Source organism: Mastigoproctus giganteus, chromosome 2 (genome assembly GCF_048544385.1).
Source record: "Mastigoproctus giganteus isolate SK-2022 chromosome 2, ASM4854438v1, whole genome shotgun sequence".
Lineage (NCBI taxonomy): Eukaryota > Metazoa > Arthropoda > Arachnida > Uropygi > Thelyphonidae > Mastigoproctus > Mastigoproctus giganteus.
Window position 1 is genome coordinate 233,481,594 of NC_143576.1, and position 144,179 is coordinate 233,625,772.

General features: G+C 38.1%; 1 protein-coding gene across 1 annotated transcript; it reads left to right on the plus strand.

The window, feature by feature from the left end:
- Positions 1-40,623: 40,623 nt before the first annotated feature.
- Positions 40,624-117,274, plus strand: LOC150090250 (Na(+)/citrate cotransporter-like). Its single transcript, XM_090390230.1, has 12 exons — positions 40,624-40,760; positions 94,619-94,928; positions 98,779-98,894; positions 100,072-100,235; positions 101,110-101,215; positions 103,669-103,809; positions 106,340-106,417; positions 107,405-107,521; positions 110,251-110,431; positions 112,356-112,517; positions 114,230-114,367; positions 117,143-117,274. The coding sequence occupies exons 1-12, from the start codon at positions 40,624-40,626 to the stop codon at positions 117,272-117,274; spliced, it is 1,782 nt and encodes a 593-aa protein (XP_090246356.1).
- Positions 117,275-144,179: the final 26,905 nt, after the last annotated feature.

Sequence of the window (144,179 nt, forward strand, 5' to 3'; positions counted from 1 at the left end):
ATGCACAAAAACAGTAAATCAGTAAAGAAAAAAAAATTCATGATTAAACAGTTTCAAAATGTCATGCAATAACTGTCAGGAACTATATGAGAAGAAAGTATTTTAGAATGTTTTTTTTTTTTAAATAGAAAACACAATAAGTCATTTACTGTTTATGATAAAACACCAGTAATGTTTATATTTAGTCAGATAACAATTTGCTACCTGGTCAGTTGTGTTTTTAAAGTGAAATATTTGCTATGTTTTTTTTTTTAATGTATTACAATGTCAAGTGCTAGTAACAGTAACTCTAAGTGATTAGTGAATGGAAAAAAAAGAAAAAGGGGGTGAGAATGACAGATGAAACAAGATCTCTAATTTAAAAGTTAAGGATATCTAACATACAAACTGGAAGGGAAAAATCACTGCAGCTTATAAATTAGTCCAGACTGTATGTGCTATATCAGCTGATTCAATAAGTGAGATTTTGCTGAAAATCAACAAAATTTAGTGATTTAATTAGTTTCACTCTAAGAATGAGCAAGATATTTTCTTACAGCAACTTATTGGAAAAAAAAAAACAATGATAAAACTCATAGATCTCGAAAAGATGAGGCAAAAAGTAGACAAAATAATTTCACTTTTTTCTGTTTTGAAGGGAAGTGATGAAATGTTGTTACATGGCAGTAGTAACATTTAAAGTTTACAAAACAGGATTCTTATCTTTACATCAAGTTTGTGAGAACCATATATGCTGTTTCTATAATCTTTTTAATTTTAGGCAAAAGTCCACATAAGAAAGGAGAGAATTTAAAAGACAATGTTATCTCTGGTGAAATATGTCAAAAAATTCTATGCATATAGAATCATTGCCGTAAAAATCTCCATATTAAGAAGGAAAAGCCTATCTGACTGCACAATTACCCCGAGGTCTTTTTCATTCTCCACTACCCTGAGTGTAGTACTGCACAGTTGGTACGTTACTCCGGCGTTAATGCTATCCATATACAATACTTTGCATTTGTCAATGATAAATTTCAGTTGCCACTTCTCAGCCCGTCTGCCCAACTTTTCTGTATCCTGTTGCAGTAGCGTAATGTCATTAACAACCCGGCCAACCTTCGTATCGTCTGCAAACTTGGATATAAGGCTGATATACCTTCATCAAAATCATTGATAAATATAGAAAACAACAATGGGCCAAACATCGAACACTGGGGACTCCACTAATAACATTGGCACCTCCGTAGCCAGGTGGGAAGCAGCAGCAGTGCGCAGCACACGCTTCTTGATTAGACCGGGGTTCGAGCCCGTCACAGGCGCCTCCATAGCCAGGTGGGAAGGAGCAGCAGTGCGTAGCACACGCTTCTTGATTAGACCGGGGTTCGAGCCTGTCACCACCAAATACGGAGGATGCAGAACGGTCAGGGAATGACCACCGCATATCCCGGAGCAATATGGCCTTAGTTGCTAATGCTCCTAAAAACCCAACAACATTTTCGAGCCCGTCACCACCAAATACGGAGGATGCGGAAAGGTCAAGGAATGACCACCGCATATCCCGGAGCAATATGGCCTTAGTTGCTAACTTAGTTGCTAATGCTCCTAAAAACCAACCAAACAAACAAACAAACCACTAATAACATTAGCTCATGAAGAGCAGTGTCCATTGATTACTGCTCTCTGTCTTTTCTCACTTAACCATCCCTTTATCCATAGCAGCAACTTGACCTTAATGCCAAAACTGCACTCCAATTTGTACATAGTCTCCCAAGTGCCGAAATATCAAAAGCTTTCCTGAAATCCAAGTATATGATATCAAAATTATTTTTTGCATTTGTGACCGCATCATAGTATCCAATCAAATTGGTCAGACAAGACTTCCCCTTGACAAACCTATGCTGTGTCTGAATCATAACTGCAGTCTTGTCTACAGGATCCTGCAATGCTTCTTTAACCAGTGACTCCATTATTTTTCCCAGAACAGAAGTTAAACTAATAGGTCTGTAATTGCTTGTGTCATCCTTTGATCCCACATGAATAATCACTGATGATAATCATATCAAGAATATTACTTCCTCTGGTTGCCTCTTGAACATGCTGCTGTAGGAAACCATCATCCAGTAAATCAACAAAATTCTTGCTAGTGTGCGAGTAAACAAGCCACATGTTCCAGTCAATATCTGGGAAGTTAAAATCCCCCACAGGACATTCTGATTTACTGGCCCACTCTATTTCTCTGTACAGTTGTTTGTTGTATTCATCAGAGTCATTAGGTGTATAACACACTTCTACTCTCATTTTTGCTTTCCTAGTGCTTATGCCACACCAAACTGACTCAGCATTGCACTGTCCTCCCAAAGTCAAGGGGATGCACTTTCTGAGATTTTGTGTTTCTTAACTAACAGCATAACTCTTCCTCCCTATTCTGTCTACCCTTTCACCCTGCTGCTCATTTCTAATAAAAGCAGTGCAAGAATAGTTATATTGTTTTGGTAAAATAGAAATGATAAAGCTGTACTTCTACCATGAGGGAGGGGCTAAAAAAAGGGGCCAATGAAGTGTGCTCTATGGTGCGTATGGGCTTGGCACATCCAGGGTGTCCCGAGCTGGATGTAATCATTCTTCTCTTTCTTGGTGATTCCCTTCTACTTCCACACACACACACACACACACACACACACACTCTCTCTCTCTCTCTCTTTTTTGGCTGGTGCAACAAAAGCCTCAGGCTTCCTTGCACCATATGGCTAATAATAATAATATTAATTCGTGTATTCCAAGTAATGTTAAAAATATACCTTTTTAAATGATAGGAACTTTGAGACCATTAAATGGAAACTCACAAAATATGATCAAATATATATACATCCAAGTAGTACAAACAATTTAACAAGAGTTTGGACCGAAAATTTGATGCTGAAACAATAAAAACTAGTGAAAGACTGGATTAAAAAGGTTGGTGGCTATTTCACTACAAAAAACTCCTGTCTTACCATTGAGTTCTTTGGTGTGCCTAAACATCTTAAAAAAAGCTTGGCACCATCACAATTCATGTGTTTTTCATTATGAATCATCGTTGAATGGTATTATTTCTGCCCATGAATATACAGATGGGTTGATTTCTTACAGTTTCAAAGTTCTCAGTCCAGGTAATGACAACTTCATCAGTTTAACAAGAAACCAAGCATATCCTGCTGGAAAAGTCCCTATACAAAGGAAAAAACTTGAAAATGTCTATCAGCTTCAAGCTTATGATGATGAATGCAGACTTTTATGAAGAAATATTAAACCACTGGCCCATTGATGGATGTGAAGAAGAAGAAAGTGTTGAAAACAAAATTTATTAAGATCATTAAGTTTTGTGAAAAAAAATACTACTGTAATTCCACACTGTATATCAAAAAATAAAATTTATGTCTGTTTCATATTTTTCACTTGAATTTTTTAAATTCCTGAGTTGAAAATATTACAATTGACTTCACTTAGTGCAGAAACAACATGAGTTGTCCTTTTATATTTATTTTCAAAATAAATATAAAAGGACAACTGAGTTGAAAATATTACAATTGACTTCACTTAGTGCAGAAACAACATGAGTTGTCCTTTTATATTTATTTTCAAAATATAACTTAACTTCTGACACTTGAAAATTCAGCATGTTTTAGAAGGTACTATGAATAAATGGAAACAAAAAAATAAATTTTTAATGACTACATCAAAGAAAAACAGTTTTATGACTCTTTTTAAAATTTCAAATGTGACATATGTTGTTTCCAATCTCATTGATTCAAATATAATTATTAGAATATTAACATAAAATTCAGACAAAAATAAAGAACTTTGGATTTTATAAAATTCCTCTCTTTGGCCCAATGACATTAATTCACAGAGGATCAAGAAATAGCCATCTTGTAATTTAGTAACTTGATTGTGGTAGGTGGGAGTTATCAGTGATGGTTTATATGAAGATTTATAAAATCCAAACCATTTATACTTATTTCTTAATTAGAAATTAATGTTTTAACGAATAAATACTACACTCCTTTGGTAATAATAAAAATTTGCAGATTTAAATATATTTATGTACTATAGTGACTTTAAAAATTGCATTCTTCAGTATTTCACTACATTGCTCTAGCCAGCTTATCAATACTGCATTGGCACGGGCCACTAGCGTAGCTACCCTTTTTCGGGCCCGGAGGCAAAGAACATGTTCAGGCCCCTACTTAATTAACAAAAATTGCAAAAACTGTAGACAGCCAAAGATGCCGGGTCTGGAGGCAATTACCATGTAGGCAGGCCTTGCCTGCCTGCCTGCCTACATGGTAGCTAAGCCACTGGCACGGATCATCTCACAGGCTCAAATAACCAACTCCAATTTATGCAATTCGATTATCAGCAACATTGTAGCAGTGTGCCTGTTACAATGTTGCTGATAATCAAATTACATAAATGCCTGTTTCAGCTAGCAGCTGCAAACCCTGAAAACATTGCTACTTCGCCTGTAGTAAATTGTTCCTAACATTTTGAATTGCTCAGTTTATAGAAAAAATCAAGTTTGCTATTACATTATCAAGGTGGGTGTAAAACAAAGCCATCTTTCATAATATCTGTTAAAATAATTTGAGGCTGCATTATTTTTATGTTATCCTCATATTTATTATGCATATTTACAGAAAAATTTTCCTTTTTATCTAATAACTCATTTTTGTCATATCTGTGCTTAACATGCGATTGCTTTTTTTTCTGACTACATTTATTTTCACTATTCTTGTAACTGTATGCTGGATCTGATAAATATCGATTGTATGCAATTCCTTTTTTTCTTTTCCTCTTTACTCCTTTTTGTTGTGGATGTATGGGGGTTATGTGCTCCACTGACTGGCTAGTTTCCTCTTCTTCAATAACACTTGGATCTGCAAGATACCGAACTTTGAATGGTTTTTCTGGATGCACTTGATCGTGATGTCGCTTTACAGAAAATGCATATCCAAATATCATAGGGCAGTTACCACACACAAATCTTCGACTATGGCTATTATATATATGTCTCATTAAAAGATCAAGTCTGTATGTAGAATAGCTACATTTTGAGCAATGATAACCATCAAGTGCTAGTAGGGCTATGTCATAAAAATCGCCCTTGTTTACCATATTATTCTCATTCTGATCAATTACATCTGTTCTTTCCTCAGAATATTCCACAGTCAGCTTGTCCAGCAAATCATCATTAAACCAACTGTGTGTATACATAAATTCCAAATGAATATGATAAGTTTTGCAATGTTTATACATTTTATCTAAATCATAAGTTTCATTATCACAATATATACATTTATAACAATTCATAAAACAATGTTTCACCTTATCTCTTTGCAGTTTATTACTAGGTGATGGTAAAACACGATATTTAAAGCACAAACAATTTCTCATATGATAATGAATCCAGTGCATAAATATACCAAAAATCATCTTTTTTCTAAACCTACTACAGTGTGAACAGTAATAAAAATAGCTAACTGGGAATGTTTGTTTTATCTTCTTTGGTTCTGTATCTAAATTGTTATTTTGATTAAGTCTTTTCCTCCCTTTTCTTCTTTTATAAGAAATTTCAGAGTCAGTTGGTGTAATTACAGGAGTCGTGGTGTTATTTATTGGTCTTGGCATCAATGGCCAATTCACGACTCTAACATTTCCTTTATGTACAAATTTGTTTTTTAAATTAAAGAAGTTACCAAAAGTCACATCAATAAGTTCTTCTTGATTTTTCAAACTAATTTTTTTGTTTCTTAGTCGTTTCGGCTTTAATACCAATCCCTTATTAAAAACCTCAGATTCATCTTCTTCACTTGTTGTTCCATCATCTTCTGTGCACTTATTCAATTCTGTAGTGTTCAGAAAATCTCGCATATTTCCTTTCTCAAGAAGTGTAAACATACTTTCTTTTAAATTCTTTTCAGTTGGACAATTTTCCCAGGGAAATAGAGTACTCTTTGATATGACTGACATATTATTTTCTAGTTCATTACTTTGACTATCTTGCATGATCTGCATGTTTTGGTTTTGTTGATTTTGTGATATACCTAGCATTGTTTTCTTTTCACTTGGATCAAGCAATAATAAAGGTTTACCAGCATGATATTTTTTACAGTGATTAATCATTGTATTTTTGTTATTTCCAGTTATGGAACAGTACCAACATGTATATTTCAATTTGACAAAATGAGAAAACACATGGGAACTAAACTGTAAAATATTATCACAAGAAAAATTACAATTGATAATCATGCAATGTAAGCACATTTTATCTGTTTGTTTATCTTTCTGGTACCAGTTATCATATAAATGTTTTACAGCTTCTTCTTCGAGACGTGGTATTTCAGTTCTCAAGACATTATACTCACAACCTCCATGAATGGAACGTATGTGATCAAACAACTGCCTGAAGTCACAAAAGCACTTTTCACAATAGCCACAACTATAAGGAATGTAAAATAAGTGCATATACTTGTGAGGGAGAATAGAAAAGACGTCTTCTGTTTTAAACGAACATGAGTGGCAATAAAACATATTCTCAGATAATGAACCTTGTTCATCTATATCACAGCTATTTAAGATATTTTTACATATTAAACTATCCAAATATGATTTTATCCAATTTATTATAACTATGTCACTGTGAAATTTGAAAATAATTTTTTTAGATAAATGTTCTTTCTTAAAGTGCTCCAACATCTCATTTACAGCATAAAATTTATCTCGGCAGTAACAACATTTATATTGCTGATAATGGAGTTCTTTATAAAGGTGGTTAATAATATCCAATGCTTGTGCAATATTTACAGAATAATTACAAAATAAGCATTTCAGGGACAACAGTGATATGTTTTTCAGAGAAAGACAAGTAACAGAACTCTCCAGACATTCATCAATATCTCTTCTTGGTATACATAGATCTAGAATTATAAAAGGCTTTCCAGGGTGGTTCAGTTCCAAATGAAGCATTAAATCTGCTTTTGATGAATCCACATTTTGACAATAGGAGCATTTATAAAGCCCAAGAACACAGTGTACTGATTTCAAATGGAAAATTGTTTCCTTCTGATTTAAAAATCCTGTTGAGCAAAGTCTACACTCCCAGATAGTGTTTGATTTAGAACAATTGGACTGGGCAGAATCCATTTCTGAATTAACAACCTTATTTTCTGGATAGTTTTCACTATCTGTTTTAGAATCAAAATATATTACTGTGGAGTCAGAATCATATTCATTAGGTATCTGTGCACAAAATGTATTATATCTATCAACATCAAATGTATTACTAATAGTTCGATGAACATTATTAATGGCAATTTTTAAGGTGGGGTTTTGTAAATCATTCTTATTTGTTTCCAAAAGACAACTTTGTTCTCCACATTTTATATCATTCAATGAAAGAGGAGCTTGCGCTTCATTTTCTGTAACTTCTAAAGAAATCCCCTTAGATATGATGTTCTTTCCCATACTAACAAGCTGATTTGCAACATTTTTTGCATATTTCATGGTAGCAGTATGTTCAATATTTTCTATACTTTTCACTGAAAATTCCACATTACAATCTGTTGTTTCTGAAGAAACAGTCTGTTTTTCATCCATTACAGAAGACTCCAAAACATTAGATTGATTGTATTTTTCATGATCTGAGGATATATTATGCTTTACCAAAGAAGAGGGATGTTGCAAGTCAGTTTTTATTTCACTTAAACATTCCTTATTCTGCGTGATACTTTCCAAAGGAACAACTTCATTCACAGCTGACTGTGCACTGATAATGGCAGTTTTCAGGGTTTCCTGTTGTACATCATTCTCAGCAGGTTCAAAAAGGTAACTGTGTTCTCCATTTTTCTTATGTTTTAAAAAAAGAGGAATTTGTACACTTTTTGTAACTTTAAAAGAATTTTTTTCATTATCTTTGCTATTCATTCCTGAAGTAATAAGCTGATTTCCAACATATTTTTCGTACTCTATGGCAGCTGTATCACCTCCAAGATTTCCTATACTCTTCCTTAAAAGAGAATTTTCCATATCACAATTCATTACTTCTAAAGAAACAGCTTGTTTTGCTTTAGATAGGGAAATATCCAAAACATTACACTGATTTACACAACTTAAAGCCAGATTATTCTTCACCACAGGAGCTGACGTTTGAACATCACTATTTCTTATTTCCATGAAAACAGCATTTTTCATATTCTGTGTGGTGCTTCCAACAGAAATAATATCAACAGTTGGGTTTACACTAATGGCAGTTTTCAAGGGTTTCTCTTGTACATTATTCTTAACAATTTCAAAAAGACAGCTCTGCTCTTCAGTTTTTATATGATCTACAGAAAAAGGCACTGACACTTCATTTTCTATACCCTCACCAAAAGAAATTTCATTAGTTTTATCATTCTTTTCTGAAGTAACATGCTGATGTCCAATGTTTTTTGCAAAATCGATGGGGACAATATGCTCTTCAATATTTTCTAAACTTTTCCTTAAGAGAGAATTTTTCGGATCACAGTTCATTGCTTCTAATGAAACAGCCTGGCTTACATCAATTACAGAAGTCTCCAAAATATTAGACTGATTGTCTTTTACTTGACTCAAGGATACGTTATTCTTTACCAGGAAAGAGGGGTGTTGCATATAATTCTGTGTTATTTCTGTGAAAACAGTTTCTTTTATATTTTGTGTAACACTTCCTACAGCAATATCAACAGTAGTGTCTCTCTCAAGATTTCCAATATTATTTTCAGAAAGAAAATTTTCTATATCACAATTCATTGCTTCTAAAGAAATTGTTTGTTTTGAACTTTCTAAAAAACTGGACCACTCATCTTTTGCATTACTCAAGGTTAGATTACTCTTAACTAGTGAGGAAGTATGCTGCACATCATTCATTCTTAAATCCGTGAAATCTGTCTCTCTTATATTCTGTTTGGCAGTTTCTAGAGAAGTAATTTGTGCTGCATCACAACTGATATTCTTTGCAATGTTATCTTTATTGATCTCTAAAATGAGAGATTGTTCTCTCTTACCTTCAGAATTGTTAACTGGAAAAATCTGTTTACCTTGCTCCTTCATAACAAGCACATCTTGAGACTGCTTCTCAACATCATTGCCAAGAGAAAAAGAAAGAGCTTTAATTACATCACTCACTTTTTTATTTAAAGCTAGAGATGCTGAATAATCTTTACTATTTTTCAAAAGAAACCTTTGATTCTCATTATTTTTTATATGATCTGAAGGTTCAACATGCAGTATACCATTTCTGAAAGTTTCTAGAGGAACGAGGCATTTAGAATGACTGTCGGAATTAAACTGATTATCTTTTATTTGATCATTCAGTTCAATTTTTACAGTCGAGTTAGGGGCAGGTGAAGAATTTTCACTATCTCTCGGCTTCTTAAAGTTTCTTAATTGTTCATATATATGACAATTAAAATTCTTGTTGTTATCATCTTCATCACAAGATGAAGAAGAGCTACTTGTAGTATCTTCATCAGTTTCTTGTTTGATTTCCTTTTTAGGTAATAAAAAGGATTTATTAATTTCACTAAATTGGTTGTCACTGTCACAAGGGGAACTATCATCACTTGTTACTTCTTTTTTAATATTGGTAAATACTAGCTCATCAGATGTTTTATCATCATGACTATCAACATTTTCATTACTTTTTAAAGGAACAGGAAGGTGGCTATTCTCAATTTTATTATATGAAATATTTTGACTAAGGCAATTCCAATTTAATATTTCAGGTGCAGTATCAGTAATCATATTTACATTATTTACTTTGTTGTAATCCCTTTCTTTTGGATACCTTTGGATTGTTGGGGGCAAATTATTAGTAATATTATTGACCTTTTCATAAACTATTTCAATATCTTGATCATCATTTGTGGATAGCGAGGGATATGTTTGAGAGCTGTTATTTTCTAATAGATTCCTGATTGTCTGTAGGGCCTGTGGACATGATGACGAATCTGGTATAAAATGCATATTTGTTTTATCTGTGGTTTGGCATTTATCATTTAACATTTTAAAAAATCTCAGCACTCTGTTGCTATGTTCATAAATGTTATGGCGAATCATAACATCCTGCATATTTGTATTATAATGGCAGTACATACATTTGTAATTACCTTTCTGATTACTACCATCCCCAGTTTGAATATATTCATTCCATTCAACTAGAGTTACATCACTGTGGTATTTTTGTACATGTTCCAAAAGTTTGGCTGCACTTTGTCTATAGAAACAGCCCTCCACAGGACATGGATAATAACCATTATTGTCTGAAAAAACTGGATCACATGCATTAACAGGAACTTTATCCTTATCATGGTGGAAATAATAATGGTGTAACTGAACAAGTGTTTCACTACATGCACGATAAAAACAATAAGGACACTGGTATTTATTGACACCGTGCTGCTGGACCACATGATCAGGAAAATAGGAATTACAAGAAAACTCAGAATGGCAATACACACAATATGTGATATTTATGTTATGAGTTGCCAAATGATCAGTAAATTCTTTTTTATAATCAGTTGTAAATGTACAGTTTTCTGCCATGCACTTGAAAAAATGTGCAAGTTTATCTGCCTTAAACAACTCTTGCATTATTTCAGGAGGTTTTAATATTGAAAGAATTTTCAATCCTCCTCGGTTTAGCTTTGTAACAGGTTCATTTATATTATAAGCTTGTATCTCTGGCTTATCTTCTAAAGTAAAAGATTGTGCAGTGTTGTTTGATGTGCTACTTTGTAAATGTGAAGCAATAGTACTTTTATTTACAACATTCTTAACTTGATTATTTTTGTGATATGAATCTAAAATATTTTTGCTAGCATTCTCTCTAGTGGAATCAGAAGACAATTTATATTCATTATCTGAATATTCAGAGCTATCCCATACATCTTCACGGCTACTATCACCATCAGCTGAAACTTTGCAACCCTTATAAAATACTGTAGGTTTACATGTCCTTCTTAAGTGATTACGACTTTTTTCCACAGGAGAACTGACAGACTTACTGCTGCTATCGCTATCACTACTGACACAAACGGATGCAGCTTTCTTTTTACTTCTCCTGTTAAGGCATGCTACATGACGGAAATCCAAATTTTCAATTATCTTATCTGTAACTATCTCTGGTATTTCCTTTTGTTTTGACTTATTAAAGATTTGTGTCTTAGAGTTATGCATATCTTGTTCATTCTCATCCTTGCATTCAACAATATTTCTTGTATGTGATGCAACTACAAGGACGTGATTTTCATTATCTATAATGAGGTGATATAATTTATTCTTGTATGATCTACTTCTTTGAATTGTAATAACATTGTATCCTAAATTAACATAAGAGTAATCATTAAGAACACTGCCACAGTTTTGAGGGAACTTAATGTTATTATTTGCTTGGGCATTAATTGGAATAAATTTTTGCTGCATAACATTTTCATTTGATTTTAATGAATTTGTTAACTGCATTTCAGTTCCTAATTTTCTTTTCTTTTGAAGTACATCTCTCTGATTGTCTGTTAGCATTGAAGGGTTTTTCTGACTTTTACTTATGAAAAAATCTGCAACGCCATGATGATTACTTATAGTAATATTTGGACATTTTCCTTCCTTTGCACAATTGTCAGTATAAACTGATAAATATTTGTGGTTTGTTGATACAATGTTGCAGTTAGTGCCTTGTAAAACAGTTTTATTAATGTTATCATGGAATGGTTGATTAGAAGCCACTGGATGACTGGTTTTGTTATGCAAACTAATATCTACAGTATTTATTTCATCGTTCAAAAGCTGAATATTAGTAGCATTACTGTTACAAATGTTACTACTGTTCACTGAAGTCTGGTTCTGATGGGTTGCAATATTATTAACATGAACTGAATTAAAAGTACAATCATTTTTGGTAATATTTGGAATACCTACTTTAATCCATAATGTATGGCCCAATGGAATAAAACCATTTGTTGCCATTATGGGAATTCCATTGTAGTCAGTTCCTTGTAATGGTTGAATATGAGACACCACTGGATTCTTAATGTTACTGCTTATTACTGAAAAATCAGTTGGCTTATTAGGAACATACTGTGTTGGTACTGAATTAGTTATTCTTGCACCTACATCACTAACTGCCTGATTGTTCTTATTTACATTATTACTTTTATCAGGTGCAACTGGCATAGATGTTTTGACACCATTTTTATTAGAATGAATTTTGTTTAGACTAACTATATCAGATTCTTTATCATTCATGCTAGTAATACTGGGCTGTGATATGTCAATGTACACTTCATTACTGTCAACAGCAGTAACCATTTTTATCAATGACTTCTCATAAAATGAACTATATTCCTGAGTCTTCTGATTATTAATACTATTTTGAACAGCCTTATTAACTGTCCCATTAGTTTTTGCTTCCTCAGAAATATTACTCACCGTGCAAAATAGCCCTCTATGGATTATATAATTTTTAATCTTCGTTTCATTTTTTTCTGGCTGAAATAGAGTTCGTAACTGCTGTTCAGTGTTAAATAAAACAATTGCTGACATGATTGACTTGCTGTTACTTTCATTCATTTGGGACAGACAGTTATTAATAAATGAATCAAAACTGTGTACTGTTAAACCATTAATTTTTATCTCTGAATAACTGGTAATGCTATCGGTAGATAAAGTGAAAATGGAGGCATTTTCATTTTTTCCATCCTTCTGATTAATAATTTTTTCTTTGTGTGGTGGTTCATTAAACTGTGTTGAGTTTTGAGCAGTTGGATCTGCAAGAGTTTCAGTTGATCTATTTTCCACATAAACCTTTTTGTTTTCTTCATCAGTCCTGCTGAATGATTGAAAACTAATCACGGCCTCCTGTTTTCCTTTTGCAATCACACAAAAATCATGATGTTTAAATAATAAAATATGTTTTTTTAATCTTTCTGAAAATACAGAACTAAACAAACATCCTTTGTACATACAGTGATAAGCATTCATGGTAAATTTTTCATGTAAAGATAATTCCACACATTTTGAAGCCCAAGGTTCGCGTTTAATATGTTTAATTAAAGCATGTACTGTGCAGAACTGCTTGCCACATTTTACACAAATCAGAAAGTTTTTTTTGTGATTGTGTTTAATGTTAATATGTTTAGAAAACAAGCAAAAACTATCAGTTACAAAATGGCAAATGCATTCAAATATCGCATTTATAACATTCTGACTTTTCATATTCTCTGAAATTTTTTCCCTTTTCATTTTTTGTTTGTGTGTTTTTTTGCTACTGTGACGAATGTACTTTGCATTGACAATTACGTCCACTCTTTCTGCAGTTTCTTTCATAGGCACTGAATATTTTTTTTCATACTGGTCCCCTTCAAGGTTTCTTGTTGTTCTGTATCTATTGAGTGTGCTCATTTCATTAATAGGAAGAATGGTGTTATCACTGCTACTACTATTACTTCTCATTGCTATGTTCGAACTTGATGTATCTGCTTCTAAAGATATGCACGGTTTCCTTTCTGGTGAATCCATAATGGTATCTTTTTCTTCCATCTTAATATGTCAGTGTGTAAGTGATGATTTTTACATCACTACTGATAATCCTTAGTGCAGCTCCCCTTTTATTTGAATGATTCCAGCATTTTAGATCTAAAAGTATAAAATTCCAAGTCTGGAGTTCCCGTTTTGTTTCCATTCTACCTCACATTAGTGCTCAGCGTGATTGTATAAACAGGTTAAAACTCCCTCATAAACTGTATCTTCACTAGTCATTATTCTTTCTCTGTGTAATGCTTACTTTGTTACTCTATTTTTTCTTAATGTACATGTTGTAGTTCAATAATTTAATTACATTATGGATTAATGAATTGGATTTTTTTTTTTGAAATTTGTACAAGTAAATTCTCAGCTTTCAACAATTTTATTTTAATATTTAATAAGTAATTCTTTTGAAGAAAGTATCAGTATGTTCATATTTTCTGGAAATTTTTATATAATTTCTGTTCCTCTTCATGATGATATCAAAGTAATTTTTTTTACTGACTTACCGCCTTTCTGTATGTTATAATTAAATTTTCATTGTATTCATGTGATGTACAAATATGTATTCAATTATGAGATATATTACACAACTCTTGTATCATATGATAATCAGCAGTTAGAAGTTGAAAGTTGTGTTATAATATAAATTTGCATGGAAAATTCAACTATTCTTTTTCATTGTGTATCCACATGGCTGCACTTTAAACACAGGCAAAATCTGAAAAAAAAAAAAAAAGAAAAGAAAAAAGCACAAGCATTATATATAAGGAGGCAAATGACCAGTGAATATTTAGCAACACAAGAAAATCTCATTAATTGAAAGTTAAAGGACTAAAAAATTTAGCAAGAAATTAAATAGATTTAAATAAATTTATCTCAGTTCGGCACCAAATTTTCAAATTTCACACAATATATTGTTAGTTACTGTATTTGTCAAATTTTTAATCAGAGGAGGAAACAAAAATAAATATGATTCCTCTTGAATGATAGGTATTCATTCATGAATTTTAGTTGGGTGGATAATATAACATGAGTGGCAAACAGTTTTCTGTTTCTGGGTATCAGTTTGCTCATATTTCAAAAAACAGTAGACATTCATTGTATATTCCCATACTCTTTAGAATAGGAACACTAATTATCCTTTAATACTATCAAGCAATGCATCCAGGATATTTCTCTGGGGGGGGTTCGAATTTGAGCCACTGCTCTAGTCCATTTTGATAGTCTCTTGGAGGAAGGGGGGCCTATAGTTAGCAATATTTTCAAATAACAATAATAAATAATAAATAACATTTATTAATAAATAGCAATAATAACAATAAAAGGATGGTAGAGTGGGAGAAGACAGAGTGGTAATCAGTGGACACTGCTCTTTGTTCCACAACTAATGCTAATGCTACTAATACTGTAGTTTCTTGTATGTTTGGTCAAAAAGAGGCAAACCTTATCAGAACCATTCCTTTGTTAAACGACACAGTTTCCAGGAGAATTAAAGATATGGCCTGTAATATTAAGAACCAGGTCATTCAAGCTATTCAATGTAGCCCATGGTTTGCCATACAAGTGGACAAGTTGGCAGACGTAGCTGGGCTAACTCAATTACTTGTTTTTGTGCGTGGAAAATTCCTGGATGCAATATTTGAAGATACTGTATTTTATTTTGTTAGCCTCTCAAAACTTCTATTATGGGTGAGGATATTTTTAATTATGATTGATTCATTTTTTGCCGAAAACAATCTTGAATGGAAAAATTGTATTTCTGTATGTATTCAAGGAGCAAAAGCAATGAGTGGTTATATCACAGGACTAGCAGGTCGTATAAAATAATTTGCACCAGAATGTAAGTTCACTCATTGTTGTCTTCACCATGAAGCGCTGATAGCTAAACGATGATTTGAAAAGAGTTCTGGATGAAACTGTACAAATGGTTAATTTCATCAAAACCTGACCATTGAAGTCTCGACTTTTTTCAATTGTGTGTGAAGAAATGGGCAGCCTGCATAGGAGATTGCTGCTTCACACAGAAGTACGTTGGTTGTCATGAGGAAATGTTCTTTGCTGTTTATTTAAACTCCACAATGAAGTACACCTTTTTTTCATGGATCATGAGTTTCGACTTTCTTTGAGACTACAGGACTTAGAATGGCTTCTACGGTTAGCATATTTAGCTGATATTTTTGAAAAAGTGAATATTTGGAACTTATCATTGCAAGGAGACAAAAATGATGTGTTCTATGTTGAGAAGAAAACAGAGGCCATGATAAAAAAAATTCTCTCTGGAAAAATGGAATTAAAAAGAACAGCTGTGACCAATTTCAGCGACTAGATTCATTTCTTAAAGAAAATGAGCAAATGATTGCAGACTTCGAAGACATCAGACAACAAATAATCATTCACTTAAGCACTCTTAAAACTCTTATAAGGCAGTATTTTCCACCCCCTGATGAAATGCAAAAATGGATTCGAGACCCCTTCATATTTGATTTGGAAAAATGTAAGCTTCCATTGTCCAATAAAGAAGAGTTGATTGAGATATCTTGTGACAATATCTCTATCTTGTGACAATATCTCAAAAGGTTGATAGCCTAAATAAGTTTAAGGCTCAGCTGGACAGGTATTTTGAACGAACAGAGGGGTGAAGTGGAAGTGGTTTTTTTTTTTTTTTTTTTGGCTGATGCTGCATAAGCTTGCTTTCTTGCATCAAATGCCTCTACTAATGCTAATAGTTTAAAAATCATTCATTCCAAAAAACCATTGATTAGATTTTGGATTGGAGTGGAGAAGGAATATCCGACTTTGTCAAGAATTGCAGTCAAATATTTGTTACCTTTCACAACAACTTATTTATGTGAAACCAGTTTTTCATCTTTAACTGCTTTAAAAAATAATTATAGGAACAGGCTGGATGTTGAAGATTGACTTGCGACTCTACCTTAGCAAGATAACCCCAACCATTGATGAACTGTGCAAGCATAATAAGTGCAACCATCTCACTGATTACCCAGTAAAATGTTTACAATTTTATAAGATTTGTTAAATTGTTTGTCTCTTTGTATTTATCGATATATGTAATTTATGAGTACAAAATTTAATGTGTGCATATATATATATATATATATATATATATATATATATATATGTTTTATTTTATTCCCATTGTTATACTATAACTATAGTTTTATCTATCTATACAAGGAGTACACCAGTTACATACACATTTCGGGGTGGGGGGGGTACGTGAAGCATAAAAGGTTGAGAACCACTGATCTAGATAATCCTGCAATGCTTCTTTAACCAGTGACTCTTATTTTCTACAGAACAGAAGTTAAACTAACAGGTCTGTAATTACTTGTGTCACCCTTTCATCCTTCTTTGTGAATTGGACATACATTTGCACATCTCCAGTCCATGGGAACATCCCCTGAGTCCAATGATGTTCTCGTAATTTGCTAAGGATTTGCTTACTTCCTTTGCCACCTCCTTTAAGTAAATCCCTACATCAGTACACTGTGATCACTGCCACCTGGTGGTTCCTTTATCTGTAAATTCTTAATTAACTATATAATATCGGTGTAGATACACCATAGTTTACCCATAAATTTAAACTACGTATGTAGTCTATAAAGTATTTAAGGGCAAAGGCCTCATGCTACGAGGTAGAATGACTAACATGTAGGTTAGTGCAAATGCATCATTTTAACATAGCTGTCTACTAAAGTAGTTAAATTAATTAATTAAATTGGCATCATTTTGGTTATATCTCATATTGTGAATGCCTTCACAATGAGTTGCCACGGTATTGTACTACTTCAAATAAATAACACTTCACCAGTGGAGAAGACTATTGTTATTTATTCTCAGCTGATACCACCACCCAGACGGCACCATTTCAAAGCTGTTGGCCTATCATCGGTGGGTGGGCAGGTACCTATCGCTTTAATTGTATCTTATATTGTGGTTGCCTTCACGAGATACCAGGTATTACACTACTTTTAATAAGTAATGCTTCTCTAGTAGAGAAGACTATTGTTATTTACTCTCAGTGGATACCACCGCCCAGACAGCACCATTTCAAAGCTGCTGGGCTATCATCGGTGAGTGGGCAGGTACCCTTGTAATGCAACACATCATCACAGTTTCAAAGTGATTCCACAATATGAGAGATGCCAAATGGTGTACAGATAATGTATTTAAAGATGAAATGCACAAGGCATAGTTATATGGATTTTTAAGTAATTAACTATATAATATCAGTGTAGATACACCATAGTTTACCCATAAATTTAAACTATGGTGTATCTACACTGATATTATATAGTTAATTACTTAAAAACCCATATATAATTATGCCTTGTGCATTTCATCTTTAAGTAAATTCTTAATGCATGAATAATCACTGCTGATAATCAGATCAAGAATATTACTCCCTCTGGTTGCCTCTCGAACATGTTGCTGTAGAAAACAATCATCCAGTAAATTCCCAAAACTCTTGCTAGTTGCAAGTGACCAACTCACAAGTTCCAATCAATATCTGGAAAGCTAACATTCCCCATTACAAGATATTCTGATTTACTGGCCCACTCTTATTTCTCTGTATATTCGTTGTACTCATCAGAATCATTATGCCTATAACAAACTCCTACTTTTATTTTTTCTCTCCCAGTGCTAATTTCACAACAAACCGACTCAACATTGCACTGTCTACCAATGTCAACTAGATGCACCACCTTGATTTTATGTTTCTTAACTAACAGTATAACCACTTCTCTGTCCCTGTCCTGTCTATCTTTTCTCTACACACTGCACTCCTCAAATTCCAATTCTGCATTCCTTATATCTTTGTGACACCATGTCTGATATTCCAACAATACCTGCCTTTGATGTCTTGACCAACACTTCAAATTTATCAAATTTATTTACTATACTCCTAGCATTGGTGTACATGCAAGTATACATGCACCCGTCCTTACTCTTAGTTACCCTCACACAGCCCATATATTTAATTGTTTCATGATGACTCCCAGCATTTCCTGAAATCCCCAGCAATCTGCTTTCCAGGTTGCTGCTCATTCCAATAGAAGCAGTGCAAGAATCACTTCCTCTTCTGCTTGTGGCTAGTATTAATCTATTAGTCTGTGAATTCCCCAAGCTAGCAGTTTTCCGACCCACCTAACATTGCCACAATAGCATCAGCAAATATTCTTGCATTCTTTCTATTGAAGTGTATCCTATCACTGTAGAAGCAGTCTGCCTGTTAACAAGCACAGACCATGCTGGGAAAAATTCTACCCAACAAACTTTGCACAATCTCTCCAGGGCAGAATTGATTGCCAAGGCCCTCATCATATACTCCCTCCTATTGTGTCTAGGCAGAATTGCAGACACTTTCAAATTTAACCCTAATTTGTGACTTTTTTTCAACATGGACCTGTAATTGTTAAGCAAATCTGCAGATCTCCTACACTTAATGTCATTAGTGCCAATGTGTACAATATCACCTTTTGTGCCCTTAAAAGATATCTGTTCTACAACATCATCAACTTTTGCCCCTGACAAACATAACCTGGTCCTATCCCACCTATCCATTTTGTACAATATATTTCCCGATTTGCTGACAATTGAGTCAATGAAAATAACTAACTCTTGTAGGACCAGCGCATTCTTCCCTGAAGATTGCCACTGTGTTGCCTGTGCACAAGGGTGAGCTCTGAAGTTGAGTTAGGCAGCTGAGAGCTTGATGGACCCCCCCCCCCCATTTTAATTCCTTCGAGGGCTTTAAGCAGTGCATTCTTGCCGGTCTCTTACTAAGTCCCTCTATAAGCAACCTTTATTAAGCACCAGACTGTCTAACATAACCAGTAAACAGCACAGTCATTTCCCTATAGTTAATCTGGCCTGTAAGTAAGCATTTTTATTGTCAGAAAATTTAATTATATGTCATAACAAATAATGATACCATAACCCAAAAATTTGTAGAAGGATAAGAAATATTTACCTCAATATACCAGAGAAATTTACCAAATTAAGCACCATACATAGCTCTGTTACATACTATCATAACCCAAAAATATAAATGGCAGTAATGTATGTACTCTACTCAGAATACATAAAAGTAAAAGTAAAGTGCAGCCATTATCAACCCACTGGAGGATGGAAGCCTCCTCAACAATTCATGCTAAAGGAAATGGACCATAATCTGCCACGCTGGTTCAGTGCGGGTTGGCAGATCGACCATATTCAGCAGTCAGGGGCTTGAACCCCGGTCTACTCAAAGAGCGTGTGCTACTGCACTCCCGCTCCTGCCCACTCGGCTACGGAGGCCTCTCAGAATACATACTAATGTATATATTCAAGGTTTCAAAAATAAATTTTTGAAACCTTGAATTTTAAAAGAAATTTAGAATTACAACAGTTTATATTTAAATGGACCAAATTTTTCAACAAATTTGGCCAGCGTATTACTCAGAATACTTAAAAACTTGTACAATTTTCTTTTTTGTAATAACTCCTCACAATGCCAAATATAGAAAGGATCTTTTTGTTAATCATCTGTGGACAAAAGACAGAAACAAATTATGTATTGATATTATAAAAAATATTATTTTTACAGTACAGTAAAACTTTAAAGGAATGTCCTGCTCTAATTTCTTTACCTACTTATTTCTAACCTATCACTGTTAAAACAAATTATGGCATTGGTTGGGGTGTTTGGAACTTTTAAATGGATTGAGCAAGCCCGGTGCTGATGGGAATCTTCCTCTTGCTCAGACTATGAACATGAAGGGACATAAAGTCAAATTGAGGAAGGATGGGTGCAGAATAGATGTGTGGAAGTTTGCCTTTAGCCAATGGGTGGTTGATTGCTGTAACAAACTTCAAAATGTTGTGGAAATGGACAGCTTGAATAAATTCTTGGAAGAACTAAGCAAACTATTGGAGGGGATGGATAGGTGACATGGAAAGTTTTTTTTTTTTTTTTTTTTCGCTGATGCTGTATAAGCTTTCTTTCTTGCATCATTTGCCACCACTAAATAATTCCGACTTCAAGCTTACCTAGTACATTCAAAGCTTTAGGCACCTCGGTGGAGTCTTCTCGCAGGTGCTTGGTCTCCAGATGCTGCAGTTTGCAGTCCTTGGGAGGGAGTACTCCTTTTTATCTCTTCACTGGTCTTGTTGCTCTGGTTCCTTTTTTCCTCTTCATTTGTCTTGTTGCTCTTCTCTGATCTGCACCCTTTCTAAAGTTAGTGTTCCCAACCTCTGTGCAGTGTTTGGGATGTGACCTCGCCATTGCCTTGTGCAATGGGATGGTTTCCTCCTTGCTCCTGCTGGTGCAATTTCTGTGTGCCCTTGGCAGGATTCCATGAGTTGTTTTGCCAACCTGTATGCATTTACATACAGTAGATATTTCTAAAGCAATTGACTCTGTACCTCATAATGTACTGTTCTACAAATTAAAACAATTGGGAGTAACTGGCCCTGCTTGTATTTGGTTGAAAGATTTCTTTACCAGAAAGATACGTACAGTGAAATTAGGCATTAGCATTAGTAGAGGCATTTGATGCAAGAAAGCAAGCTTATGCAGCATCAGCCAAAAAAAAAAAAAAAAATAAATAAATAAAAAAATAATAAATAAATAAGTAAAAAATAACCACTTCCACTTCACCCCTCTGTTCGTTCGAAATACCTGTCCAGCTGAGCCTTAAACTTATTTAGGCTATCAACTTCCACAACAAGGTATGGAAGTCTATTCCACCAACCAACCACCCGCTGGCTAAAGGCAAATTTCCTCACGTCTATCCTACATCTGTCTTTTCTCAATTTGAATTTATGCCCTCTCAGGTGATTATTCTGAGCAAGAGGAAGAATCCTATCAGCATTGAGCATGCTCAAACCATTCAAGGCTTTATACACCTCTATCAGATCACCTCGCCGGTGCCTAGTCTCCAGACACTGTAATTTGCAAAACTTAAGCCTTTCTTCGTAAGAGCACCCCTTTGTTCCATTCACTAATCTTGTTGCCCTTCTCTGTACTCGTTCCAGCAGCTCTACATCCTTCTTGAAATGAGGCCTCCAGACCTGTATACAGTACTCTAGATACAAGTTGATCTGTAACCAAGTTACAAAGGAGGTTAGGCAGGCGAAGGCAGATTACGAGAAATCTTGGCTGTAATTATTCAACTAAAATTTCCATTGCAATTGGACTTTCCCAGGGTTCTTCTGTTGGGCCATCCATCTTTGAAATATTTATCAATGATATAGATACTTTTTCAATCTCAGGTGGAACAAAACTACTTGCTCATGCCAAGGATATGAAAATATATGTCAATTTCTGAGCCAAATTATTGTAACAAGTTAGAAATTGACAGTAGTAATATCCTGAATCGGTAAATTGATGTGGATTAAGTTTGAATATAGATAAATGTTATGTGATATCAATCACTGACAATGTTAGGCATTTTAAGGTTCATTATCAGTATGAATTGAATGTCCCCCTTACAAGGGTTTGTGCTATCTCTGATCTTGGGTTAAGATATCCTCCTCTGGAACCTAAAACTGCATATAAACTAAAACCAAAGTTACTGCATTGTAACTAAAGCCTCAAAAATTATAGGACTGATAAGACATCCTGAAGTGATTTCCCTAATATAAACTGTATACTGAAACTCCAGGAACAATATGGCCTTAGCAGCCCTTGTGCCATTAAACAACATAACAACAACTGAAACTCCGAATGATTCTGTTCCTATATTACAATATACCTTGCAGGTCTGGTCCCATGTAGGGTGTGAAATTAGGCAAATTGAGGGAGTACTGAAATCAGTGATAAGATTTATCTATTTTAAGAAGGAATTGCATTATAATAACAAGACAATATGGTGAATGGTGTTTACATTACAAATTATTTACAATAGAGACTTGCTGAAATATGTTAGGTTTTGAATTTTATTAAAATATTAGTAGTCAGCCAAATAGATTTGCCATACTTATTGCTGCTATTAATTTTAATTGCCCTAGTCATCTGTTTGCAAGGATACACTCTGATCAGTACATAGTTAGCAATTACCAACTATCCTCATCATAATTATTGAACTGTACTTCTCATCTTCTGTACATTGATACTGACCTGTTTTTTAAAAATGGGATTTTTATGTGTAATATAAATTAAATGTTTTTGAAGCAGATTCTGGGATCAATTCTTTGCAATCTTCAGTTGTAAGATGAAGAAAAACTGCAGTAGTTAATGATAAAGGCATTGGTTTTAATTTCAGAACAGGGTACTTTGACAGTTTAAGGTGTTATATGGCATCTGTGAATTGGGTGGATTACCAAGGAATGGCAAGCACATTTGAAATATGGAATACTTTAAAGCAAAAATCACAGAAGCCATGAACGCATACATACCTTTAAAAAAATACTACAGGGGAAAGGATGCTGAAATGGATGACGATGGAGCTGGCTGGTGAAATAGAGCAGAAAAAGATAGCATGGGATAGTTACAGAGCAATGAAAGGTACTGAAGCCTACAACAGGTACAAGTTGATCTGTAATAGTACCACAAATAAGGTCAGAGAGGCCAAGGCTGTGTATGAGCGAGCAAAGAATGAGGAAAAGAAATTTTTCATGTAGGTGAATAGAATGAAGAAGAAAGCTAATCGGATCAGATCCTTGTGCACTGTTTGGAAAGGCCTTAGATAACCCAGCTGATGTTGCAAATGGATTGAATAGGTACTTTGCATTGGTTTTTACTGATGAAAGACCCTTCATGCTGAGAAGAGGCTTTACGATTGAGGCTTAGCCATATGAAATTAGTGAGTGATGTTGTAATTACAGATTATTTATTAGAAAAACTTTTCAGCATAAAGGCAAGTAAGGCTCCTGACATTGATGGCATATACCTTGTAGTTTTGAAGGAGAGTGTGAGGGAATGTATTAAACCATTGAGGTTAATTATGAGGACATCTTTAAACCCAGGAGAGATTTCTTTGGATTGGAGAGATACCAAAGTATTTCCAATACATAAAAGTGGCTCTAAGAGGGAAGTTGGTAACTACAGATCGGTTATTCTGACTTCAGAGGTAGGAAAAATCTTAAGAGGAAATGACTGAGTGCAATACAGAGATATTTAGATAGACAGGGCACTCTGAAGGACACAACCACATGGCTTTGTTAAGAGAAAATCACGTTTAACCAACTTAGTAGGTGAGTGTGTGTGTGTTATGGAGGTTTAATGGTGCATAAGCTGCTGGGGCTATAGTGCGCCTCCAACTTAGTAGGCTATTTTGGCACAGTTACTCATGAGCTGGATTTGGGGAACAATTTTGACATACTGTAGTTTATTTGGATTTTAGCAAAGCATCTGACCAATTTGGTCAAATGCTTTGCTAAAATTATTCAATAATTTCCAAAATTAATATACTATGCTCACTGCTTCTTGCTAGTGGTTTTTTTTAATATAAAAATTATCAATCTGATTAATCTTTAATGATAGCCATACTGAGATTATTTCTTTCCTTGTTAACATGCGATTCTTGCACTGCTTCTATTGGAATGAGCAGCAGCCTGGAAAATAAGATGCAGGATATTTCAGAGACTGCTGGGAATCATTGGGGTACAAGTAAACACATGGGTTGTGTTAGGGTGGCTAAGAGGAAGAGCAGGTGCATGTATACTTGCGTGTACACCAATGCTAGGAGTCTAGTAAATAAATTTGATGAATTTGAGGTATTGCTAGGTATTACTGAGGTATCGCTATTCGATAGGTGGAATAGGACCAGGGTATGTCTGCCAGGGGCAAAAGTTGATGACGTTGTAGAGCGGATATCATCTTTTAAGGGCACAAAAGGTGATATAGTTGTACACGTTGGCACTAATGACATTAAGAGTAGGAGACCGGCGGAATTACTTGACAAGTACAGGTCACTGATGAAAAAAAGCCGTGAATTAGGGTTGAAATTGAAAGTGTCTGCAATTCTGCCCAGACACGATAGGAGGGAGTATATGATGAGAGCCCTGTCAATCAATTCGGCCCTGGAAAGATTGTGCAGGGCTCAAGGGGTAGAATTTTTTTCAGCCTGGTCTGTACTTGTTAACAGGAGAGACTGCTTCTACAGGGATGGGATACACTTAAATAGAAAGGGTGCAAGAATGTTTGCTGATGCTATCGAGGCAATGTTAGGTGGGTCGGAAAACTGCTAGATTGGGGGGATACAAGGACTAATAGATTAACAGTAGCCACTGGCAGAGGTGAAAGTGATTCTTGCACTGCTTCTATTGGAATGAGCCGCAGCCTGGAAAATAAGATGCAGGATATTTCAGAGACTGCTGGGAATCATTGGGGTACAAGTAAACACATGGGTTGTGTTAGGGTAGCTAAGAAAAAGAACAGGTGCATGTATACTTGTGTGTACACCAATGCTAGGAGTTTAGTAAATAAATTTGATGAATTTGAGGTATTGCTCAAAACATCAAAGGCAGATATTGTGGGGATTTCAGAGACGTGGTGTCACACAGATATAAGAAATGCAGAACTGGAATTTGGGGAGTACAATGTCTACAGAAAGGATAGACAGGATAGGAAGGGAGGAGGGGTTATGCTATTAGTTAAAAAACACATAAAATCCAAGGAAGTGAAGCCAGTCGACATCGCTGGACAGTGCAGTGTCGAGTCAGTTTGGTGTGACATAAGCATTGGGAGATCAAAATTGAGAGTAGGAGTGTGCTATAGGCCTAATGACTCTGATGAGTATAATAAGAAACTGTTCGGAGAAATAGAGTGGGCCAGTAAATCAGAGAGTCTTATAATGGGGGATTTTAATTTCCCAGATATTGACTGGAATTTGGGGGCTAGTCACTCACACAGTAGCAAGGCTTTTGTGGATTTATTGGATGATTGTTTTCTACATCAGCATGTTCGGGAGGCAACTAGAGGGAGTAATACTCTTGATTTGATTATCAGTAGTGATTCTTCATGCATTAAGAATCTGCAGATAAATGAACCACTTGGTGGCAGTGATCACAGTGTGCTGAAGTGGGAGTTACTCAAAGAGGTAACTACCATTAGGGGTAAAGGGAAGGGGTATTGCTTTCGTAAAGGCGACTACAATGGACTGAGACAGTATTTAAATTCTATACAGTGGGATCGACTGATGATATTGCCAACAGCAAATTCAAAATGGGAAGCATTCAACGAACTTATCGTGGAAGCTACTAGGCTTTACATACCAACTAAGAAATATTGTTCAAGGTTTAGGCCTAAATGGTTGTCAGATGAACTAAAGAGGCATATGGCAGAGAAGAAAAATGCATGGGATACATACAAATTAACACGTGACACGGACGCCTATGATAGATACAAGTTGATCTGTAACCAAGTTACAAAGGAGGTTAGGCAGGCGAAGGCAGATTACGAGAGATCCTTGGCAAGGGATGCAAAGAAAAACAGCAAAGAGTTCTTTACTTATGTAAACTCTAGAAGGAAGGGGATGAATCAGATTGGTCCACTTGAGATCGATGGGTCAACTGTTGATGACCCTGCTCGGGTAGCTAAAAAACTAAATGAATATTTTGCATCGACATTCACACATGAGGAGTTATTCAGCGAGGGGAATGCCAGAGGTGTATTCAACTCTAGCAGTAAGCTAGAGAATCTTGTAATAACTGAGAGCAAAGTGGAGGAGAAATTGTTGAAGATAAACACAAGAAAGGCACCTGGGGTGGATGGGATCTATCCAGTTATATTAAAGGAGGCAGCAAAGGAGGTAAGCAAACCCTTAGCCATAATTATGAGAGCTTCCTTGGACTCAGGGGAGGTACCCATTGACTGGAGATGTGCAAATGTGACCCCAATTCACAAAGGGGGATCAAAGGCTGACACAAGTAATTATAGACCTGTGAGTTTAACTTCTGTTCCCGTAAAATTAATGGAGGCACTGGTGAAAGAAGCACTGCAGGATCATCTAGACAAGACTTCAGTTATAGCTCGGACACAGCATGGTTTTGTTAAGGGGAAGTCTTGCCTGACCAACTTGATTGGATACTATGATGCAGTCACAAAAGAACTGGATGCAGGGAATAACTTTGATATTATATACTTGGATCTTAGAAAGGCTTTTGATTCTGTTGCACATGGAAGACTGCTGCACAAATTGGAGAAGTGTGGCATTGGAGGCAAGTTGCTGCTATGGATAAAGGGGTGGTTGAGGGGGAGAAGACAGAGAGTGGTAATCAATGGACACTGCTCATCGTGGACTAATGTTATTAGTGGAGTCCCTCAGGGTTCAGTATTGGGGCCTTTATTGTTTTCTGTATTTATAAATGATATTGATGATGGTATATCAGGCTTAATGTCCAAGTTTGCAGACGATACGAAGGTTGGCAGGATTGTCAAGGACACTACTGACACTATGCTGCTGCAACAGGATTTGGAAAGGTTGAGCAGATGGGCTTCGAGGTGGCAAATGAAGTTTAACATTGACAAATGTAAAGTACTACATATGGGAAACAGCAACCCCAGAGCAACGTATCAACTCTGTGGTACTACACTGACAGTGGTAGAGAATGAAAGGGACCTGGGGGTGGTGGTGCAGGCAGATATGAAGTTCTCTGAGCAGTGCAGATGAGCTGCAAGAGTAGCTCATGGTGTATTGTCAATGATATATAGGAATTTTTCTAGCAGGGATAAGGAGGTGATTATTCCCTTGTATAAGGCAATGGTCAGGCCACACCTAGAGTACTGTATACAGGCCTGGAGGCCTCATTTCAGGAAGGATGTAGAGCTGCTGGAACGAGTACAGAGAAGGGCAACTAGATTGGTGAATGGGACAAAGGGGTTCTCTTACGAAGAAAGGCTTAAGTTTTGCAAATTACAGTGTCTGGAAACTAGGCACCAGCGGGGTGATCTGATAGAGGTGTACAAAGCCTTGAATGGTTTGAGCATGCTCAATGCTGATGGGATTCTTCCTCTAGCTCAGAAAAATCACCTGAGAGGGCATAAATTCAAATTGAGGAAAGACAGATGTAGGATAGATGTGCGGAAATTTGCCTTTAGCCAGCGGGTGGTTGGTGGGTGGAACAGACTTCCATCCCTTGTCGTGGAAGTTGATAGCCTAAATAAGTTTAAGGCTCAGCTGGACAGGTATTTCGAACGAACAGAGGGGTGAAGTGGAAGTGGTTATTTTTATTTATTTATGTTACTTTTTTTTTTTTTTTTTTTTTTTTTGGCTGATGCTGCATAAGCTTGCTTTCTTGCATCAAATGCCTCTACTAATGCTAATGCTAATGCTCAAAACATCAAAGGCAGATATTGTTGGGATTTCAGAGACGTGGTGTCACACAGATATAAGGAATGCAGAACTGGAATTTGGGGAGTACAATGTCTACAGAAAGGATAGACAGGATAGGAAGGGAGGAGGAGTTATGCTATTAGTTAAGAAACACATAAAATCCAAGGCAGTGAAGCCAGTCGACATCGCTGGACAGTGCAGTGTCGAGTCAGTTTGGTGTGACCTAAACATTGGGAGATCAAAATTGAGAGTAGGAGTGTGCTATAGGCCTAATGACTCTGATGAGTATAATAAGGAACTGTACAGGGAAATAGAGTGGGCCAGTAAATCAGAGTCTTATAATGAGGGATTTTAATTTCCCAGATATTGACTGGAATTTGGGGGCTGGTCACTCACACACTAGCAAAGCTTTTGTGGATTTATTGGATGATTGTTTTCTAAATCAGCATGTTCGGGAGGCAACTAGAGGGAGGAATACTCTTGATTTGATTATCAGTAGTGATTCTTCATGCATTAAGAATCTGCAGATAAATGAACCACTTGGTGGCAGTGATCACAGTGTGCTGAAGTGGGATTTACTCAAAGAGGTAACTACCATTAGGGGTAAAGGGAAGGGGTATTGCTTTCGTAAAGGCGACTACGGTGGACTGAGACAGTATTTAAATTCTATACAGTGGGATCAACTGATGTTACCAACAGCAAATTCAAAATGGGAAGCATTCAAAGAACTTATCTTGGAAGCTACAAGGCTTTTCATACCAACTAAGAAATATTGTTCAAGGTTTAGGCCTAAATGGATGTCAGATGAACTAATGAGGCATATGGTAGAGAAGAAAAATGCATGGGATACATACAAATTAACACGTGACACAGAAGCCTATGATAGATACAAGTTGATCTGTAACCAAGTTACAAAGGAGGTTAGGCAGGCGAAGGCAGATTACGAGAAATCCTTGACAAAGGATGCGAAGAAAAACAGCAAAGAGTTCTTTACTTATGTAAACTCTAGAAGGAAGGGGATGAATCAGATTGGTCAACTGTTGATGATCCTACTCAGGTAGCTAACAAACTAAATGAATATTTTGCATCGACATTCACACATGAGGAGTTATTCAGCGAGAGGAATGCCAGAGGTGTATTCAACTCTGGCAGTAAGCTAGAGAATCTTGTAATAACTGAGAGTAAAGTGGAGGAGAAATTGTTGAAGATAAACACAAGAAAGGCACCTGGGGTGGATGGAATCTATCCAGTTATATTAAAGGAGGCAGCAATGGAAGTAAGCAAACCCTTAGCCATAATTATGAGAGCTTCCTTGGACTCATGGGAGGTACCCATGGACTGGAGATGTGCAAATGTGACCCCAATTCACAAAGGAGGATCAAAGGCTGACACAAGTAATTATAGACCTGTGAGTTTAAATTCTGTTCCCGGAAAATTAATGGAGGCACTGGTTAAAGCACTGTAGGATCATCTAGACAAGACTTCAGTTATAGCTCAGACACAGCATGGTTTTGTTAAGGGGAAGTCTTGCCTGACCAATTTGATTGGATACTATGATGCAGTCAGAAAAGAACTGGATGCAGGGAATAACTTTGATATTATATACTTGGATCTTAGAAAGGCTTTTGATACTGTTGCACATGGAAGACTGCTGCACAAATTGGAGCAGTGTGGCATTGGAGGCAAATTGCTGCTATGGATAAAGGGGTGGTTGAGGGGGAGAAGACAGAGTGGTAATCAATGGACACTGCTCATCGTGGACTAATGTTATTAGTGGAGTCCCTCAGGGTTCAGTATTGGGTCCTTTATTGTTTTCTGTATTTATAAATGATATTGATGATGGTATATCAAGCTTAATGTCCAAGTTTGCAGACAATACGAAGGTTGGCAGGGTTGTCAAGGACACTACTGACACTATGCTGCTGCAACAGGATCTGGAAAGGTTGAGCAGATGGGCTGAGAGGTGGCAAATGAAGTTTAACATTGACAAATGTAAAGTACTACATATGGGAAACAGCAACCCCAGAGCAACGTATCAACTCTGTGGTACTACACTCACAGTGGTAGAGAATGAAAGGGACCTGGGGGTGGTTGTGCAGGCAGATATGAAGTTCTCTGAGCAGTGCAGACGGGCTGCAAGAGTAGCTCATGGTGTATTGTCAATGATATATAGGAATTTTTCTAGCAGGGATAAGGAGGTGATTATTCCCTTGTATAAGGCAATGGTCAGGCCACACCTAGAGTACTGTATACAGGCCTGGAGACCTCATTTCAAGAAGGATGTAGAGCTGCTGGAACGAGTACAGAGAAGGGCAAAAAGATTAGTGAATGGAACAAAGGGGTGCTCTTACGAAGAAAGGCTTAAGTTTTGCGAATTACAGTGTCTGGAGACTAGGCAGCAGCGAGGTGATCTGATAGAGGTGTACAAAGCCTTGAATGGTTTGAGCATACTCAATGCTGATGGGATTCTTCCTCTTGCTCAGAATAATCACCTGAGAGGTGATTATTCTGATTCAAAATTCTGATTATTCCTAAATTCAAATTCAGGAAAGACAGATGTAGGATAGACTTGAGGAAATTTGCCTTTAGCCAGCGGGTGGTTGGTTGGTGGAACAGACTTCCATCCCTTGTTGTGGAAATTGATAGCCTAAATAAATTTAAGGCCCAGCTGGACAGGTATTTCGAACGAACGGAGGGGTGAAGTGGAAGTGGTTATTTTTTATTTATTTATTTTACTTTAATTTTTTTGGCTGATGCTGCATAAGCTTGCTTTCTTGCATCAAATGCCTCTACTAATGCTAATGCTAATAGCCATACTGAGATTATTTCTTTCCTTGTTAACATGCTCATAATTCTTAACATGCGAGATAGAAAGCAGTCATCCAGATATGCCCTGCTCTTTGCATGTCACCAACTCAATAAATTCAAATCAGGCTCTAGAAAATTAAATTCTCAATCTGTAGGCCCATTCTTCGTCTGTAAAGATGTTCATTACGCTCATCTGATCTATTATAATCTACACCTACTCAATGTTGTTTAGCCAAATGTTGACATCACACCAGACTGATTCAATATGGTTATCCACTGGATATACTCAGAATGAATCTATGCTTGGCAATTAAAAGCATAACCTTTTATTGCCTTCTGTCATTTGCATCTTTCCTACCAAGTTCTGTTTACCAAATCTGAATGATTCCACGTTTCTAATTCCTATCATATCCTAATTTGCCTTAATGAGAACCTCAAATTTGTAATGTTTATTAACTATAATCTTGCATTAATATGCAAGCATACCTTTATTGTTAGCTGCCACTCTTGAACATCCCATGTAGTTTCTAATCACAGTGTTTCCTCAAAATTTTTGAGTTGGATATTAGGTTAGCTTTAGTGCTCTCTATGCAGAAGCAAGAAACAGATATATGGATGCGATAAACAAGAGCAAACAAAGAGCCTGGGAAAACTTGGCAGGCATAACAGGAAATAATGAGCCATGGGGGGTAGTCTATAGGATAATCACAAACAAACTCCCCAGGGGGGAAGTTATTTCTACCACATTGACACCACAGGGGAGCCAAACCACCACATGGCAACAGTCAATCACAAATATTCTGGGCACTATTTTCCCGGAGACTGCCATGCCTACTTCACCTGAACAGCATAGAATATGCCAAGAAAATGACATATACACCACTGACTCCCGTGAACCACCGTTTACGCTAGATGACATCAAATCCGCGGCAAATCACGTAAGAAATAATAAGTGCCCTGGCCTCGATTATCTCGAACCGGAAATTGTCAAAAAAGTAACGGATCTGACCCCCGAACTCCTTCTAAATCTGTTTAACAACTGTTTGCATCAAGGCATCTTCCCAAGAAACTGGAAGACTGCGGGACTGAAGCTGATCCCAAAAACACCCACGAAGCCTCCACAACAGCCAACCACTTATAGACCGATAGCTTTGCTACCAGTGATCAGCAAACTATTTGAGAGAATGCTATATGCCCGAATTGACACACATTACAAGAGTGCTGAACTGCACATGTCTACCCAGTTCGGCTTTAAGCCTGAGTCTTCGACAGTAGATACACTTAGACATCTGCTGCACGGTGTGGCCAGTTGCAACAGTAAATACTACCTAATCATCTCCATAGATTTTGCCGGGGCTTTCGACACCATTTGGTGGCCAAGTGTCCTGGCAAGGCTAAGGCGGGCCAACCTTCCCTGCAATTTGTATCTCACTATCAAGTCTTACCTTACCGACAGGAGTATTAGTGTCGTGGCACCCTATGGTAGGGTAAACCGCCGTGTCTGCAGGGGTTGCCCCCAGGGTTCTGTCCTGGGGTCGCTGTTGTGGAACATTGTCTTGGATGAGTTCCTGGCCATGGACCTTGGTGACGTCCAAACCCAAGCTTTTGCCGACGACTTAATCTTGAAAATTGCTGCCGACAATAGAACCCAGTTGGAGGTAAAAGCAAACCATGCCATCAGGATACTACAGGACTGGACCATCTTACACTGCCTAAAAATCTCACCAACTAAGACATCCTCAATCTTACTGAAAGGCTCCCTTGACCTGCACAGGCCACCTCAAATAAAGGTGAACAACACCACAGTGAAACTCCAAAGCCAGCTTAAGTACCTGGGGGTGATATTAGATTGTAATCTTTCCTTCAAGCAGCATCTCACACATTTAAGAACAAAGATAAGGAAGTACTCTGCACTGTTATCACGTGTGGTTCGTCGGGACTGGGGACTTAAACGTCGCGTGCTCTCCTTATATTATAAAACGACATTCCTACCAGCTATAACATACGCCTCTGCGGTTTGGTATCACAAGGCATCAACCGCCGTAAATAGACGCATAATCGACTCAATCCATAGAACTATCCTGTTAACCATTACCAGAGCCTGTAGCACCACTAGCACTGTTGCCCTACAGGTCTTGGCCGGAGCCCTTCCCCTTGACCTGGACATCATACGTACTGGAATAGCCTATTATATAACCAAAGGAATGCCTTGCACCCACCAAGACTACACAGTGGATAACAATGCAACCCACAAGGCTGAAAAGAACAGGCTGCAGAAATACCTAAAAGAAACCTGGCAATACCGCTGGACAAACACAACAAAAGGGAACATCACCAAAAAGTTCATCCCGGACGTAGACAGAGTATACCCCATTCTTCCAACCTGGCTGCAACCCGGACTTTACACGACCTACCTCCTTACGGGTCATGGGGCTTTCAATGCAAAGCTTACAGCATTGGGAATAGTGGAGGATCCGCGTTGTACTTGCGGGGAACAAGAAAGCTGGGTGCACATTATGTTTGAGTGTGTCCAATACGAAGACCTTAGATGCAGACTAATAACTAGAGTTCACTATTTACCGAGGGATCTCGAGTCACATCTACTAGATACACAAGAAGAATATTTAGCCTTAACTGATTTTGCCCAGGGATTATTTAGCAGGCGCCAAACACTAGCCGCCATGTACCGAAGACCTTAACGGAATGAGACAAAACAAAACTGCAAATAGCAGCGAGACGACACAGAGGAACCGACTATACAGACCTTGGACTGACTACAAAATGCACTAGGAAAAGACAAGTGACAATAGATTGTCGAACTACAAGAGTCATGATTACCGCCAATAGAAGCGAAAAAACACCTTTAAATAGTTGTGACATCAGAACAAAGGGACACTGCCCCAAGACCTTGCAGCATAGACCCACTACATAATGACAAAAGGTAGTGTAAGGACTAGCAAACATCACGGAAGGGATAAAACCCCATAATGACAGCCAGTAGACTTGATTATGACCCCAAGATAATGACCAGAAAATAAGCCCCAGACCACATGCAGTCTGGAAGGATGACATCCAGATTTAACCCCCTATTAGTGTCCCACCTAGATGAGACTCAACGGCCAATTTTTTAGGGCCTGCAAACTGATGGAGACGACATACGTGGCACTCTCCCGCCGGAACAGCCTATTGGCGACCCAAATCCGCACTCTCTTGAGCGGATCTTTCTTTCCAAACTCCTGGGGGGGAGAGGCTTGCCTCTCCTTGCCTCCCCAATTTTTTCACTCTGGTGGGGCACGGGCATGCCTCACTACCTGCAGGGGCCATCTACTCTGTCGGCCCCTTATTTCCAATTTCTTCCCCCCAGTCTTCATCCTCCCCCCAAACTTTTGTCTTGCACAGCGTTTAGCCCTACATGTCAAAATCAAAAGAGAACATCAAAATTCTTGCCCGAACCTATTTGGTTTTTAAAACTCACTTTCACCGCACAGCCCCACGTTGCGCACTATTAATACTAACTTGTAAAGTATCACTAATATCAACCTCGATTTTTTTTTTTTTTTTGGTCCTAGCCACTAAAATCCCAGGAAAGTAAGTGGCAAGACCAGCCAGAGTACAAATATTGGTAACACCCGGCCGGCCTCCCTGTGGCAGGTATTGGTAACGTCGGGTCTCACTAGGGGCCCGGCGGCTAACAGGCCGGACGAACAATGGGCACAACAAACTACACAGTACATATCCCACACACTTTTAAATCTCTGGCTTGTCCGATACAGAGAACATACGCGGAGATGGGAGAAATCCCAGGTGCCGTCAGACCCCGAACATACCTAATACCTAATATGCAACTGTTTAGTTATTACTTTCCTACAGTCCAATGACTCAAGTTCCTGCTACAATTTTTATTATTTGTGTTCCTGCTATAATTAATGTTATAATGTCATCCAGATGCTCTGCACTTCCCATACAATTTTCTAAGTCAGTTATGACCCAGTGGAACAATTTGGCAAAAAAAAAAAAAAAAAAACTGCCACAACAGCATCAGCAAATATTCTTGCACCTCTTCCATTCAAGTGTATCCCAGCTTTGGAACAGTCCCTTCTGTTAAGAAGCACATGCCATCTTGAGAAGAATTTTACTCCTGTGTATCCTATACAATCTCTCCAGATTGGAATCAACAAGGTACACAAACTGTTTTATGGCTAGTAAAACTCCAGACATTTATTTCCACACTGATTCAATATAATTATTTATAATTTAAGTCTTAAATTATGGCCGTTTCTCAACTTGCTCTCATATTCTTGAACTAAAACTCACATTCGACTTGTAATATCATCAGTACCTACATGTATATCAATATCGTTTTTTATTCCCTTAAAAAAAATAACTGGTCTAAGATATTAAAACCTTAATCCTGACAAGCATACACTAATCCTGTCCCAATTATTCTTATTACATAATATATTCACTGTTTAAGAACTGATAAACAAATATTTAATATAAAAATTTTATTTTCAATATATACATGGATGTTCTGTCGGTTATTTTACAACCAATATATAAATAGTGCACAAATATATATGCAAAAAATTTAACATTTAATACCCCAGGGGCTCACATCTGGTGAGTATGGCTTGGCACACCCAGGGTCCTGAGATGGATATCACCATTCTTCTCTTTCTTGGTGATTCCCTTTTATTTCTGACACACTCTCTCTCGCCTGGTACAGCATAAGCCTCAGGCTTCCTTGTAATATATGGCTAATAATAATAATAATAATGCATGATGTGAACAAGTCTTCTCAATTTCCTCTTTGCTCGCATCCACATATTTTCAACATTCTGGGTATGAACATTGCTGTCAGACGGTTCAATGAAGTGGTTGCAGTGATTAATAATGGAATGCATATAAACTCCATTTGCAATGTATGGAATATTTTCGTATACAGCCCATTCATATGAAATTGAGTTCCGGGAAGAATATGGGCTCGAACTTCCGCTTCCAACGTTGCAACTGTACAAACCGCGACTTCCACAAGAGAGCGTTTTCTTGAACCTCTCTGTGCCACCAAACACCCAAAGGTCACTGACCTCTGTGGTAACTTAGGGTGGAAGCACAGAGTAGTACTACTCTGTGGGTGGAAGCATTTGGATTCATCGGTTTCCACAATTAAAACGAAAAGGAAATACAAAACATTATGAATTTTTTTAGATAATCTAAAATGTAGGAAACTATTTTTAATTCTTTCTGAAAACACATAAAAAGTATATACAAAAATTACTGAAAGATCTTATTTTTAATTCTGTGGCAGAGCCATCTTTTTGAATTTATTAAAATCCTTACCAGATAAATATTAAACTTTCAAAAAAGGCCTCCTCAACAAGCAAGATGATCATAAAGTAACTTCATACGCTGTTGATTTTCATAACGAATTATACAGATATAAATATTACAAACAAAAACAAAAAGGTAAATTTATGGAGATTAAATCTATTAGCACATTAATTAATATATTTTTATTCTATAATAAAATAAAACAAAACGTATGGTAGCAAGCTACGCAGTTAACAAATTGTAACATGAAAAACAACTGTTCTCGATCACTCTACACTTCACGGAATGGGAGTCCAAAACGTTACTCTGTGTCCAAAGCAGTGCTGGGACCTGAATATTGCTCAAGGGCGAAACTGTCTTTCGTAGACAAAACAACAAGGAACTGGTTTGTTTGTTTGTTTGTTTGTATTGGGATTTAGTGCCGCATGGCTACGTGGGTCATGATGCGCCAGTTCATATGGTATGATGGGTTTGACGGGTTTCAGACAAGGAACAGGAATTCGAAATCCAAACTTTAACTTGATGCTAAAGCAGCTTAAAACGATTTAATGAAACCAAATATAAAAGCTGCTCACTGCTCGTAAAAACGATTGCGTATATATTATTATTCTGTATGATCAATTATGTAGCACAGAGCGAAACGGAAAGTAAAATAAAATAAATGACAGTTGTAATGTAGTAGTAGTGGCATGTGATGCAATAAAGCAGCGTATGCAGCATCAGCCGAAAAAAAAAATTCACACAACCATTCCCTCTAAATGTTTGTCCCGTTCCTCCTTAAATTTATTTAACCTATCAACTTCCACAACGACAGATGGAAGTTTGTTCCAGCAGTTAACCACCGCAGGCTAAAGGCAAAATTCCGCACATCTATTCTACAACTGTCTTTCCTCAATTTGAATCAATGCCCCCTCAGGTTCTTAAAATGAGCAAGCGAAAGTGTCCCATCAGCATTGAGACTGTTCAAACCATTCAAGGCCTTGTACACCTCAATCAGATCACCTCGCAGGTGCCTAGTCTCTAGATGCTGCAACTTGCAGAATTAACCCTCTCTTGGCAAGGAACCCCTCTGTTCCTCTCACCAATCTTGTTGCCCTTCTCTCTACTCGTTCTAGAAACTCTACACCCTTCCTAAAAATGAGGCCTCCAGACCGGTACGCAGTACTCAAGGTGTGGTCTGACTATTGCTTATACAAAGGTATAATCACCTCCTTATCACTGCTAGCAAAATTCAACTGTATCATTGAGAAAACTCCCGTCTGCACTGCTCAGAGAACTTCATATCAGACTGTACAGTTACCTCAAGGTCTTTTTCAGTCTCCACCTCCCTAAGTGTAGTGCTACACAGTTGGTACGTTTCTCTTGGGTTACTGCTATTACTCATATGCAGTACTTTGCATTTGTCAATATTAAACTTCAGTTGCCACTTCTCAGCCCATTTGCCTAAATTTTCTAGATCCTATTGCAGTAGCATACTGTCTTTACTATCATTAAAAACCCTGTCAAACTTTGTATCATCTGCAAACTTGAACATTAAGCCTGATATACCTTCATCGATATCATTAATGAATACAGAACACAACAATCGGCCCAGCACAGAACCCTGGGGGACTCCACTAATTACATTAGTCCATGGGCAGTGTGCACTTATTACCACTCTCTGCCGTCTCCCATTCAACCATCCCTTTATCCATTGCAGCAACTTGCCCTTAACCACACTGCTCCAATTTGTACAGCAGTCTTCCAGTGCAACAGTGTCCAAAGCTTTCCTGAAATCCAAGAACAGTATATGATATCAAAGTTATTTTTTGCATCCAGTTCCTTTGTGACCACAAAGTAGTATCCAATCAAATTGGTCAGACAAGACTTTTTGAAGGCAGGAAGATTTCTGACAGTGCAGACAGGCTGCCGGAGCAGTTCATGGGGATTATTCAACGATATACAGGAATTATGCTAGCAGGAATAAGGATGTAATTATCCTTTTTGATTGGTCAGTCCAATGGTCAGGCCAAGCCTTGATTACTGCATGAAGGTCTGGGGGCTTCATTTCATGAGAGATGTAGAGCTTCTGAAACGATTCGAGAGAAGGGCGATAAGATTCGTGAGTAGAACAAAGCGTTACTGCGACCATGAACGGTTTAAGTTCTGCAAATTGGAGTGTCTGGAGACTAGGCACCTGCGAGTTAATCTGATTGAGATGTTTAAGACTTTAATTGGCTTTAGCAAGCTCATTGCTGATTGGATTCTTCTTTTTCCTCAGATTACGCACTCGAGGTGGTATAAATTCAAATCGAGGAAAGATAGCTGTAGAACAAATGTGCGGAAATTTGATTTTAGCCAGTGAGTGGTTGATTTCTGGAAGAACCTTTCATTCATCGTTGTGGATGTTAATAGCTTAAAGAGAATCAAGGAAGAACTGGACAATATTTCGGAGGAAATACTGGGTGAAATGGGAAGTGTGTGTTTTTTTTTTTTTTTTTGGCTGATGCTCTATAAGTTTGCTTTCTGTGTCATATGCCACTACTAATGTTAATATACAACCGAAAGAGAGCGTGATAAATGTCATTTTGCTAAGTAGAATTTGTGATACTGTAAATTTTTTTAAATGATTCTCGTCAAATACACTAAGTGATCACTGAATTATGACTACCCCTATGAAAACTGAATGCGACCGGTTAACCACGTCAGGTACAAGAGTGCGGAGTTAGTCGACCTATGTAGCATAGATAAGGTTTCAGTGGTTCAGTAGGTAGTAAAATTCCGAGTGTGATGGGTAAAAGGAAGGATTTATCGGACTTTGATAAAGGACAGATTGTGGGTGCTCGACGAGCTGGTGCCTCGATTTCCCAAACGGCTGAACTGGTGTTGTGTTTGAAAGCCGACGTAGTTAAAGTGTACCAGGACTGGCATCAAAATGGTCAAACAACGCCCCGACGGCAAATCTGCAAAGGTCAATGAAAGGTTGATGTTAGAAGTGAGCGCCGGGTCCATCGACTCGTACAAGCGAACAGGCGCAGCACTGTTGAAGCGTTGACTACCTAATACAACATGAGCCAACCCGGAACGATATCTGGCATTACCATGCCAGATATCGTTCCAGATATCGTTCATCGGCGTAAAAGACTCGCCTGGTGCAAAGAGCATGCAAGTTAGACGTTAGAAGACTGGAAGAAGGTGTGCTGGTCGGATGAGTCACGTTATTTACTCCACACCGTGGATGGTTGTGTACGGATTTGGCGTCAACAATATTGTGCTCTTGATCCATCATGTGAAACAACGTATCAGTGGTCTCCGCTTAGTGGCATAGTATTTTGGGTCAGGCGCCACCGGTGGTTTCTCACATCTGCGCCGTATGTACTCTGTGATGGAATGCAGAACAACTGCAAAGGCCAGAAAAAAGTGTAATATGAAGTTCTGTGTTTTTTCTGTTGTTGCGTCTCTGGCTGCTTGGCTGCAGGGCCACTAGTGGGATCCTACATTGCCCGCCACCACCATTGGGAGGTGGGCTAGGCTGCCCGTTATACTCTGGCTGGTCTCTGCCAGGGTCGCCTGAGCTTCCTGACAGAGAGCAAGTAAAAAAAAAAAAAAAAAAAAAACTTTTTGTTGAAGAGAGCACGCTAGGAATTAGAGTAAGAGTAGAGTGGGTCAGAATGTAGGGTAAGGAACAGAGATGGACCAAGGTGAAGGGCCCACCCGGCGATTTCTCCGCTTATCGTCAACTGCTTGCTGACCGTGTACACTCCGCTATGTTACAATTTTTCCCGAATGGCGATGGTGTCTTCCAAGATGACAATGCGCCGAACCATCGGGCAATTGTTGTGCAGGAATGGTTTGAGGAACACAGTTCTGACTTCCAGCATATCGATTGGTCTCCGAACTTCCTCCGATATGAATCCCATAGAAGACGTCTGATATGCCTTTCCTATGGAAAGGCATATCAGGCGTCTGGATACACCAATCACCTTCATACCTACATTGCTAACCGAATTGCACACAGCTTGGTTGGCCATACCCCCCGAACGCTACCGACATCTTGCAGAATCGATGCCACGTCGGATAGCTGCTGTACTGAAGGCAAAAGAAGGACCTACGAAGTATTAGGTAGGTGGTCCCAATTCAGTGATCACTCAGTGTATGTACATTGCAGTTTTTTTTTTTTTTTTTTGATTTGGTAGTTGTTGGCGCATCGGCTTCTGTGGCCATATTGCACCTCCCAAGGTTTTTGCAGTACTTTGATCCAAGCCCGAGGCGGGAATCGAACCCGCGACCTTTGGGTTGCCGGGCAGGTACTTTACCCACTCGACTAGCCCGGTCGGCAAGTACATTGCAGTAAAGTGCCCTATTAATAAATGAAATGCTATACAGGCTGTTTAAAAATTTTGATCAATAATTTAAAGGTGAACTGTAGAGACTACAATATGCAAAAGAAGCCTAGTAAACATGGGTCCTTAAGTGAATCATTTTCGAGATATTGCACATTTCTAGTTGGGATCCACCGCTGACTTGTTTGTTTAGGTTAAGTTATGCTCATTCTCTCCTTTTCCCCTCTCTCAATGCTCTGGAACGTAGCAGGCCTACTAGTACTTGTCAAAGGATAGTCAACATGGAAAGAAGTTACAGCAACGAAGAGTATGCGAACATGCATTTCATGTATGTTAAAGTCAACGGCAGTGCACTCGAGGTTGCACGTTTGTACCAAGAAGCAATTCCCCGCCGAGGACAGCCCAACAGGTGCACATTCATCAGGGTACATCAACGCCTTAGAAAGCACATGGAGTAAGAGCAGGTAGGCCCAGAAGCATAACACGTGATGTTGAGGAACAGATGTTACAACACGTGATGTTGTAACATCTGTAAAATCATGTGATGTTGAAACTACAAATTGTATTATCTTATGTTTAATAAAACCACCCTTAGCAAAGGATTCACAGCTTTTTGCTAAACTAGTGCTCCCGTAGTCAGTGGCGGATCTTAACAGAAAATGTGCATTATCTCGAAAACGGTTCATTTTCGGTCCGATGTTCACTGGGACTTTTTTGCTTATTTAATTTGTACTTTTCACCTTTAAATTATTGACCGTCATTTTTGAAACACCCTGTATATATACCCACATCACCCGTCTAACCCGTCCAATAATTTGTTACTTTCCTCATTAAGTTTATTCAAACTATCCGCTAACAGAACAGATGAAAGTTTATTCCAAGAACTAACTTTACCCTGCTGGTCCCCAGCAAATTTCTGCACGTTTTTTCTGCAATCATCCTTTCCCATTTTCAAGTTATCCCCTTCATGGTTCTTGTCAGAACAAGAGTAAGAACGCCATCAACATTTAGCTAACTCAATCCATTTAAAACTGAAACCCCAAATCAGATCGCATGACATGTGTCTGTTAACTAGACGCTGCAATCTGCAGAACTAAATCCATAGCAAGAGTACCACTTTGTTTTCACTCCTCACCAATTTCATTACCCGTTCTCTCTGCGCCCGTTCCAAGAGATCTAGAGATCCACATACTTACGAAAAGAAAAAAAAAAAGAGTTCCAGATCTACTACGTATTATTCAACATGTGGACTAATCATTGCCTTTTACAACAGATAAACATCTCCTCATCCCTGTTGGCAAAATTCCTCTATATCATTGACAAATCCCCATTAGCATTTCTTGCTGACAATCTACTATGCTCATGAAACCTCACCTCTGACTTTACAACCACTCCTAAGTATTTTTCCTTCATCACCATCCTCAGTGTTTCCTTCATCACTACCCTAAGTGTTTCCTTTTTCATCACCTTCATTGTTGCTCTCGTGGGTAGCACGGAGCAATAAAGAGATAGAATCGACGTCCGTCCCTCACTGGAATGAAAAGATCCGAGTTCGAGTCCCGTTGAACGTAAGGAATTTTTCTGGGCATTTTTCACAACGTAGCTGAGTTAGTCGGTCTCAGGTGAGGTTGGCATGTTATTCTGTAATTATTGCTACCAATTTGCGGTACGTCGCATTTGTTAATGTTAAACTTCGGTTGCCACTTTTCTGCCCATCTGCCTATATATCTAGATATATATCTTGCTGAAGTAGCATATCCTGATTACTGTTATTAACCATCCTGCCAAACTTTGTAACTGCAAATTGAGACTAAGCTTGATATGTCTTCATAAATATCGTTAATGAATATTGAAAACAACCATGAGCCAAGCAGTGAAAGTGGAGGACTGATAACAGTTCATGAACAGCAGAGCCTTTTTATAACAACTCTCTGTCTTCTCCCGCTCAACCGTTCCTTTATTCATAGCAGCAACTTGTCCCTAATGTCACACTGCTTCAATATTGTTAAGTCCTAGAAATTAAATCGCGAGGGACCCCTGGACCAATAATAACTGTATTGTTTCAGGGCCCACCTCGACTTTGGACCCCCGGAGCAACTGCAACTCGGTAAATCTGGAGATATACGAGTAATACTCGTATATCTCCGGATTTACTCACACACCAAACAGACTCGACACTGCACTGTCCACCCATGTCAGTTGGATGCAATTTCTTAGATTTTATGTTTCTTAACTAACAGCATAACTCTTCCTCCCTTCCCATCCTGTCTATCCTTTCTGTACACATTGTAATCCCCAAATTCCAACTCTGCGTTCCTTATATCTGTGTGACACCACGTTTCTGATATCCCAACAATATCTCCCTTTCATATTTTGACCAGCTCCTCAAATTGTCAAATTTATTTACTAAACTCCTAGCCATTATGTCCTTCACCTTAAGTGTAGGTCTTAATGGGATTAATTTACGATGGGAAAATGGGATTAATTTAGGAGGGGAAAAAGCCCAAAAATATTTATAATGATTTTGGATTAATAAACTTGAATAAATAAAAAATAACTTCTTAATAATTAAAACCCTTGACATTCACTAAAAATTCGGACAAAACGCATGCATTTCTAGGATGTCTTGACAAGTTCTGAATGAGCAGCTGCAGTATTACCATTAGACCCATTATTTTCAGATATCATGGCATTACCTAAATAAGAACAACTCCCCCTTTATTCCCCCATGGGTGACTCCACATGTGATGTCGCTGCTATCTTACAATGTGTGGAAAAGACTCGAGTTTGATTCCTATCGTTGGCTGAAGTTCAAAAATATTTTGTTGGAACGAGAGGGACTTTTGCAGGGTTCAGAATAGTTACACCTTCCACCCGGTCTGATGTTTCAACACACACATATACAATATGACCAGGACCTTGAGACTGCACCTGAACAGACTTAACACCATTCCACATGAGTTTTAAAATATCCCATAATATGTTCTGATAAGCTGTTTGGTTGATAAAGCTCTAAAAAAATAGACTGAAGTGTGAACAACATACACACTGCACCCCATATTATGACTTTGTGGTAAACAGCAGTTACAATCACCATATGAAAAAGGTTTGAGTTCAAATTCCATTAAGGGAAAGGAAATTTGATGGGTTTCTTCAAGGTGGATAAGTCAGCTGATGTTCAGTTAGGATTTCATGGATTTATCCTGGAAACTTAGATTTTTCTTCCTGCACTTAATTAGCATTATTAGTGAATATGATGCAAGAAAGCACGCTTATCCAGCATCAGTCAAAAAAAAAAAAGAAAAACACTTCCCATTCGCTGTAGATGTAATTATTTTTTCAAGAAATTTATTTAAGGTACATTGACGATCGCTAATACCATTAAGTCATTGAGCATTACGTGATTGTTGCATATTTATTGATATAATTAAAACTATTATGCCGTTGAAATTAATTTTGTAATAACTATAATATGTATTTATTTATTTATTTATTTATTATTCAATTTATTCCATATGCTTCACCCCTGAACAGCCTTCAGCTAGGAGGGTGCCTATATACATTTGTACATTTTGACTTAGACAGCAAACATAGAAGTCGTACATAAATTACACATATTATTATTATTTCTATTTTATAGAAACAGTTTCTATATAATATTATGAACATTAGTTTCTTTATCCAACAAACATCTAAAGTGAGCAAATATAGCGGATAAAAATATATACAGTGACACGAGCAAAAGGTAGAGACATATAAACACATACGCGTCCTAATGTGTGCACATACAGCCAATACATATACATACAAAACACATAATGATTTAAAACAAATTAATTCTTCAGCAAAGTAGAGTTCATGGGAGATTCCATCCTGAAGGAGATAATCAGGAAACTTCTACAGTTGTATGTGGTGGTACATGTCCTGTATCTTCTCAGATCTGTACGCTTTCTCATCACAGAACTTGTGGGGATCAATCTTCAGGGTGTTGTACGTTTGGAGGATGTTAGACGGAAAACATCTCCTAAGCATAGTTAAATTCTGTAATAAGCTTCTTAGGGGAATCCATGAACTATTGCAAAGGACGCGGGAAAGCCTAGGACCTGCAACAAGATTATGGACATTTGGAGCGTCAAAGCGATCGGTGAGGAGTTGACAGAGATTACGCAGATTTTCTGTAATCAGCAACTGATTCCAAGGGGTGCAACCGAGGTTAGCATACATGATTGATCTCGAGATGGTGAAAGGGAGGCCATTAACACGGTTCAACCACCTTAAAATCCAGTACTCGATACCCATGAATTTTTTGATGTTAGTGAGGGAAGCAGAGGACCAGATCGTCGAGGCATACATGGGAATGGGAACAAGACATGTTTGTATGTAGTGAGTGGCAAGTTTTTGGTTGTTTACTCCAGTAAGTTCCTGTCTTATCGCCCACATTGCTGACAGAGATTTTGCTTTAGTGTTGGCAAAGTGCTGTTGGAAGGTCAGGCCTTCATCCCAGGTGAGCCCTAGATCAGTGTGATGAGAAACCTTTTGCACTCTAATACCATTTATGTAGATGTTTATGTTCATCTTCTTCTTCAGGTTGGTGAAAGACATTTGTGCTGACTTGGTCGGATTTATGGATAGGCCAATATTCTCAAGATAATGGACAAGTTCTTCTATTAGGGCAGTGGCATGGGCGTTGATTGCTTCAGATTTGTCACCGTGTTTTGACGAGATGAAGAGTTTTATATCATCTGCGTAAGAGCTGCAGTCAGGATGCGTAGATAGGAAGGGGTCCAAAGCGGCAGCAAAAAATAGTGCGGAAAGGACGCCACCTTGGGGGACTCCTCTGTAGACGACGTGGTTCGATTGGAAGGTTCTATGTTCTACTCTCAAATGCCTTTGTTTGAGAATGGAAACGATGACTTTTAATAGGCCTCCCTGTATTCTGAAGTGCCTTTCAAGTATTGTCATCAAGGAATTGATTGAGACATTATCGAAAGCAGCTTTAATGTCTAAAAATACTACATCAATCTGTTCTTTGGCGTTCAGAGTCATTTGGATCCGAAATAGGGTGTCCATTAGATTAGTCACAGTTGATCTCTTTGGAATCACAGTGTGTAAATATGGTGGTCTTTTATGGAAAAAATGCATAACAAGAATTGGCAGCAGAGTCTTCTCGAACAATTTTAGTAAATTGCAGCTTATAGAGATTGGACGAAAATCCTTCTTGTCTTTCGGATGTTTGACTTTAGGCACAGGTTTTACAATATAATGTTTCCATATTTCAGGGATAATTCCAGTGTGTAGGGTTTCTCTAAATATGTGTATCAAGACCTCGATGATGAATGGACTGCTTACTTTCATGATGAAGAGGGGGAACATATCAGGGCCAGAAGTGGATTTATTTGGGAGACTATTTAATGCCTGAATTACATTTTCTTTGGTTATGGTGATTTCTGTTAGTAGAGGTCTGATATCAAGATTGGATCCGGATGGAGTCATGTTATTCATGTAATTTACCAGCCAACTGGTATTGTCTGGTGCGAGAGAGTTATTCTTTAAATTAGGGTCTGGAGAGATTCCGAAGATACTGTTCGCCCATTCCCTAAATAAAGTTTCATCCATGGTGAAGTTGGTATTCTTGTTGTTATTGATTCTTTTAGACTGTTTAAGCTTTTTAGAAATTGCAAGGTTGTACTCTTGGCGTTTGTGCTTTAAGAAACAGGCTCGTTCTTTTTTGTAAGCGATGTAGTCTTCAGCGGTTCTAGTTTTCTGCCATTTTCTGTAAGCCTTTTGTTTTCTTACAAACACAACCTTCATATTGTTGTTAAACCACCAGTTAGATCGATGTGAGATCCGAATCTCCTTAGACGCACCAACACAAGCTATTTGAAATAATTCTTCAGCCAGGATGGAAGCGGCTTCAGGCCCTGACTTTTCTAACAGACAGTTCCATTTATACGTAGTGAGGCGATGGAGGATTATTTCTTGCTTAATGAACTTGTTTGAAAAGACTCTTCTCGTATGCAGCGTATCTGTTATTGTTTATTATTGTAATTGGGTTTTTAGGAGCATCAGCGACTAAGTCTATATTGCTCGGTGTGTATTGTCTGTAAATTGCGTGTGTTCTGAGGTCGATTTTCTGTTTGCAGGACGAAAAACCCCAGTTTCCGGGATAACAAACCATGCTACACTCACTGAGACCGACTAACTCAGCCTCGTTGTGAAAAAGGCCCAAAAATTCCTCAAGTCATTGACTGGACTCGAACTAGGGTCTTTTCGTTGGCAGAATCATCGTCCTCCCCAAATCGGAAGGTATGTGGAGTACAATGATTCTACCAACTGTGCCATCCACGAGGGCGTGTGTCATAGCTAAACTATAAATTGTGTTCATGTAGGCTACTAGCGTGTCTAATGCACCAATTACTTATTAATATTTAAATAATTATATTTTTCATCAGCTGATTACATCCTGTATACATCGATGGACACTCAACAGGGACCAACACACACACACATCAATGTACAAGTGAAAGCTATCAGCAATATACAATCTGTTTCTATGATTCATGTTCAGTTTAACAGGTTTTTATTAATAGAAACAGAATTTTATAGGAAAGTATGGTGAAATTATATCAATTGGGGAGTTATTTAGTTGTAAACTGGAAATAAGGGACCATTGGTCTGACAGATAGTGTCACTATTAATTAAAATCATAGTTGTTGTTGTAGAGTTTTAGGAGTATCAGCGACTAAGGCCATATCAATCGGTTGCCATGTCCTTCTGAAAGGAGGGAGATATCAATCTATATTTGAAAAAAAAAAAAAAAAAAACATCGGAGAGGTATTTCTCTCCGATACCGACTTATCATTTTTTAGGGATGCATAATACCTTAAGTTGAATTAGTTGCTCAAATAATATAATTTATTAACAGCATCAGTTTCATGCCTTATAGATTAAGAAACCTCCCTTCCACCTTTCCACTTTGATAACAGTTTTAAAAAAAAGTTTACTGCCCACATTGATTTGTGATCGAAAAACACCTTAGATTACATGGGCCCTGGTGGGTAGGACAATTGGTAGAATCACTGTTTTATCTACACCGGTTGGAAAACACCTGGGTTCGAGTCCGGTCAATGACCAGAGGAATTTTATGGGCCTTTTTCACAACGTGGCTGAGTTAGTTGGTCTCAGGAGAGGGTAGCATGGTTTTTCCTCTCAGAAACTGGAGTTTTTCGTCCAGAAAACAGAAAATCGACCTCAGAACGCACGCAATTTACATACAATATATACGGAGCAATATGGCATTAGTGGGTAATGCTCCTAAAAACCAAAAAACAACAACAGATTACATGGGTGATCCCTGATGAAGAATATTTTCGCCCCAAATACCAAACAATATGTAATGTGACTCTCAAATTAAGAGAAATTCGTAATTTCTCTGACAGACAAACTTTTTAAAAAACTAATAAATGTAATTTAACCCCGGGGGCTCACAGCTGATGAGTATGGGCTTGGCACACCCAGGGTCCTGAGCTGGATATCACCATTCTTCTCTTTCTTGGTGATTCCCTTCTACTTTTGACTCTCTCTCTCTCTCTCTCTCTCTCTCTCTCTCTCAGGGTAACTCGGGAACTTTTTTTTTTCCTGGTGCAGCATAAGCCTCAGGTTTCCTTGCACTATATGGATATTAATAATAATAATAATAATTAATAATAACCCTTAAAAATAAAAAAAAAGAAAAAAAGAAAGAAAATAACTCACCAGTACAGTACAAGGCTCGTCTGTTTCTTTTGGATTCCAGGAATTCAAAATCGAAGCTCCTCAGCCATTCATAAAAAGAATTAACGTTTAAAAAAAAAAAAAAAAAAAAGACTTTCACAAATATGCAAAGCAAGTTACTGAAATCAGGAACAGAAGTCTTTCTGGTCGACATACCTGAGCTCTCCACAATATTCCTTAGATGTGTCCAGACAGTTGCTAATGACAACGTTTGTAAGCTTAATTGGCCCCTTTCAAGATCGGGTCTCCCTCGGCCTACCTTAACTCTCGTCGAGAGATAAGGTAGGCCGAGGGAGACGGGTCACATCTCTTGCTCAATCAGCAAGCAGCACTAGAGGATGGGGGAATACAGCGACATCATTGGTTGAAACGGGCATGTGTTTTTTCCTTCCGCATACGTCATAAGTGGGTTGAATATAATTTAAAAAGTAAAAGCTTAATGACGTCCTGAAGATTGTGACTAAATGGGAGGGGTGTTTTATGATATCGAGGATGTTTTACCTATTATGTCCCCTTCAGTTGTCTGGGGAGAAGAGTTCAATTTTTCGTATTGGAAATGATGTGGTTTGTCTGTTTTTAATTACCTGATGGAATACTGACCCATTTTCTTCCCATCTGACTGGCTATGTGTGAAGGCTAGTATTATCTAAAAAAAAAAAAATAATAATAGAAAAAAACCTGACTGGCTTTCTCAAGATAGTTTTTTCATGGACTATATATAATTTTCTGCGGCTACACATCGAATGCGCTTTTTTCTTCTGATTCTTCTTATATATTGACTTGAATTTGTTTTCAGCGACTTTTTCGGTATGTGTCTTTAAGTTTGCAATTTGTTTTGTCAAGAAGAGTGCGATTTCAGGTTTCGCTTAGGGAATTCGATCTTAAGAACTGCATCTAATCTCTCTATGCTGTTATTCCTTTATCTGTGGATGTTTCGGATGTGACGAAGACACATTTTCCTACTCTGAAACGTTGTCTGCATGGTGGTCGCAAAGCAGACTTGGTGACTCTTGTCAAGTTGCTGTTGTAGGATTTTAGGAGCCTTATTGTTCCGTGTATACTGTCTGTAAATTGCATGTGTTCTTAGGTCGATTTTCTGTTTGCTGGACGAAAAATCTCACCCTCTAACCTTCTTCTGGTTAGAGGGTGAGAATTCTGAGAACTCAATCTAGCAGACACTTTACTCACGTGCAACTTTGATGGATGATGTACTCCACAGACCTTACACTAGTTTGGAGCTCTGCAGCTAGTTCTTTGATTAATCCTAGTTCTTCCAGGAGTAATGCTTCAATTTTTGTAACACTCTTCTGTACAGCAGGCGCCTGATGTCCTGGGATTTCTTCATCATGCACTGAGGTTCTTCTAGATTTGAATTGTTTATACCAATGTGCGACAACACTGTAACCTGGGCAGTCTACTCCATAAACAGCGACCGTTTCTTTGTGGATTGTTTTGGGTGGTTTCCCTTGCAGATAGATGTACCGAATCACATCTGTATTCCACTTTATACATTGTGACACTTCACTTTATTCAGGGCTGAAGAAGTGGCAGTCATGGAAATATAAGTTTCGCTGTGTCAACATCAGTATTCTGCTGCTATTTTAAATAACCCACACGTAGCTGAGAGTGCTTCCTTTATTTGCAGAATCAGAAAAGTTTATAAGAAGAAAATACGAGAACATTAGCGTATTTAGAAATCATCTGGACTCGAACTATGTTAACTCAATCGCATAAATTCTCGAATTAATCGGTTGATTACGTCAGGCGTATGTTATTGCCCCGGACGAGGCAGTAGTTCCAATAGTACTACACATTTGATGCAAATATTCAAGAGTGAGTCCACATATGACCGAAGCAGCTGTTCAGAAGTGTACCCTATTCCCAAATAAATGTATATCATGTGAACTTACGCCGCGAAATCTTTCAACTCTTGTTCCCCTTTCAACCTTGCGCTCCCTCTCCACCTGCACAAAAATGATGGTCCACCTGCTCTTGTTTGTTGACTGTGTCATTGCTGGTGATTTCAACCTACCACCCCCAAGCAGCTAAGAGACATGCCAATCCGTGCCTTTCGCCTACTTCCCAACGATGACACAAGAGGGCAGCATATGTTTAAAACTGCACTATGTACTTTCTGTTCATAGTGCAGTTTTAATAATGATAATGATAAACGTTTGAAGAATGATTCCTATCGAGCCCGATGTACTTTCAGGATTGATTCAGGGCCTGAAAACAAGGAAAGTTTATATAAACATTAAGGTACATATATAGGCGAGTCACATTTTTTTTTCTTAAATGAACTCAATTTTTCACGTTACCAGTTAATTATTAATATGATCTTTATTGTAAGATTCCTACACTGCGCTGCCACTTTATTAGCTACACCCCTGCTGTGCACACAAATGGTTTGTCACATGACTACAGTTGTGGATATAAATGCAGCAGAACAACCTTTCTAGTATCAGTTAAGCGTACAAACCGTAGCAAGAATGGAGAAAAGGAGTGATCTCACGGACTTCGAGCGTGGCATGGTAGTAGGTGCAAGACGTGCTGCACAAAGCATCTCTGAAACGGCAGTTCTCCTGAACTTTTCACGCACCACAGTTTAATGGGTGTATCGAGAATGGTGCAACGAACAGAAAACATCCTCTCAACGGAACTCCTGTGGAAAAAAATCGCTGAGAAAGAAAATTGATGAGAGAGGCCAGAAGAGAATGGCTAGAATTGTGCAAGCAAACAGACAGGCCACAATGTCGCACATCACGTCAGAATACAACCTTGGTGCGCAAAACAAAATATCGCAACGGACCACTAGTCGCACTTTGTCGCGAATGGGCCACATCGCGTACCCTTTTTATAAATGAAGAACAAGCGAGCACTCCTCCTGTGGGCGCAGCAACACCAGCACTGGACTATCGAGGATTGGAAAACAGTTGCTTGGTCCGACGAGTCGAAGTTCTTGGTGTATCATGTTGATAGAAGGCTAAGAATTTGGTGAAAACACATGAATCCATGGACCCGTCATGGCTGACGGCTACAGTACAAGGTGGTTGGGGCAGTGTTATGCTGTGGGAAATGTTTTCTTAGCACACGTTGGGTGCACTGATACCCTCAGATTCACGTCTGACTGCCACATCGTACCTAAACATCGTTGCTGACCAAGTGCATCCTTTCATGTTGACGGTTTATCCTCAGTCAGATGGTTACTTCCAGCAGGACTGCCAGTTGGAGACACCGTTTACAGTGGTGCATCGAACACAAGGACTGGACAACAGCGCAATGGGGTAAGGTACTCTTTACTGATGAGAGTAGATTCAGTCTCAGCAGCAATTCTGGACGTCAGCTAATCTGGAGAGAGGTTGGTACACGGTATCACCCCACAAACATCATTGAAAGGGATCGATATTGCGGTCGGGGTGTTCTCGTCTGGGGAGGCGTTATCTTGGATGGACGTACACAACTCCAGATACTGGAAAGCTGTACTGTAACCGGTGCACGTTATTGTACTGAGGTAATCCTTCCCCATGTGCGTCTGTTCCTACGTGCCATTTTCCACGAGTTCGTGTTTATGGATGATAACACCACACCCTATTGCACTGAAGCTGTTGATATGCTTTTGGAAAGTGAGGACATTGTTCGTATGGATTGGCCTGCCGGTTCTGACGACTTAAATCCCATCGAATACATACGGGACTCTCTGGGGAGACGCCTAGTGGCACGTCCACACACACCAGAAAATGTTCACTAGCTGATGATGGCGTTGACAGAGGAATGGACGATGTTACCGCAAGAGTTTATCAACAACATTGTTCTAAGTATGAACAGGTGGGGCAAAGCCTGCATCGACATTAGGGGTGGCCATATCTCCTACTGAGGACCACTTCTTCCCTTTGTTCATCTTTGGCAGTGATGCATCTGTATCATGGCAACCAGTGCTATGTTGCCATTTTTGAATAAAGTCCCTCTGTACCGTTTTGTTTCCGTTGTTGTGTCGGTGTTTCTTTCATTCATCATTTCTGTACCTCACGAGGTTCCTTTGGTATGTTTTTTTTCCATATCCAGGCCACTCTTATGAGAAGGTAAACACAAAAACGTGACTGGTCCTTAAGTTTTTCACACCAGTGTAATGTATAAACGTAATTTTTACACGTCGTTGCACAAAGAACATTTGAATTCTGAACAATCTTGATGCCAAGAAAGCTTCAGGTTTTGATGGCATTTCTCCACTTGTTCTCAAAACCTATGTACCTGTTCCGTGTTGCCTTTTTATACTTTCTTATTGCATTGATCTTTTTCATTCTGCTTGAAAATTTGCTCGTATCCAGCCAGTTCGTAAAAAAAAGTGACAAATTCCTCCCTCCCTCCCTTCTAGTTTCGCTCCATTGTACCTTCCTCTACCCTTTCCAAAATAATGGAGAAATCTGACATCCACCAGCCTTTACACTGTCTTGAAACCTTTCATCTGATCAACGATTGCAAATATGGATTCCGTCAATGTCGATCCACTGATAAGATATTATTTAACGTTATTCGTAATCATCATCGTGAACTTGATCCGGCTTAGGTCTTTAAAGACCTGTTTCGTTGTAGCTCTTGGAGGTGGTCTTCATCTCGCCATAATTTTCTTGGTCGACCTACATCTCTCTTGCCTGTTGGTTTGGAGTTAAATGCTAATTTTGGGATCCGGTTTGGGTTGATTCTTTCTATGTGGTTGATCCATTTTTTCTGATACCGTTTTATGTCATTTACTGTGTTATCTACTTTTACTACTATTATCTACATTATTCCTCTTTGTAAAAATTCAATATACAAGTTTGATTAAACTGAAGCAATTTCTCTTGGCATTTCTAAGGCTTCTGATCATGTTTGGCATAAAAGTCCTAAGCTCCCATTTTATCTATTGCCGATTGTGTTTTGAAACAGGATATCCATTTTTCCATATAACTTCTTACTGCCGTGAAGGTGGTTGACACCTCTCAATCTCTGATTTCTACACTAAGGCTGGTGTTTCCCAAGGTTCAATTCTTTCTCCCAGTCCTCTCCATAGATTTGCTGATGATGGCACTCAATATTACACTTTATTGTTTGAGAAACTTTGCCCAGAACAAACGGCCTCAAGTTCTCGAATACCGCCACCAGTTTCTTAAATGCCGATCTCAAGATAATTCAGTAATGGGGCAAATATAACTTAATTAACTTCAAAGCACTTTTAAAACTGCTTTCAACGACACTCACATTTCTAGAAAAGGTCATTCGAGGTGTGGCAATAAAGTTCCCGGTGCTGTTGCGGTCATATTCTGAGTTTAAAAATAAAGAGAAGTGGTATGTTGAAGTTCAAACTTCCTCCAACAGATGGTGGTACACATTGTCCAGTAGGCTGACAGGTTACTTGAAATTGTGACATGGAACGGTAACGCGTTCTGTGTCACGATTTTGAAATTGAGCAACGATCAGTTATCTGTTGTGTGGCTTGTAGATCAACTTTGGGCATCAGCGCTGTTATTTGACGGAAAGAACATTTTAGGTTCATCGTGTAGGAGGTTATCCTTTCCTCCCAACCCACAATAACATTGTAAGCTGAGAGGAACGGATCAAGGTTTGCAGCGAATAGTTCAGCAGAGAGTACCTCTCCTTACAGAACTCCTTGATTTAATGTGTAACTGATGTTAAAATCTTCATGTAACTTAATGTGTAAATGTGTAACTGATGTTAAAATCTTCATGTTTCATAATTGTATAAACTAACCACTTCCGAAACACCAGATGTCAGTTTTTTTCCAATAATCAACTACCAGCTGGCTGAAGAAAATTTCCGTTTATTTAACACTTCAATCAGACCTCTTCACGGGTGCCTAGATATCAGACGCTTCAATTTGAAGAAATGAAATCTTTCTAGGTAAGAGTGCCCATTTGTTCTCCTCACCAATCCTGTTCCCTTTTTCCACGAGTTCCAACAAATCAATATCCTTACTAAAATAAAGTTTCCAGACCTGTATTCAATATGTAGCCTTACCATTGCCTTATACACACAACGGGGTAATCTTATCTTTGCTGGAAAAATTCCTATATATTATTGATAAAACTCCTTGAGCTGTTCCGACAGCCTGTCTTCACTGCTCAAAGAACTTCATATCTGACTGCACAATTACTCTCGAGTGATCTGATCACTCCAGGCAGCAATGTAATCGGTGCAACCAGTGAAATGTTTATGGGTTGCTTAAAATTTGCACCGAGGAAAATGAGGGTCACAAGTTGACATGAATGAGCAATGTTTTTATTATTTTATCACGTCATTGTTTTCTACACACAAGTCAAAAAAAAAAAAAACTTTTGTATTAAGACAGTCACAGACAGAATAAAGCAAATAGATACAAGGAAAACTGTGACGTGAATGATGACATGTTGCCTTCTTGAGTATAAAGACTATACTGGCTGTTCGACTACAGTAATCTGAAGCCAGAGTGAACAAAACACGTGACCATCAGACTTTGAAAAAGGTCTTCTTGTGGGTGCAGGAGTCACCATTTAAAAAAAAAACAAAAAAAATCAAAGGTTTTTAATGATTGGAAAGCAAGAGTTCTTCCATATCTCGAAGGAGTAGATGTGTCAGCATAAAAACAATACTTTAAGAGCGAAGTCGTTGTGCTACTCTAAGGACGACTGTACGGAAAAGTAGGACATCCAATGTGCAGCAAATAACATCTGAATTCAACCAAGCATAGCACCACCCTATTTCAACCCCGTACCATGCACAAGAAATTGCAGAAATTGGGCATTGGCAGCCACTTTCGGAAGCCACATGTTTCAGAGAAAAACAGAAAAATCCGCGTGCAGGGTGCGAGACCGTCGTGATTGGACAGTGGAACAATGGAAGAAAGTCATGTGGTCAGAAGAATCACGATACACTCTGTTTTGCACTGATGGTAGGCAGAGAGTGTGGCAAGAAACTCACGGAGCGATGGACTTTGCTTGCCTTGTTAAGACAATCCAAGCATCTGGAGGTGGTAACATGGTGTGGGGAATGTTTTGTTAGCACGGATAGGTCCGTTGATACCGATGGAAGGTCGAATATCATCCAGGGAATACCTGAATTTTGTATCAGATCTACTGCACCCTGTAATGTTACATTTTTATCCTGAAGGTGATGGTCACTTTATGGATGACCATGCTACAGCGCATCGTGTCAGAATCGTGCAAGAATGGTTCAGAGAACATGACACGGTTTTCCACCGTCTCCCCTTGCTTCCACATTTACCTATTCTCAATCCTATTGAGAATGTGTGGGATATGCTGGAGAGAGCTATTCGACACGAAGTCCTCTTCCTTCAACTTTGTCGCTCCTGCGCAATAGTTTGCTGGAAGAATGGTTACAATTAGACCAAATATCACTAACACACCTTATAGGATCCATGCCGCGCCCGACACTTGCTGCTATTAGAAACAAGGGTGGTCCGATTCGATACTGAATAAAAGTACGTATATTTTTGGCCAGTGTGCGTATATTTACATTAGACACTTAGCCGTTGACATAACTTTAGCTTTAAACTGTATTCTTTTTCTGTGACAGCTAGAGCTCAGATTTTTAGGGACATTCGTTGTCAGCAGAATTCCCAAGGAGTTATTCATTTATTCATTTCTCTCCAGTTGATCTCATTTATCAGGAAGAAAAGCACAAAAAGTTTCGTACTTAATGCCCTATTAGATTTTCAGATTATCAAGTTGAAAAACCAAAATAATCCTTATGGGACCAATGCTTGTACGTATATTCACGAATATGAATTTTTTTATATATTTGTAACTGATTCTCTCCTCTGTTTCGAGCATATCAAAATCAAAGCTCAACAACTTAAAAAAAAGACAACAACAACAACAACAACAAAAGGCCCCTTGGACGAAGTTTCTGCGATTTCTGAATCCCCCAAGATACTATTGGCCAAATAATGCAGTCGTATGAATATTTTATGTACAATATTCCACATATGATAGACAGATTGACGTCTCTCACTAAAAGATAAAACGAGATTCTCGGATAAGCCGATGCTTATCGACAAGGCAAATTACCACAATAAAAGGTGCCAATAAAGAAATCTGTCATAAATAAACAAGGAAATATGTACACTGCAGGACGGTTTATCTTAAGATTAAATAAATGTTATTGTAGACATTTTGCAACTTATGGAACTGCGTAATAACAAGTTGAAAATCATCAGGTACATGCTTTTTTGGTATACGAACTTGATATCAAAAGATGAGCTTATTCTTTCTGGATAAAAGACATTTCAGGATCTTTGTATCGACGATTTTCTTGTCCAGATTTGATGGGATGTTCTATTTTATGATGCAAGAAAGGAAGCTTATGCAGCAACAGCCAAAAAAACAAAAATTGCATTGGACTGTACGATATACTTTTTATTTTTGTAAGTGTTCCAAATAAAGTTTTTTAAATTTTATTTAGAAAAACGTTTATTTTAAAAACTTGATTTATTTAGATAGAACGGACATTTTTCTGTTGACCTCGATACAATCAAATGTTTTCCCAGTTCAAAGTTTCACTAATTTGTTGTTCTTTTTTTGAGACAGTAGGATGGTTGGTTGTTGAGGGTTTTAGGAGCAATAGCAACCATTGCGCCGTATATACTGTCTTCAAATTGCAGTCTGTTCCGTTCTCCAAGTTGAGAAAAAACCCATAACAATTTCTCGCATCATTGATGGAATTCGAACGCAGGTCTTTTCCACCCGGTGTGGAGAGGAGGTTGATTTTACCAACTGTGCTACCCACGAGGGCTTAAAACGGTAATATTGTGTTCGATTTTATAGTATATGAACAGGTTACCATCTGCGTGCTTCACTCCTACTATAGTTTGTCCTGATGGAGTTTCTTAAGCGCCGCTCAGATGGTCAAACATAGTTTCCCCCTTACTTTTTACCCCAGGGGCTCACATCTGGTGAGTATGGGCTTGGCACACCCAGGGTCCTAAGCTGGATATCATCATTCTTCTCTTTCTTGGTGATTCCTTTCTACTTTTGGCTCCTTCTCTCTCTCTCTCAGGGTAACTCGGGAATTTTTTTTGGCTAGTGCAGCACAAGCCTTAGGCTTCCTTGCACCATATGGCTAATAATAATAATAAAATGGCGAAACAAAATTATTAAGAACTTCGATTCAGAGGGTTTTATCTTTTCAAAAATATAAATATAACCGCAATATCTGGAAAGTCAAGGTCCTTGCCACTGAAATCTCAGGAAACTAGGTGGCAGGGCCTGCCAGAGTAAATAACTGTAATACTAGTGTACCTGGTCTGCCTCCACGGGGCGAAGTGTGGGCAACGTCCGGCCTCAGCTGGGGTCTGGCGGCTAAATGGCCAGAAGAACAACGGTACACAACATCACACACCTCAAGATCCATATACTTTTAAATCTCTGGCCTTTACAGTGAACTGTATCACACCACAATGTAAACTACGCGGAGATGGGGGAAACCCCTGGTGCCGTTTGACCCTAAACACACTTTACACAATAAGTTAAATATTTCCAGCCTTGACAACAAGCTGCAACCCTATAGTTTTGTGCCTTAAAATGCAGGCAACACTTTCCTAAATTTAGACGATTAGCGTAATTTAATATTAATCTTGTTTGCCTGTACCTAAATATATCTTATTATATTATTCTCAAACTGTCACTTAAACAATTAAGAATGTCAACCATACGTTGAACAGGACGCCTAGTATACAAGTTGAGCTAACGTCTCTGTTGATGGTGCACGTGCCACTGCAGTTTGGATGACACATTAAATATTTAGACTTCAGGATCGATTAGATGACTTGTAGAGCTCTTCTGGAACTGATAATTCTCGAGGAGGTGAATTAGGGCTAGTACATAAACTCTGGCTTTTCATCAAAAGAGATCACATCAAGTTATAATTTCGAGGGTTTAGTGTCAAACAACGCTAACTACAAAATCATTTTGTAGTCGATGTTTTTGTAATTAACCAAAAAAAAAAGTCACTTGACATTTTCTTGGTTTACCGGAATATACTTACAGTCAAAGCTAACTTACTAAAGTACATGCATAAAGTAAAATTAAAGTCGTCTCAAAACAAAAATGCAATTTTGTTTGGTAAAGGAAATTTTGTAGTTAACGTTGTTTGACACAAAATCCTCGATTTATTAATTGTAGCGTTCTGTTACCTTACAAGGTATATCAGGCTTAGTATCGAAGTTTGCAGATGATACAAAGGTTGGCGGGGTTGTTAATGACAGTAATGGCAGTGTGCTACTGCAACAGGATCTAGAAAATTTGGGAAAGTGGGCTGAGAAGTAGCAACTGAAGTTTAACATTGACAAATGCAATGTACTGCATATGGGTAAAAGTAACCCGAGAGGAACGAACCAACTGTGGTACTACAGTTGCTACTTCTGTAGACCTAGGAGTAATTGTGGAGTCAGATATGAAGTTTTCTGAACAATGCAGACAGGCTGCCAGGGCAGGTCATGGGGTTTGGTCAATGATATATAGGAATTTTGCTAGCAGGGAAAAGGAGGTGATTGGTTGGCCACGCCTTGAGTACTGCGTACAGGTCTAGAGGCCTCATTTTAGGAAGGATGTAGATTTGCTTGAGCGTGTACAGAGAAGGGCAACAAGATTGGTGAGGGGAATGAAGGGATCCTCTTACCAAGAGAGGCTTAAGTTCTGCAAATTGCAGTGTCTGGAGACTAGGCACCTGCGCGGTGATCTGATTGAGGTGTATAAGGCCTTGAATGGGTTGAGCACGCTGAATTCTGATGGGATCCTTCCACTTGCTCAGGTTACGAACCTAAGGGGGCATAAATTCAAATTAAGAAAAGACAGATGTAGAATAGATGTGCGGAAATTTTCCTTTAGCCAGCGGGTAGTTAATTGCTGGAACAGACTTCCATCTGTCGTTGTGGAAGTTGATAGGTTAAATAAATTTAAGGAGGAACTGTACACACATTTAGAGAGAATGGTTGTGTATTTTTTTTTTTTTTTTTTTGGCTGATGCTACATAAACTCGTACACTTGCTTTCTTGCATCACATGCCATGATTACTATTACCATTACAAGAGTGCCCCCTCGATTTATTATCATCTGTAACCTTACAAGAGTGCCCATTAGATTGTACAAATACTGTAGTGAATTATGTTTTTTATAATATTTTTTGAATGCCAACTTTTTTTTTTAAATAAAGAATAAGTTCGGTATTCATAAAAGCTGGAATAAAGCTTTGTTTTAATAAATGAGACGCAGTTGTTGTTTCTACAATAAAACCGGTTTAATATAACTAAACTAGTTTTATTGTAGTTATACAAGCTGCTGTTCCTTATTGGAAATGAGTTGTTCGTTATCTTAGCTGTCAGCATATCTTTTACTTTATAGATTTGCTCGATATATTCGCAGTTTAGAAGTATAATAATTATTACTCAATTATATATGACAAACAGATGTAAATGCGATTATATGGAGCTTTCTCGCATGGGGTCCAGATTGCAAACCGTGAATTGCACTCTATTATCAAAGCTTGGTTTTTACTGTAGTTTTATAGCTCATATACATTATAATCTTCTCTTGTTTTTATTCGTAAAAGAAACATGAACATTGAACTGAACACTAAGTATGACGTTATTGATTTAGTTTCCCTGTTGAAAATTTGTTTCATCACAAACCACAGTTTATAACGATTGCGTTGTAAGTTTATCTGTAATTTTTGACTACGATTTATTTTCTTGGACTAATAAATCCACAGTAGTGAATTTAGAGGGAGGCACAGGTGGTGGGGGAGTTCCCTCTGAAGAACTTTATTCCCTTGTAAGAACTGTAAAAACACTGTTTTTACAAAGGGTAGACATTCATTTTACTAAGCACCTTGCATTGTTTTAATAAATGACACTCAGTTGTTGTTTCTATAAGAATTACTTTTGCTTTTCTTTATAAACAATAAAATGTATTATTTATTTTTAAAATAATTATTTCGTATTGCCAACTAAAATTATGTATTCCAACAAATATAAGCGGATGTATCATATTAGGTTCTAAATTTCTTAAGCCCCTTCTGGATGTATGTAACACTACTTTATTAAAAAATGTCGATAAAGAGTTTTTGATCTCTTTTTATTACCTTCAGATCTGGTAGTAGTAGTAGTAGCAGTGGCATGTGATGCAAGAAAGCAAGTGTACGTTATGCAGCATACGCAAGTTATGCAGCATCAGCCAAAAAAAAAAAAAAAAAAAATCACACCATTCCCTCCAAATGCCTGTCCAGTTCCTCCTTAAATTTATTCAACCTATAAACTTCCACAACGACAGATGGAAGTTTGTTCCAGCAATTAACCACCCGCTGGCTAAAGGCAAATTTCCGCACATCTAATCTACATCTGTCTTTTCTTAATTTGAATTTATACCCCCTTAGGTTCGTAATCTGAACAGGTGGAAGGATCCCATCAGAATTCAGCGTGCTCAACCCATTCAAGGCCTTATACACCTCAATCAGATCACCGCGCAGGTGCCTAGTCTCCAGCCACTGCAATTTGCAGAACTTAAGCCTCTCTTGGTAAGAGGATCCCTTCATTCCCCTCACCAATCTTGTTGCCCTTCTCTGTACAAGCTCAAGTAAATCTACATCCTTCTTAAAATGAGGCCTCCAGACCTGTACGCAGTACTCAAGGCGTGGCCTGACCTATATATCATTAACAAAACAATTCCTATATATCATTAACAAAACCCCATGACCTGCCCTGGCAGCCTGTCTGCATTGCTCAGAAAACTTCATATCTGACTGCACAATTACTCCCAGGTCTTTTTCATTTTCTACCACCTTAAGTGTAGTACCACACAGTTGGTACGTTTCTCTGGGGTTACTTCTACCCATATGCAGTACTTTGCATTTGTCAAGGTTAAACTTCAGTTGCCACTTCTTAGCCCATCTGCCCAAATTATCTAGATCCTGTTGCAGTAGCACACTGCCATTACTGTCATTAACAACCCTGCCAACCTTTGTATCATCTGCAAACTTCGACATTAAGCCTGATATACCTTCATCAATATCATTGATAAATATACAAAACAACAGTGGTAACCCGTATAGCAAAAAAGATCCAAGCAATCTATATAAGCCCTTGTGGGTACGGATTTATGGTGCAGGATTTATTCCATTTAGGACGTTACGAGTAACTGTGGCTCGCCTCCTCATGGTATGGGCAGGTAATGGGAAGCAGCCTACATCGGTAATCGCTGCTTCCTGGTAACAAAGTGGCTAGAAACAACTAAACAACACAACAAAACGCACATTGCACAACATAGCATTAAACTAATTTCTGGACAGTTTAGACTTATGTACGATCACTCTATACCACGGCATAGTTGAATTAGCGTTAGGATACGCCCTACGTAAGCACAGTTGGTATAATCATCGTCTTTTCCACTACCGGGTGGAAAAAAAATAACTAAGTTCAAATCCCGTCAGTGACAAAAGAAATTTTTATGGGTCTGTCTCACAACGTCACTGAGTTAGTCGGTTTCAGGCAAGGGTAGGATGGTTTTTTTCTCCTGGAAATTAGGTTTTTCGTCCAGCAAACAGCAGATCGACCACAAAACATACGCGCAATTTACAAACACTTTATACACTGAGTGATAACTGAATTATGACCACCTACCTAATACTTTGTAGGTCCTTCTTTTGCCCTCAGTACAGCAGCTATCCGACGTGGCATTGATTCAACAAGATGTCGGAAGCGTTCGGGACGTATGGCCAACCAAGCTGTGTGTAATGCGGTCAGCAATGGAGTATGGAGGTGACTGGTGTATCCAGACGTCTGATATGCCTTTCCATAGTGTTCCACAAGTGCTCAATAGGATTGATATCGGAGGAAGTTCGGAGGCCAATCGATATGCTGGAAGTCAGAACTGTGTTCTTCAAACTATTTCTGCACAAGTCCCGATGGCTCGGCGCATTGTCATCTTGGAAGACATCGCAATTCGAGAAAAAGTGTAACATAGCAGGGTGTACACAGTCAATAAGCAGTTGACGATAAGCGGAGACCACTGATAAGTTGTTGACGCCAAATCCGTACACGACCCTCCAAGGTGTGGAGTAAATAACGTGACTCATCCAACCAGCACACCTTCCAGTCTTACAACGTTCAACTTGCATGCTCTTCGCACCAGGCGAGTCTTTTACGCCGATGAACCTTGGTTAGGAGGGGGGGTCGTCTGCTGGTATACCCCATACGTGCGAGTGTGCGATGCATGGTTATGCTAGATATTATTCCTGGTTGGCCGGTGTTGTATTGGGTAGTCAACTCTTCAAATGTGCTGCGCCTGTTCGCCTGTACCTGTCGTCGGACCCGGCGCTCACCTCTACAAGACCTTTGCAGTTTTGGAGTAGGGTTGTTGTTTGACCATCTTGACGCCAGTCCTGGTACACTTTAATTACGGCGGCTCTCGAACACCCCATCAGTTCAGCCATTTGGGAAATCGAGGCATCAGCTCGTCGAGCACCCGCATTCTGCCCTTTATCAAAGTCCGATAAATCCTTCCTTTTACCCATCGGAATTTTACTACCTACTGAACCACTCACACCTTATCTATGCTACGTAGATTGACTAACTCCGCACTCTCGTACCTCACATGGTCAACGGGTCGCATTCAGTTTTCATAGGGGTGGTCATAATTCAGTGACTACCCAGTGTATATGGCACAATACGGCCTAATTTGCTGATGTGCCTAAATCTCCACAGCAGCAACAACATACGTAAGACACACATGGAAAATTTTCCATTGCACTGCTTTCATTTGTTTTTAAACTAGTGAGTAGATTAATCTTTCTGTGATAGTATTACATCACCAAAAGATTAGTTTAAAATTTAGCCATTATGTTATTTTTTAAATGAATATTAGATTGGCCTTCTTGTGGTGTTGTTTTTTTGTTTTTTTTCAAAAGTAGTGCAAAACCAGCGTAATAGGTTATAAGGCAAAGAAAGAAAGAAAATAAACATGAGCTATTTTATATTATTATTATTATTATTATTATTATTATTAGCATTTGGTGCAAGGAAGCCTGAGGCTTATGCTGCACCTGCCAAAAATAAATTTCTGAGTTACCCTGAGAGAGAGAGAGAGAGTCAGAAGTAGAAGGGAATCACCAAGAAAGAGAAGAATGATGATATCCAGCTCAGGACCCTGGATGTACTAAGCCCATACTCACCAGATGTGAGCCCCTGGGGTTATTTTGAAATCTAATTAATTTCAATTTTAATTAATATTAAAATTATGAATTAAAATTATTGATTAATATTACATACTACAATTTAATTTCTTTAATTATTAATTAAATTAATTCATAATTTTATTTATTTAATAATAATCACAATTTTATTTTCTATATTCTTTTTACGATTCAGGCATTTTGTCAGCCAATTATCATATTAGGCTGAATGCACCTGTTGCCACTGTGTGGGCGGATTTGAAATTGGGGGGAATGGTTGTTGTTGTAGTTGCAGTAGGGTTTTAGGAGCATGAGCGACCTTGAGGTTGTAACAGTCATTCTCTCAGATATGCCAGACAAGATGTATTTGCTACCTGGGAGTCTAAAACGCTGGTGGAACTGATATTCGGGTGATATTCAAGTCAAGTGGACCCAATTTCGACAAAGTCTGGACGGTCTGTGACAATCAAATCCTCTGCTTGCACCTTCACGATGGTGGGACTGTTAGTCATCCTGGGTATAATCTCCATGCACATGCACACTGTGGGTGACCCAACGTAAGCAGGGGTCGAGGTGTGGCACCCACACCACATGGAGGAATGCCACACCTCTGGCACCTCTGTGTTACCAGGCAATACTAGGTGGTAGATGACTCTCATCAACCGGTGCAATACCACCATTTTGCTTATTGGAGACTTGAAGTGGTGGAACCCATGTTTAGTCTCCAGAGCTAAGTTCCAGTCGTCCCTTCCCGATCTCTTCCATCATGCAGTATGACTGATGACTTTTGAGGTTATGATGAACATCATGGTGGGATCCAATCTTCCTTACATTTCGAGGGTACAGCTCTAAAATGGTATTCGCAGGCCGGCTGCTAGTTAGTGCACCGGACCGAACCTATTGGTAACTCTTTAGGAGGATTCCGGATCAGCTAGTGTATAATCTTGCTTCCTCTACTCTGCCATATAGAGACTGGAGGGAGTCCGAGTGGTGTGTATGCTGAAGGAATTGTCGAGGCCACGTTATGTCAAGGATCTGGGTATATTCGTACCATGTGTACGCCATATCCAAAAATTTCATTACTTCATACAGCATGACCCCCAACCATTCCACTTTTTCTTACTATTGAATACACCATGAATTGTCAAACTAATAGAGAAAGTTTATCAGCGAAAAGGTCTAAACCTTCCAAACACTTCCTAATTCATTTCACAAATATACGTGGTCTCAATTCTAATCTCAACGATGTCCATTTCCACTTGCAGTCTGCCAAACCCCATGTACTTTTTCTGACAGAATCTCAGTTATCGGTTGATTCAACTACTGCTCATCTCAGATGCCCAAATTATTCGCTGTATGATTCCTTTCGCCTCAAAGGTGGTGCTTGTGCATATATCCGATCTGATATTCCCTGTCAGAGACATGGTAATTTAGAATCTCCTCTTTTTTTGATCTTCTCTGGCTTAAAATCTCTCTACCTCATTGTGTCAAATTCATTTGTTTTTCTCTACCGTTCTCCGAACCTCACTTTGACTTCTCTTTCACTTCCTTTCTTTGCAACTTGACTTTCTCCAGTCCAACTTTCCTAACAGTGAGGTAATTTTCCTTGGTGATTTTAATGTTTACAACTCCAGCTGGCTTCCATTTTCTAATCACACCGGCACAGCTGGTCGAGATGCTGATGCATTTGCAATTACTAATGCCCTTGCACAGATTGTTCATTTACCTATAAGAATACTGGAAAATCCTAAACATGCAGCCAACACGCTTTATCTTTTTCTTACAAACAACGCTTCTAAGTACAAGGTCGAAGTGAGTGGTCCTTTAGGCACCTCAGATCACATCTTGGTGATTGTCTCTTCTCCAATGGAGCCTTTATCTCATGGCTATTCCCAACCTCGTGTTGTTTGACATTACAAGGATGCAAAATTAGATGACCTGCGAGATTTCTTTTCTTCTTTTCATTGGTCGGATTACTGTTTCAAAACTTCTGATGTCAACGTTTGCTCAGATCGTGTCAGTGAAATTATTCTTGTAGGAATGGAATCGTTTATTCCACACTCCACTTTAAAATCTCGTCCTTTATCTAAACCTTGGTTTTCTAATAAATATGCTAAGGCTGTTCAAGAGAAGAATGTTGCATATCGTAATTGTCTTGTTTCCAAATCTTCAGTTTCATTTTCTGCCTACACCAAAGCTCGGAACAATTGTAAAGCAGTTATTAATCAGTCCAAACTAGATTTTGAACAGGCTAAGAGTAAAAACTTGCTTCTTGCCCTAATGGTAGTCGAGCATTCTGGTCTAATAATAATAATAATAAGATTCTTTATTAACATAAATTTTATACACTAGTGATTCCTTACACAGAAAACCAGAGGAATCTTACAATTAGTTGTTTATACAAGTGATTTTGATTTATAAAAAAACTTAATAAATAAATAAATAAAATAATAATAATAACTAAATAATAATTAATAGATCAAAGCAAAGATAATAGTCAAAATGTAAAAATGAAAGAAGTAGTAATTACAGCGAAAAAGGACTACAAGTTGAGCTGAACATGAAATTACATCGGCTAACTAAGATCGGCACTTACATAAATGTCCTTTACAAACAGCAAGATGGGACAAGATGCCATCTCGATATGCCTTGTCTATCGTCCACAGGTAGATGTCGATGTTGAACGAGTTGAGAGTGTCCAGAGTCACATTAGGGAAGTGTCTTTTGAAATTCTGTAACCGCTGGAGCCTTGAGCATAAGGAGGGTGTACTACGGAGATGTCTGCCTGGCAAACGCCAACCAACCGTGTTCCAGATGTTGATGTGATCCTGCTTAGCTGAGCACAGATGAAGGAATTACTCTATTTTTAGCACATGGGCTCTTTGGACTATGGGCGTATATTGCAGGTTGTAGCAGAGAGTAGATTTAGATGTTATGTAGATCTGGTGCGACCACAAGTTGGCCCACTTAAGCACCCAGAATTCGAGGCCCCATAATTTTCTGAGGCTGGTGGGTGGTGCCGCCGACCAAACTTCCACGGCATAGGAGAGCACACTACAGAAGTAAGTTGCAAGGTACTTCTTGATTATTTTCTTATTGTGCGTTTTGCACAGATCAATTTTCATTCCCCAGAACGCTCTCAGGGCTTTGGAATACTGAGCTTGGATTTGTTTTTTATATGTGAGGTTGGCATCAAGGATTACTCCTAGGAATTTGACACTGTCTGTGGGAGTCAGGACATTTCCTGCCAATACCGGAAATAGAGAAGATGCAGTATCAGTAGAAGTCATCCGACTTGGCGTAAAGATAGCATAGTTTGACTTCTCTGGATTGACTGACAGGCCAAAAAATTTAGCATACTTATGGAATGTATTTAGGTAGCTGTTTATAGATTCAGAGGCGGTTTGTCTTTCTTGTGAAGGACCACAATGGCGTTTGTATGGCAAATAGCAAACAATATCATCAGCATAAGATCTCTTGCCAAATTGCGGTATTGGCCGCAACTTTTGCCCATCTCTGCTCCCACCTCTGTCAAAACCAGTTGGTTCTGTTCTTACTTCACGCAAGGATAAAGCTGACCTGCTAGCATCCCATTTTCCTTCTAACTCCTCTATTAATGATCTTGGTAAAACACCTCCCACCATTTCTGACACGCTCCATTCAATGCCTCCTGTGGTCTTCCGTCAAAAGGATCTCAGAACGATATTGACGAATCTTGATGCTATGAAAGCTCCATGTCCTGATGGTATTTCTCCACTTGTTCTGAAAACTTGTACCTTTGAACTTACTCCTGTTCTTTGCCGCCTTTTTTCACTTTCTTATTCCAAAGGTGTTTTTCCTTTGGAAAAACACCTTTGGAATAAGAAAAGGGTGACAAATCCCTCCCAATCAATTATCGTCCCATTGCAATTACTTCTACTCTTTCTAAAGTGATGGAGAAATCAATTAATCGCCAACTCCATAAACTACCTGGAAACCTTCTGTCTGATCAACGATCGCCAGTATGGATTCCGTCAGTGTCGATCCACTGGTGACATTCTGGCTTATGTTACCCATTTATGGACTAATTCAATGGAAAGGTTCGGTGAAACACAAGTAGTTGCCCTTGACATCTCAAAGGCTTTTCACCGTGTTTGGCATAAAGATCTCCTAAACAAGCTTCCATCTTATGGTTTGCCAACTGTTTTTTGTAATTGGTTATCCAGTTGTCTCTCTGATCGCTCACTCAGGGTGATGGTAGATGGCTCTCTATCTTCTAACTTTTTCACTAATGCTAGTGTCCCCCAAGGTTCCGTTCTTTCCTCCACTCTTTTCCTCTTGTATATTAATGACCTTCCGCTGACTGGAAATCCTATTCATAGTTTTTCCGATTATAGCATATTGAATTCCACTTTCCATTTTGCGTAAATTTGCCCTGCTCAATCAGCTTGAACTTCTCGAATATTCGCTACCAATTCCTTAAATGCTGATCTCCAGGTAATTCTCCAGTGGGGCAAAGACAACTTAGTTGATTTCAACCCTTCTAAAACTCAGTCTTGTCTTATATCTCGAAAAAAGAATTCTTCTGCTCCTATGCTTATCTTTGGTGACACTCCAAATTCTAGGCAAAATGATATATCTGTTTTGGGGATTACCCTGACGTCTAATCTCTCTTGGCACAGGCAGATTACAAATATTGCTTCCTCTGCATCTAAAAAACTTGGTTTTCTCTTTCGCTCTCGGCGTTACCTTTCTACAATTTCATTGTAAAGAGTGAACAGCTAAACAGCTGTTCACTCTTTACAAATCGCAAATCCGCCCTGCCATGGAATATTGTTCCCACATCTGGGATGGTGCCCCCAAAACCTCTCTCAGGCTTCTCGATTCCATTCAGAAGAGGGCAGTTAGGTTAATTAATGACTCCTCTCTAACAGAATCTTTCCACTCGCTGTCTCACAGACGTACTGTTTCTGCTGCATGCCTCTTCTACAGATACTTCCATGGGCACTGTTCTTCTGAACTGGCTTCTATAATTCCCTCTCTCTCTCTTTCAAAACAGTCCGAACACGTGCCGCCACCAGCCAGCATCCTTTAAAGTCCAACTTCAAACCCACAGAACCAACTTTTCATCTTCCTCATTTATTCATTCAACTGCCGTTTTCTGGAACAACCTTCCTTCATACGTATTTCCTGAAAATTACAGTCTATAGAAGTTCAAGTCTAATGTCAACAAATATCTTCTTTCGTCTTCAGAATCTCCAATCCAGGCACGGTACTAAGTACTATAGGTTCTAATACCTCTCGTGTTTGGCGTTTTTATAAAAAAAAAAAAAAAATTCTGTTTACTGGATGAAAAACGTGAGTTACCTGGAAGAAAAACCACGCTACCCTCGCCTGACTAATTCAGTCTCGTTGTGAAAAAAGCCCATAACATTTCTTCACATCCTCCACGTGACTTTCCACCTAGTGCGAGGAAGACTGTGATCGTTCCAAATGTGCTACTCACGAGGGCTGGGGGAATTGTAATAATCATCCTGTACCAAACTCTGCCATTTTCTGTGCTAAATAATTTTTTTTATTTTTTTCTATAAATTTAGTATTTTCTTCATGTAAATGAAGAGATTCCTAAAACTGAAATGTTCCTAAAATTATAAAATCGTTACAAAACGGATGTATTTAACTGAACAACGTTCTTTATATCAGAAAAAGCGATGCATTACTTATGTAAAACATGTAAGCTTCTTATCTAAAGATCGTTGTCTATATTAAAATTTACTTCGTTTTAGAATGTAAGCGCACATCTTCAATTTTTATCAGATTTATTTTATTTATTTATTGCTTATCTCATCAGATGCAAGTTTCGACTCTAAGGGTTATGTAATTCGTGCTACCAAGAATCTTGCGATCAGTGTAATTTGACACTAAAGAAGAAAGAAATGCCATAACATAAGAATTTTTAGCGATAGTGAGTCTATCCTTTGAAGTGCCAGATAATGAATCTTATTATTAGCGTGGCTCTTAAAGGTCCGGTCTCTCCAAACTGATAACTTTCGAATTCGATACGTAAAGCACTGCCACAAATCCGTACTTTTGAACAAGAGGCATCTTATTTTATTCGAAGATGGCGCCAGTATGAAACTTCCCGGAAGTTTTTCGTCCTTGAAGGTCCACAAATTAATTTTCGAAGTTAGCGTTCTTCTGGAAATAATAACTGTAAGAATTAGAATTTCATCAGATTAGCAACACGAGAATTAAAGGTAAAATAATGGAGTCACTGGTTAAAGATGCATTGCAGGATCATCTAGACAAGACTGCAGCAATAATTCAGACACAGCATGGGTTTGTTAAGGGAAAGTCTTGTCTGACAAATTTGATTGGTTATTATGATGTGGTCACAAAGGAACTGGATGCAAAAAATAATTTTGATATCATATATTTGGATTTCAGGAAAGCTTTTGATAGCTGCACATGGAAGACTACTGTACAAATTGGAGCAGAATGGTATTAAGGATAAGTTGCTACAATGGATAAAAGGATGGTTGAGTGGGAGAAGACAGAGGGTGGTAATCAATGGGTGCTGCTCTTCTTGGACTAATGTTATTAGTGGAGTCCCACAGGGTTCGGTGTTGGGTCCTCTGTTGTTTTGTATATTTATCAATGATATTGATGAAGGTATATCAGGCTTAATGTCGAAGTTTGCAGATGATACAAAGGTTGGCAGGGTTGTTAATGACAGTAATGGCAGTTTGCTACTGCAACAGGATCTAGATAATTTGGGCAGATGGGCAAAGAAGTGGCAACTGCAGTTTAACCTTGACAAATGCAAAGTACTGCATAGTAGAAAATGAAAAAGACCTGGGAGTAATTGTGCAGTCAGATATGAAGTTTTCTGAGCAATGCAGACAGGCTGCTAGGGCAGGTCATGGGGTTTTGTCAATGATATACAGGAATTTTGTTAGCAGGGAAAAGGAGGTGATTGTCCCTCTGTATGAGGCAATGGTCAGTCCACGCCTTGAGTACTGCGTACAGGTCTGGAGGCCTCATTTTAGGAAGGATGTAGATTTACTTGAGCGTGTACAGAGAAGGGCAACAAGATTGGTGAGAGGAATGAAGGGATCCTTTTACCAAGAGAGGCTTAAGTTCTGCAAATTGCAGTGGCTGGAGACTAGGCACCTGCGCGGTGATCTGATTGAAGTGTATAAGGCCTTGAATGGGTTGAGCATGCTCAATTCTGATAGGATCCTTCCTCTTGCTCAGCATAATCACCTGAGAGGGCATAAATTCAAATTGAGGAAAGACAGATGTAGAATAGATGTGCGGAAATTTGCCTTTAGCCAGCGGGTGGTGAATTGCTGGAACAAACTTCCATCTGTCGTTGTGGAAGTTGATAGGTTGAATAAATTTAAGGAGGAACTGGACAGGCATTTGTAGGGAATGGTGTGATTTTTTTTTTTTTTTTTTTTTTGGCTGATGCTGCATAAGCTCATACACTTGCTTTCTTCCATCAGATGCCACTAGCCGACCGGGCTAGGCGGGTGGGTAAAGTTCCTGCCTGGCAACCCAAAGGTCGCGGGTTCGATTCCCGCCTCGGGCTTGGATCAATGTACTGAAAAAACCTTGGGAGGTGCATTATGGCCACAGAAACCTAGGCGCCAACAACTACCAAAAAAAAAAAAAAAACATGCTACTACTACTACTATTGCCACTAGAGGGAGCCCAGAATTTTGTTTTACTATAGTTATAATTTTCTCAAAGGAAAAAGGGTAATGGGATTATGCTGTGTTCTGGATAAGATTATTTTTTATTTTATTTATTTATTTATTTTAATTTTCAGGGGAGCAGTTCTAGGAATAAAGCTTTTTTTTTTTTTTTTCCCAAAGATGAAATTATGTAAATATAATTGTATTATAATTAAAAATTCATTTATAAGCATTTTAAAATACAATAAAAAAAATAATTGACATTCAAATACATTTAAATACATTTAAAACCATGAAAAGTACTTTAACAAGAATAGTAAGAACGGTTGGTGTGTGATTGCGTGTTAATCATGATAAAAGTCAATTCTGGTAGCCATTTTTTTTTGTCTTTTATTATTTTTTTTGTTTCGTAAGTTTTGATTAAATCTATCAACTAAAGAAAATTAAAAGAAGAAATAGAAAAAATGTGCACAAATCACCCCTACATTTATAATCGGAAGATTCAAAAAAGAATTTTATTCATCCAGAAGTAGTTGTGACAAAAAGATATTTTGTTTTCTTTGATACCTTGAAATCTCTATAGCAACCACACAAATTTTGATTATCATCTGACAATTAATTTTTTTTTCGGTACCTCTTTCTGCAAGGGGTAAACACCCAAAACAATCCATGAAGAAATCCATTGGTATAAACAGTTCATTGCACATTGGTATTTGTACATTGCAGAGATGGTTAGATTTCACTCAGATGGTTGCGCTCAGATTGGTATTGCACATTGGTATAAACAGTTCGAAGATCCTCAGCACATGAGGAAGAAATTCCAGGACGCCCAGCAACTGCTTCAACAGAAGACAGTTACAAAAATTGAGGCATTAATCTTGGAAGATCTCCGTATCAAAGAACTAGCTGCAGAGCTACAAACTAGCTTAGGGTCTGTGGAGAACACCATCCATCAACAGATGCATATGACTATAGTGTCTGCAAGATGGGACCCCTTACCAGAGGAAGGAAAGGGTACAATGTGCACATGAAATATTGTCAATGTGTTAGGAAAAACTGAAATATTGTCGCATCCTGCTTATTACCTCGACCTTGCACTCTCGGATTTCTTCCGCTTCCCTGAAGTCCTTTCTTCGTGGAAAACACTTCGCTGCTGAATTGTAGTTTGAAGGACAGTCAGAGGACGTCTACAAAACTAGTCTAGTCTATTGAAGTGTATTGAGAGGTGGCAAAAAATGTGTCATTTTTTCTGGTGACTATGTCTGGTGACTTTAAAATCACTGATAATTATCATACATACACCAGCCTCCATAAAAAGTGTGAAAACAAGGGTAACAAATGACTCACACCGGCATATAAGGAAGACGTATAAGCTATAAAGTTAGTTGTTCTCGTCATGTTACGTAGAGACGCGTTGACTGATTTCGAGAGGGGTGTTATTGTTGGATATTACATTTTATTTATCAAGTCGTGCAGTTTCTGAGAGTCTGCACCGTCCAAAGTTGACTCTAGTAATGTTATCATGATATAGAAGCGTGACGGTACCAGCAACGCGCAGAAAGACCACAGAAGTTTACTCCACGTGACCGAAGAGTACACGGAGTGTACTCTTCAGTCACTTGGAGTCAGTCTCATCAAACTTCTTTTTTTTTTGGCGCATCAGCAACTTAGGCCATATTGTGCCGTATATGTCTGTAATTGCGTGTATTCTGTGGTCGATTTACTGTTCAGTGGACGAAAAACCATGATAGCCTCTCCTGAGACTAATTAACTCAGGGACTTTATGAAAAGACCCCCGTTATGAAACTATTCTGTTTCTGTGGTTGAGCGAAACCATTGCTTGAAATTAAAAATAGAGCCAACGTAGATTCGAGCAATAGACTAGCAGATATGCCAATATGTTCTTTTATAGCATGATTAAAATTTTGGATAATTAATTTTTTTTAATAGAGTGTAGCATCGTTATTATTCTATTTTCCCACAGGGAATACACGCCTTCTTGTCTGAATGTTGAAACAAACTTGGAGTCCCAATCGACATTCGATAGTTTAGTATAAATACCATGCCGCCTTGTACTCGTTATATCTTCTTTTCGGTAAAAGAGAATTATAACTGTCAAAAGTTACACGTGTTGAAAGACTGAGGATGGAAAAACATATAGGTAATCTGAACCTTCCTCGCTCGATATACGTTGATAACAAAATTTTAACCTTAACCTTGAACATCTTTCCGGACAGATGGATAAACTACTTTTTACAGAACAGTAACCTTAAGCGAAATAAGCATAATAAAATATATAAGGTATTTTACATTTTTAAGGATAAAAAATTAATGCCAATTTATTATAGTTTTCTGTAATTATTTAATAGCATATAGTTATATAGACTGCTCTTTAACATAATAACTAATTCCTTTCGAACTATAAATAGCTAGATGGTGGAACCTTGCCAAAAAATTAGAAGCCAACTCAATATCTCGAAGAACTTTCAGGTTCCTGAATTACTACTAAGATTTTTGACTCAAATTTTTGTAGATATCTTGGCGGCTATCGAATCTCAGATTTCGCAGTTATCTCTTTATCTCTTTATTTCGGTTTAGGCTGAAATTGTTTAACAATAATTGGACATTTGACCTTATAGTCCTATGTAAACGTCTGTGGTTCCTCCATTGCTTCCAGAAAGGGACACTCCGTTATGAAAACTTATAAAACAATGCTGAAAAAATAAATCATATAAAAATAAACAGAAAGAAAACAGTTCAATAAGTAGAGAAAACGTGTTCGTGTCCATTCCTACAATGTCATTCTGTACGGATTACCCTAGATTGACTAATCCAAGCAGGAAGACAGCTCATATGGACTGGTCTGGTTTTCTGAAGACGTGGGGTACTTTCCTTGCTGTTATGCAGACAAGCCAATTCTTGACGTGCCTTTCTGTTTTTGAATTTTATTATGGAAAAAGTTTCTTCCAAGATTTGTGTTCTATAGTTCTTTTCAAAATATTACTTCTTTAGGTTGATGTCTAGGATATTGTATAAGTTGATGGCGTTGGAAGGAAAATGTATGAGATGTAACTTAGATTTTGAAGTGTGCTTCTATAAACGGTGGATGTGGAATTGTGGTGTCCTCTTCTCTTCCTGCTGAATACAATCATCTATGATCTGGGAACATGTAGTGTGTCTGTGTATACGTGTAAAGAGCTGGCTTAGCTTTAAGGTAAGTTCCTGTTTGATGTTTCAAATTAAACAGGAACTCACCCTACAATACTTATAGGAACTTACCTAACAATAGACTTGGCGATACATTACACCAGTTTTCATGTATACATCGGTCATTTGGTCTTCTATCCCACATGATCATCTGTAAAAATTTCTCTACGTTGAGTACTGGATCCTTAGATGGCTAAATAAAATTATTCGGAACTCATGAACTATTTCCAAGTCACTAATGATTGTTAACTTGCAAGTCATCATATGGAAATAACAAACAATTTGTTTGATGCTAGGACCATAACTGTTTTGTCTCAACTCATCCCGCTAGTAATTGAAACCCCTAGACATCTCGCAGCCCTGTTTGAATAACCTTGACTACCGCGAACATTTATTCTCAGTTAATACAGTTTTCTTGTAATATGCTCTGCCTAGAAGTCGGCAAGCTGTACAGCAGTAAGAAATACAGAATAGATGGTTTTTCTCCCAAGTTTCTTGAAAAGAAACCATGCAACCCTCGTTCGAGAGCGACTAACTTAATTTAGCCATGTTGTGGCAACCCCCCCCCCATAAAAATTGCTCCTAATATTGATTAGTATTCGAACTCATATGTTTTCCACCCGGTGCTGGAAGAATGGTGATTATATCCACTCTCCTCCCGCGAGAGTTGTTGGCCAGAAATTTTAAATATAATATCGCATGGGTGACAACTGATCTGGAATACCACTTTTCTTTTTCTTTTCTCGGTTTATCTAAGGCTCAATGAGTACAGATCAGCAGAGTGAACGGTGAATGTACTCGCTTAACTACGTCATAACAGTCAGGTGATCATCAAGGATACATCGTGAACGTCAAGTAGATGTTAACGATGAGAAACTGTGTGGACGAAAAAAGTGTGTTGCCTATAGAAGCACAGTTTTACAGTTCTATTTCATTTGGCAGAGCTTTTGTGATTTATATTTACATCATACCATTACAGCGTAATGTATGTTGGAAATCGGTTTCAGGTTTTGAACAGCATCTAGGATTATTTAGGACGCGAAGATCTGCTAATTCGTGAAGAATGATATGATCAGAGCAGGACTGTGCAGTGCCTGTGTGCAAAAATTAATACGGGGCCCCCATTAATTAAAAACATCATAAAATAATATTCTAAAATTCAACGAATTTTACCTTTGGCCTCCTGGCTCCTGGATTGAAGATAAATTCATTCAACATTGAACTTCAGTGATATTTATATTATTATAATTATTGTATATTTTATTATTATTGTATTAATAATATTATAATGAAATTATTAGCATCTGTGTTGGCTTTATTTGAAAATGTTTCAAATCAGTTTCGTTTAATTGGCAGAGAGCATTAGAGATTGATCAGTAAGTACTGTTGGTATAAACAGTACAACGAAGCCTGTAATGGTTCAGAAAAACAACTCTGTTAGATAGAAACAAATTCATCCAAAGCAGTTTTCACAATATAATTTGTATGACGAGTTAATGGCATCAGCTATCTCTGTAAATTTTATTTTTCATTCCTGCGCTGCTTCCTCCAGGTAAGAATGCGAGTAAAAGTAATATAACGTCATATTTTGGCAGTGACGGAACTTTAAAATCCTAATTTGGCGTGTTTGATATGATAAAGGAAGAGCAATCAACTGAGACTGCTATTGGCCAAAGCGTACTTTTCAGATCAGTTCGAGCAGAGATATTAAGGGCGACCTCTCATGGTCATCTCTTTCACAAGAGAACCTCACTACCGACACTATAGAGTGGATCTTTCATCTCTGGTGTAACCATTTATTTATACGAGGGTTAGAAGTAGACTAATTGGTGTGCAGAAAATGAAAACGTAATAGTTAGAGCAGGTAGCTTGTTGGTGAATTACACAGATCCCTGAGAAAAAGGTAACACCGTTATTTTACAGATCAAACTAAGAGAGTGGAAGTTTCCTTCTTTTTTTTTTACGAAATGGCACTTACAGTTAGACAGGTCCTGAAGTTTTTGGGAAAACACTGGAGACTTCTCATGGGAATTATCTTACCTATTATATTACTGCCACTTCCGATCATGGCCAAGACCAGTGTAAGTACAGTTCATTTTTTCCCCTTTATTATTATTTTAAAATTTAATTTGAATTGGAATAAGCATTACCGTTTAGATTTAATTTTGCCTAATCCTGCTTTTACAGAAAAGTTTTTTCCCGTTCTCGGTTTTCTCTATAACGTCATCGGTGTACTTCTGAAACGATTGTAAGTTTGAAGAAAAATAAATAAATAAATAAAACAATCGCAGCGGCTGTATATGTTGTTGGCTCTTGAGTACGCGCATTTAGCTGTAAAACAGCTGTAGGAACAGCTTGTGTCATCTTACGCCACAACCATTGTGTTATATTTTTATTTATTTATTTTTATTCGAACAAAATCGGTTTGTTCGAATACTAAACCCAGGAGGAAACAACTTACTAATTGAGAATAAAACAGCTGATTTGAAAAATTTTAAATTTAAATTTAAATTCTATACAGTGGGACCAACTGATGATGTTACCAACAGCAAATTCCAAATGGGAAGCATTCAGAGAACTTATCTTGGGAGCTACTAGGCTTGACATACCAACTAAGAAATATTGTTCAAGGATTAGGCCTAAATGGATGTCAGATGAACTAATGAGACATGTGGCAGAGAAGACAAATGCATGAGATACATATAAATTAACATGTGACACAGAAGCCTATGATAGATATAAGTTGATCTGTAACCAAGTTACAAAGGTTAGGCAGGCGAAGGCAGATTACGAGAAATACTTGGCAAGGGATGCAAAGAAAAACAGCAAAGAGTTCTTTACTTATGTAAAGTCTAGAAGGAAGGGGATGAATCAGATTGGTCCACTTGATATCGATGGTTCAACAGTTGATGATCCTGCTCAGGTAGCTAACAAACTAAATGAATATTTTCCATCGACATTCACACATGAGGAGTTATTCAGCGAGGGGAATGCCAGAGGTGTATTCAACTCTAGCAGTAAGCTACAGAATCTTGTAATAACTGAGAGTAAAGTGCAGGAGAAATTGTCGAAGATAAACACAAGAAAGGCACCTGGGGTGGATGGGATCTATCCAGTTATATTAAAGGAGACAGCAAAGGAAGTAAGCAAACCCTTAGCCATAATTATGAGAGCTTCCTTGGACTCAGGGGAGGTACCCATAGACTGGAGATGTGCAAATGTGACCCCAATTCACAAAAGAGGATCAAAGGCGGACAAAAGTAATTATAGACCTGTGAGTTTAACTTCTGTTCCAGGAAAATTAATGGAGGCACTGGTTAAAGAAGCACTGCAGGATCATCTAGACAAGACTTCAGTTATAGCTCGGACACAGCATGGTTTTGTTAAGGGAAATCTTGCCTAACCAATTTGATTGAATACTATGATGCAGTCACAAAAGAACTGGATGCAGGGAATTACTTTGATATTATATACTTGGATCTTAGAAAGGCTTTTAATACTGTTGCACATGGAAGACTGCTGCACAAATTGGAGCAGTGTGGCATTGTAGGCAAATTGCTGCTATGGATAAAGGGGTGGTTGAGGGAGAGAAGACAGAGAGTGGTAATCAATGGACACTGCTCATCGTGGGCTAATGTTATTAGTGGAGTCCGTCAGGGTTCAGTGTTGGGTCCATTATTGTTTTCTGTATTTATAAATAATATTGATGATGATATATCAAGTTTAATGTACAAGTTTGCAGACGATACAAAGGTTGGCAGGGTTGTCAAGGACACTACTGACACTATGCTGCTGCAACAGGATCTGGAAAGGTTGAGCAGATGGGCTGAGAGGTGGCAAATGAAGTTTAACATTGACAAATGTAAAGTACTACATATGGGAAACAGCAACCCCAGAGCAACGTATCAACTCTGTGGTACTACACTGACAGTGGCAGAGAATGAAAAGGCCCTGGGGGACATTGTGCAGGCAGATATGAAGTTCTCTGAGCAGTGCAGACGGGCTGCAAGAGTAGCTCATGGTATCTTGTCAATGATATACAGGAATTTTTCTAGCAGGGATAAGGAGGTGATTATTCCCTTGTATAAGGCAATGCACACCTTGTGTGCATTGCCGGGGCACACCTTGAGTACTGGGCACACCTTGAGTCAGGGCACACCTTGAGTACTGTATACAGGTCTGGAGGCCTCATTTCAAGAAGGATGTAGAGCTGCTGGAACGAGTACAGAGAAGGGCAACAAGATTAGTGAATGGAACAAAGGGGTGCTCTTACGAAGAAAGGCTTAAGTTTTGCAAATTACAGTGTCTGGAGACTAGACTCCGGCGAGGTGATCTGATAGAGGTGTATAAAGCCTTGAATGGTTTGAGCATGCTCAATGCTGATGGGATTCTTCCTGTTGCTCAGAATAATCACCTGAGATGGTATAAATTCAAATTGAGGAAAGACAGATGTAGGATAGACTTGAGGAAATTTGCCTTTAGCCAGCGGGTGGTTGGTTGGTGGAACAGACTTCCATCCCTTGTTGTGGAAATTGATAGCCTAAATAAATTTAAGGGCCAGCTGGACAGGTATTTCGAACGAACGGAGGGGTGAAGTGGAAGTGTTTTTTTTTTTTTTTTTTGTTTTTGGCTGATGCTGCGTAAGCTTGCTTTCTTGCATCACATGCCTCTACTAATGCTAATGCTAATGCTAATTTATGACTCGTAAAGTAAACGATCAATATGTGAGCCACCTGCACATGTCGTTGTATGGATTCCACAAGGTATCTGAGGGAAAGATCATTATTCCACCAGGATATTTATCACCTGCTGCATCGTGGTCGGTACAGAAAGACGAAGAGGGTTGCCCTTTGCAACATATCTCACACATTGTCAATTTGAGGTTTGGACAGCCAGCGTAGACGTTGAAAATCTTGTGAATGTTCCTCAAACCATTCAGATACAGTTTTTGCAGAGTGAATAATTACATTGTCGTCTTGAAAGAATCCACTGTAATCCTAGTAATAATGAAGCACTGCAGGGTGAAGTTAGTTAGTTATCTGATACTGAGGAATTTGTGATCACACCTCACGCCTTACATGTGACAACTTACATTGAATCTGTGCTTTTAATTGCAAAAGTTTTCTAATTATTTTGCCAGTGAGAGTATAAAATAATAACTCGAAAACAAACAGCCTTGATTCTAATCACGAAGGTAGAAAATGTTTTTTGTTTTTTTTAACAAAATGGCTGAGTTAGTTGGTTGGATGATAGTTGCATGTTTTATTTCCCTAAAACTCAGTTTTTCGCCCAGCATTCCAACAAACTGACGGTGGAGCAGCTGAATTAAAGACGGTATACTGGGCCTTGTGCCCTTAGTTGCCTTCATGAATAATCCAAACCAATAAAATAATGGAAATACATAACTCTAAAGTACAGAGACAAATTAACAATAAACAACCTTTATTTGTTTCAGTTGTTTTTTCATTGCCTAATGTCGTACACAGTGGAAGAGTGGATTAATTCATGATAACGTTAATTTTTGGAAATTTTATACAGAGCTTTAATCTTATTCAAAAACTTTGGTGCGGCTTCCCAAAGCAGCGTCTTTAATGGTGGAGAAAAAACCCACGCTGGGGATAAGACTCAATCGTCTACTCTTAAACTCTGTGAAAATTAAATTTTTTAAAATTCTTCACGTGATTGTTTTTTTTAAATATTATATGCTAATTAATTATAGACTAATTATTCCCAGCGTATCGATTCAAGTAAGAGCCTCGCAGACTGATCATCCGCACCTATTTACAAACATCCTACACGAGATCCAAGCTCTAAATAAGGACAGTAAATGATGTCATGAACGCGTAATCTTCTAATATTTATTTATTGTTCTCCTGATCAAATACAGATGGTTAAAGGTTGTTGTATATCGACGCAGTTAACAAACACAGATGAAATGCGTTGTCACGAACGTTGTGTCAAGAAATGAGATATTTGTTTGAGTTTTCCGTCCTTAATTGTCAACAAGTCACTGATTTTACATACAAAGATCAACAGATAATTCTATTACCTTCCCCCATGCCATAAAATAATTTCAGCTCGCAGACATGCCTCCTGATTTGAACTACTGATGGTCATAATCGAAATAATCGAATGATTAGTGATTACTATCTAATAATCATTGGACTGTATCATTCGAATGATATAATCGAATGATATAATTTGGATGAACTGAGCGTTAACGACTCTCCCATTCGTCGTCTGAAAATTTTGACATCGAGCCTTTTTATCCCTTCTTCAAATGTCGTTTATGAAAATCAGAAACAGCGGTGGTCCTAGAATTGATCCTTCAGGGGCCCACTTCTGACGTTACACCAATCTGAAGAATATTCATTAATCATAACCCTCCACCCAGCAGCCATCCTGCAATCCATCTTAGAATCTTACCAACGATCCTAACATGTTCTAGCTTATACAATAACCTCTCATGTGGTATTGAGTCAAATTCCTTGCTAAAATGAAGCTAATCTTCTGCTTATTGAACTTAGTGGATTTTAGGCTTATGAAGCCTGTACCATTAAACTCTCTTCAAAGAACTGTTCGATCCATCACTTTCTGGGAAGCCTTCTGTTTCTTTTTCCAATAGGTTTGTAATTCATTGCTAATTTTGGTAGTCTCTTCCTACTCATTCTCCTTACATATTCTTTCCATTTCAACTGATAATTTTGAATTTCTTCTATTACGATTTTTGGAGGTCTTCAGCCTTTCTCTTATATCTGTTTTTCTTTGGTGATCTAGTCTTGTTAATCTCAATAGTGGACTGAAAAATTTCATCTGCACTGCTTCTAGACGTTGTTTATCCCTCTTCCCAAGTGTCCATACTTAACTACCATATTTAAATACTACCTTTGACGTTATGTTTCGTAATTTCTTTTGTATTGTCATTTGTTTGCCAAAATTTCTTTTTATTATTACATTCATTCTATTTTTTTGTAATTTCATATCCTTTTTAAATTCTGAAATCCTGTTTCCTAAATATTTAAAATCACTTCGTTGTGCAATGATGTTTCCATCTATTATACTATCTTTACTCTTCTGATATCATTACCACACATTACAATTGATTTTATTTTTAAAGCTGATATGTTTAAATTATAGTTCTTTGCTACCATTTAAATGTGCGTTAATATTTGTAATTCATCCTCTGATTTAGCCAAAAGTACTTGATCATCAGCACAAAATTTTACTAATTTTGCTGTTGTTGGATAACCAAATTCCACCTATTATAAGTTTTTTTCCATTCCTGCAATATTTTGTTGATCCACATCCAGTTCATGAGCGAATGGGTCAAAATAACTTACCAGTTAATGATTTTCCCTTAATATTCATAATTCCATTTCTATCTAAATGTCCCCCGATTACACTCTTCATTGTCTCTTGATATTTTCTTAGCACCCCCTTTACGTATTGGCGATAGGTTGGTACTTCTCCAGTCCAAAGGGATCTTTAACGAATCCAATGATGCCCGCGCAATTAACTTCAATGATTCAATACACTTCCTGGCGGCCTCCCTCAAAATTACCGAGTATAGGCCATCAACTCCAGGAGACTTACTTGCCTTTATGCGCGAATGTTTTTCTAATAAACAGTCAGCGTTTTGTAATCTCAATATCACTAATTTCATATGGCTGGAACTGATGCGCACAGCCTCTCCTTAACATAAAGGGTCTCTTGTCAGTAAAAACCAATGCGATATACCTATTCGAAACACGTATTTTGTCCTTCTTTTCTTTTATAATTGTCCATTGGTGTCTCCCTTACGAGATTCCAACAGTATTCTGCCAACATATTTGAACTCCATTCTCATCGGAGACCACTCCCTAGTTTTCAGGAAAAAAGTCTAAATGGTAATGTAGGAAATGGAGCTTTAACGAGAGGTCTTGGTTTTCGGTCATTAACCTAAGCAACCTGAGGGTGATGAGAACTTTTTAAGCACGTGTCTGAGTTTTTGAACATATTTCCTACGAGAACCTATTGAAATTATTTCAGGGAGGAAATTGATGTTCATTAGGACAGTGCTTGATGGGATTGCCACTGATTTTATATCGTACAATGATTAATGTGAAGAGTAGTTCTTTATATGTTCATATATGTTTTATATGCTTGTATGTTCATTCTTCTCTTTCTCAAATTTTCCCTTTTTTGAAACCGCTGAAATTTGTTTTTAGGATGGCTTTTGTCTTTGTTTGACACTGTTCGTGATAAACGTATTTAAATATTTATAGAATTTAACTGCCAGTCACTAATTCACCAATCAATGACATCAGCGTAAATAAACAGAAAGTACAAAAATTTGTTTAGAATGTTTGAAAATAAACAGAAACAACAGAGAACAGATTGATAACCTTAAAGTGTCAACAACACGTGCCAGCGCTACAGACAAGGAGCTGAGTATTGGTATCCAATATACAACGAAATTCAAATTATCTGGCAATAAATTTTTTACACTAAAAATTACTTAAATTATTTTTAATAGAAATATAACAGAATTTTTAAAATATGATTTAAATTAATGTAAAGTGCTATGGTAAAAAAAAAAGTGTTGTTTTCCTTCTTGGACCCCAATGCTCTGAGCCCTAGTGCGGTGGCACCATTTGCACCATAGGATGATATGCCACTGCCTGTGCTATATTTTCTTAACGATACAATGGTATACATGAGTTCATTGCTTCTGTGATTATTGATTGAAGGTATTCCATAATTGGCGTAATTCGAACTGTGGTCTTTTCCACCCGATGCGGCTGAAAAGACCAGAGAGAAGAAGAACGGTGATTGTAACCTTTGTGCTATCCGTTAGGGCCATTTTTCATTGGCCAGCTGAAATTGTGCCTTTGGAAACCAAAATTTGAAGAGGGCTTGCTTATTCCATTGGGAACGGCTGGAATACGTAATTTCATATTTCGTGATGTAATTGTCGAATGATATTAAATGGTCCAAAGTTTCTTCTTGTTTACCCATTAATTAATGATATTTATTAATCAATAATCATTAATGATAAATTGCATCTCTATACGAGTTTTCATTTCACACCCCACAGAATTAAAAAAAACCAAAAAAAAAAAAAAAACCGAAAACGTTATTCTAGCTTTTCGTGATTGCTACCTCAATTTTGTCACCAGTGTATTTGTCAAAAATAAAATGAAATTCTTCCATGATTAATTATCGAATACTTTCACGATAAATATTTTATTTTAAATATTTATTATTCTCGATGTTCTACAAAGTTTTACTAAATCATAAGATATACTACTTCAATGTTAATCAACTCGACTAAAGTTCCTGAATATAACTTCAAATTCTCATCTGCGTGAATAAGCATTTAGCAAGTTGTATTAACTCTTAATTCAGGCTTTATCTCCCACGGAGGTAACATCCTTCCTAAGAATGACTTCGTTTAGTATTATTAGTTTATTGAACTTAAGTGCTTTTTGAAGGATGGGAGATTAAATGCTGGTAGTTTATTTAAGCCATTTGTGGTATGAAGGTTCTCTATCTAGACCGCCTGCTGCTTTTTTTCTATCTGACCTGCTTAACTTTAGAATGGACTTTCTGAGAACTTGAGTCCCCCAAACATGAAGTAAATAGCTCTGTTATATACAATGGAAAATTTTTATATTTTGTTAAATGTTTCCAGAAACTTCCACATCAGTTGAGTGAACTGGGCACTTTGACGTCTTTTTCGGAATAGCTAAAAGCAAAGAGACATAGAAAAGGCCTAATATGGGAAAAGTTAGAAAAGTTTAGCTTCGTTAAAACTATGGTTAATATCTCCCATAAATATCTACTTATTAACGCGCATAAACAGTATTACACTGCCCTACCATTTATTGTGTCATTTAATATTTTTTTTCTGACGCCTTTTGCTTTTATGACGGCCTTCAATCTTCGCGGCATACTCTCAACCAGCTTTTTATAAATGTCACGTGATATGTTCCTCCACTCGCCTGCAGCCACCAGTTCGGCCTTGTTCTTTGGTAGATCTTGCCGTGCACGTACCCGACGATCCAATATATCCCAAAGATGCTTGATAGGGTTCAGATCAGCCCTCTGGGCTGGCCAATCCAACTTTTCCACACCCATGTCCTCAAACTATTCTATTACGACCTGAGCAGGTATGACATGGCGCGCTGTCTTGCTGATACAGGCTGTCCTGATATTGCACAGCATTCATGGTTTTGTCGATAACGACTAATAGACCCAAGCCAAACCATGAAAGGCGCCCCATACCATGACATTGCCTCCACCAAACTTCATTGTTGGGAGGATACAATCAATAAGAAACTGTTCCCCCGGCATTTACCACAGTCATGAACAGCCATCAGAATAGGTAGAGTGCGAACCTTGATTTGTCTGTCCATAGGACTGTTTTCCATTGCTCTATAGTCCAGGATTCGCGCTCCTTACACCATGTTAATCGGCGTCTAGCATTTGTTGAGGTGATTAATTCTCTTGAACTGTTGGGGTAATTCTATTGAAGGTGTCATGGAGGGGTGTCCGGAAATTAATGGTAGGGCAATGTATTTAATTCCAAACAAACAAGGATTTTGACGTCATTATAAATAGCCATACAGCACGTTAGCTGCATCAAAAGTTATTTATTTTTACTAAGATAGGGGTGAGCCTCATTGCATCGTATTTGAAACAAAATGGGTTTTCAGAAAACCCATTTTGTGAAAACAAAACAGAATGCATAATAAACTTCCAAAATCGAAATTAAATATGCCATTAATGTTAATATGCGGCAAGATACTATTACAGCACTTGCGAATGTTAAGTAATTTTATTGAATTGATTGAGAAAAGTACACTGCTCGACAAAATTAATAGAACAGGTAGAAATCGTGATGTAACTCGTTTAACTTGCGATGATGTGGACCAAAATTTGGTATGGTGGTGTACCATAAAATAACGATGAAATAAGGAGACAGCGAGAAACTTCGGACAGGAATAAGTGACATTTATAGGAATTGTATAAGAATTACTAGAAAGGTCACATTGCACAAGTGGATACACGATGCTCGAAAATATGGTCACATGACATCAGTACCGCTTATGATCTTCTCCAACGGCTCAACAGGACTGTCAGTGGTGAACCATTCACAATAAAGATCATATTTATTCTGTGGAAACAAATCCCATTCTTCCACCAGCGCTGACCTTAGCGCACGATAATCACAGACATGATTCTAACCCAAGCCTTTTCCAGACCCTGTGGAAGCACCATAATCACAGACACTATGCCAATCACGTGTTGTGTCTGAGTATCGCGTGTATTTCGTATTCGGTTGAATTGTTTTGCTGGATGAAAAATACCTGAATTAGTAGTGGCATATATGCAAGAAAGCAAGTATACAAAGTGTGGGCCAAAAAAATACTTCCCACATCATCTATTTATCTCTCCAATAAGTTTTCTGGTTCTTCCTTAAATTTATTCAAACTACCCACTTTCACGACAACAGATAGAAGTTTGCTCCGACAATCAACCACCCACTAGCTGAATGCAAACTTCCGCACATCTACACTACAACCATCTTTCCTCAATTTCAATTTATGTCCCCTCACGTGCCTAGTCTCACCAAAAGGAAGAATGCTATCAGCATTGAGTTGCTCAATCTGTTCAAAGCTTTAAACACCTCAATCAGATCACCTTGCCGGTGCCTAGTCTCCAGACGCAGCACTTTGCAGAATAAAAACCTTTCTTGGTATGACCAACCTTTTGTTTCTTTCACCAATCTCGTTGCACCTCTCTGTACTCGTTCCAACAGCTCTACATCCTTTTTAAATGAGACCTCCAGACCTGTATGCAGTACTCAGTATATGGGCTGACTATTGCCTTACATAATGGGCTGATAACCTCCTTATCCCTGCTAGCAAGATTCTTGTACATCATCGGCAAACCCTCCAAAGTAAAACCTCCTAATTTTTTGCTTTCAAATGTGGCGCTATAGATCATTTCGTGTGTCACTGAGCGGTCACTAGAAGTCTCTAGTTTATCCATACTGAGTGGTGCTGTGATCGGTCTGGTGAGTGCAGCACACGGATAGTTCAAAACGGTGGATGTTACAGATATACGTATCAAGCAAAGAGTGGTGATTGATTTTCTTACCAAGGAAGAAGTGACGCCTATCGAAATCCATACGTGTCTCAAAAATTTTTATGTTGACAATACTGTAGATGTCAGTACAGTTAGACGTTGGGCAAGACACCATCAAAATTCATCACGCAAGAAGTTCAAAAGAGCCTTCTATCGGTAAAGTCATGATCATGCTCAGGTAGCTGATTAACTGAATGAGTATTTTCCATCTACATTTACACATGAGGAGTTATTCAAAGAGGGGAATGCTAGAGGTTTAACAAATTCTAACAGGGAGCTAAGTGATTTTTTATAACTGAGAGCAAAGTGGATGAGAAATTCTTGAAGTTAAACATAAGGAAGACAACTGGGACAAATGGAATCTATCCAGTGAATGAAGGAGGCAGCGAGGGAAGTAAAAAAACCTTGAAAGCTACCTTGAACTCAGGGACGGTCTCCATGGATTGGAGGTGTGCAAATGTATCACCAATTCACAAAGGAGGTTCAAAAGATGACACAAGTAATTAGAGACTTGTTAGTTTAACTTGTGTTCCGGGGAAAATAATGGAGTCACTGGTTAAAGAAGCATTGCAGGATCATCTAGACAAGACTTCACTAATAGTTAAGACACAGCATGGGTTTGTTAAAGGGAGTCTTGTCTGATCAATTTGATTGGATACTATGATGTGGTCACAAAGGAACTGAATGCCAAAAATAATTTTGATATCATATACTTGGATTTCAGGAAAGCTTTTGATATTGTTGCACATGGAAGACTGCTGTACAAATTGGAGATGCATGGCTTTAAGGGCAAGTTGCTGCAATGGATAAAGGGATGGTTGAGTGGGAGATGACAGAGAGGGGTAATCAATGGACACTGCTCTTCGTGGAAAAAAAATTATTAGTGAAGTTCCCCAGGGTTCGGTGTTGGGCCCATTGTTGTTTTGAATATTTATCAATGATATTCATGAAGGTATATCAGATTTAAGGTCCACGTTTGCAGATAATACAAAGGTTGGCAGGGTTGTTACCGACAGTATGCTACTCCAACTGGATCTAGATAAGTTGGGCAAATGGGCTGAGAAGTGGCAACTGAAGTTTAACATTGACAGATGCAAAGTACTGCATATGGGTAGCAATAACCCAAGAGAAACGTACAACTATGTGGTACTACACTCAGGGAAGTGGAAAGTGAAAAAGACTTGGGAGTAACTGTGCAGTCAAATATGAAATTAGCTGAGCAGTGCAGACGGGGCCAGGGCAAGTCAATGATATACAGTATAGGAATTTTGCTAGCAGGGACAGGAAGGTGATTATCCTGTTATACAAGGCAATGGTCAGGCCGCACCTAGAGTACTGTGTACAGGTCTGGATACCTCGTTTTAGGAAGGATGTAGGGTTGCTAGAACGAGTACAAAGAAGGGCAAGAAGGGCAACAAGATTGGTGAGGGGAACAAAGGGGTGCTCTTACCAAGAAAGGCAGAGTAGGCACCTGCGAGGTGATCTGATTTAGGTGTATAAGGCCTTGAATGGGTTGAGCAAGCTGAATGCTGATAGGATTCTTTCTCTTGCTCAGATTAAGAACCTGAGGGGCATAGATTCAAATTGTGGAAAGACAGTTATAGAATAGATGTGCGGAAATTTACCTTTAGCCAGCGGGTAGTTGATTGGTGGAACAGACTTCCATCTTTTGTTGTGGAAGTTGATAGTCTAAATAAATTTCAGGCTGAGCTGGACAGTCATTTGGAACGAATGGAGGAGTGAAATGGGAAGGTGTTTTTTTTTTTTTTTTTTTTTTTTTGGCTGATGCTGCACAAGGTTGCATTGTATGCCCCTACTAATGCTAATGCTAAGTCATGGCGACAATGTTTTGGAACAAAGATGGAGTCTAGCTTGTGGACTTCTTGGACCATGGCATCACAATCAACTCAGATCGATATGTGGAAGCATTAAAAAAGTTGAAAGCCAGCATCCGTAGAGTTCGACCGGACAAAAACCTTAATGGGGTTCTTCTCCTTGACAACACACGACCCCACACCAGTCTGCGCACGATGGAGGCCATTGCAAAACTGGGGGTGCACTATTCTTTCTCATCCCTCTCATAGCCCGGACCTTGCATCTTCCGACTATCACTATAATATTAGTCCGCAAAGAGCTGTGTTCATTAATAACCACTCTTTGTTTTCAAGAAAGAAAGCTGTGTAATTTTCTTCCGAAATCAACCAACTCGGCTAAGGAGTGAAAATAGACCATAAAAATTCTTTTTGCTTTGACGGGATTCCAATCTAGGTCTTTTCCACTTTCTGTTGAAGAACAGCGGTCGTCTTCTACCGTAGTAGTCGGAACACTTGCGATGTAGTCTTATACTTCGACTATTCTTTTTTGTTAATATTTTAAATAAATTATGCATATCCTTTAGCCCTTAGAACAGCCTGAATTCGTAATGGAACATCCCAACCAGGTGTCAAAAGCGTGCCACGGGGATGAAATTTCCAGGTTGGCTCAATTTCGTCCCAAAGTTATTGCAAATTAGACGGTTACAAATCTCTACTCCGAAGAGCTCGTTCCAGCTCATTCCACAGATGCTCAATTGGATTCAGATCTGGTGAGTGAGTGAGTGAGAATGGATTCAGCTATTGCAAGCGACTGAATTTATTCTTATGTTCCTGGAAGCAATTCTGTTCTTGCAATATATATAGCCCATTATCCTGTTGAGAAAGCCCATTTGCAGATGGATACATTGCAGCCATGAAGGAATGCGAATGTCAAAAAATCTGTGGCATCCAAATGTTGCTCAAGTGGTCTTAGCATGCTCAATGTGCATCTTATAAATACTCCTTTCTTAACGCCATTAGAATACTCAGATACACACCCACTTCTCCCTACCCAGTGCATTGCACTGGATTGTTATTTGACTGACTGTAGTCTTTTTGGTCCCTTGTAAAAGCCTTGTCAGCCTCTCTCTATGTTTATAACAATAATTGAAACGAAACTTTTTGCAACCTCTGTTATAATTATACGAGATTATACTCGTATTTACGTGGGCTGCAAGTGGTTTGAAACCTTCTGTAGAAAGATGTATATTCCTTGCAGTTACAGACTGCAATCACTAATGGCCACTAACAAAATGGTCACTGTCGCATCAACGAGCTGTTTCTGACCACTACAGTTATTTGGTTATATGACCATTGTCAGTACTCCCGAGACAATTGTACTTGAAATCTCCAGCATGATGCAGTTTCCAGAATACTCATACCTGTTCCTTGTCTGGAGCTACCATGCCACCTTCAGTGATTCCAATCTTTCGCTTTGCATTTCCAATCTTTCGTTGTACGCATGCACAATCCCTACGTATCTGCCCACCTGCTTTAAACGGCATAGTACGAACATGTGATGCTACTACTGAATGGGCCCTCCATTTTCAGTAGGAGCACCTAATAATGTGGCTACTCAGTGTAATATATAATACTATTAAAAAAAAGCTTCGAGCAGTATATTACAGTCATTATAACGACCATTCGTGACTACGGATCCTTCATCCCAAGTGCCCGGCACTGAGTAGTTCACCAATTTATTCCTTATAGCAATGAGTTCTTTAGGTTCTTTTGCCCTACTGGAAAATGGGTCCCATTAATTAAACTTTCCTATTATTATTTTCAAATATGGTACTAAAAAAGTACCATATTTTACAATTTTGGCAAGCTGCCAACTGCTAGAAAGACTTCGTATTCGCGCAGTAGAGTAATCGATAAAATAATGAATCAGCGCTCAGCCATTTTGGGAACGTTTCAGAGAGTGTGATTCTGTTTCCACCACATACAAATATTTTTGCTGTATTGTGACCGACCAACATATATATCTTTTGTTACTATTAGGCATAGCAGTGGGAAATGCATTTAATAAACGTAAAGTGGATGAAAAGTCCCCAAAATTTTCATGTTATAAACATTTTTTAATATTATATTTAGTACTTGTATGTGTTCAGATATATGTTCATTTTAACAGGGCAAGATATAGGGCGCCAGTATTTTCCTCGGGGAAATTTTCCCTTTCTATAAAAGTCGGAACAGCGATTCGAACTCAGGTTTTTCCACATGGTGTGGAAAGGCTATTCTACACACTGTGCTATCCAAAAGGGCTATGATTCTACACTTTGCTGGTAACATACTGTATATATACAGGATGCTTCAATTAAAAGGCACTGGCTTCTTTCTCACTTATTTCAAGATTCAGGCTATTTGTCGTTGGACTTTTGTTTATCTATTTGGGCCCAATTTTTTTTTTATTTGATTTTAAAATTAGCCTGAATATTATTATTGTTATTATTATTATTATTATCAGCCATATGGTGCAAGGAAACCTGAGGCTTATGCTGCACTAGCAAAAAAAAAAAAAATTTGAGTTAAAGAGAAGAACGATGATATCCAGCTGAGGACCCTGGGTGTGTCAAGCCGATACTCACCATCTGATGAGTATGCGGTGTTATGTGCCGAGTCAGGTGGTCTGTGACTCTTTGCAAGGTCCTATTTGGCCTCTGCTTCGGTATCACGTGAGTCTTTGTAGGGTACATTTCTTCGAATTCTGTTAGGGCCTTCTTCCACTCGTCCTCTATTCTGGATATCATGACCTCGTCTGTTTCCACTTCATTTGCTGCGGGTTGTATTTCCTCTTGATCTTCCTCCTCTGGTTCCATATTCTTTATCCTTTGTAGTTGATCGCTCACGTTCTGCTTGATTTTTTTCAATATTGCAGGAGCTATTAGGTTCTTCATGACGATGGCCCTTCTCTGGTCCGCTATTCGTTGATCCGTGACCTGAATATCCGGGAATCGTTCCAGCCACTTGGTATGTAGTCTCACCCTATAAGTTGTCATATCAGTCTCCAGCTTCATTATTTTGTAGTAGGTTTGCATGATGTACGTATTCATTTCGATGCTCCACTTCATGCGTTGTCGGTTTCTTCCTTCCTGGGTGGTCACTAGCGGAGTTCGTGGGGCTGGATGGTCTTGCCCTTCTCTTGTGTTAGCCATAGGGTTGACAGCGCCACTCGTTCCGCTGTCTTCTTCGGGAGACCGTCTCTGATTTTTCGAACCGACCCCTCTGTCTAAGGTCTGAACGCGAGTGACTTTATCCACACTCGATGCAGTATGATTAATATATCTCTGAGACATCATCCATTATTGGAGGTGGACCTGTTTAGCTTAAGTCCAGTGGTAGTCCAGATGGCGCCACAATCTGTCTCAGCCGCCACTCCAATCTTGGAGCAACTCTCACGATGTTTATTTATTTTTTTATTTTTATTAAATTAATTAATTAATTTATTATTATTATTCTAATTTTTTATTACTATTATTATATCGGTCTTCCAGCTTCCGCCAAGGCGATACTCGAACCCGGGTCCATCAGGCTGGTAGTCCAGTGTCGTAACCACTGGGCCATCGCGCCCCTTTTATTATTATTATCGGCCAAAAAAAAAAAAAAAAAAAAACTTTCCTATTTCACTAATCCATTCCCTCCAATGGTTTGTTTAGTTCTTAATTGAATTTATTTAGGCTATCCACTTCCACAACAACAATGGAAGGTTGTTCCAGTAATCGACCACCCACTGGCTAAATCCAAACTTGGGCACATCTATTCTGCAAACGTCCTTCCTCAATTTGAATTTATTCCCCCTCATGTGACAGTTTGAGAAATAGAAAGAGTTCTATCAGCATTGAGTTTGCTCAGTCCATTCAAAACCTTAAACACCTCAATCAGATCACCTCGCAGCTATCTAGTCTCCAGAAAAGTTTCTTGGTAAAAACTTTTCTTGGTAAGAGCACCCCGTTGTTCTCCTCACCAACCTCGTTCCGGTAGCTCTATACCCTTCCTAACAAGAGGCCTCCGAACCTATATGCAGTACTCGAGATGTGGCCTGACCATTGCTTTATATAATGGAATAATCACTTCCACTCATTGACAAAACCCCATGAGCTGTACTGGCAACCTGTCTGCACTGCTCAGTGAACTTCACACCTCACTGCACAATTACCCACAGGTCTTTCTCATTTTCCACTACTCTAAGTGTAGTACATCAGAGCTGGTACGTTATTCTGGAGTACTGCTACCCATAATAATTTACATTTGTCAATGTTAAACTTTTAGTTATCATTTCTCAGCAGATCTGACTAACTTTTCTAGATCTTGTTGCAGTAATCTACTGTCTTTACTGTCATTAACTACCCTGCTAACATTTGTGTCATTTCCAAACTTGAACAATAAGCCTGACATGCCTTCATCAATATCATTAATAAATATATAAAATAACAATGAGTCAACGGCAAAAACCTCGGGGTCTCCACTAATAACATCAGTTCACAAAGAGCAGTGTGCATTGATTACTACTCTCTGTCTTCTCCCACTCAAACCATCCTTTTATCTATAGAAGTAACCTCAATGCCTTAATATCTATCCCTTCATGTCACACTACTCCAATTTCTATAGCAGTCTTTTATGTGCAACAGTATCAAAAGCATTCCTGAAATCCAAGTATATGATATTAAAATTATTTTTTGCATCCAGTTCCTTTGTGACCGCATCACACGTAGTATCGAAGAAATTGGTCAGGCAAGATTTCCCCTTAGCAAAACCATGCCGTATCTGAAGTGCTTTGAAGTGAAGAATTTGATATCGAAGTCGAACCATCGATATCAAATTGACCAATTTGATTCACTGCCTTCCTTCTACTGTTTGCACAATTAAAGAAGTTTATGCTGTTTTTTTAATCCCTTATCAAAGATTTCTCATAATTTGCCTTAACTTGCATAAACTTTCTTTGTTGCCTTCCAATAATCTGATGTAACATATATGTTTTTCTCATGTGTATCCCTTTTGTAAATATGTATTGTAAACCCCTGGCACCACCATGCCGTGACGGGACTAATTGTATGTATATCATGCTGCAATTAAAGATTCTATTCTAAACTCCTTTGTGACTTCATTCCAGAATAGTTTATATTTACCATAGGCTTCTTTATCGCCAGATAATTTATATCAATTCTTTCTTTTCTTCTCTGTCACAATTCTGATTAGTTCATCTGACATCCATTCAGGCCTAAAGTTTGAACAGTGTTTCCTAGTTGGTATGAAACGCCTAGTAGCGCTATGATTAATTCCTTGCACTGTCTACCCATGTCAATTGGATGCAGTTCCTTAGATTTTATGTGTTTCTTAACTAGCAGCATAACCCCTCCTCCCTTCCTACCCTGTCTGTCCTTTCTGTACACATTGTACTCCCAAAATTCCAATTCTGCACTGCTTATATCTGTGTGACACCACGTCTCTGATATCCCAACAACTGAGTTACACCTATTACTGGTGTATCAGTAAATATTCTTGCACACTTTCTATCCCATCCTTGTAGAAGCACTCTTAAGAGTCTACAGGACGTCAGTAAGATAGCTGAACGTGACAGTGGAATTTCATAATCAGCTGCATGCAAAAGGAATGAACTACTCTTCTCCGCTATGCCACTTCTGTAGTGATCAGAATGGGAATCAGTTTGAGTCAACCAATTGTTTACGACTCTTGCTGTTGTTGTAGTAGGGTTTTAGGAGCATCAGCGACTAAGACCATATTGTTTCGTGTATACCGTCTGTAAATTGTGTGTTCTGTGGTCGATTTTGTGTTTTCTGGATGTAAAACCAGTTTCTGGGAGTAAAAAACCATGCAACCCTCGCCTGAAACCAGCTAACTGGGCCACGTTGTGAAGAAAGGCCCATAAAAAATCCCTCGAACTCCGGTCTTTTCCACTCGGTGTAGGGAGAACAGCGATCCACCAACTGTGCTATCGACAGTTGGTGGTTGGAGAGCACGACTTTTATGTTTGTTCACTTTGCTGTTATCTGTTTCAAAAGATATGGCATTTAAAATGTTTCATTTTTCATTGATTTCACTGCAGTCTTAATCTGCAAGTGAGGAGAGTTTTTTAAATTTCGACCATAGAAACCTACCTGTGTCAGTATTATACGAAGAAGTCATGGACAAAAGATTTTCCGAAGAGTCAGGAGGACGATGTTTTGATGCAAGGATACCTGGCTCTATATACGTGGAGTTAGCTAAATATTTCAGTAGGGAAGTTGTTCCTTGATGTTCGCTGGAGGTATTGAGGGACTGACTTTTACTTCTGCACAATTACTTAGTGTCCACAGCAAGAATGAGGCGTCACTTAGTCAGAACTTTAGTTATTTTATATTCATTTCGTAAACTATTTAAAAATTCTATAAAATTATATTCGAATTTTACCCAATTAAAATTCAACAAATTCAAATTAATTTTATATTTTCTTTTAGAGTGCATTTGCAAGCTTCTAAGACATTACTAAAGAATATTCATTACCTTTGTTTAAGCACATGTCTGAAGGAGTTCTTTGAACCGACTAAAGATGGTTACTTTTCTCATAACGACAGATTGCACTTTGAAGTTTCTAAGAATTTTAAACGTTGCTTACAGGAATCATACTGTGGATACGTTCTACTTCTGATGGCAACCTACTTCACCTTTGAACCCGTACCACTAGCAGTGACAGCCTTACTTCCTGTATTCCTCTTTCCGCTGATGGGGGTACTGGGGACCGAAGAAACATGTTATCAGTACATGAAGGTGAGATTTGAATATTATCAGTTAAATTAATTGTGATGTAGAATATTCTTTCAAAATATAAGGATAATATAGAGGCTTAAAATTTACTAATCCCCCCAATAAAAAGAGAAAATTATTATATCTCAGGCATAATATGAAAAGATAACACTCTTCGAGATGAGATATTCGCGTGCAGTGTATTTTAAGGCTATTTATTTCATTTAAAAGTATACATCCTTTGTTTTGTGCAAGTTGGTGTTAGACAATCATGAATATCTATAAGAGCCCAAAAATAATCAAAGTTACAGCCCCGAAAGTGCTAAATGTACTACTGGTCTGCCTTCATACAGTATTTTTGTTACATATTCCTTTTATTTTCTTTCAACCCTCTTTTATCTCAGCAGATCTCATTCTGAATATGCCAAAGAAAAAAATAAAAACTTTCGTATTATTCCCATCGAAAAAAAATGTCTATCCAATTATTCTGTGAATTATGCAAGACTCTCAGGCTCAGCTACTCTTGCAGGAAGCTCATTTCAACGTTTCACAACGTTGCCCTAGCCTAGTCTACCTTTCTTCCTTAAGATTTTATACTTGTGATTTTTGGTTCTTGTCTCACCCATGGGTGAAAATATTTCTACCTCATTCATTTTACTAATTCCCCTCAGGGACTTATATACTTCAATCAAATCCCAACCCGAAGGTGCGTAGTTGAGCTCTGCAGACCACATCTTCTAAGCCGTTCCTCATAGAAATAATATCTAGTGCCCTTCACCTATTTGCACTTCTTTGACCATTCACCAGAAGTTCTCTAACTTTCTTTAGATGCGACCTCCAGACCGGAATACAATTTTCCAAGTGCCGTCGCACCATCGTAATCTTATAAAGAGGGATGCTGACATTCTCTTAACTTGCAACATTCCAGCAAATTATAGGTCGAATACATGTTCCCATCTTGCCACCTGCTTACAGAGCATCTTGAACTTCATCTCTTTCCGTATCGTAATCTCCAAGGATTTCTCATCCAGTAAGTCGTTTTGTTTCTCTCTCCCAATCTATACATCACTCCTAGGTGTCTGTTCCCCAATTCCATTTGGTAACATTAAACTTTAGCTGCTATATTTCAGTCGATCCAAACCCCTTTGAAGCAGTTTATCCTGGTTCTGATTGTTAACTACCAACCTTTAAGTTCTCAGCAAATTTTGACAGCTTCTGTTGTATTCCTTCATTAATATCATTCGGAAATGTTAAAACAAGAGAGTTTCAAGCAATGATTCCTGAGCGATTGATCCTTGGTACTCCAGTCCAATCTGAAGAATACCTACTTATGACGACCCTCTGTCTCAGGTCCTTCAAGCAACTCCCAATCCCGACTAGCTCTAATTTATGCAATAACCTCTCATGAGGGAATTGTATCGGAAGCCTTATTAAAATTCAAATATAATCAAAGTTGTTTCTTGCATCCAAACTGCTTTATAATTTCGTAGTAGTAATTTACCACATTAATCAGGTAAGTCCCTTCACGAAACCATGCTGAGACATATTTAGGATACCATTCTTGTTATAGGGTCCTACATTGTAACTTTAATAATGGATTTCATAATTTTATGAGCCACAGACGTCAAAATGGCTGGCCTATAATTGATCATTATTTCTTTGCTCCTACTTTATGAACTTTCGTGGGTGGCCCGTTTGGTATAATCAACAGTATCTCACCAAACCAGGTGGAAAAGACTTCAGTTCGAGTGTCGTCAATGATGTGAAGAATTTTTATAGGTGTTTTTCACAAAATGGCTGACTTAGTCGGGCTCAGGCGAGAGTAGCATGGTAACACCATGCTACCCTCACCTGAGCCCGACTAAGTCAGCATGGTTTTTTCACCCGGAATCTCAGGTTTTTATCAACAACTTGGGTAATAATGCCTAAGTTGCTAATAAGCCTAAAACCCTACAACAAAAACCTCCTTTTTGAACTGAGAAGACATATAGGCTCTTCTTTAGTTCAAGGGAATAATCCCTGAATCTAATGATCTCATTAACATTACTGATGTTTAGATATTGCAGTTAGTAAAAACTGAAAGTGGTTGTGTGCACTCACCTACTGCCCTTTTCAGAATAATAGAATGTACACCCTTAGGGTATTATACTATCTGAGCCTCAACAGTTTTTCAGATAGACTCTTCTCTGATATCATTATGCCACTTTACGACATTTCAACTCAGCTTCACTGTTCCCCACTTGGCATTAATGTGGTTTCAACAGTAAAGACAGTTGCAAAATACCTGTATAACTCGGACGCCATTTCGCACTTTTCATTCATATATGGTAGAATCCCATTGTTGTTTCTCTTCCTCAATGAGCTAAGCTTTTGCAAGCCTTGCACTGTCAGTGATTTTATTACACATCTTTTTATAGTTATTGTGGGAAGCAGTGTAGAACTATAGCCTGTAACTTATACCACGTTTTTTCCTTTTGCTCAATTAAGTCTTTCAGCTCTCTTGTTGTTCGTTTTGGCATCTTTCTTTTGTGGTACTTCTCTACTGGAATGAATATGTTTGTGCTTTCAGAATAAATCCTTAAACTTCCAGTAATTCCGGTTAATGGAGCTCAAGAAAACCTGAGTCCCTCCCTCCTTTAATTAAAGCCCTGACCGTTTCCTTTGACCACCGAAATTTCCTTAGATACTACCCATTTTTTGATTTTATGATCAATACCCGTTATTGGTTTCCTGAACTGTCATATTTTTGAAACTGCTTGGATACTCGGAGAATACTAATTAAAGACGATGTGGCCCCCTCATGATTTCTCCAACTTGTTGAAATAAATACCATACTACATTAAATAGTTAGATGTGTGTGTATTAAGCGCTAAAGCAAATAAAACTCAAAGTCGTCAGTATATTGTACCTGCATTTGCGTGTATTCTTCGGTAGATTCCTGTTTGTGGACAAAAACCTCGAATTTCCGAAAGAAAAGCTACTGAAACCTCACCAGAGAGACCGACTAAGCCAGCCACGATGTAAGAAGAAATTCATAAAAATTTCTCTCGCTATTAATGCGATTCGAAATTAGGCCTCTTCCATCCAATGTGGTTATTATGGTGTTATTACCAACTAGGGAGGACCTGAAATAAATAGTCTTCATCTAGTCCCTTCGAGAAACTTCTCCTTCTATGTCCATGATTACCAGTTTATAAGAGAGAAATTAAAGTTGCTCATAATGATGTTCTCCTCACTGTTACTTGTCTACTCAAAGTGCCTGGAGATTATTTAACTTTATAAGAAGTTTGAGGTTTTCATACGTCTCCTATAAGTGAACCGTATGAGCAATTAGAAGCGAATCATAAGTGTCCTCTCCTTAGAAAGAGAATATCTTTGTGGCTAGTTTTTGAGGAATCGACGATAAGTGTTGACTATTATATCGATACCAGGTCTCAGCTCATCCTCCTCTGGGTTTCATGGTTTTCAGTATCATAATCCAATCAAATCTCTTCAATATTTTTTTCAAAATTTACAAAATATCATCTTTCCCCTTCTGACTTTCAAAATATGAAAGTTTGTACCTAAAACGGACTTGTTTTTGGACATGATTGCTAGAACAATTGTCGATGAATTGATACGAGCCTAGTCCAACCTTTGTCAACAAAGGCGTACAGAGTCCTGTGACAAGTCAAACGAAAAAATTATATGTGACTTTATTAATTCGATGTGAAATGCATCGTGCCTCATAGTTATTAAGAGGCAGGACGCATTCATACTTTTTAAGCGCTTCCACAAAAGTTATTATTTGAAAACAATTCAATAATCTTTTGAGCTATGCTTCTAATCTTCATATCTGTCTCTTTTTTACCTTCTTTCTTCATCTGGAACACAGGACACCATAATGATGTATCTTGGAGGTCTTCTCTTTGCTGCTGCTGTAGAGCATTCCGATCTACACAAGAGAATTGCTCTTCGTGTCTTGTTGGCTATTGGCACCAGTCCTAGGTGGTAAGTGTATGCTAATTAATCACTGAAGGTTATTCTTCTTATAAGGATTACAGTTTAATAATTATTTAAATTTTTTCTTTCCTTTTTATAGTGTGTAACGTAAAATTTTTTTTCTATTTGCGAAACGAGAGTCTTCAGTATAATACACATCCCTTGCAATAATTTGCCGAATAAAGTGTCCATTCTTGTAGAACTCTTGTGGGTAACACGTTGCCATAATCATAGACCTTTTACACAAACCGAATGAAAAGCGGGAGGTCAAATTCTGTCTTAAAGGGGGGGAGGATCTTCTGTGGAGTTCTTTCGCACAGTGACCGAGTTAGTCCGTTTCGGGAGGGGAGTGTAGGACTTTTTTTCACCAAAAAGTACGGTTTTTCATCCAACAAAACAGTCAAAGTGATAAGAGAATACATGTATTATACAGATAATACACACTCAGTGATAACTGAATTTTGACCACCGTGTTAAACCACCAGTCGCAAGGACAGCAGCCGCTATTCGCCTAGGCATTGACTCTACTAGATGTCTTCAGACATCTAGTGGAGTCAATGCCTAGGCGAATAGCGTGCGAATAGTGCAGTCTATATTATTGCAAAACACTCTATAATGATTTACAATTCTCTATGATATTAAAGCAATAATCCAACTTTCTACAATATTCTAGAAGGATTTACATGTTCAGGAATCTTCTACAATGTTCTACCCTATTCAGGAGTATTTTACACCTTTCTGGAATATCTTCGAATATTCTCGAAATTTCTTAAATTCTGTTAGATATTTCTTAAGTATTGTTCAAGTTTTTTGGTTTTTAAGCATAATAGAAATATTTTAATAAAAATTGTTAAACAAGTTGGTCCTCTTTTAATAAAAACTTTGAAAATTAAAGAAAAGTGAAACATGATTCCAAACGTTTAGGCTGGAATGTACATACATACATATAAGTTCTTTCTGTACACATTGTGCTCAACCTCTACAAATCCACCATGTTTCCGATATCCTTATAATGTCAGCATTTGATGACTTAACCCATGACTCCATGCTTGTAATCCCCCACATCTCGCTTTCTAGACTTCTGCATGTCCCAGCTAATACAATCCACAATTTTTTTAGTTTAAATTCAAATTATAATTTAACAGAAGCTAACTTTTTCTACTTCATACTTTCTTTTCTTTTCTAGGATTATGTTCGGTTTTATGATAACCACGATGTTCTTGTCCATGTGGATTACCAACACAGCTACAACTGCCATGATGGTTCCAATTGTAGAAGCTGTTATTAACGAGTTAGAAAAAGAGTTTTACGAAAGCAAGAAGATGTCTTTTATTAATCCCAGTGCCAGAGGTAAAGGTCTCTCAAAAAAAGTAGATATTTTAAATTTTTCTAAGGTTTTATTTTGAAAATCTGCCGGCTGTGTTTTCCAAAGGTGTACCAAGGTTGTACGCTTAATACTAACATTTGTATAAAAGGTCAATGCTCATTTCTTCTTTTTAGTTCACTGAAGTCAATATCGCAGATAACAGCAGAAAAAAAAGACCAAACACTAATCTAAATGGTTTGCATTATATTCTGGGTCATTCTTATCAACAGAGGATTTGGTACTTTCCGGGCCTTATGGGAGAATACTTTTTGGGGACCCATCTGATATAAAAATGTAGCATTATATCCTAGCTAATAACTCATATTTCCCTCTTTGGGCCTCAGAACGGCTTGCATTCGTCGAGGCATGGGCTGAACGAGGTATATGGAAAGCGTGGCAAATTGATTGGTCCACGCTGACTCAACTACACCTCCTGCATTTCCTGAATCAAAAACCATGCAGCCAAGAAATGAGACCGATTAAAATGGTCACGTTGTGAAAAAAGCCTATAAAAATTTTCTCTCCATTGGCAAGATTCCAACCGGCTCTTTTCCACCTGGTGTGGAGAAGATGGTCATTATGTGCACTGTCCTCTGAACCTCTCAGTATTGATGATGAGATGCTAACTTGATGTTTACAATAGATGCAATTTTAATTACAATGTTTATTGAACTATAATTTTTGATGTCCTTCATCCTCTCTGTTATGTTTATAGCTGCAATAGCTGTGCTAAGTTTAAATAGCCGGAATGTATTTTATTTTATAACCATCAATTAAAACTATTTATTTATAAATATATTGAAACAATGCAGCCATTTTTCCTTACTAATTTTATTCGAATTTCTCTGCTTTCTTTAGTATCAATTATATCAGTTGCCAGCATCGGAACAACCAATGAAGAGAAACAAGCCCCTCCAGTTTTCGTAGTCAAAAGTACCGAGAATTTAGAAGGAGAAAATCGAATGCAAGTATCTATACAATTCTCTGCAGTGCCAAGAATGAAAGAGAATGTTATTATTAATCGTAATTATAAAATTTATGATAGTGTTGTTTATTTTAATTATTAGTGTTGTTAAAAGGGATGCGTCCATTTGTGGAGACAGGAACGGTCATAATATTTTGGAGCACGAGTGTTTATTGGCAGCGTAGCCCAGTGCATGAGCTAGATGCTATGTGGGCACCATTTTTCGATGTCTGCTAAGTAAACTCGTTTATTACTTAAAAATTATTCGCTTTGTGTCCTGTTTGTTTTAAGTTTGTAGTGCAGTATTTTTAATTTAAATTTAAATTGAAATCATGCGTCAGACAAGAGTTTCAAAGAAAAGAGTTCAGAGCAGTGGGGGAATGTGTCTGCTCAGGGAATAACTGCAGAAGGCATTTCTCCTCGAAACAATATTTTATAATATACGCTACTTACTGCATGTTTGCAGAATGTATGTACTGTTGTTTCTGTTGTTTTTTTTTCAATGCAAAGAGTGTTAGGAGAATAATCAAAAATTTTAGCGTTATAATGTGCGAGTATGTGTGTTTGAAAAAAAGGGTTGATGCCCTCGAAGAAAGTAAAATGTGGGATCCATCAAGCACTTAACCACCCATCTAAATCCGAGAACTTATATTCGTGCACAGAGAGCACAATAAATTCACCAAGGGTGGAAAAAACTGGTTCTACAGGAAGGAGAGTTTTCAGAGAAAGGAAAATGGAGAAATACGAGGGCTGTTCAATAAAGAATGATTATAATTTTTCATGAACAACCGTACTGCTTGCTATTTCTAGAAAGTTGAGCTGCGGAATTTAAGACTTATCCAACTGCAACACATATAGCAACTGTACAGTTGACTCGTGCGCACGATGTGGCATCAGTGGTTTATCAAGTTTATGCCTGTTCAGTTTCGCCTACGTAATAATGGACGCTACATGTGAGGAACAGTATGCTGCTCCAAATTTTGCTTCTGTCTTAAGAAAACAGATAAATAGTTTGAAATGTTAAAGAGGCTTATGGTGAATCTATGCTTCCATATAGCACAGCTCGCAGGTGGTTTTAGAATGTTTAAAGATGGACGTGATTCAATCACAAAAATCGACGGTCCTGGAGCTCCAACCACTGCTGTCCCCAAGGGACAGCAGTGGTTGGAGCTCCAGGACCACTGCTGTCACAAAAACCATAAACACTGCTTCGGTAATCGTGAAAGAAGATTGTTGTACAATAGTACAATTCTATTGTACAGTTGTACAATTCTTCAAAAACACCATGTTTTTGAAGAATGGCAATTAACGTTGAAGTAAGTGCATTTCATCAAATGGGAGACTACTTTGAAAAGGACCATCGAAATATGGATGATTAATAAAAGTAAGTTGTGAAAAAATATGATCATCCTTTATTAAACGGCCATTATGTAGATATCAGAAACATAGTACCACTCAGACATAAGGGATGCAGAAGTGAACGTTATGGTACAATGTGTACAAAAAAGGATAGAAAGCGAAGGAAGGTGTACACTCTTGGTTAAGAAGTACATAGAATCTAAGGCATGCACCCGTTGATGGGCTGCCATGATGAAATGTTCAATCAGCTTGGTGCGCATAAGCACCGGGAAAATAAATATGAGAATGGGAGTAGGTTATGGCCTAACTCTGAGGAGAAATGATGAACAATTAATTATATAGACAATTAGTGGACCAGTAAATCAGAATGTCTTATAATAATAATAATAATGATAATAATAATAATAATAAAACTCATATTACGGCCACCAGAGAACTGTTTCATCTAGTCATGTGTCTTAGTCCATAAACTGAGTGTGTTCTATGGTCTTATTTGATGTGGGGTTTTAGGCGCTTCAATATCTTAAATTACTCTGTATTTAATGTCTGTAAATTGCATGTGTTCTGTGGTTGCTTTTCTGGACGAAAAACCCCAGTTTCTGGGAGAAAAACTATGCTAATCTCGCCTAGGACCGACTAACTCAGCCACATTTTGAAAAATGTCCATAAAGATTCTTCGCGTGATTGACGGGATTTGAACTCAGTTCTTTGCCACTCGGTGTGTGTGGAGGGCGGTGATTATACCAACTGTGTTACCCACGGGAGGGGGGGGGACTTCTCTGGTAGATTTGCCTGTTTTGCTGGACGTAAAACCCGAGTTTCCTCTTGCCACTCCTTTGATCCTGGTTTGATTCCTATCGGAATTTTTGAAGTCCTCTTCGATTGATTTTTATTTTGATTCTGTTGTGGCTTTATAGGGTAAAATTTGAATATGTAATACATCACTTATTATAAAGGTTCATATTGGCAGTAATCGTGAAAAATGATACACACATACATTGCATGTAATTTTTTGAAAAAATATATGAAAATGGTATAAAGCTGTACGATACGTTTGTAATGATGTCTTTTCTGCGTTTATATTTTTCATCTAGTACTGATCAGGAAATGAGAATAGTTCTGAAAAAATTAAAGAGAGCTCTACTACTGGGTATTGCCTTCGCTGCCAATGCTGGTGGAACTGGGACAATCATTGGAAGTGGACCGAATCTTGTACTGAAAGGACTACTTGACGAGTAAGTTAAACTTGCATTGCTTCAGTAGGAGAGAGAGAGAGAGAGAGAGAGAGAGAGAGAGAGAGAGACTTAGTTAAACTGTAATGTATACTGGTGTGCAAAACTTAAGGACCAGTCAGATTTTCATCTGTAGCTTCTCATAGGAGTGGTCTGGATATGGAAAAAGCATACCAAAGAAACCTCGTGAGGTACAGAAATATGAAGGAAACAACACCGACACAACAACAGAAACAAGATGGTACAGAAGGACTTTATTCAAAGATGCATCACTTCCAAAGATGGAACAAAGGGAAGAGGTGGTCCTCAGCAGGAGATATGGCCACCCCTATTGTCGATGCAGGCTTTGCACCGCCTCTCCATACTTAGAACAATGTTGTTGATAAGTTCTTGCGGTAACATCGTCCATTCCTCTGTCAGCGCCATCTTCAGCTGGTGAACATTTGCTGGTGGGTATGGACGTACCACTAGGCGTCTTCCCCAGAGCGTCCCATATGTGTTCGATGGGATTTAGATCGACAGGAGAAACGGGCAGGCCAATCCATACGAACAATGTCCTCACTTTTCAAAAGCATATCAATAGCAGCAGTGCGATGGGGTGTGACGTTATCATCCATAAACACGAAGTCGGGCCAATGGCACCTCGGAACAGACGCACATGGGGAAGGATTACCTCAGTACAGTAGCGTGCACCGGTTACTGTACCGCCTTCCAGTATCTCGAGTTGTGTACGTCCATCCAAGATAACGCCTCTCCAGGCAAGAACACCTCGACCGCCATATCGATCCCTTTCACTGATGTTTGATACCGTGTGCCAACTTCTCGCCAGGTTAACTGACGTCCAGAATCGCTGCTGAGACTGAATCTACTCTCATCAGTAAAGAGTACCTTAAGTAAAGATTTTGTGGTTGTAACCTTTAGAAATAGTGTTGGTCCTTAAGTTTTGCTCACCAGTATATGTAATGATATGTAAATACTAAGTAAGTAAATGAAACGTATCTCTTACTTTCAGAATGTTTCCAGACTGCAAGGAATTAACTTTCACTACATGGATGATGTATAATATTCCTGGGATGTTGATCTGCACTGTAGTCATGTGGCTATTGTTCCAAGCCATGTATCTTCCTTGGTGGTAATTATCTATTTATTTATTTTTTATCCTAACTAAGCGATGGAGTCTGTTTTCATAGAGAATAAAAAAAAAATAGTTTGGCCTTAGTCGCTAATGCTCCTAAAACCCAACTACAATAATAACAACGTTTCACCCAAGAAAAATAGAGTGGATCACATTTGCTCTTTTTATCCCCTCATCCCATCCTACTGTTTCAATACCCTTCGATAAAACATTTTACCAAGAAAATTTTAAACAGTAATGGGTTTACAAATGTAAACCCATTATTGTCGAACCTCTAATGCAGAAACGAAGCTAAAGTAACTACAGAAGTGCCTTCTTACACTTTTCTCCCGATGACAAGGAGCAGATTCGTCCTGAAAGATGCAGTTACTTGGCAGGTTGAAATGGTCTTTAATGGTTGGCAGCAATTTGCCTTCCAATATAGCCAGGTATCCATTGGCATTTACGGATGCTTTCATAAACTGCAGGTGATACGAAACGCACCCCCATATCATTTGGCTGGTAGGGAATTTCACTGTAGACACCATACAGTCTGGATGGTATTCTTCACCACGTCTACGGCGAATCGTTTGTCTCCCATCAGAGCCATGCAGGTTGAATTTCTTCTCATCCAAGAAAATAACCGACTTCCACTGCTCGGGGGTCCATTTGACACGCTCCTTACACCAAATTAATCGGGCCATTTTCATTCATTTTGTGAGGAGGGCTTCTTAGGACAACTGGGTACAAGTCCATTTTTGAAGAGGCGTCTTCTGACTGTTACTGCACTTGCTACCACTCCTGTATGTTCTTCCCATTCTTTTTTCAGCTCAGACGAAGAAGCTTTACGGTTTTTAAGGCATAAGCGTTTCAAAACGCGGTCCTGTTTTGGCGTAGAGACTCGTTTGCGTCCGGTTCCTTTTTTTCCTATCAGCACAACCAGAATTCTTGAGTTTGGAAAGAAATCTACTCACTGTCGACTGATTACAAGACACTCTATAAGCAATATGATCTGAAGAACATCCTTCCTCACCTAAAGCAACAAGAGCACTCTTTCTTCGTGGCATCAACTGCACATAACTCGCCATCTTGACACAAGCAAGGAATGACTGCAACTCTTGTAGAGCGTGCTTATATAGCTGAAAGTAACAGCTGATGCAATATTACGTAATCACCTACGCGTGTCAATCTTATCTGATGCAATCTGTAAGAAATATTGCCATATACTTATGTTATTCGGACGACAATTACAATTTTAAGGGGGTGATGTACTTTCTTTGAACACCAGTGTATGTACAGCTTGTATAAGCTTGTTGTATAATGTTGTAAATGCTATATAAGCTTGCTTTCTTGCATCGTTTGCCACTGCTAATGATAAATCTTTTGATCTAATACCATTTATCATTCTTATATTTTCAGCAAGAAAGAAGATAAAAGCAAAGACGAAGCCGTACGAAATGTTATTCTTCGAAATTACAAAGCTTTAGGTCCAATGTCGTAAGTTATTAAAAGTTATTAAGTTATTAAAATAAAAATTCCTGCAATACAGCCCAACTCCTCCCCGTAACTTGAAATTATGGTCCCTAGTTCTAAAATCATTTATAACCGTGAAAATTTCGTTCTCATTCAATTTGCTTATGCCTCTCAGAGCCTGGAGTTGGCTTTGCATTAGCAACATCCCCTTAATATCTCTGTGCCACCTTTTGCCCATAATACAGCCGGTACATATCTTGCCATGGACTCCAAGGTGTTACAGGGTGGCTTGTGGTAGTGCTACTACACTGTGTTGCACAATGTGTCGAATAATGCTCACACATTGTGAGGTGGATGGTCATAACATCTAATATCCTTTACCAGTAAAGGATATTAGATGTCCTAAAGGATATTAGATGTCCATCTAATATCCTTTACCAGTAAAGGTCCCAAACGTGGTTTATTGGGTTGAGATCGGCTGCGCTGGGCGGTCATGGGAGGACGGAGAAGCCATTGTTACGTTCCTGAAATCAGTTAGCATCCAAGGGTTTCGACCACACATGGCTGTCCCATGTTTGACTTTTGGCTTGTTGTTACACCTCTGGTGAGATTTGTGACACCACAGAAGGGCGGGAGCACTTGATCATGTGTTGGCTGTTGGTCGAAATACTAGCACCTGCACGTATTGTCCCCACAGTCATTCTACTTTCCCAGTCGAAAGATCTCCACGCCGATCCACCCTTCCTTGCAGACACTCAAAAATTGATCGCCACGCTTGCGAACTACAAACTTATATCAATACTTTGAGCCTTCACCAGCGTCACAGACCAGTGTTTATTCCTATACAAGGGGATGTTGCGAATAAAAAGAAAACTCAATGTATATATTAAAATATGAGGATTATATTCTTCATACATATGTTTGTATATTTATTTTTACGCTTGAAATACTGCACAACTTGTTTAAGCATCTTAAGATACATGTATATATGAAAAATCTTGATTCTTTCAGATTCCACGAGCTAGCAATACTAGTGCTGTTCACAATCTTAGTGTTTCTCTGGCTTTTTAGAGACCCTCAGTTTGTAATTGGCTGGGGAAATGTGCTGGAAGATCTGACACCCAGAGTGTAAGTATTAGCATTAGCATTTAGCATTAGTAGAGGCATTTGATGCAAGAAAGCAAGCTTATGCAGCATCAGCCAAAAAAAAAAAAAAAAACCCACTTCCACTTCACCCCTCTGTTCGTTCAAAATACCTGTCCAGCTGAGCCTTAAACTTATTTAGGCTATCAACCTCCACCACAAGGGATGGGAGTCTGTTCCACCCACCAACCACCCGCTGGCTAAAGGCAAATTTCCGCACGTCTATCCTACATCTGTCTTTCGTCAATTTGAATTTATGCCCTCTCAGGTGATTTTTCTGAGCTAGAGGAAGAATCCCATCAGCATTGAGCATGCTCAAACCATTCAAGGCTTTATACACCTCTATCAGATCACCTCGCCGGTGCCTAGTCTCCAGACACTGTAATTTGCAAAACTTAAGCCTTTCTTCGTAAGAGCACCCCTTTGTTCCATTCACTAATCTTGTTGCCCTTCTCTGTACTCGTTCCAGCAGCTCTACATCCTTCTTGAAATGAGGCCTCCAGACCTGTATACAGTACTCATGTGGCCTGACCATTGCCTTATACAAGGGAAAAATCACCTCCTTATCCCTGCTAGAAAAATTCCTGTATATCATTGACAATAATCCATGAGCTACTCTTGCAACCCGTCTGCACTGCTCAGAAAACTTCATATCTGCCTGCACAACTACCCCCAGGTCCCTTTCATTCTCTACCACTGTCAGTGTAGTACCACAAACGTTGCACGATACGTTGCTCTGGGGTTGCTGTTTCCCATTTGTAGTACTTTACAATTTATCAATGTTAAACTTCATTTGCCACCTCTCAGCCCATCTGCTCAACCTTTCCAGATCCTGTTGCAGCAGCATAGCATAAGTAGTGTCCTAGTATCGACAGTTTTGTTAAAGTACATTGCGGGGATACCAGGTTATTAATCTAAAGATATTTGGTTTGATTTATTGATTGATATAACATGATATTATGAGAATCATGCGATCACTAACAGATAGAGGTCTATTCTTACGCTTAGTGAGAGAGAGAGAGAGAGAGAGAGAGAGAGAGAGAGAGAGAGCTCTGTGATTCCATAAATATTTGTAACGTGAAGGACTCAAGAAAACTGATGCCACAGTCAAGATGAAAATTTAAAAAAAAAAACAAACAAATGGAAGATTATAAGGTTTTTATTACTGATCGTTTCTTGTTTGATCACTGTTCGTTAGTACAACCGTGTAATACCATGAGGGGGTACCCTTGTGGGTGGCACACCGGGTGAAAAAGACCTGAGTTCGAGTCTCATTGATGACGTTAAGAATTTTATGGGCCTTTTTCACAACGTGGCTGAGTTAGTCGGTCTCAGGCGAGGGTACACGGCTTTTCCTCCCGGAAAGTTGGGTTCTTCATCCAGCAAACGGAAAATGGACCACAGAACACACGCAATTTATAGACAATATACATAGAGCAATATGGTTTTAGTCGCTAATGCTTCTAAAACCCTACAACAACAACAACAACAACAACAACAACAGCATTGGGGCTGGCCGGGGCTGGTGCTTAATTAGTTTTGGGGGCTTCCTTTCTTTTGTTATACTATTATAATCATTTAAGGAACAATTTTTTTCGCATCCGGGTGAGTCGTATCTAATGCTATAACTATTTAAGAAACGTTTTAGGGGCCTGGAATTGTGTCAGTGCCTGGGTGCGTTGCATCCACTGTACCTTCTCCCCCTTTGAACGGCCCTGTTTTTTAGCGAACCGTACATCAAGAGGGCATAATTTTTCCAATTTCTGTGTATTTTAAAAGACAATATGATTTTTATTATTTATTAATTTGTTTACCATAAACTGATTTTAATAAATCGAATGATAGAAGTGGATAGAGTAGATGAATATCTGATAAATAATTTTCTCCATTTGTATTACTATTGGACATGCAGTCAGGTCCTTTCTTCACCAGCAGAATAAAAAAAATAATAATAATAAAAATAAATAAAATGTATTATTCCCCGCTTCTGGTATGTATCGATCCAGGAAGCATTTGAAATTCCCGAAGCCGTTGGTTTCGACTACTCATGACAGCAACTTATTCTAATGATTAACAACTCGCTGGTAACTGGATTGTGGAAGACTTCCCACAATCAAGTCTAACTCTTCGCCCGGTTCTTATACACCTCAGTTAGATGCTCCTTCCCATAAAATGTACACCTGACTAGTTATTGAAACCGACTAACTCAGCCACGCTGTGAAAAAGTCTTATAAAAATTCCTCGTGTCATTAACGGGACTTGAACTCAAGTCTTTTTCACCCAGTGTGGAGAGGACAGTGATTATGTTAACTGTACTTCCCACGAGGACAACTGATTCTAATGAGTAACCATTAATTACGAGTACAACCATTATTTGTAGGTCGTGTAACCAACTTGCAATCCACCTAAAGATTGAACCCTTGACTCCAACATACATCTCAGTATGAATTTTTTAACAGCTTTTTAGAGCTAGAAATGTTGGAGGGGATTCAATTTTCAATGTACTTATTGGTGGGTGGATTCGGTGACAATGACAAAGGAGAAAGGAGGGGTACATTACTAGCCATCATTGCGAATTTTAGTCTGTGTAAAAATTCATAACCTTATACTACAAATAGCAGTTTTACAGCTTTTTAATAATATAGTCATTTAATTTTCTTTGGTAAAATAAAAGAAATCTCCAAACTCAGAATATTATCGCTTTATCTTTTCAGAAAAGTAAAAGATGCAACTCCAGCTATAGGAATAGCGCTTTTCCTTTTTATCATTCCTGCCAAACCAAAAAGATTTGGACAAAGCCCACCGTTATTGGACTGGAAAACTGCTCAACAGAAAATTCCCTGGGGTGTGTTAATACTTTTAGGAGGAGGTCTGGCTATAGCTCAGGGAGCAAAGGTAACCCCGTAAAATATTAGCAAAAAATGTGATTATATTTAATAGGGAAACTAATTCAAATATGTGCAGCTAAACTTCTCCGATACCTGGGAGAAGTTGGACTACAGGCAACAGCGAGTTTACTGTTGTATTAATGCAGACAGTGTGTGGGTTGTGAACAATTTGTTCTGGGACACCAAGACAAAGATTATTTCAAATTAAATCCAAGTTTATAAGGTTTAGAACACCACTGGAACACCAATTGCATTTCAGTTGAATACACAGGTGATCCTTCGTATTCAAAATACAAACTTTTGAAATGAGTTTCCTTGGGCGCGTGATTTTCATGCTTTGTTACTAGCTCACTAGAGGGTCGGACTGGTAGGTTTCGACTACCAACAATTATGGTCCCATCTGAATCACTTACCATTTCATGACTATTAGTCTATGGCGCAAATTTGCTGTTGGCACTGGTACTAATCGCCGGTGCCAGAACCAAAGTGTTCAGTGTTAGCTGTTAAGTGGCAAAGCAACCAAAGCCATGAGGCGTCGACATACTGTCTCCTTAACTTTCTTACAGTGGCGAGATTAAGCAAACTTTTGTTTCAGGAATACAAAATAATCTTCGCATAGCTCGTGTCAAGAATATTTGCAAAACTAGTGAAGGATTGTTGTTGGTCCAACTTAGAAGTGCCCAGGATGTGAAATTAATAGAAGGTTGTACTTATTTTGTGATTTAGGGTTGGTAATCAAGGTACGGTTAGGATCGAAGCCAACGATAATTATCTACAACATTGATATGGATGCTGATGATGAAACAGAACTCGTGAAGGATCTTTTCAATCGCAGTTTAGTGGACACAAAAATATCTAAGGAGGAACTCTTCAGCGAACCAAGAATTCGTTTCTCAATAAATAATGGAGAAAGTCTGGAACGGAACTGAATAACTGAAATTTCATTCAGAATATCATCGACCGTAGAGAAATTGCAAAAGACTTTCATTGGTTGTGAAAGTTGTCGCTTCAGAAGATTTTAGATTGTTAAATTGTGTTATCGCTTTGCTCTTTATGGACACACTGCAATTCACTGTTATAACGATGAAGTGTGCATGCATTGTGGGGAACATGGTCGCTCGCACCAGCAGTGCATGGGAAGAGACAAAGGACCAAAATGTTTTAATTGTACGTAGAGGAATTGGAAAGCTTCGAACTCCATAGCATGGGTGACGTGTCCTTGTTACTTAAAAGCTATTGATTTACTAAAGACAAGGACTAAAAACCAACAGGACTGGTGAGAGTAGACGACCCACCTCAATGGAACAAGAATGGTAACCAGTGAGGTGTGCATCCTGCACCTTGCTGGGATAAGAGGCCGATCACTCAACACAATCCGAAAATATACAACCATACACACACACACACAACTGTACACTGATCGGCCTTTTTCTGTACTGCATATTCACATAATACGCAGTGGGGTTGTTGTAGTTTGATCGGAGTCGCACACACAATAAATAAATAAATAAAAATGTCCGTAACTGTGTATACTCTTTGGTCAGTTTGCCTGTTCTGCTTGACAAAAAAACCATACAACCCTCGCCCAAGATTAATTAACTCGGTCATGAGAATAAACTAGATAAAAATTCCTCCAGTTGAGAAGATTCGAATCCAGGACTTTATCACGAGTGTGGAAGGACAATGAACCTAACCACTGTGCTAACCGCGAGGGCGTGAATATTTCAGGATCGATTAGTCTGAAAATATAAGTGATGAGGTTCACTATTCAAAGCTAATTAGCTTTTAAGAATTTATTCATATCTTTTCAATGCTACGAACATTTAGTAATTATATCAGTTATTCTGGAATTCTATCTCTTTCGTATGGAAGTTTGTTATGGGATTTGAATTTTTCTAAATGTCCTCTTAATATAAATCATTATTTTATAGGAGTCCAACCTGACAGACTGGGTCACTGTACAACTAGAAGGGCTGCAGGTCTTGTCAAAAGACTCCATCGCAATTATTTTGTGCCTTATCACTGCTGTTCTAACGGAAATTATCAGTAATATGTCCATGGCTACTATTATGCTACCAGTCGTTACTAATATGGTAAGTCTTGAACAGTAGTTTTTATCCGGTCAACAACAATTTCACTTGGACTTCAATAATCCTAAATTACATTTATTAAAGAAGTTGTTGTTGTTGGTTGTTGTAGTCGGGTTTTAGGAGCATCAGTGACTAAGACCATATTGCTCCGTGCATATTGTCTGTAAATTGCCTGTGTTTTGTGGTCCATTTTTTGTTTTGCTGGACGAAAAACCCTAGTTTCCGGGAGTAAAAACCATGATACCCTCGACTGAGACCGACTAACTCAGCCAAGTTGTGAAACAGGCCCGTAAAAATTCCTCACGTCACCGACGGGACTCGAAATTATAATATATAGAAAAATATAAAGAGAAAAAATATGAACAACGCAGCATAAATTTAAAAACAATTAAAAACAATGGCAGGGAAATTTAATCAAAATCAAACCATGGATTTTGATCAAACAAACGCAGATGAGAAACAATTTTTGTTACCTCTCAAAAACACAACGCGGTAGGGATTGGAGAGGTGGATGGCTGGTGTCAATATTTAGTAATCTAGCATAGTTTAAGCCACAAGATTTGAAAGGAGTTATTCCGGTTGAACAGATGCGATCCACTCTAGGAGAATGGGATGGTATTTGTAATCGGTAGTCATTTTCTGCAGGTCAATCGCAAGGCGCAACAGTGCCAGTATTTTAGAGAGTGTCTGGGCAGGCAGGAAACGATTACAAAGTTTCAGATGGCTGTATTTGAGGATTAGTGTGGGCCAGACCTCGAGGATGGCGAAGGGTTGTGCCACCAGATGTTCGGGCCTTTATCACTCCTGTGAACATTTTTACCGTAGTTAGCGTTATGTCAATTAACCTTGGGAGCCTGGGTACATTTAGCTGCTCAGCCATGTCGGTGGTTCTCAATTGCGGGGGTCCGCGATGCTTATTTAAGGTCCATTTCAGGATCCAGTATTCACATGCGAACACCGGTTTTCAGAGTGAGGCCGAAGCAGATGCCCAAATTTCTGCAGCGCATAAAATACCCAGATAAACAGTGGTTTGAAGATATCTACTAGTGGTTGAGCATTCATTGGCATTGCTAAGGCATTACTTTGTGATTTTTTGGCTAAAAAACCTTTATCGTTCATCCAGACTCATTTCAGCTGGTTACCTAGTTATATAACCGAATTTGAAACGTGGGGACTTTGTTTGAGCAGCGCAATTGGAGATGGAAAAAGTTGAATTGCAAATTTAAACCGTGCATGGATGCATAGGAGAAGAAACAAGAAAATACAACAATGTTTTAGAAAAGAACTCAGGATTTCACCCTTCACATTTTTAAATACAGTCCAGTCACTTCCATAGAAGTAGAATGACCATTCTCTGCGTTTAAAATCATCTTTGGCTGATAAACGCTACAAATTTACAATGGATCACTTTGAGAAATATATTATCGTGCATTGTAACCAAAAATTATTCTAAGTTAAAAGGAAAACTTTTTAAAAAGATCATAAAGCTTTCCATAAATGGTTTCATTACTTTAACATATCGAATACAAAGAAATTGTGGTTCAGTTAATTGTGATAAACGAGTAATAAATGTGAAAATTGTAGTCCATGTATTAGCATTTTGGGGCATATTTTACCTATTGTAGTATTTTATTGCATATTTCACCTGTTTTTTGGGCATATAATCCGATGTCCAGTTATACTCTTGGTGTTTATAATTGTTAATTTTGTTTTAGGCTCTTGCATTGAAGGTTAACCCAATTCTTTTCATGATGCCTGTTACGATAGCCAGTAGTTTTGCTTTTATGCTTCCCGTTGGCAATCCATCTAATGCAATTGTCTTTGACAGCGACGATATGGTAACTATGGACATGGTGAGTATTCTTCTGTTGAAGAGATAATACTTTCTATATATACTGTGCTGCCACTTTATTAGGTACACCTACCTAGTAGCGTCTGGAGCCTCCTTTAGCCTTCAAAACAGCCTGAATTCATCTAGGCATGGATTGAACAAGATGCTGAAAACGTTGTGCATGAATGGAGTACCATGCAGACATGAGTGTGTCACGCAGTTCCTTGAGATTCGACGGAGGTGTAGGCCTGCAGCGAACAACCCTTTCCAGCTCATCCCTAAGATGTTCAATAGGATTAGGATCCACAGACTGAGCGGGCCACTGCAGAAAAGTCATTGTCGTGTTCCTGGAACCATTCCATAGGGATTCGGGCTTTGTGCACCAGCGCATTATCCTTCTGGAAGTAACCATCTGACTGAGGATAAACTGTCAACACGAACGGATGCATTTGGTCAACAACGATGTTTAGATAGGTTGTGGCATTCAGACGGGAATCTATAGGTATCAATGGACCCAACGTGCGCCAAGAAAACATTACCCACACCATAACACTGCCCCCACTACCTTGCACAGTAGTCGTCAGACATGACGGGTCCATGGATTCATGTTGTTTTCCTCAAATTCTGAGCCTTCCATCAACATGATGCACCAGGAACTTCGACTCGTCAGACCAAGCAACTGTTTTCCAATCCTCGATAGTCCAGTGCTATCGTTGCTGTGCCCACAGGAGGCGTGCTCTCTTGTTCTTCATTGATAACAAAAGTACGCGATGTGGCCGTCGGCTGTAGTAGCCCATTCGCGACAAAGTGCAACTAGTGGTCCATTGCGATATTTTGTTCTGTGCACTAAGGTTGTATTCTGACGTGATGTGCGACATTGTGGCCCGTCTGTTTGCTTGCACAATTCTAGCCATCCTCCTCTGACCTCTTTCATCAAGAAGCGATTTTCTTCCACAGGAGTGCCGTTGAGAGGATGTTTTCTGTTCGTCACCATTCTCGATACACCCTTGAAACTGTGGTGCGTGAAAAGTTCAGGAGAACTGCCGTTTCAGAGATGCTTTGTCCAGCACGTCTTGCACCTACTACCATGCCACGTTCGAAGTCCATTAGATCACTCCTTTTCCCCATTCTTGCTACAGTTTGTACGCTTAACTGATACTAGAAAGGTTGTTCTGCTGCATTCATATCTACAACTGTGGTCATGTGACTTGCAACGTTGTGGGACAAACCATTTGTGTGCACAGCAGGTGTGTACCTAATAAAGTGGCAGCACAGTGTAAGTCTCCTCACTTAATGCAAGACTAGAAAGAGGTAATCATTTGGAGTTGTGTCCTACAACGATCAAACTTCGTTTAAAAACTAACTCTTTAATGACGGACTATTTATATAAATAAAGTCAAATGCATAGATACAATTAAAATTTTAAAACACGATTTTATAAAAAAATCCGAGAAAAACTGTAATAGTGTATTTAATTAAAAGCATCACATGCGAGGGCGGACTGGCCCAAGCGACTTTCGGGAAAATTGCTACTGGGGCAAAAGTAAATTTAGGTTATCGATTCATAATCATGACATGTTAAAATTATTAAAATTGTTTTCAGCAAAAGCTTATTTCCCAGTACTCTGAGGTTACTACTGGGTTTTAAGCTTTTGCTAAAAAAAATTTTAATGAGTTAACAGGCAGTACTTTCACCTTTAGCTATAAACTATATACATGTAATAGTGATAAGTGAAGATGATGGCATACATGATAAGTGAAGATGATGGCAACATTTGCTGAGAGCTGCCTAGAACTGCCGGTCCAGCCCTGTTCATACGTGTAGTAAAAATTTGTTAAAATATATAAAAACAGGGACTTAGACCTTTTAAGCCGATTAGCTTGCATTTACCTTAATGCTGTGTTGTTGACTATGTGATCTCATGCACTGCCCTACCATTAATATCCAGACACCTGCCTTCAGACAAAAAAAAAAGAACTTTTATTGTGTCATTTAATATTTTGTGCTGAAACCTTTTGCTTTTATGCCGGCCTTCAATCTTCGCAGCATACTCTCAACCAGCTTTTTATGAATGTCAGGTGATATGTTCCTCCATTCGGCCTTTAATGCAGCCACCAGTTCGGCCTTGTTCTTTGGGCGATCTGGCCTGCGCGTACCCCACGATCAAATGTAGCCCAAAGATGCTCGATAGGGTTCACCTCGATAGAGCGAACCTCGACTCGTCTGTCCATAGGACTGTTTTCCACTGCAGTCCAAGATTCGCGCTCCTTACACGAAATCGGCGTCTAGCATTTGCTGAGGTCATCAATTTAATTAAACTGTTGAGGTAATTCTGTTGAACGTGTCATCTTGCATGTCCACTTTTTTGCAATTGTCTATTCGAAGTCCAGTATGCATATTTATATTAGGTTGTGTGACGTGTTGCATGCATAGGACCTGTTTCCCCATCCAAAGAGGGGTGTCCGGATATTAATGACAAGGCAGTGTATATCTCCACGACTGACGTTCTCTTCTCCGTCGTTATCATATTCTGATGTACCAATTTCCTTCCCCCTCTTTCAAATTTTAATTTAGACTAAAATTTTAAGTGTATAATAATTGTATTTGATTTTATTTGTACAATTTCTATAGTCAATCAATATTAGAGTTTTTAAATTAAATTTGGTCTGTGTAGGACAGAATTAATACGTATTCTTTCCTCGATCTTGTGAAGTATTTCTTTATTAATATTCTATGTTTATTTTGTGGAAAAATAAATTTTGAATAATCCAACTAATCTCTTACTTTAAATTTCAGGCTAAACCAGGGCTGGTAGTGAAGATAGCATGTTGTGCAATTGAACTTTTAATGATTAATACCCTTGGGAAGGTTGTTTTCACTCTGGATACTTTCCCAGATTGGGCTAATAGCACCATTCACGACTTATAGTACATGGTGAGAACAGTAGTGTCCGTTTGAAATTAGAAATGACGGTAAAATATGTTTAAATCATAGCACCGATGACGAATCGAACGTTTCGCCAAGAGAGCACAAGATGATTTTATTTTTATTTTCTTGATTAAGAAAAAATATTTTTCAAATGTATACGATCCGATTACTTTAACCAACTGCTGTCTACCTCAGAAATAACAGATGTATAATGAAGAAATGTTTTATAGATAAATAGCGATTTAGTAAAATATAAATTAAACGTGGTGTTCCAACAAAATTAAACACTATTATGCCACATTAGCAGCACTATTGCAAATTGCAACTGATTGTGGTAAAGAAGCGAGAACTTCATTCAAGCGAAAATTCAAAATATTAAATAAAATAAGCATATAAAAATAAAGAACAGATAAACAGAAGCCCACATTCACCCACGAAAGCGTGGGTAGCCATGCTTGGGAGTCCCTATGAGCACGATTGCCTCCAGAATAGGACAACTGCTGCTTGAAACAAGCAATGAAATCCTCCCTCACTGCACTTCACCCAATGGGTGAATACAGACGCCCACAAGAAAAAAAAAACGCGAGAAAGTTTGGAGGACCAAAGTGATAAACTTTTTCAATAGTGTTTAATTTTGTAAATCATTAAATGGTGATTTTTTAACAAGTTTTCAATTGAACTGCCAGTTGCTACTTTACATGCTACTTTGTGCATCGTTCAGTATTAAACCTGTACAAATATGTATAATTGCAGTATCCATTTTATAACTTGTATAAATGTTTCTTTATTTTTTTTACTTTTGATTAATATTTACTATTTTTATATTCGTCCAAATCCTTTAATAACTGTACAAAAATTAAATAAAATTAAATTAATGATAATATTATTTTAATAATCTAGCAGCTTTACTATATTTCTTTAATTATTATTAATTTGATATTTGGCTGAACAATTCTGAAGTCCACAGTATGAAATGATTTAAGTTTATTAAAAAATATTTATTAGTTCTCATTTTAGTTATTATCCAATTGGTGTGATACAAGACATTACTTATCGCCATCTAGTGAGAATATGAGGCAATTATTCGAATATTGCATCTTTTCTATTTTCTTTTCTGTCCCCCCTTTTTTTTTTTTTAATCTTTAAACGTAATTTAAATAATACTTTTTTCTTCTTTTTCCGAGTTGCATTTACTATGTAAATATATTCAAAGACATCAGTTGTTCTGTATTGCCATTAATATTGCTAAATGCAAAGAAAATGTGTATATTTTTTAAGAGTTTCTGTGGACTATAAACAAAATGTGATTTCTTTTTCCTAATCCTTCAAACCGCACGTTTTGTTGTATATTATATTTGTTGAAGAAATAAATGTATTGACTATGTAATATTTTATACTTAGTCTTGTTATTTATATTATTATCAGTCTTAAAGAAGAAGAAATTTTCTTCTTTGTGGATATGACATTTCATACATCGTTATAAATCTTTAAAGAGATAAATATAAAATTTTAAATGTATGAGGGACGGTCAATAAATTGGTTGGCAATTTCATCCTTCCCGTCTAGAGCTACACATTTTTCCCATCTGTGAGTAAGCTCTTTCAGGCCTCTTGAACAGTACTGCTAACTATAAGCAGTAAACCAAGCTTACAATTCATTACCTCCTCATCAGTCTGAAATCTGTGGCCTCATAATGGTTTCATCGCTTTAGGGAAGAGGAAGAAGTCAGAAGGAGAGCGACTGGGGGAATAAAGTAGGTGCTTCAGATTTTCAAAGCCAAATCTCATTGCAGAGTAGTCTTGTAAGCAGGAACATTGTCGGCTAGGAAGTGGATACCTTTGGATAACTTCCCGTGTCTCTTCAACTTGATAGCTTCTCTTAACTTTCCCAGGAGGTTTCTGTGGTACTCACCAGTGATGCTGTTGTCTTTTGGGAGGTAATCTGTAAAGATTATGCATTTAGAAAGTTTCAGAAGACTGGCAACACGACCTTGTAGGCATACAATTAAATTACGATTTTTTTTGGGGCGGGGAGGGGGTTGGTGAAGATGAATGTTTCTATTGTTTGCTCACCTGTTTTGTTTCTTAATGATGTACCAAGCATTCATATATCGTCACAATTCGGCCAAAAAAAATTATTCTCTCTCTTAAAGTTCCAACAATGGTAACGAACACTCCTGTTTTGCGGAGGTGTCAACAATCTCAGAACCCATCGGGCTGCCGCGTTAGACATGTTCAGGAACTCATGCATTAATGCAAACAGACCAGACCCATGGCTAATTTTCACTTCGTTTCAAGACAGATAGTTTCAGATAGTCACACATCTGTCTTCAAGGATTAACTCTTCCACTTTATCTGAAATGGCAGTCTGTGGGTGAGATTGGTCAGCGCGGCTAGCACAGTGGTATCGTCACGGTCCTCCCCACACGGGGTGGAAAAGACCCGGGTTCCAATCCTGTCGATGACAAGAGGAACTTTAATGGACTTTTTTCACTCCGTGGCTGAGTTAATCGGTCTCAGGTGTAGATAGCAAGGTCCCCCCCCCCAGAAACTGGGGTTGTTCGTCCAGCAAAATAGACAAAACGACCATAGAACACACGCAATTGACAGACATAAGATACACAGCACGGCAGATGAATTTAATTATTCAGGTGGCCTAAAAATAATAGTTTTGGGGGTGAGATGGAACTTCCTTCTCTTATGTCACGTGCATACTGCTTCGCTCACAGTTGAACTGTCTTTTTTGAATTTTTCACAGTCTCATATGATGGACAGTCCTCGCCATTTACAGCTTTCATGTCCTCAATGACTTGTTTTGTTTCTTTTCCTAGCTAATGAAGAAATTTTATTACGGATCCGACCTCAACCTTCTCCAGCACATCACTTCTGATTGTATTTATGGCTCTAAACGGACGGATCTAGAAAAACAAATAAATATAGATTAACCTATGAGACTTAATAGTGTATGTATACCTAACTGAAATATTTCTAGGTGAGGGTAAATACTTATTGATTACCCTTCATAAATGAAATTTTCTTTTTAAATATTTCCTCCATTAGTCTCACCAAGGCAACGAGAAACAGAAACGGTTTTCACATTTGAAACAATTGCAATTATTGAAAATATGGAAATACAATGGATGCCACGTACTGTAATCAAATGAAGCGCCGTTACAATGAATAGTTTTTCCCCTATGAATTCGATCTGTGCAATATTTCCAGTGAAAGGATTTTTGGCAACGCAAACAGAAAAAAAAAGAAAAAAAGACAAGAACCTTTCGAATTTTTATTGTGCTATCTTTACAAAGTTGCTGAAATTGTAAACAGACATGGTCTACACACATTTGATCAGATAGAAGCATAGTTAGAAGTCGTCGGTATCATAATGCGTTGCTGTTTTCTTGTCTGGAGAATCAGCCTGAAAGACAACATACAAAAAAAATATAGCCAAGATAATGAATATTCATTATAGACTATTACTCGTGTTATTCTGGTATTTTTTTCAAAAACAAAAAAAAAAGAAACGTCGATAAAATATCGAATTTTTAAATCTGCTTTATATTGTGTTTAGTTATCAGATATTATACATTATCTAAACCGTTCTTGAATATACGTTTGTTCAAGATGGTCTCTTGAACAAATATATATATTGAGTTTTGCATCTACAAAGATAATTAGAATTTTACTCAAGCTCGTACTATGTTATCGTGGGTTGGTACATAAAAATGACATCACATACATGTTATTTTACATCATGTTAAATAACTTTACAGTACTTGAATTGACTTAATAATCAATCCATTCAAGAACTCAGTCTGGCGTACGTCATCAAATTACTTGGGATTCACGTGTTTTCCTTAGGATTCTTCCCCTATACTACGTATCCCACATGTATAGTGAAGACACCCTTGATATAATAATACCTAAAGCTACCATTTCCAGTTTTTAGTAATGACAGAACCTGTTTTGAGTTTAAGCCGTCTTTAAAGTTCTGTTACTCGCTTAATGGAAACGATCTTCAGAGAAACAAATACTGCCGTGGACAGTATTTGGAAATTTGGAAACATTCTGTTGTGAATGTTTGCAAATTTCCCATAAAAAAAAAAAGTCTGATAATGCCTCTTATTTATATCTTAGTTTCTGATGACATGTTCCATCATTTTAGCAAATTTACAGAAATGACATAAAAAAAATGGATTGAATATCAGTTATAATCTGGGTCACGACAATACATGAGGCAATAAACCTTAAATCTAGTGATCTCTGTCCCCTTCTCTGACCTGGTTTTTCGTGTAAAATAGTCCCCCTCCTCCATGGTGATTGAGTTCGAAACGATTGCTTCACTGCTTTATGTATCCAGGAGTTTCCCGTTTAAACTTATTGATAAACTACAGATAATTATTAAATTGAAAAACATTAATACTTTTATCTGTTCTCACCTGCCCTTTCTTTGTGTTTATGTAATTTGTGGGCGGCCCCTGAAGAACAGAACATATGGTAGACCGATTTTATCGACGCCTCATGAATTACTGAGATCAAAATTGGAAGAAGCTATTTCGAAGGCTTCTTCAGTATATTTTGTTACACTTAATAAATATTCAAATAAGCACTTTGGTATGACGAATCACAGCTTACATCCTTACTTACCATTGATTTGTGTCTTTTTCTGTGTGCTCCTGAGCTTCCTTCTTCTGCCTTGATTAAGTCTTCATATCCCTTCTTTTTGTTTGTACATCTGTTAGTGGATAAAAATTAATCAATAATTCATATTAAACTATATCCCGATATCCCGATATTTATGTGTTATGGATTTAATAAACATCGTTTTGAGTCGCCTTCTGTATTAATCTGCGTCAAATAACAGTGACTATAAGGTGATAAATCACCTTATTTGTCCATGATAAATTATATCTAAATACTTTTAGAGTTAATTTAAAATTAGCTTTATAAATAATTTAAATATAATGTAAAATATCTTACCTTGTGATTGATACATATATAAGAACAATCAGCAGAACGACAGCGCCACCTAATGCAGCTCCAATCCCAAAACATTTTATGTTTTGGGCAGTTATACCTGATATAAATATTTTAAATAAATAAAATAAAATTATAAAATTGCATTACGAGATTATTAAAATAAAATTAGCATTACTGCAAAATAAAAATATTATAATATCACATAGCTCAGAATATTCCAATTATCTGAATAACAGTTATCCAAAATTATTTCGTCTTCATGTTTTTTTTTCTTCATTTCGCCTAAATAAATTAACTGACACATCCAATATGTATAAGAACTATTACACGAATAGCTTTTATACATATAATTCTTTAAGAAATTAAAGGCAGATTACACTCCTCGCAGATTTAAGTGTTTATTATTCCACCAATTTCCAGTTCTTGATCACCTACTCCTTGGTCCTTGAAGTTGTCATAGACATTCTCTCAGATATGCCAGACAAGCTGTACTTGCTACCTGGGAGTTAACGCTGATGGAACTAATACTCGGGTGACACTCAAGTCAAGTGGACCCAATTTCGGCGCAGTCCAGACGGTCTGTCAGCAAAATCCTCTACTTGCACCTTCACGATGGTGGGACTGTTAGTAATCCTGAGTATAACCTCTATGCACAAGTACATGGTGGGTGATAACCCAGGGGTGAACCAACGTAAGCAGGGGTCGCGGTGTGGCGCCCACACCACATGGAGGAATGCCGCCCCGCTATGTTACCAGGCAGTACTAGGTGGAAGATGACTCTCATCAACCGGTGCAATACCACCACTTTGCTTATTGGAGGCTTGAAGTGGAGGAACCCATGTTTAGTCTCTAGACATAAGTTCCGGTCAACCCTTCCCCATCTCTTCCATCATGCAGTATGATTGATGACTTTTAAGGTTATGATGAACATCGTGGCGAGATTCCCTGTTCCCTACATTTCGAGGGTACAGCTCTAAAACGGTGTTCGCAGGCAAGCCGCTAGTTAGTACACCGGACTGAACCTATTGGTAACTCTCTAGGAGACTTCCGGATCAGCTAGTAGTGTATAATCTTGCTACCTCTACTTTGCCAGATAGTGACTGGAGGGAGTCCGAGTAGTGTGTGGTCGGGGGGGGGGGACATTGTCGAGGCCACGTTATGTCAAGGATCTAGGTATATTCTTACCATGTGTACGCCATATCCAAAAATTTCATTACTTCATACAGCATGTCCCACCCACTTTTTCTTACTATGGAATACATCATGAATTGTCAAACTAATAGAGCAAGCTTATCTGCGAAAAGATCTAAACCTCCCAAACACTTCCTAATTCATTTCACAAATATACGTGGTCTCAATTCTAATCACAACGATGTCCATTTCCACTTGCAGTCTGCCAAACCCCATGTACTTTTTCTGACAGAATCTCAGTTATCGGTTGATTTAAATACTGCTCATCTCAGATGCCCAAATTATTTGCTGTATGATTCCTTTCGCCTCAAATGTGGTACTTGTGCATATGTCCGTTCTGATATTCCCTGTTAGAGACTTGGTAATTTGGAATCTCCTCTCTTTGATCTTCTCTGGCTTAAAATCTCTCTACCTCATTGTGTCAAATTCATCTGTTGTCTCTACCGTTCTACAAACTCCACTAATCACTTGGAGCTCTTTGACTTCCTCTCTTTGCAACTTGACTTTCTCCAGTCCAACTTTCCTAACAGTGATGTAATTTTCCTTTGCGATTTTAATGTTCACAACTCCAGCTGGCTTCCATTTTCTAGTCACACCGACACAGCTCGTTGAGATGCGGATGCTTTTGCAATTACTATGACCTTGCACAGATTGTTCATTTACCTATAAGAATACTGGACAATCTTAAACATGCAGCCAACACACTTGATCTTTTTCTCACAAACAACCCTTCTAAGTACACGGTCGAAGTGGGAGGTCCTTTAGGCACTTCAGATCACAACTTGGTAATTGTCTCTTCTCCAATGGAGCCTTTATCTTATGGCTATTCCCGACCTCATGCTGTTTGGCAACAAGAATGCAAAATGGGACAACCTGCGAGATTTCTTTTCCTTGGTCGAATTACTGTTTCAAATCTTCTGATGTCAACGTTTACTCAGATCGTGTCAGTGAAATTATTCTTTTAGGAATGGAATCGTTTATTCCACACTCCACTTTAAAATCTCGTCCTTTATCTAAACCTTGGTTTTCCAATAAATGTGCTAAGACTATTCAAGAGAAGAATGTTGCATATCGTAATTGGCTTGTTTCTAATTCTTCAGCTTCATTTTCTGCCTACACCAAAGCTCGCAACAATTGTAAAGAAGTTATTAATCAGTCCAAACTAGAGTTTGAACAGGCTACGAGTAGAAAACTTGCTTCTTGCCCTAACGGTAGACGAGCATTCTGGTCTCTTGCTAAAGCTATTGGCCGCAACTTTTGCCCATCTCTGCTCCCACCTGCTCTCACCTGCTAGCATCCCATTTTTCTTCCAACTCATGTATTAATCATCTTTGCAAAACACCTCCCTCCATTCTCAACACACTCCATTCAATGCCTCCTGTGGTCTTCCGTCAAAAGGATGTCAGAAGGATTTTGACGAATCGTGATGCTAACAAAGCTCCAGGTCCCGATGGTATTTCTCCACTTGTTCTCAAAATCTGTGCTCCTGAACTTACTCCTATTCTTTGCCGCCTTTTTTTTTTTTTTTTTTCACTTTCTTATTCCAAAGGTGTTTTTCCTTCTGCTTGGAAATGTGCTCATATCCAGCCTGTTCCTAAAAAGGGTGACAAATCCCTCCCATCCAATTATCATCCCATTGCAATTACTTCCACTCTTTCTAAAGTAATAGAGAAATCAATTAACCGCCAACTCTTAAACTACCTGGAAACCTTCTGTCTGATCAACGATTGCCAGTATGGATTCCGCCAGTGTCGATCCACTGGTGATATTCTGACTTATATTACCCATTTATGGACTAATTCAATGGTAGGGGCATTCGGTGAAACACAAGTAGTTGCTCTTGATATCTCAAAGGCTTTCGATCGTGTTTGGCATAAAGGGCTTCTAAACAAACTTTCATCTTATGGTTTGCCATCTGTTTTTTGTAATTGGTTATCCAGTTTTCTCTCTGATCGCTCACTGAGGATGATGGTAGATGGCTCTCTGTCTTCTAACTTCTCCAATAATGCCGGTGTCCCCCAAGGGTCAGTTCTTTCCCCCACTCTTTTCCTCTTGTATATTAATGACCTTCTACCATTGACTGGGTGTAAATCCTATCCATAGTTTTGCCGATAAATAGCACATTGCATTCCACTTTTCATTTTGAGAAACCTTGCCCTGCTCAATCAGCTTCAACTTCTCGAAAGGGGGTAAAGAAAATATTATTATTCATGTGGGGACAAACGATATTAAACGTACACGATCTGACGATTTGTTGGAAAAATACAGGACCATGCTGAGGAAATGTCGCGAGCTAGGCCATAATGTCTATGTGTCTGCAATTCTGCCCAGACACGATAGGAGGGATTATATGTTATGAGCCTTGTGGATTAACTCAAGACTTGAAGGAATCTGCAAGGCTTTAGGGGGTAAATTTCTATCAGCATGGCCCACACTTATAGGTAGAAGGAATTTGTTTTGTAGAGACGGGATACACTTAAACAAAGGTGGTGCAAAAGTATTATTGAGGATACCTTAAAGGCTCAGGGAAACTGCTAGTCAGGGGGGATGTGGGTAATACTGACACGCGTTTATCTGATAATATTGGTCAATGTAACTCTTGCACATACCTTAAGAGTTCTTATCTGTTACCCCAACTGGACGTATTATCTAGATGTTTTGGGGCCAAAGACGTTTCACGTGAGCGGGTAGCTAATATCAGGGAAGAGAGCCTAAAAAACTTCAAGGGTTGTGTTAGGGTTGTTAAATATACAAGAACAGTAAATCTTAATTGTTTATACAGTAACGTTAGAAGTGTCGTCAATAAAATGAGGAATTCGAACTGCTGGTTAAAACAAGTAACGTGGACATAATAGGGCTTACGGAGACGTGGTGCCACCCGGAAATTGGGGATGATGAGTTTCAGTACGGCTTGTATAATGTATTTAGGAAGGATAGAGTAGATAGAAGGGGTGGTGGGGTAATGCTTCTTATCAGAAGCAGCCTGAGTGCGACGATAGCTTTCCCGGATTCAGACATTTCACATGCTAGTATAGAGTCTGTATGGTGTGAGATAGTTGGAAACAAAGGTACAATGCGAGTAGGAGTAATCTACAGACCAGGTGATTGTGAAGATTATGACAAAAGCCTCTACATGCAAATGGAATGGGCAAGTAAGCGTCAATGCCTTATTATGGGTGATTTCAATTTGCCTCTAATTGATTGGGGAAAATGGGAAGGAAACTCGACATGGGGAACAAAATTTTTAAATCAACTAGATGACTGTTATTTGTATCAACATGTCAGGGAAAGTACTAGAGAAAAGAATATCCTACACCTCATCATCACCCATGAATCAGATGACATAACAGGGCTGACAGTAGAGGAACCAGTAGCAGGAAGTGATCACGGAGTTCTACGGTGGATGATGACGAGAGAGGTAGCAGACGTAAAAGGCAAAGGAATGGGTTTTAATTTCAGAAAAGGAAATTACGATGCCTTAAGGTGCTACATGGCTTCTATTAATTGGGTAGATATCGCGCAGAGAATGAATACAATTGAACTGCGGTACGCTTTTAAAACATTAATCACAGATGCCTTGAATGCGTATATACCATTAAAAAAATACTCCACGAGAAGGGTTCCAAGTTGGATGAATAGTGAAGTTGCCACATTACTTGAGCAGAAAAAGGTGGCATGGAAAGGTTACAGAGCAATAAAAAGTACTGAAGCCTATAACAGCTACAAGATGATGTGTAATAGAGCCACAGAAAAGGTTCGACAGGCAAAGGCAGTTTATGAGAAATCACTAGCAAACAGAGCAAAGAGGGGGGATAAAGAATTCTTCACATATATAAATGCCAAGAAGAGCAGGACAAACCAGATCGGACCTTTACGTAAGGGAAAGGGGATAGTAATAAATACACCAGCTGCCGTTGCAGATGAACTCAACAGTTATTTTGCATCGATATTTACAAATGAAAAGCCTTTTGTGGCAATGGGAAATTGTGGGAGCGAAGTTAAAAAATATGTAATTAATGATATTGAAATTTCGCAAGATTATTTAATGAAAAAACGTTCGAGCCTACAGACCAGTAAGGCTCCTGGAGTTGATGGAATATACCCTATAATCTTAAGGGAGGCGGCAAGCGAGTGTATTGAACCATTGAGGCTATTTATGCGAGCATCACTAGACTCTGGGGAGATTCCCTTGGATTGGAAAAGTGCCAATGTTTCTCTCATACAGAAGAGTGGCTCTAAAAATGAAGTTGGAAATTATCGACCTGTCAGTCTGACTTCAGTAGTAGGGAAAATCATGGAGGCAATGATCAAGGGTGGAATTCAGGATCATTTGGATCGAATTGAAATTCTCAAGGATACTCAGCATGGTTCTGTAAAGGGAAAATCATGTTTAACAAATCTGGTTCGCTATTTCGAAAGGGTCACTCACGAGCTGGATTTACGGAATAATTTCGACATTGTTTATTTAGATTTCAGCAAAGCTTTTGACTCAGTCCCACATGACCTGTTGCTTTATAAGCTGGAACAGGTTGGAATCACTGGGAAAATCCTTAGATGAATAGAAGGATGGCTTCAGGGCAGGAGGCAGAGGGTTGTGATAAATGGCTATTCCTCAGATTGGGTTGATGTAAGAAGTGGGGTTCCCCAAGGATCAGTATTAGGACCACTGTTGTTTTTAATTTTCATAAACGACATTGATGAAGGGATAGAGGGCGTGATGTCTAAATTTGCAGATGATGTTAAAATTGGTAGAGTAGTTAATGATCACTGTCAAGCTGAGCTTCTTCAGAGAGACCTAGATAGAATTCAGGAATGGTCAGAAAAATGGCAGCTGTGCTTTAATCCAACAAAGTGTAAGGTATTACACCTGGGAAACAGTAATCCCAAAATAACTTATTCACTTGGTGGAGTTCAACTAAACCCAGTACTGGAGGAAAGGGACTTGGGTGTTACGATACGGTCAGACATGAAATTCTCTGAGCATTGTAAACAGGTTGCAAGAAAGGCCCATGGTGTCCTATCGATGATCTATCGAACTTTTGCAAGTAGAGATAGGGACGTGATAATCCCATTATATAAGGCTTATGTTAGACCACACTTGGAATACTGTGTTCAAGTATGGAGACCGCACCTAAAGAAAGACATCGAGCTTCTTGAAAGGGTGCAAAGAAGGGTAACTCGCCTGGTGAGATCGGCAAAAGGGCGTCCTTATGAAGAAAGACTTCGAATATGTGGGTTGCAGAGTTTGGAAACTAGATACCTTAGAGGAGATTTGATTGAGGTGTTTAAGGCTCTGAGAGGCATCAGTAAAATGAATGAGGACGAAATTTTCAAGATTATAAATGATGCTAGAACTAGGGGACATAAATTCAAGTTACGGGGGGAAATGTTTAGATTGGATTGCAGGAAGTTTTATTTTAGCCAGCGAGTTATAAATTACTGGAATAAGTTGCCTTCATGGGTGGTAGAGGCCGACAGTTTGGGGAAATTCAAAGGTCATCTGGATAGTACTTTCGGGTAAGGGAAGCGCATAGGATGATAGGATTAATTTCCTTTTTATTTATTTTTTATTTCATTTTATTATTTTTATTTATTTATTAATTATTATTATTTATTTATTTATTTAATTTTTGTTTTTATCATTGTTTTGTTCGGATTTTTTTTTTTTTTTTTTTTTTTTTGGCTGGTGCAGCATAAGCCATAGGCTTTCTTGCACCATACGGCCGTTACTAATACTAAATCTGCTACCAATTCCTTAAATGCGGACCTTCAGGTAATTCTCCAGTGGGACAAAGACAACTTAGTTGATTTCAACCCTTCTAAAACTCAGTCTTGTCTTATATCTCGCAAAAAGGATTCTTCTGCTCCTATGCTTATTTTTGGTGACACTCCGATTTCTAGTCAAAATGATATATCTCTTTTGGGGATTACCCTGACTTCTAATCTCTCTTGGCACAAGCACATTACAAATATTGCTTCCTCCGCATCTAAAAAACTTGGTTTTCTCTTTCGCTCTCGGCGTTACTTTTCTTCCAAACAGCTTCTCACTCTGTATAAATCGCAAATCCGCCCTGCCATGGAATATTGTTCCCACATCTGGGGTGGTGTCCCAAAACATCTCTCAGGCTTCTTGATTCCATTCAGAAGAGGGCAGTTAATTTAATGATTCATCTCTCTCCACTCGCTTTCTCATAGACGCACTGTTTCTGCTGCATGCCTCTTCTACAGATACTTCCATGGGAACTGTTCTTCTGAACTGGCTTCTATAATTCCTGCTCTCTCTTTCAAAACAGTCCGAACACGTGCAGCCACCAGCCAACATCCATTTACTGTCCAACTTCAAACTGACAGAACCAACTTATCATCTTCCTCGTTTATTCACCAACTGCCATTTTCTGGAACAACCTTCCTTCGTACGTATTTCCTGAAAATTACAGTCTACAGAAGTTCAAGTCCAATATCAACAAATATCTTCTTTCATCTTCTCAACCTCCAACCAAAGCATGGTACTAAGAAGTACTATAGGTTCTAATATCTCTCGTGTTCGGGATTTACTTTAAAAAAAAAAAAAGAATATTTAAGATGGCCTAAAAGAATATTTAAGATACAACTGTATGATACAATCCATCTGATGACTTATAACTAACTTACCAAATATATAACTTTTCTTCACCACAAGCGTTTCATTATCTGTAAACGAAAAAGAAAATAACAAATTTAAATTGATAAACAGTAGATAGTACAAGAACACAATGCCGTGTTTCGGTAATAAATTACTTTAAAATCAATTTCTAAATTTCTCCCATTTGATTAGTAACATTTTAACACTTCCCTGACAGAATAAAGCGAATAATGAAAATTGATAATAGCATTATTGAGAGGGAGACTACAATTTACTTGGTGTTATACTCCAGTGATGTTATTAATCTCAAAGTTCTCTATTTATATGAAAGAAGTTGCTTTTCGTTCGGCTAGAAGTTACAGTGTAATGACGTTCTTCTTCTAATTTAGAAAAATATACCTTGGAAACAGAACAAGGGCAGCATTATCCAACAGGCCCAATAGGCATTATGCCCAGGGTCTACAAAAACATAAGAGACTCAGTGTCATTGCGAAATCAGCAATAACATCTTCAAATGATATTTATAGGATAACCTCATTCTCATTTGAGAGAATATAAGGGAAAACAAGCGTTGTTCTCCATGCTATATCTCCGAAAATGAACAGCCCCTTCACAATTCAATCTCTAGAAGGCAACGTACATCTTGCTAAGATGGCTTTCATCAAGAAGCAGAAGGCCTACCGGAAATGGCAGAAAACTCAACTTCCCTCAGACCGTTCCATCTTTAAGAAAGAAAGAACTTGCTTCTTGAAAAAGAAAAGGCAGGTCCTTAACCAAGCTGTTCTCAATAGGTTGAAGAGTGGTAGAAGGATCCTTTCGCATCATCATCATCTAGCCATTGACAAAAAGCTTGTCCAGGAATGGGCACAGTTCAGCTTACTGCAGGCAGATTTTCCTAACTCTGATTCCTCTCTCTCGCAGGAGGACTGGTTACCTGGGGCACACTTGTCTGAAATAGAAATAACTAGAGAGACCCTAATTGATGTCATCAATAAACTACCCAACAAAGCCACTGTAGGTCCAGATGGTTTCCCACTCTTTATTATCAAAATTTACAGCCCATATATAGAAGAAAATCTTTATTGTATAGTAAAGATACAGATACAATATTGTGCCCACCACAGCCAGGAGGCCACGGGCTTGACAACGATATGGGGATAGTATAAAAATATGTACAGCATAAAAATTTGTACAGTATATAAAAGATAACATAACAATTAAAAACGTAGCATTAATCTTTCAATAGATATGAGTATGTACATAGTTGTCAGGCAGACAGTACACCAAGGTATGTTCACGTTCATATGTATAAAGCACATACTTAAGCATATTCACAAAAGTCAGAATATTTCACAGTGCCAAAGGCGCCTCCGTAGCCAAGTGGGCAGGAGCAGCAGTGCGTAGCAGACGCTTCTTGATTAGACCGGGGTTCGAGCCCGTGACCACCAAATACGGAGGATGCGGAAAGGTCAGGGAAAGACCACCGCATATCCCCGGAGCAATATGGCCTTAGTTGCTAATGCTCCTAATATCCAAAATAACAAACAAACAAACAGTGCCAAATTGATGTTCGGTATTGCATTTTCTTGTGAAACAGTTCGTCAATTTGCCTGTGACGTGCCGTTCTGTGCTTCATAGCAGATAGCAGGTGGAGATATCGGTATGAGTCGACATCAGGGGCCAAACAAAAGGGGAACAAGTTCGGCCAACGAGCGCCTGTAATCGCGATTAGAAGCGAATTTCTGGAGGTCAACTCCGATCATTAGCAGGGCTTGTACTGTAGGAAGTACTTGTCCAGGTAGGAATCTGTCACTGATCTTCAGCCTGTTCCGTTGTAGCTGAAGAAGAGGGGTGGCTCGTAAGGACGGAAGTGGAACATGCCACTGGCATATATGCCAGAGGGGAGTTGATTTTTCCAACGAGCATTTTGACTGTGGTCACAGTTCTCCTCATGCGGATTATTTGAGGCAGCCGTGGGATTTGAAGTTGGTCGGCCATGCTGGTGGTCCTCTGCTGGGGGGGGGGAGTCGATGTTTGTGGGTTGCCCACTTCAATATCCAGTATTCATTGGCGAAGATGGGCTTCATGAGAGAAGGTATTGCGGATGCCCATATTTCAGAGGCATACAGAAAGGTAGGATACACAACGGTTTCCAGGTATCTGATTGTGGTTCTTGCATCTGTGTTATGAAGAAGATGTTGACGGGCATTCCAGCGCATTCGGCTGATCTTGCGTAGGACACATTCGATGTGACAGTTGAATCTAAGGTTTGGGTCGAAGGTTACACCGAGATCTTTGTGTTTAGTTACACTTGGAATAACTGCACCGTGCAGTGAGGGTTGTATGGATGTGGGACACTTCTTCAGAGAAAAAACCATAATAACGGATTTTTGGGGGTTCAGTTTAAGACCGAAATGGTTGAGATGGCTAGAGAAAGCTGTGATCTTCTTACAGATTTCCGATGTGATCACTCCCCTGTCGGCTGATGGTAGTATTTCCGTTAGGAACTTTATATCGTCGGCATAGATAATAACATCATCTCTGTTACACACAAACGGAATAAGGAGGGCGGTAAAAAGTAACCCCGATAAAACGCCACCTTGCGGCACACCTGCATTGATGGATCGGGTATAGCAGAGGTTGCGATGAGTGAGGTACACTGTTCTATTCCGGAGGAGCGAGTGCAGAAAAGCGAAAACGTCACCTTTGATCCGAAAGAAATTGGTTAGGAGATTCAGAAGGGCTGAGATGTTGAGGCTATCCAAAGCAGCTTCGATATCGGCATAAACAACCGCCATTTCTGATCTGGCCTCAAATGCATTTAGAATTTCCGTTTGGACTGCCAGAAGCTTGGAGACAGTTGATCTATTAGGGAGAACATAATGGAGTTGTTTTGATGTTTGTGGAAGAAGAAGAAGATGGCGTGTTATATGCGGAAGAAGGACTTTTTCCAGTAGCTTTAGGAGCGTGGATGCAGTGGATATCGGGCTATAGTGCTTCGGCTGGCTTGGTAGTCGAACTTTAGGTAGTGGGGCGAGAGCGTATTTGCTCCAGGATGCAGGAAACATTCTATGAGAGAGGATGGAGTTGAACAAGTAGAGCAGAGGATCAAGGATATATGGACTGAGGCACTTTACGATGAAATGCGGGACTTTATCGACGCCAGCGGTGCATGACGAACGAAGCGAGTTGATGGCTTGACGGAGCTGCTGTAGATCGATTTGAATGGAAAACAGCTCGTCATCTGGACTAGAAATGGGGTCTGGTTGGTAATCATATGGTTGTGTGATGTTGTCTTGGAATCTGGCTACATAGTTGATCCATTCAACTGGATTGAAATTGTAACCTGGTTCAGAGTTACGGGTATATGGCACTTTGCCTTTGGATAAGGTCTTGTCAGTATATTCTTTAATGGCTTGCGATTTCAGTCTGTTAAACAGTGCTCTAGCTTTGGAGTACTGAGTTCGGTCATATGCTGTACCAGACTGTTTCCATTTGAAACTGTAATTTAGCTCCGAAGACCACCAAGCATTAGTTCTAGGGAGATACTGACCTGTTTAGCTGCTGAGAACATGGTAACAGTGTGCAACCATCTAGTTAATAATCGACCTTCTCCACCTTTTCAGACAAATCCTGCAATCTGGAATAGTTCCTACAATTTGGAAAACTTACCATGTTAAGCCCATTCCAAAGATAAAGAAACCCAAATCTCTTAAAGACCTGCGACCAATCTCCATCAGTTGTTCTTTACTCAAAATTTTTGAAAAAATAATTCAGCCATCAATTGCCCAGCATTGCTTTGCACACAGGCCCAAGTACCTGCATACCGTTCTACAAAGGAGATCGACAACTACCAATCTTCTTGATACCCTCTTCAGAATCCAGCGCACCCTTAACAACAAATCACAGATTGATATCATATTCCTCGACATAAAATCGGCCTATGACAGAATACACCTCCCAGCTCTTTTTACCATTCTGAAACACTACTTCGGCCTGGCAGATAACTTACTTCAAATTTTGAAGTCTATTTTACTTCTTAGACACCTATGTGACCCACAATGACTTTCAAGTAACTATTGACGTCTCAAGAGGCATCCCGCAAGGAAGCGTACTGTCAGCTATCCTGTTTGCAGCAGTTTTGGAGCCTTTTCTTGCTCAGAATCCGAACTTTGTGTCTTATGCCGACGATCTGAAGTTCTACTTGAGCTCAAATCATAATCATCAGATTCACGATATCAACCAACAAGCTTCTAGGCAGATATTGAGCTTGGAAAGTTATCTTGCCACAATTGGGCTGCATCTGAGCCCATCCAAATCAGAGCAGCTGACGATAACCAAGAAGAAAGTCAAAAATGATATCCAAATCTTTGTTAGTGGGGAACCAGTGCAAAAGGTGACCTCTCATACTGATCTTGGCCTCACCTAGGATGTTGGGCACACGTTTCAGCCTCACTTGGTCAGGATGAGGCAGAAGACCTACGCTACTCTTTGGGCAGTGCGTCAAGAGCTCGTTGGTGTGCATCAGCTAGCGCTGCTTGTTCTACACATCCTGAGGTGTATTACGCCGATTCCTCTCTATGTTTCAGAAATTTGGTCATCTGCCCCTGCCTCATACCTTCAGAAGTATCTCAGTTTAGAGTACTGGTTGCTTAGATGGATGAACAGGGTGGTAGGCCACCCCCTAACTATCTCCAGATCGATCCTACAAGCAAATCTGAGCACCACTCCCTGGAGACATATCATCATGACAAAAAATATCCTCAAGCTTGCAGGGCTTATAACCAGGCGAATTGATGCTGCATCGGTATCCACATTAACCTCTGGCCCGAGGAGAGCAAGAGGGGAGCACCCCGACTCCTGTCTCCCTCTGCGTCTTACGTTGTCAAGCATTGATTCCCTGAGGAACATGTATCCAGCCAATTGTCTTCGAATCTTCAATAAATTTAGGATCCACCCTGATAGGTTCTGTGAAGACAAGCCCTACAGGATGGAAATCCTCAAGAACTGCTACCAGATAATGAATCTATAATACTCACCTGCTCCTGAACATGACTGACTGTGTTTTTTTGTTTTTTTTAACTTGCCTATTTGTATATGACAAAGACTTTTTGTCTTCATGCAATCATATATTTTGTATATTACTGTATATTTTGTGTATTATTGTATATTTAATCCTGTAAAAGTCTCGGGTCGAGCACGCATGTACTTTTGTTTATTGTACATTGTGTTCCTCGCACCTTAGTCTGTAAATATCCACACCCTTCTGGCACAGAGCCGTCCTGGGGTGACCCAAGGTTTCTTGGGAAATAAACTGATTTAATAATAATAATAATAATAATAATAATAATCTTAATTAGCAGTTTCGCACGATTACATTGCTCTTAAGGTATCTAAATTTGGCATTCAGCATTTTTTCTTTGTGTATGCAAATATAGGAATAACAGGAATTCGTCGGTAAATGCTTTTCCAATATCTGCTGGATTTACAGTGACCAATGCATCGGCCTGCAAAATAATTTTCTCTATGGACAGTAATCTATTTATCTATTAGAAAACTGAATCGTTCATGCAATTTAGAATATGTTTCGCCGTTTAGTCATCACCACAATAAGTTGATCCATAATGCGATAGAAGCATTGAATATGGAGTCTGTCACTTCGATTTTTTACACTGAAATCAGTGCCATTTCCAACAGCAAATTGTTTTCGCTTTCTCGCATGACTCTCTTTGCAGCGATATAATGTAAGATCTCTTGCTATTATTTTAATTTCCTAAAGCTGTCACATTGTCTATCACGCAGTTAAGATGTTTACCAGTCTTTCCACAGAGGTCGATACATCCATAAAAATGGGCCCATCAAAAGGCCTACGAAAAAGAAATGCCTACTGTCTATAACATCTTTAATCTGGCCCTATAACATGGGCCTATTTTTTAAATTTTATTAAGTTTACTGATTGCCATGAATGAAACCGTGAATGTACTTGTCTATTGCGACATTCCGAACAACTCTGCTTTACTTACATTTTGGAAGTTCTTTGGTGGTGAGCCGTATTTGTAACAGCAAGACAATTATCCATACCACAATACGCGATAAGCAGAGCAATGGTTGGAGAATTGTCGTTTCCAGCCGAAAGTCCAAATCTGAATCCAATTTAAACAACTTGGGATGTTTTGGAACAAGAGTTGACAGCGGGAAGAAAAAGTCCTACATTTCAGACTAAAATATAAATATGCTCCTAGGTCTCCGAGAAGACAGTCGTACGAGTGCGAATGCAAGATGCCATGATAAACGGAGTTAACAAACTTCCTGCGCGGAATGATAATAAGCTGCCATGTAAGCAATCCGCCTGAATGTGATATTTCAACGACATTGAAGATCCCTAGGTCGACGATTGGCGTTTTTATAAGCAAACAGAAGTGGACTATATTGAAACTGTCAGAAAAAGACCCAAAAAACTTCCGAGGTTGACGGAATGTGACATGACAGCCTAGCAAACAACGGTCAGCTCGGAACTCAGATCGACGTTGCTGCAACACACACACACGTACAGGCCTTCAATGATAAAATTAAGATACATATCAGCACCAGTGCACAGGACGCTGCCTAACATGGATCACCAAGGTGGTGCAGCTGTCACAAGCCTCTAATAACTCCGATTAATGCCAGACGCCGTCTAGTTTGGTTTAACGCCTGCTGTTCTTGGACCGTATGGAAAGCTGTGCTTTGGAGTTGAGTCACGATACTTGGTCACAATATATGTCAGAGAAAGCCTCCCATCGGACTGTATCGTTCCAACAATAAAGTTTGGCAGAGGCAGAGTGATGGTCAGGAGCTGTTTTTCATGTTTTGGCCTGGGACTATTAGTTCTTTTGAACAAAACTATGAATGCTGAGGTCTGTCTAGACGTCTTGGACAATAATGTGTTATGTCGTGGCAGCATGTCGGGTAAAGGCTATGCTTGTATCAGGAGGACAACACTCCATGTCAAATCCTCCTAGGTAGCACAGTTCGTATAATCACCGTCCTCCACACATCTGGTAGAAAAGACCTAAGTTCGAGTCCTGTTAATGTCGCGAGGAATTTTCATGGTGTTTATTCACAACGTGGCTGAGTTAGTCGGTCTCGGCTGAGGGTAACTTGAGTTTTTGCCCAACAAACAGCAAATCGGCAACAATAACAGGCAATTTAAAGACATTATATACGGCGCAATATGGCCTAAGTTGCTGATGCGCTCAAAAAACCCTACAACAACTACAACAGCCTCCTAAATCCAGCACTCCAATTTCTCGCACCAAGTATTTTTCACTTATATTTAGAAAAACCTTTCGATAATCAGCAAATTTAAGTCTCAGACTGCCATTTGACAAAAAATGCGTATTGAGGTTCTCCCAATTAATACAGGAACTATTTGGTATCTTTATTTATTATACAGCAGAATCGACCATCCATTTTGGGTACCTGTATATATTTAGTCTGACCATAAAACTGCTTAAAAGAGAGGTAATTGGCCAATAGGATTATAGCAGCCATTCAAAACCCAAACAGGGCTCATTATATATTATTAAAAAGGTGATATTTATTATTTTTCTCTTGACGTTGGGTACAAGAGTGTACACTACCAAAGTACAATAAATTGTGGTACAGAATCCAGTGGAAATCTTATGGATTCCAGAATCGAGCAAGACCGAGAGGCTAAGGCTGTTGAATTTTAAAATTTGTTCGACTGTACTCACTTTTGAAGTACTGTATATGTTTATAAATACCCAACTTGACTTCAGTTTAAAATAAACAAAAATTATAATTGTTAAAAAATGTTACATAAAAGTATAAGGATCCATTTAAATAGATCAATTTATAATATAAAATTTTGTTAAAACCTTTCCTAAATGTTTATTAAACTTTATGATTTACCGTGTGAGTATGTAAATGTGCCATTGGTATCAGGAAAAAGGCTCACAACTTCTTCTGTAGTATTAAAGTCCCCGGAGTCTGTTTCATTAGCTGAAAATGGAAGGAAAACAAAAAAAATCACATAACTAGATTAAAAAAGTAATTATATATTGACTTTTCTATAATGTAAACTATGTATATAGAGAAAAATTGATATTCATTTAATGAAATGCATTTCTCGAAATACAAATAAATAGAACCAATTGAAAATAAAAAATTACTAAATTTCAATAAATATTAATCATATAATAATATATAATTTTAATATTAAATAAACAATAATAATAACAATATATAATTTTAATGTTAAATAAACAATAATAATAATAATAATATATAATTTTAACGTTAAATAAATTTTAATAACTATTTAATAAACAATAAATTTTCAGCAAATATAAAAATTATCTTACATAGAAAACTTCATAAGATAATTTTTTGCATACTCACAGTATATAAAAGTGAAATTAGAATCGGGGAAAATGATTATAATTTCATCTGTAGCATTGAATTCTCCAGAGTCTGTTTCATTAACTGAAATGGAAAATAAATAATATTCGTATACACTAAATATTAGTATACACTAAATTAAAAAAGTGAATTGTGCATCAGTCTCCTTGAATTTCTTTTATTTTCGGTTTAGATAAACATTTAATCAAATATGTGAATCTGTTCATTTAGGCTAATTCATAAAGTGAAGTTTCCTAACCGTCTTGTAAAAACTCACAGTATGTAAAAGTGCGATTGGTATCTGGAAAAATGCTGACAACTTCATCTGTAGTATTAAAGGCTGCAGAATCTGTTTCGTTAACTGAAAATAGAAAATAAATGTATACAATTAATTAGCAAAGTGAATTATGTATCAGTCTCCTTGAATTTCTTTTATTTCTATCCATCTTGGTTTAGATAAATAAACCGTTTGTGTATCAGTCTATTAAAATTATATCTTAATTTAAATACATGGTAAAAGTACGTAATATATTATTAAATGTTGATAAACTATCATTTAAAATATTAAAATTCGAAATAAGCAGCGGAATTCATGATAAAATAAATTTTATTAAACATAAAATGTATCTATTTTTAAAAAGAAAAGTTAAAATCGATTGAATGAAATATATTTTCACAAATGTAAATAGCTGGCAGTGGTTTAAAATAAAAAAGAAATTTATAAATTACAATAAATATTTAATCAAATGTAAGAATACATTTTAGATAAATTTATAAGCTAAAGTGTTCCTGAAGGTTTTGTAAAACTCACAAAATATTGAAGTGCCATTAGTGTCAGGAAAATCGCTCACAACCTCCTCTGTACTATTGAAGTCCACCGAGTCTGTTTCATTAACTGAAAATGGAAGACAAACACATTCACTAGATTAAAAAATATAATTATGTAGTCTCACTATTTTTTTTCCTTTCAGAACTTATCTTTTAATAATTTGAATACAAGATAAAAAACAAATAATACATATATGAAATATTCTTATAGCTAAAATATGTAATATTTGTAACCCAATGGAATTTTTGGGGTACAAATAAACACATAGGTTGTGTTAGGGAAGCTAAGAAAAAGAACAGTTGCATGTATACTTGCGTGTACACCAATGCTAGGAGTTTAGTAAATAAATTTGATGAATTTGAGGTATTGCTCAAAACATCAAAGGCAGATATTGTTGGGATATCAGAGACGTGGTGTCACACAGAAATAAGTAATGCAGAACTGGAATTTGGGGAGTACAACGTCTACAGAAAGGATGGACAGGATAGGAAGGGAGGGTGGTTATGCTATTAGTTAAAAAATACATAAAATCCAAGGAAGTGAAGCCAGTCGACATTGCTGTACAGTGCAGTGTCGAGTCAGTTTGGTGTGACATAAGCATTGGGAGATCAAAATTGAGAGTAGGAGTGTGTTATAGGCCAAATGACTCTGATGAGTATAATAAGAAACTGTACAGGGAAATAGAGTGGGCCAGTAAATCAGAGAGTCTTATAATGAGGGATTTTAATTTCCCAGATATTGACCGGAATTTGGGGGCTGGTCACTCACACACTAGCAAAGCTTTTGTGGATTTATTGGATGATTGTTTTCTAAATCAGCATGTTCGGGAGGCAACTAGAGGGAGGAATACTCTTGATTTGATTATCAGCAGTGATTCTTCATGCATTAAGAATCTGCAGATAAATGAACCACCAGGTGGCAGTGATCACAGTGTGCTGAAGTGGGATTTACTCAAAGAAGTAACTACCATTAGGGGTAAAGGGAAGGGTTATTGCTTTCGTAAAGGCGCCTACGATGGACTGAGACAGTATTTAAATTCTATACAGTGGGACCAACTGATGATGTTACCAACAGCAAATTCAAAATGGGAAGCATTCAAAGAACTTATCTTGGAAGCTAATAGGCTTTACATACCAACTAAGAAATATTGTTCAAGGTTTAGGCCTAAGTGGATGTCAGATGAACTAATGAGACATATGGCAGAGAAGAAAAATGCATGGGATACATACAAATTAACACGTGACACAGAAGCCTATGATAGATACAAGTTGATCTGCAACCAAGTTACAAAGGAGGTTAGGCAGGCGAAGGCAGATTACGAGAAATCTTTTGCAAGGGATGCGAATAAAAACAGCAAAGAGTTCTTTACTTATGCAAACTCTAGAAGGAAGGGGATGAATCAGATTGGTCCACTTGATATCGATGGGTCAATTGTTGATGATCCTGCTCAGGTAGCTAACAAACTAAATGAATATTTTTATTTAGTTTGTTAGCTACCTGAGCAGCAAAGGAAGTAAGCAAACAATTAGCCATAATTATGAGTGCTTCCTTGGACTCAGGGGAAGTACCAATGGACTGGAGATGTGCAAATGTGACCCCAATTCACAAAGGAGGATCAAAGGGCGACACAAGTAATTATAGACCTGTTAGTTAAACTTCTGTTCCTGGAAAATTAATGGAGGCACTGGTTAAAAAAGCATTGCAGGATCATCTAGGCAAGACTTCAGTAATAGCTCAGACACAGCATGGTTTTGTTAAGGGGAAGTCTTGCCTGGCCAATTTGATTGGATACTATGATACAGTCACAAAACAACTGGATGCAGGGAATAACTTTGATATTATATACTTGGATCTTAGAAAGGCTTTTGATACTGTTGCATATGGAAGACTGCTGCACAAATTGGAGCAGTGTGGCATTGAAGGCAAATTGCTGCTATGGATAAAGGGGTGGTTGAGGGGGAGAAGACAGAGAGTGGTAATCAATGGACACTGCTCATCGTGGACTAATATTATTAGTGGAGTCCCTCAGGGATCAGTATTGGGTCCATTATTGTTTTCTGTATTTATAAATGATATTGATGATGGTATATCAAGCTTAATGTCCAAGTTTGCAGACGATACGAAGGTTGACAGGGTTGTCAAGGACACTACTGACACTATGCTACTGCAACGGGATCTGGAAAGGTTGAGCAGATGGGCTGAGAGGTGGCAAATGAAGTTTAACATTGACAAATGTAAAGTACTACATATGGGAAACAGCAACCCCAGAGCAACGTATCAACTCTGTGGTACTACACTGACAGTGGTAGAGAATGAAAGGGATCTGGGGGTGGTTGTGCAGGCAGATATGAAGTTTTCTGAGCAGTGCAGACGGGCTGCAAGAGTAGCTCATGGTGTATTGTCGATGATATATAGAAATTTTTCTAGCAGGGATAAGGAGGTGATTATTCTCTTGTAATGGTCAGGCCACACCTAGAGTACTGTATACAGGTCTGGAGACCTCATTTCAAGAAGGATGTAGAGCTGCTGGAACGAATACAGAGAAGGGCAACAAGATTAGTGAATGGAACAAAGGGGTGCTCTTACGAAGAAAGGCTTAAGTTTTGCAAATTACAGTGTCTGGGGACTAGGCACCAGCGAGATGATCTGATAGAGGTGTATAAAGCCTTGAATGGTTTGAGCATGCTCAATGCTGATGGGATTGTTCCTGTTGCTCAGAATAATCACCTGAGAGAGCATAAATTCAAATTGAGAAAAGACAGATGTAGGATAGACGTGAGGAAGCCTTTAGCCAGGGGGTGGTTGGTTGGTGGAATAGACTTCCATCCCTTGTCGTGGAAGGTGATAGCCTAAATAAATTTAAGGCTCATCTGGGCAGGTATTTCGAACGAACAGAGGGGTGAAGTGGAAGTGGTTATTTTTTATTTATTTATTTATTATTATTATTTTTTTGGCTGATGCTGCATAAGCTTGCTTTCTTGCATCAAATGCCTCTACTAATGCTAATGCTAATAATATCATATTAATGGAAACTGTATTTCTCCAGGAAAATTCGTGATACTTTAATGAATGAATTTTTGAAAATAACAATAACTGAAGCTTGTTTAAAATAAAAAAAAAAGAAATTAATACATTTTAATAAACATTTAATCAAATATGTGAATCTGTTCATATAGGCTAATTCATAAAATGAAGTTTCCTAAACGTCTTGTAAAAACTCACAGTATGTAAAAGTGCGATTGGTATCTGGAAAAATGCTGACAACTTCATCTGTAGTATTAAAGTCTGCAGAATCTGTTTCGTTAACTGAAAATAGAAAATAAATGTATACACTTAATTAACAAAGTGAATTATGTATCAGTCTCCTTGAATTTCTTTTATTTCTATCCATCTCGGTTTAGAAAAATAAGCCGTTTGTGTATCAGTCTACTAAAATTATATCTTAATTTAAATACATGGTAAAAGTACGTAATATACTATTAAATGTTGATAAACTATCATTTAAAATATTAAAATTCGAAATAAGCAGCGGAATTCATGATAAAATAAATTTTATTACACATAAAATGTATCTATTTTTAAAAAGAAAAGTTAAAATCGATTGAATGAAATATATTTTCACAAATGTAAATAGCTGGCAGTGGTTTAAAATAAAAAAGAAATTTATAAATTATAATAAATATTTAATCAAATGTAAGAAAACATTTTAGATAAATTTTAAAGCTAAAGTGTTCCTGAAGGTTTTGTAAAACTCACAAAATATTGAAGTGCCATTAGTGTCAGGAAAATCGCTCACAACTTCCTCTGTACTATTGAAGTCCACCGAGTCTGTTTCATTAACTGAAAATGGAAGACAAACACATTCACTAGATTAAAAAATATAATTATGTATTCTCCCTATTTCTTATTTCCTTCCAGAAATTATCTTTTAATAATTTGAATACAAGATAAAAAAACAAATAATACATATATGAAGTTTTCTTATAGCTAAAATATGTAGTAATACCATATTAATGCAAACTGTATTTCTACATGAAAATTCGTAATCGTTTAATGAAATGAATTTTTGAAAATACCAATAACTGGAACCGGTTTAAAAAAAAAAAACGAAATTAATACATTGTTAGTAAACATTTAATAAAATATGAATATCTGTTCATATAGGCTAATTCATAAAGTGAAGTTTCCTAAACGTCTTGTAAAAACTCACAGTATGTAAAAGTGCGATTGGTATCTGGAAAAATGCTGACAACTTCATCTGTAGTATTAAATTCTCCATAATCTGTTTCATTAGCTGAAAATGTAAAATAAACGCATTAATAAGGTGAATTATGCGTCATTATCCTTCATTTTTGTTTTATTTCTATCCATTTCCATTTAGATAAATAGGCTATTTCTTTATGAGTCTACAAAAACCACATCTTAATAATTTATATATATGAGATGTGGCAATAAAGTTCCCGGACTAGTGTAATAAAAAGAACACAGATTAGTCTTTACAACGTGGTGTCCCATCCGATCAATCGTTACAGTGATTGAATGGCCAATCCTTTCCTACTTGTTGCTTTTCTCGCAGTGGTTGGAAGCTCTGGCCTTTTCAGTATACGGTATCTGTTTTAGTTAGTGTGTTTATTCCCCTCTTGTGGATGTTATAAAATTAGAAAACGAGTTTCTGATTTTAAAAAGCGGCAAGTGGGGCAGGAAATTCACTTTAACGCTAAGTAGAAAACAACCGTTGGGAGGGACTAGGCCTATCAATCATTGCTGCTCGCAACGATCGATGCGAAGTGGTACTAGATTGTGAAGACTGACTTGACTTTACACCATTATAAAGGTTTCTAAAAAGAGTCAGCAAAGGTGTCCAAAGAGATAATGTTCACT

Bases quoted from the DNA above. Each gene is read 5' to 3' on its own strand.
- LOC150090250 (XM_090390230.1), top strand. From the start codon at position 40,624: ATGCATTTCATGTATGTTAAAGTCAACGGCAGTGCACTCGAGGTTGCA. The intron at 40,761-94,618 runs GTAAGAGCAGGT...ATTTTCTTTTAG, and splicing joins CGCCTTAGAAAGCACATGGA to AGTGCATTTGCAAGCTTCTA. The intron at 101,216-103,668 runs GCAAGTATCTAT...TTTTTCATCTAG, and splicing joins TTAGAAGGAGAAAATCGAAT to TACTGATCAGGAAATGAGAA.